At 48.9% G+C, this 140,122-nt stretch overlaps 2 protein-coding genes, 1 non-coding gene and 1 pseudogene across 4 annotated transcripts; 1 reads left to right on the forward strand and 3 right to left on the reverse strand.

The window, feature by feature from the left end:
- Positions 1-10,725: 10,725 nt before the first annotated feature.
- PPP1R13L (protein phosphatase 1 regulatory subunit 13 like) lies at positions 10,726-56,770 on the reverse strand. Its single transcript, XM_033158570.1, has 13 exons — positions 56,691-56,770; positions 32,154-32,272; positions 27,141-27,271; positions 24,521-25,091; positions 23,606-23,704; positions 22,526-22,623; positions 21,193-21,589; positions 18,841-19,385; positions 17,420-17,557; positions 16,195-16,328; positions 14,923-15,089; positions 13,462-13,661; positions 10,726-11,099 (listed from the first exon to the last, which is right to left on the reverse strand). Exons 2-13 carry the CDS (start codon positions 32,206-32,208, stop codon positions 11,061-11,063), a joined length of 2,574 nt encoding a protein of 857 aa, XP_033014461.1. The 5' UTR covers positions 32,209-32,272; positions 56,691-56,770; the 3' UTR covers positions 10,726-11,060.
- Positions 56,771-65,258: 8,488 nt separating this feature from the next.
- Positions 65,259-77,078, reverse strand: LOC117051868 (snake venom vascular endothelial growth factor toxin HF-like). Of its 2 annotated transcripts, none has more exons than XM_033158573.1 (7): positions 76,775-77,078; positions 73,760-73,790; positions 71,790-71,986; positions 70,764-70,843; positions 68,984-69,013; positions 66,599-66,661; positions 65,259-65,418 (listed from the first exon to the last, which is right to left on the reverse strand). In XM_033158573.1, the coding sequence occupies exons 1-7, from the start codon at positions 76,823-76,825 to the stop codon at positions 65,322-65,324; spliced, it is 549 nt and encodes a 182-aa protein (XP_033014464.1). In that variant the 5' UTR covers positions 76,826-77,078; the 3' UTR covers positions 65,259-65,321. The 2 variants fall into 2 exon arrangements, with proteins under 2 accessions (XP_033014464.1, XP_033014463.1); XM_033158572.1 differs by having other exon boundaries at positions 65,260-65,421.
- A 37,701-nt stretch (positions 77,079-114,779) lies between these two features.
- TRNAG-GCC lies at positions 114,780-114,850 on the forward strand. Its single transcript has one exon. It is a non-coding gene; the product is annotated as a tRNA-Gly (tRNA).
- Positions 114,851-117,685: 2,835 nt separating this feature from the next.
- On the reverse strand, positions 117,686-118,123 carry LOC117052480 (annotated as a pseudogene).
- Between the last annotated feature and the right edge of the window lie 21,999 nt (positions 118,124-140,122).

A 140,122-nucleotide genomic window follows, 5' to 3' on the forward strand; every position in this document is an offset into this window, starting at 1 on the left:
GGATGGAGGGATGCGAAAGAGCTGCTTATAATTCATGGCTAAAAACCATGAATAATAAAGCTTGCTTGCTTGCTTGCTTGCTTGCTTATTGGATTGATTGATTGATTGATTGATTGATGGATGTATGGATGGATTGCATTTATCTTTAGCCATCTCACCCTTTGCTTTTTCCTTTAAGACTAATTGCAGTCCTTAACAGTCATCAACAGGTTTTCCACACCCATCAGCCAATCACCCATTCCCACCACCCTTCTGAGTAATACCCCTCCCCACTCTCTCACTATATATAAGGGTCTGTTGACTTCTGTTTCAGTGTGTCTGAAGAAGTCTGCATGCACACGAAAGCTCAAACCAAGAACAAACTTAGTTGGTCTCTAAGGTGCTACTGGAAAGAAATTTTTAATTTTGTTTTGACTATGGCAGACCAACACGGCTACCTACCTGTAACTGCATTTATGGTGTCCCACCTTTCCTGCAAGGTTTTCTTCCTCCCCATTTTATCCTCGCACAACAGCCGTGTGAAGTAGTCAAAACAAAATAAAAAATCAAAAATTCCTTCCAGTAGCACCTTAGAGACCAACTAAGTTTGTTCTTGGTATGAGCTTTCGTGTGCATGCACACTTCTTCAGATATGTGATGTAGGTTAGGCTTGAGGCTGGGCAGGGTGCAACACAGGACTAAGGTGGAGTGTTAAAGGATAGCGAAAGGATGGAAAGATCAGGAACTCCCCAAAATTTCAGAATGGCAGACTAAATTACAAGAATATGCGGAAATGGCTTGGTTAACTAACAATATTAGAGGAAAGTCTAAGCAAAAATTTGTGGAAAAATGGGGGATATACATGAGATACGTACAAAAATACAATAACAGCTTTTGTTTCCATGCCAGCTTTTGAGTGCTAAATGAAGGAAGACGAGTCAGGAAATTTTGGATGTATAAAGTGTTAAGAATGTACTGGAAAATATATAGAGGAAAGTGTATTGTTTGGATCACATTCTGCATCAAGAAATGTAGATGCAAAGGGACTTGAGAGGTCAGATTTGTGGAATTATTTTTTATATACTTTTCTTTTCTTTTCTTTCTTCTTTTGTGAACAGGAAGATACGCATGTATTATGCATACCCGTATGCATACATATAGGAGTGTTAAAGAGGGTTTTTTGTGTTTTTTTCTCTTTTTTCTCATTTTTCTTTTCTCTTTTTCTTTTTTCTTTTATAGACAAGACAATGTTGTATGTGAAAGTTTATTTTGTAATGTCATACAATACAGTTGGGTTAAGATGCTTTTTCTTTGTTTAACTAAAATAATCAATAAAAATTATTCCAAAAAAGAAAAAGAAAAAACTCCTTTTGCCTTATGGGGTTCCCAAGAGCCTGTATAGAGTCCTTAAGTGGGTCCCCTATCAGTAGGAGAAAGTAACAGGCTAACCAGAGAATATTGAGAAGCAAAGCAGCTAGTAAGCCTGATCTTTATTAAACTGTTGCAACAGGGTGCTCACCCACCACATGCAGGAGGTAGGAGGAACCCTGAACAATGGTGTGCAAGTTCTTATGTAGACTTTTGAAATTGTCACCCTGTAGCTCAAGGCCAAACCCCAATACATCATACCGTACATACATCTACAGCAGAAATACATCACGGGGTGGTCTACAGCAGAAATCCTGTCTGCCAGGGTACCTGATAATGGTCACTGATTGCTTTTACCTGGGCATCCTGGCCATTCTTTTGAGTTGGTAAATACTCAGTTCCTGAATCCAGGTCACAGGCTCACCCTATTCACACACAGATACGCCCTTAAGACAGGATTTGTGAGCAAAGAGACAACGGGAGGATTTCCCATTTCCTTCCTCCTTGCAGAGAAACATTTGAGATCAGTTTGGGAGAGTTGAAATGGCTTCACAGTTCTATAGAGTTTCAGACACGTGGTTTATATACTTACGTACCTGTTTGCCTTGCACATTTGTTGTCGTTTAGTCGTGCCCGACTCTCCGTGACCTCATGGACCAGAGCACACCTTGTACATTTATGAACATTTAATTTATATATTTGAGACCTTAAATTCTTATAACATGGGGAATGGCAATAAGGACATAGGAAGAGGCTGCCAGCCGGATCACGTCGTTGGCCCATTTGGTCCAGCATCCCCTTCTCACAGTGGCCGAACAGATGCCCAAAAGGGAAGCCCAAAAGCAGGGCCTGAGCACAGCAAGAGTGGGGTAGAAATAAATATACAATAATAAATATGGAGGTGGGGGCAAACAGGTCCCCCACCATTTCCCCAATTCCCCCCCTCCCAGGCCTCCACACCTCTAATTTCTTTCTTTCTTTTTTCTTTTTTAAACTATAACTACAAAAATAATAAAAATAAATTCACATACATTCATCTGTTTGGCATTCATTGCCGTGACTTCCCTCAGACCTTTCAAGTGGCTTTCAAATTTCTATCTTAATTCTATACTTCTTGATCTATCATTGCTTAAAACATCATAAACAAATTACTCACTGTGAAAATCATAATTACAATAATATTTCTACCATTATCTACAAAGCTTCTTGAAGTCCTATAAACATGTTTAATTGAGAATTATTGTCTTTCAAATAGTTCGTAAATTTAAACCAGTCTTTGATGAATTTCTGGTCCCGCTGTTCTCAGATTCTCCCCGTCATTTTGTCCAATTCTGCATATTCCATTAGTTTCACTGTCCATTCTTCCTTTGTCGGTATTTCTTCTTGCTTCCATCTTTGTGCCAACAAAATCCTTACTGCAGTCACTGCATATTGGAAAAGCTTAAAGTCTTGTTTTTTTTAATGTCTGTACCTATATTACCCAATAAGAAAGCTTCTGGGTTTTTTTTAACAAATGTATATTTCAACATTTTCCTCAGTTCATTATATATCATATCCCAGTAAGCTCTTACCCTCTTACACTCCCACCACATGTGATAAAAGGTACAGACCTTATCTTTACATTTCCAACACTTATTATCAGTCTTATACATCTTTGCCAACTTGACTGGGGTTTTGTACCATCTATACATCATTTTTAACATATTTTCCTTTATTGCAGTACATGCAGTAAATTTCATTCCTTCTTTCCACAGTTTTCCCCAGTCCTTGAACACCACACCTCTAATTTCTACAGACCCATTCGTGGATGTGCTGCTTTGCGAAATTGCAAATAACCGGTTTGGCAAACCTGTAGCCCAAGGGGACTTGCAAGTTCAAACTAGACCCAGGGAACCAAAGAAGGAAAGGCCTGCGAAGGGAGGGGTAAAGGATAAAGAGATTTCCCAACCACAGACTCTCGGAATGAGCACCTCCAGCAGCAGCAACGGCCCCTTGCGATCCTCAGCAGGGCTGTGGGTTTCTGGCCTGGCCCCAGTGACACACGCCTAAGTCATCCCATTTGGACTACTGCAATGTGCTGTGCTTGGGGCTGTCCTTTGAAAAGTGCGCAGGAATTTCAACTGGCCCAAAGAGCTGCAGCCACATTGCTGGTTATAGGGAGCATAGGGAGAGACCGGAATAGTTAAATGGTTCAATTAAGTTGTCTGGAAGAGAAACGAGGCCATATTTGACGGGTTTGAAAAGGAGTGAGCAAGCAAATGTTTCAGGAGATAAAAAATTATGCCGTATTTCAAGGCGAATTGCAGGTCAAGCGCTCTGGTCAGACCTCACCTGGAATACTGTGTCCAGTTCTGGGCACCACAGTTCAAGAAGGATACTGACAAGCTGGAACGTGTCCAGAAGAGGGCAACCAAAATGGTCCAAGGCCTGGAAACAATGCCTTATGAGGAACGGCTTAGGGAGCTGGGTATGTTTAGCCTGGAGAAGAGAAGGTTAAGGTGGGGATATGATAGCCATGTTCAAATATATAAAAGGATGTCCTCTAGAGGAGGGAGAAAGGTTGTTTTCTGCTGCTCCAGAGAAGCGGACATGGGGCAATGGATTCAAACTACAAGAAACAAGATTCCACCTAAACATTAGGAAGAACTTCCTGACAGTAAGAGCTGTTGGACAGTGGGATTTGCTGCCAAGGAGTGTGGTGGAGTCTCCTTCTTTGGAGGTCTTTAAGCAGAGGCTTGACAGCCATCTGTCAGGAATGCTTTGATGGTGTTTCCTGCTTGGCAGGGGGTTGGACTGGATGGCCCTTGTGGTCTCTTCCAACTCTAGGATTCTATGATTCATAGCTGATGGTGTCAATTAGCGTAGGAACAAGGGGAACTAACTGTTGTGATATTATGACATGACGAGCTGCGAACGCTGCAGCAAGGTCACAAGACTCAAGAGTCATGTTTCCTCTCTGTGGGAATTACACTGGGCATACCAGCTCCCACACATGTGATGTCATTGTATTTTACTATTGTACTTTTTCCTTTCTGTTTTGCATCAGGAGATGCAAGACGCATTAAGACACAGCTCTGAATTATGAGCTGCTACGCAGAGACATTCTGCTCTAATTCTACAATAAAGTAGATCTTAGCCAAATGGCTTGTGTATGTTGTTTTCAAGCTGGGAACAACTGCATATTACATTGTGCCCCTGGACTCTAGGAGCCAGAGGGCACGGAAGACTTCGTCCGCCTTGGGGTCAGTCTCTCAACTTGCCCCCGCGGGAAGTTTTCATAACATTGGTAGCAGAGGATGGTTTCCGAACATCGGACCTCTGATTGACTTCTGCCTGATGTTTATCTGCCGGCAAAGAAAGCAGCCTTAAACTGCGTGCTTCGTTCCGGGGGAGTTATTTCGTGCTGAAGACGGCCGTTTCCCGCTGTGAGAAGAAGACGCGTTAATTGGACTGTGAGTAGCCGGACTGATTTACGAGGCAATAAACCTCAAAAGGCTAGGTTTGTTTGCTTAATTTGCTTTCTGAATACAGAGAGTAAAAAGCCTGCTTTTTCGCCACAATGGCAAAGGATAGCAAGCAGAGCAGCAGCTCCCTTTGTCCACTTCTCACTGATGAAAATTATCAGACATGGCGTATTAAAATGGAAGCTGTGCTTACCAGGCAGAATTTGCTTGATGTGGTCACTAATGCCCCTCCACTGCTCCCTGGCCCTCGATGGCTGAACAGGGATAATCAGGCGAAGGCGACCATTGTTTTGCATCTTGACCAATCTCAGTTAATACACGTCAGAGATTTGGTCCACGCTAATGATTATTGGGTTGTTTTGCAAAATGAACATTTAAGGATTGCGGCAGGAAGTTCCATGCTGCATTTCCAACGTCTCACCAACCTAAGGTTAAAGGAGGGAGACAATTTGCGTTCGCATCTTAACCATATGAAAGAATTAAGAAGTGAACTCGCACAACGCAACGTTCAATTGAACGAAGATGTGTTTTGTTTCATGGTTTTGAATAGCCTCCATGCCGGTTATAGTGCTATTGCATCACAGCTAGGTGCCCAGGATGCTCAAAACTTAACCGTTGCCAGAGTCTTCTCAACTTTGCTAAATGAGCAAGATCGTTGTGCTGCTCAAAATGAGGCTAATGGAAGGGGGAGTGAAGCAAGAGCGTCCTCAACCCCACCTAGTGGTCCAACTGAGCATGTGCAAGCTCTTAAAGTCATACGCTGCACAAACTGTGGAATGAGAGGACACAGTTTCCAGACCTGCAGAAAGCCCAAGAAAGGATCTAACCAACAAGCAGGTGGATCTACAGGCAAGGCGCAAGCCAAAGTCTCCAAAGGGCGCACAGTTGCATTGCTTACACAAGGCGTGCAGGAGCAGGATGACATTGACATTGACCTGGCTTTTGTTATTGACTCAGCTGCCAGTCACCACATGACCGCAAACAAGCGTTTATTTAAGACTTTTAAGAGGCTGGACTCCACCGTGTCGCAGGTGAGTGGAACACACCTGAAATCGACTGGAGTTGGAACTGTTTATCTTCAGAGTCTCCAGCTATCTATAAGCAACGTTCTCTATGTTCCAGAAATTGCCTACAATCTGCTAAGTGCATCGCAGCTTACCGAGAAGGGATGCGAGCTCAGGCTACGCAAAGAACTGTGCACAATTTCCAAGGATGGAGAAGTTATCTTTACAGCTCAGAAGAACAAAGATGGACTATTTTTACTGTCTTTTGAAAATACTGACTGTTGTTATGATGTTGTTGACTCTTATTTTGCAGGTGCTGCTAAGTCCAAGGAGACTACCAAACAGCCACGCAGAGAAAAGGTCACAAGATGTTTCCAGCAGGTCTCTGCTGATGTAATAGGACTTCTGCCAAAATCTAGAGGCGGAGCTACCTGTTATTTATTGCTGTGTGATCAATTCTCTAAATTCTCATGGATTTACACTATGAAAAGTCCGCAGCAAGTCTTGGCCAAGTTCACTGAATTTTGTGCTAAGATAGATTTCATGCATGATGGAAAAATTGAATGTTTATATACTAATCAATTACCAGTGTTTGATTCACAGGAGTTCAAGGACTTTCTAAGTCAACATTGCATTCGGCACAAAGTTGCTGTCAGCCAATCATCATGGAACAAAGATTTGTGTGTTAAAATTAACACAATACTACGTGAGGGTATGCAGGCGCAATTGCTAAGTGCAAAGCTGTCTGACCAGAATTGGGCTGAAAGCCTATCTGCCTTCACTTATGCTTGGGTCAGGAGTGTTCCAAAAGGAATGGAATGCTCACCTTATGAGATACTGTTTAACAGAAAGCCTTCTGTTAAGCATCTTAAGGTTTTTGGTTCTCAAATGTGGGTGGAATCACTTGAAGGTGCAACCATCCAAGGCATTTTTATGGGCTATGAGAAAGGTCAATACAGAATTCTATTGCCTTCCTCAAACACAGTAATTCTTACTCAGGAGGTAGAACCTACTGTAAAGCCGGAGACACAGATTCTCCAAAGTTTTCCCATTGATGTCAATACATATGAGGACACTGACACCAGCAGTAGCAGTGCAAGCCCAACCACGGCTAGTTCCGACACAGGTGAAACTGTCATTGAGAGAACTCATGATATGACCAGGCCATCTACAGATGATGATGTGCTAGAATCTTTAGAGCCACTGTTTACAATTGGTAAAGTTTCTCCAAAAAGTCCTGTTCAGGAGAAACTCAGCAAAGAAGATCTACATCTTGTGCGTAGATCTGAGAGAGTAACAAAGGGTCAGGCGCCCAAACGCTACTCCAAAGAGTTTGCAATCTCAGCTGTTGCAAATGTAGCTGTAGTTTGCGCTCAAAACAGAGACACTCAGGCTCACCTCACAGATGTGAGAGAGCCACAGCAACAGGTTGCAAAGTTCAACACTGTTTCTGCCAACACACACAGAGCAAATGCTCTGGTCCCCTGGAGAGTTGGTTATCAAAGGCTTCAACTGGTAGAACCAGTCTCAGAGAGTTCCAAGGATGGAACAAAGACTTCAGATTCATACTGTGTATATGATAACTGTTTGTTTACTTCTGTTAATAATGCCTTAACTTTCGCCGCTCTCACATTGTCTAATATCGGGGGAGGATGTTGTGATATTATGACATGACGAGCTGCGAACGCTGCAGCAAGGTCACAAGACTCAAGAGTCATGTTTCCTCTCTGTGGGAATTACACTGGGCATACCAGCTCCCACACATGTGATGTCATTGTATTTTACTATTGTACTTTTTCCTTTCTGTTTTGCATCAGGAGATGCAAGACGCATTAAGACACAGCTCTGAATTATGAGCTGCTACGCAGAGACATTCTGCTCTAATTCTACAATAAAGTAGATCTTAGCCAAATGGCTTGTGTATGTTGTTTTCAAGCTGGGAACAACTGCATATTACATTGTGCCCCTGGACTCTAGGAGCCAGAGGGCACGGAAGACTTCGTCCGCCTTGGGGTCAGTCTCTCAACTTGCCCCCGCGGGAAGTTTTCATAACACTAACTGTGCATGTATCTGTCTAACCTGAATCTGTTAAAGGCAGAGATCTTCCGTTAGGGCCAAAAGAGAATCGTAAATCAGCCTGGGTGCGTTCACAAAATCCACCCTCCTTCTCCCTACCCCAATACCTCCACAATTCAGCAGAGGCACCTGACCGATAAATGGAAGCAACACATCGATGATCCAGTTAGTCCACATTTATTATTATTTTTTTAAAACGTACTTTTTTTTAGATATAAGCAATTACAAATACATCGTCAACAGAAAAGTAATTCCCCTCGCCAAAGAGCGTGGCTCCAGTTTTATGCCTAATAAAATATCCATTACACTCTACGGGTGCAAAAACAGAAAGCGAGTTTTATTCTACAGCATCCCTGTGCATTTTTGGAGGGCAGAATCGATGCTCGGTGGATTGTACATAGTGAATAACCATAACAAAATCGAAAATTCTTTCTAGAAAATTCTTTCTTTTTTTGTTTTGACTATGGCAGACCAACACGGCTACCCACCTGTAACGTGAATAACCATGTTGCATTAAAAGGGAGTGCCTTTTCCCCGTTTGAGGCTCTCGTAGCAAAGTGGTAAATTTGTTCGTAAGTATTCAGTTCCAAATCTATGTGATCCACTTTTCAGATCCTAGATAACAGAGTTTAGTACCTGGGATATTTTCCAATGATTCCAATTCTGCCTGTCCCCCCTAGGCAGCTTACAGTAAACTTTTGTCTTGTGTGCATTTATGTTTCGTTTCAAGCTCCTGCAGTAGCATTTCTTGTAGCAATTTGAGCGTTAATGTTACTTTCCCCCTTTTTAACGCCACATTTTTTACTAATACAGATTCCACGGACAAAAGCTTTAAACATGTCCCAGATTATTGCTATGGTTTGCTCTCCTCTTAATGAAAAAGGTATGCAATCCCCTTGAGGAGTTTTTCCTTTCTTTTCGTTATCCAATTTCCCGTGGGTCGTGTTGAAAAACTGTCTTGACGGGGGGGGGGGGGGGCAAGATCAGAAAACAACAGGCCTATCTCCAAGAGAGGCCCATCCCTCGGAAATATTAAATTGCCTGGCCTTGCATGACTTTTATTTCTAGCAGACGTGCATGGAGAACCCCTGAGATCAGGGTTAGCTGTTCTCCAAGAATCGAAAGAATAGATTCACAAAATATATTAAACAGAGGCGTCCTGAAAGGAGGATTACGAGGAGTCTGTGCTGGAGCAGTCCACTTTTTAATAGTTAGCTCTGTGTTTTTCCAGCCAGCGTTCTTGATAGAAGCACAAACCCAAAATTCTCCCCCTGCAATCCTTCCTGCAAACAGAGGAATCTTTTTTGCAGCAGTTGCCTGGAGGAGCCCATGCCTGGGCTGGAGGGGGGTGCAACCTTCCAAGGGGATACAGGACACTGGCTTCATATCTGTTAACCCACCACCATCCTTTTCATTCGCTTTAAAATGCCACCCCTGGCTGCGGTTTGAGCGATCTGCTCGGCTACAGGTGATCAGTGGAGGGGCTTGCCACTCTTATGGCGGCTGGCCGGCCTCGGCGGAATAACAGCCCACAAAATAAGGCAGGGAGGACGCGGATCACCTTGTGCGAGGAGGATGAGTGTCAGGTGTGATGGGAAGGCTTTAGGAGTGGGGGAAAGGCACAGCAAAACAGAGCTGTTGCATTTGAGCCGGCGTTCCCTCCACAGTCTGAAGGGAGGCAGCCCAGCTCTGGTGCAGAGACCATGCTTGACATGCAGAAAGTCTTGGGTTCAAAGCGGGGCCTTTCCAGCTAGGAAGATCAGGGAGCTAGCAGCAGGGAAGGCGTCTCTGTGCCAGAGAGCCTGCTGCCAGTCAGTGTAAGGCCACATTGGGCTAGATGGAGCTGTGTAGAAGGCAACAGCCTCTTGGCGAGGCAAACTCACCGAGGCACAAGCGCCCTCGCAGCTCCCATTTGTGCAAAAGTCAAAAGAGGCAGGAAGCAGTGGGTTTTGCCCAGGCCACGGTCCCGTCCTGCGGAGCCCTCCTCCTGGGCAGGGAGGGAGCTCTCCTCGAGGTTCCCGTTGAAACTGCAAGTTCCAGGGTTAGTGAGGTCCTCTCTTCTTTCACGTCTCCAGTTGCAACGCTGGGACAGGGAGCCAGAGATTCGTGGAGGGAGAAGTGCAGCTGAGCAGCGATCGTAGAAATGAGCGAGGGAGGCAGTTGCCGCTGCTGAAGTTCTCACGCCGAGTCCCAGAGGAAGATGTTGGCAACGTGGCCAGAGCTGGGAGCAGAGAGACCAGCTGGCGGACATGTCCAGAGAGGCAGGGAAGCCAGGAGGATGGAGAGCAGCTCAGGCACCTCTGAATATGCTCAGGGTAGGAGCTGGGAGGGAGGGGGGCCATCTCTTTGAGAGGCAAGGCTGGAGCAGGAGCAAAAAAAAAGGGGGTGGGTCCTGTGGGTGGATTTATGGGAAGGATTCCACCAGAGGTGCGCTACGTACCCCTTGGGCAAATCAAATAGTCACCCCAGCATCTGAATTTCCGTTTGGATGAAAGGGGCAAAAACTTTCCGGCCGCTGGAGCCAGAATCCCAAGTGGTGGGGGGCTTTCCTTCCTCGGAGGTTGGCATTCCCATCCGCCAGGGATTCCTCAGCTGAGCTTCCTGCGTTGCAGTGGGTTGGGCTAGATCAGGCATAGGCAAACTCCGGCCCTCCAGATGTTTTGAGACTACAATTCCCATCATCCCTGACCGCTGGTCCTGTTAGCTAGGGAAGATGGGGATTGTAGTCCCAAAACACCCGGAGGGCCGAGTTTGCCTATGCCTGGGCTAGATGACTCCCAGGGGCTCCCTTCCAACGCTACAATTCTATGCAAAAAATAAAATAAAATACTATCACCCTTCCTAACGTCGGGCAGGTCCTTAACGGAAGCAGAAGGAGAGGAAGGCAGATAGTAAAAAAATAAGGCAGGCCAGACCCTCTCCTTTTAGGCATGCTTTTCCAAACACACACACACACAAACACAGGGAGAGAGCCAAGGAGTCGCCCATCTTTGCATGTCTCTCCCTTCCCTCCACCATTATAGCGCATCCGAGGATGCCAGACAGACAGCCTCCTCGGGTAGGCGAGGCGATTCATCCGCACTGCGTAGCTGCTCTTCAGGATCCTGCCCGGGCACATTCCTCAGGTCCCTCCTGGGACGGCAGCGACGGGGTTCCTCCCTCCGAAACGTCACGCTTTCCTCTGCTGCGGCCTCACCCTGGGGAAGAGCTGCGGGGGAGAGAAGCGCAGGTTGCTTGCGTATTTTGGAACAGGGCAGCCCAGCAGGGCATGGAAACCAGCCCGCCAGGCTGGATCCTCGCGGCCGCAAGAAGCTCATTGCTGGTTAACAACGTAGAAACAACAACAGACAGTCACGGTGTCTGTACCTCAGAAAAAAATACAAAACCGCGTATATCACTGGAAGAATTGTATTGGAAGGATGGGAGTCTGAGGCACTGTGAATAGCTGAGTTATGTTTTCTTTCTTTGTTCTGATTTGATGAAAAGTCCAGACCTTGAAGAAACCGTTGGTGAAACGGGAAGGTTGAAGCTAGCCACCCGTCGGGAGAACACACCCACATGTTGGAGGGATTCTGAATAACCTTCCCCAACATTGTGAGGATGGACCTACGCGTCTGATAAGACATTTGCTACACCGTCTTCATCATTATATCAAACATTATATGGCACTTTGTATTTTTGCACTTTGTAAATTGCACTTTGTACTAGCACTTTGATGATTTAAAGCATATATAGGTTTGCCTCTGATGAAATATTTATAAATGCCCTTTGCATTATGATATTGTCGGTTTAGTTTCATATTTATGCAATTCTTCCAGTGATATACACGGTTTTGTATTTTTTTCTGAGGTTAACAACGCAAGCAGAGGATCGTTGGGTGCTGGGTGCTTTTACAGGGAAGCTAGACTGGCGACTGGGAGCGGCCGCCGAGACCATATAACACTGGTTCAGAGAGATCTGCGTTCAAAGCTGTTGACCTTTTTTTTTCTTTTGCATTGGGAAACAGCGCTGGAATAAGGGAATTTCCCGCAAAAAAAGGGAAAGTTGACAGCTATGTCTGCATTGGCTCCCGGGACGTTTCCGAGCACAATTCAAAGTGTTGGTGCTGACTTTTAAAGCCCTAAACGGCCTCGGTCCAGTAGACCTGAAGGAGCGTCTCCACCCCCATCGTCCAGCCCGGATGCAGAGGTCCAGCTCCGAGGGTCTTCTGGCGGTTCCCTCCCTGCGAGAAGTGAGGTTGCAGGGAACCAGGCAGAGGGCCTTCTCGGTGGTGGCGCCCGCCCTGTGGAACGCCCTCCCATCAGATGTCAAGGCAATAAGCAACTATCTTACTGACCTCTGAAGGCAGCCCTGTTTAGGGAAGTTTTTAATGTTTAATGCTGTATTGTGTTTTTAATATTGGGTTGGGAGCCGCCCATAGTGGCTGGGGAAACCCAGCCAGATGGGTATATTATTATTATTATTATTATTATTATTATTATTATTATTATTATTATACAGCGTAAACAAAGGGACCCTCACACGTCTGTGTGTGTGTTTTAAAAATTATTTTTTTTAAATTTTTGACGAAGTAATAATCATAAATAAATAAGAATAACTCTTGTAACTATCCAACCTCTCAGAATTTAAACACCTCTTGCGATGGTTTGACCCCTTTTAACAGTACAAATTCTACAAACACCCTCCATATCTCCTCGAAATCCTTTCTACTGCCTATTCCCCGTCTCACCTTAATGGCACATGTTAATTTATCATTAACTGCTAAATCCCACACCTCTTTATACCATTCTTCCATTTTATATTCTGCTTGCCCCTTCCACTTCCTAGCTATAATAATTCGTGCAGCTGTCAATATATTTGTGGACGAGTCCTTCGTAGCCTTTGAACCTCCCATCCCATCCTTGCGTGTGTGCTTTTTAAAAAAATATATTCATTGATTTTTTAAAACTAGACATACATAACAACAAGAAAACAACACGTCACAACAATAACACAATACATAAAACAGAACACTACACTAATCTAAGATTTATCTCAATTTCTCTCTCACATCTTCCTCCAACCACTCCCTCCTGGTTTCCCATATAAATCTTTCTTTCACACAATTCCATCTTCCTTTTTACTCTCTATTTCAGTTACTTAAACCTCTAAACTTTACCTCTAATAACTTTATCCTATATCCTTAACTTATTTTCACATGTCGTTATCCTCTATATCTCATTATTTTCTTTACAAGTAGTTAGAAATATGTTATGTTTATTTTTATTAGGATTAAGAGTTTAGTTATGATTATTGATTATAAAGATTAAGATTTGATGAAAAAGAGGATTTTATAATGTTACAAAGTTACTAAAGAGGATTAGAAGTGAACGCAGAAGAGAGGATGTGAGGAGGTCCCAATATAATGTTATGAATAAGTTAAGGATAATTTGATTTTTGTATTTTTGTAGTTTTTGTTGTTTGTTTTGTTTTATTTTGCATTGTATGTTTTATTGGTAAAATTTAATAAATTTCTTACTTTCTTTCCTTCCCAATTTCCCCAGGATCTCGCGCGTGTTTCGAACACTCACCCCGAAGTAGTTCTTGGGCACGTAGCCTTCCTGGCCGTAGAGAGACGCCCACCACCAGTCCGTTTCATCGGGGCTCTCGTGCCGCAACACGGTGACGGGCTCCCCCTCGCGGAAAGAAAGTTCGTCGCTGAACTCGGCGCTATAATCCCACAAGGCATAGACCACCCCGTTGTTCATCAGGCCCATGTTCTGCTCAACATCTGCAATGAGGAACGGGGAGCACACACACCCCAAAAATGTGGATCAAAACTCATGACTTCACTGCCACCTACCACCTGAATTGTGGTGTCAGATGCTCTGCCACTACGCCAGGCACCCCCAAACTCGGCCCTCCAGCTGTTTTGGGACTACAATTCCCATCATCGCTGGTCCTGTTAGTTAGGGATGATGGGAGTTGTAGTCTCAAAACAGCTGGAGGGCCGAGTTTGGGGGTGCCCGGCTAGGCCTTTGGAAGCATCAACACGAGCAGGTTTTGGGCTCAGCGAAGGGTGAAGGGGATGGCTGTCGTTTCATTTGATTAGGTGGCAGGGACAGAGAGCGCATTTGGACATATCCAGCGGCCATAGGGCAGTTTTGGGTGGGGATACTCGGCAGCGATTCAGCAGTGGGGTCGATGACATTTTGGGGGTCATTTATCTGCCCGGAGCCACTGAATGAAGAGCGACTGCTGGCGAGTACCGGTTTGTTCATCTCATCAGACTCCTAGGACCGACCCGCTCAGACAGCAACTGCTGGAGGGGGGGGGACTGTTGACAACCCCCCCCCCAGCCGTTCCTCCTAAGCTTCCCTGTCAATTGTGCGTGGTTAGGGGGAGGAAAACAATGACAAACCTAGACAGCATCTTAAAAAGCAGAGACATCACCTTGCCGACAAAGGTCCGTATAGTTAAAGCTATGGTTTTCCCAGTAGTGATGTATGGAAGTGAGAGCTGTCTCCTTCTTTGGAGGTCTTTAAGCGGAGGCTTGACAGCCACCTGTCAGGAATGCTTTGATGGTGTTTCCTGCTTGGCAGGGGGTTGGACTGGATGGCCCTGGTGGTCTCTTCCAACTCTAGGATTCTATGATTCTATGGTTGGCCAGTGAGAGAAGAGGACGCTGGAGCAGATGGGGCCTGATCCAGCAGACATGCTCTTGGTATGTCCTCGTGGAACCTCCAGGTCCAGGAGCAGTCTATCCAGACCCCCAGGTTCTTAGGGGTATTTGGCCACCGCGAGGGCAGGAGGCTGGACTAGGTGGGCCCCCTTTGGCCTCATCCAGCAGGTTCTCCCCCCAGCTCAGAAACCCATGGCCCATTTGTTTGTTTGTTTGTTTTCCCCCTTCTGAAAAAAAAATCGCCGGACTACATAGTGCAGCTGCAATATGTGTAATTTAGCACATGGAAATGTCTTGCAGCTGTGTGGCACAGGACTTCTCAGTGCCTGTGTCCCCCACCCCACCCCCGGCCGCCCACCTGCCGCCTCACCTGCCAGGTAACTGAAGCATTCGCTGTAGCCCTCGCGGTATGGGTCGCACTTCTCGATGGCCATGCTGCCGTCGCTGAAAGTGGTGGCGAAAATGGCCGCTCCGTGCTTGACCAGGGCTACGCAGATGGCCGTGTCGTTGCAGGAGGCAGCACAGTGTAAGGGTGTCCTGGGAAAGAGAGGGGATCGAATTATTATTATTATTATTATTATTATTATTATTATTATTATTATTATTATTATTATTATTATTTATTATTATTTGTTCACCGCCCATCTGGCTGGGTTTCCCCAGCCACTCTGGGCAGCTTCCAACAAAGATTAAAATACATTAAAACGGAAAAACACCCAAGCTCAGTTAAGGTGCGTGTGTGCCCTGTTCGTACGACTTAACTGCGATTCCTGCATTGCAGGGGGTTGGACTAGATGGCCCCTAGGGTTCCCTTTCTGTGGTCCTGCAGCTTCCTCCTGGGCTGGCGACCTGGGTGCCTCCAGGGACTCCCCCAGCCTCCCAAAGTGCTTGGGGGATGGCGGGGATGTAGGGAGAGAAGGAAGCTGTGGGGCATTGCAGCTACACTTCCTACCTTCCCCCGGGGAATCACTGCAGCCCGATTGCTGACAAAAGCCAAGGGCTGGCCAGGGTAGAACACCTGTGCTCAGGGATCCGCACTCGCTGCCATGTTTAAGGTGTTAATAACTGGTACAAGAAGCTCTTAGCAACTTGGAAAACCGGTTTGTCGGCGAGATCACTTCACCCCACAAACGCCCACTCAGCCACTTCGGCCGGTGGATCTGGCCCTGTTCCAGGGGCCCCATATTCCCCGTTCTGCATTTGTAGATGGCTTACTGTGGCAGCTCCTAGACTTTGGAACTCCCTGCCTCTTGATATCCGGGCAGGCGCCTTTGCCGTAAGGCCTTTTCGGCACTTGCTAGAAACGTCCTTGTTTAGACAAGCCCACCCGGGTGCTCAGAAAACTGAGGCAAGTTTTCTTTTTAGCCGGTTGATATTGTAACTTTTCAAATATCGTATTATTATTATTATTATTATTATTATTATTATTATTATTAACATTAACATTTGCACACCTTCCTACACCTGCAGGGCGGCTCACAACACAAAATTACGATCTAAAAGACACAGAATACATAATGAAAATGGAAAACAAGGGAAACCCAAGAATCCTAAGAGCAACAATTTAATTGTTTTAGCTTTTTTTTTTTTTAGTAAGCTGCTTTGAGGGATTTCGGATAAATTAAAAAAAAAAAAGGCTCACCATCCATGGCTGTCCGGGGAGTTGACGTTGGCCCCAATGTTGATCAGGTAGTCTACGATGTTGTAGTTGGCACCGCAGATGGCATTGTGGAGGGCAGTGATGCCCTCGTCATTGGGCTGGCTCGGGTCGTTCAGCTGGGGGAAGAAGCAGAGAAATGCACTTTAGGAGGGTCCACGTGCTTGTGTGTGTTTCAGCTCCCATGGTTTTTATTTTACTTATAATAATAATATAATAATAATAATGATTTATTATTTATAACCCAGCCACTCTGGGCGGCTTCCAACAGAATATTAAAATACAATAATCTATTAAACATTAAAAGGGACGCGGGTGGCGCTGTGGTCTAAGCAACAGAGCCTAGGGCTTGCCGATCGGAAGGTCGGCGGTTCAAATCCCCGTGACGGGGTGAGCTCCCGTTGCTCGGTCCCAGCTCCTGCCGTTTGTCCGCAGGCAGCTTCCGGGTCATGTGGCCAGCATGACTAAGCCGCTTCTGGCGAACCAGAGCAGCGCACGGAAACGCCGTTTACCTTCCCGCCGGAGCAGTGCCTATTTATCTACTTGCACTTTGACGTGCTTTCGAACTGCTAGGTGGGCAGGAGCTGGGACCGAGCAACGGGAGCTCACCCCGTCGCGGGGATTCAAACCGCCGACCTTCTGATCGGCAAGCCGAAGAGGCTCAGTGGTTTAACCCACAGCACCACCTGGGTCCCCAGCCATTGTGGCTAGAAGCCATCAATAGCCCTGTCCTCCTCCTTGAATTTGTCTAATCCTCTTTTAAAGCCATCTGGATCAGTGGCTGTAGCTGTTTCCTGTGGGAGGGAGTTCCACAGTTTAACCGCATGAAGGAGGGTTTTCTTTTCTCTGCCCCGAACCTTCCGGCATTCAGTGTTACGAGAGAGGGAGACAACCTTTTCTCTCTCTCTGCTTCCTTCATGCCCTGCGTAATTTCATAAATTTCCCCCACGTCCCCTCTGACTCACCTCTTTCCTAAATTAAAAAAAAACTCCCAAGCCCTGCAACCTTTCTCCATCTCCCCGGTTGTTTCGGAACCTTTCCCAACTTTGCGATCTCCTTTTCGTGCCGAGGCGACCAGAACAGCGCGCAGGATCCCTGAAGTCGGCCGCGCCACAGGCTTTGGGATATCAACAGAACTCCTTCTGCGCTCTCCCCAAAACCCAGCCAGGACACTCCCCAAAGATACACCCCCCCCAAAAAAAAACCTCACCTCCTTCATGGCTTCCTTCACGACTTCCAACTCGCCAGTCAGGGCCGCATCCAGCAGCAGAACCAGGGGGTTGAGTCGCGCCCTCTTTATCAGCCGCTTCCGTGGGGAGGCCCCCTTGCGCAGCACCGAGCGCTTCTCCTGTTGAATGGCAGAGGCAGGAACATGTGAAGCGTAATAATAATAAAAAAAGGCCACAATGCCTCTGAGCAGGTGCAGAGCGCTATCTAGTCAATAACTACAGCACAACTACCAGGGACATCCGGGGACTGGGTTCGAGGTCTTGCGGGTTTAGCCTCTCTCCTTTTTAAAGAAGCAGACTTCTACAGACCGTTTGCCTCCATCTAGGCCAGAACTGTCAACTCTGACAGGCAGCAGCTCTCCGGGCTTCCATGCACACAGACAGAGAACGGGGGGGGGGGGTTGTTCTCTCCCGTGACCTGTTCTGTTTAGCTCAGCCTTTCTGGTGCTGGCGGGGGGAAGCGCTCTGCACATGTGCAGAGGCACCTCCCAGTTCCATGTGGGTTACTGCGCTGCAGTCCTCATCGACAACCTGGTGTCCTCCGGATGTTTTAGGCTACGACCCACGCAATCCACGTCACGGATGCTTTCGTCGAGATTCCTGCATTGCAGGGGGTTGGACTAGATGACCCCCAGGTGCCCCTTCCAACTCTGCGATTCTTTGGTTGTAACTCCCATCGCGTAACTGTACTGGCTGGGGAATGTGGGAGTCATACTGAATGTGGATACTGAACGGCAGGCCAGTCCCCATGTGCTTTAGAGGCCGAATGAAGGTGCCCACTTTCTAATGTGGGTACAAATGGCATTTAAGGCAGAGACCAGGGGTGGGAGAGCTCAGGCCCCTGGGCTGGATGAAGCCTTACAAGCCTCTGTATCGGACTCAAAGGCCCTGATCCGCACCCTCAGAGTGCTTTTTGCTTGGCTGGAGTGTGTCCTTGCCTGCCCGGATGAAGAGGTGAGTGTGTTTGTGGAGTGGGTGGCGGCACGTTTGTGTTTGCACGCTTGTGTTTGTGCGTGTGCCTTTGCCCGGAGTATGCCGCCCACCATACAAAAGCAAGAGACCACCACCCATCGCTCCGCCCAACTTTCCCTTCCGGCAACGGCCAGTCCCAACAGGAAACGGCACAAAAGGAAACAGGAACGGGGAGGGAGGAAGAAAAAGAAAAGCACAGTTGTGCACCAGTTCTTAAAAGTTAACAGTTCTTATCAGAAACTGCTTGGATGGAAATGCAGCCCAACCAAATGGTTCTTAAGTTGTTGAACCTGACCTGGGACCTGCTGGTGAAGTAAATTATGATGATGATAATTGGCCCCGCCCACTTTTGACCCCGCCCACCACCCACATGCGGACCCCGGAAGCTTGTCCACAAGGCAATGCGGCCCCAACCCTGCCATACACCTACCGGACTGGGCAAAGGACTGAAGCTCACTGGGCTCTCTGGCGGAGGCGGAATGGGGGGCGCCGGCATTGGTGGCAGGGGGGCTGCTGGGCTGGGGGGCGCCACAGCCCCTGGCGGCCTCTGCTCCGTGGCCTCGGTGATGGGCGAGAGCTCTGTCTGCGGGGATGCTTCTCCGGCCAAGACGGCGTCCTCCTTGCGGGGTTGGTGGTGGAAGAGGCGGCTGATGATCTGGCGGTACTGGTTCTTGTGGGTGGGGGGCAGGGCGGGGCCGGGACACTGCTCCATGGAGCCGCGGCGCTTCAGGGGCCGCGGCATCTCTGCCAGGACCCGAGCCACCTCCTCGAACTCGGGCACTTTCTGGGCCTCGGGGGGCAGCAGAGGCTGCAGGCGGGTGGGGCTCAGGGGCCGGGGGACCTCTTCCGCTTCGGCCGGCTCCCCTCCCGGAAGGAGGCTCTCCAGCTCGGCCTCCGCGTCGCCCCCGGTCAAGACGATGGGGACAATGCGGACGGGCTCGGACGGGGGGCTAGCGGTTTTGGCCACACCGTTTCCTGGAAGGGAAAGAAGAGAGGGGTCACCACTGGGGATGCCGTTCCTAGGAAAGGGAGCGCTCCCTGGGACACGAATGTTGGAGTTGTGGCGTCGGAAGGGACCCCCAAGGGTCATCCAGTCCAACCCCCTGCAATGCTAAAGCATCCCTGAGAGATGGCCATCTGATCTCTACTTAAAAACCACCAAGGAAGGAGAGTCCACAACCTCCGGAGGGAGGCCGTTCTACTGCCAAACGGCTCTTCCGTCCAGAAAGTTATTCCTGATGTTTAGTCAAAATCTCCTTTCTTATACAGTGGAACCTCGGTTCTCAAACGTTTCCGTTGACAAACGTTTCGGAACCCGAATGCCGAAAACCCGGAAGTAACTGCTTCGGTTTTCGAACGATTCTCGGAAGGCGAACAGTTTCCGTTTTGAGTTTCCCTACTGTATCGAGGCTTCCACTTTTGTTTTTCGAACGTTTCAGGAGTCGAACAGTCTTCCGGAACGGATCACGTTCGAAAACTGAGGTTCCACTGTAACTTCAATTCATTGGTTCGGGTCCTCCTCGCTGGAGCAGCAGAAAGCAATCTTTCTCCATCCTCCATGGGGCAGCCCTTCAGATATGTGAAGATGGCTATCCTATCTCGTCTCAGGTCTCCTCTTTTCCAGGCTAAACAGACCCAACTCATAGAATCATAGAATCCTAGAGTTGGAAGAGACCCCAAGGGCCATCCAGTCCAACCCCCTGCCAAGCAGGAAACACCATCCAAGCATTCCTGACAGATGGCTGTCAAGCCTCCGCTTCAAGACCTCCAAAGAAGGAGACTCCACCACACTCCTTGGCAGCAAATCCCACTGTCCAACAGCTCTTACTGTCAGGAAGTTCTTCCTAATGTTTAGGTGGAATCTTCTTTCCTGTAGTTTGAATCCATTGCCCCGTGTCCGCTTCTCTGGAGCAGCAGAAAACAACCTTTCTCCCTCCTCTATAGGACATCCTTTGATATATTTGAACATGGCTATCAGATCACCCCTTAACCTTCTCTTCTCCAGGCTAAACATACCCAGCTCCCTCAGCCGTTCCTCATAAGGCATCGTTTCCAGGCCTTTGACCATTTTGGTTGCCTTCCTCTGGACACCTTCCAGCTTGTCAGTATCCTTCTTGAACTGTGGTGCCCAGAACTGGACACAGTATTCCAGGTGAGGTCTGACCAGAGCAGAATACAGTGGTACTATTCCTTCCCTTGATCTAGACGCTATACTCCTCTTGATGCAGCCCAGAATTGCATTGGCTTTTTTAGCTGCTGCATCACACTGTTGACTCATGTCAAGTTTGTGGTCTACCAAGACTCCTAGATCCTTTTCACATGTACTGCTCTCAAGCCAGGTGTCACCCATCCTGTATTTGTGCCTTTCATTTTTTTTTTGCCCAAGTGTAGTACTTTACATTCCTCCCTGTTAAAATTCATCTTGTTTGCTTTGGGCGCAGTTCTCTAATCTGTTACGGTCATTTTGAAGTGTGATCCTGTCCTCAGGGGTATTAGCCACCCCTCCCAATTTGGTGTCACCTGCAAACTTGATCAGGATGCCCTCAAGCCCATCATCCAAGTCATTGATAGAGATGTTGAATAAGACTGGGCCCAAGACAGAACTCCTTCATTCCAGTCCCTTGATCATCTTGGCTGCCCTCCTCTGCCCACCTGCCAACTTGTCAACATCCTTCCTAAACTGGACACAGGTATTTCAGGTGTGGTCTGACTAAGGCAGAAGAGAGAGGCAGGACAGCCAAGAATAGCATTAGCCTCTTCGGCTGCTGCGTGACGGACTCACCTTCGCCCCCGAGCGATGACATGCGCAGGTGGTGCTGGCTCTGGGGCACAACCGGCTGCATCAGCTGCTTGTGGAGCGAGCGGAGGAAAAGCGAGGACCCCGGGGGGCCCTGGGAAAGGGGGAACTTCTGCCCAGCCGCCCCGTACTCCCAGAAGGCGTTCTGCAGCCGGAAGATCATGGAGAGAGGCAGGGGCTTGTGGCACTTGGGGAGGCTGCCCTGCGGGTTCGGGGGCGGCATGGGGATGCGGGAGATGGGCTGCCAGTTTCGGGGCAGGGTCCCCGTCGGGTTGCTGGGGAGGGAGCGGCGGAAGGAGGCGTCCGGGCGCCGCTCGCCGGCAAGCGGGGAGACCTTGTAATTCCTGGGCAAGGTGGCGCTGTGCATCCCATAATGCTCCTCCTATGGGAGAGGAAGCAAAGAGAGGTGAGACGTCCCCGGAAAACAGCCCCCCACATTCACACACCTAAGGGGAGCCATGGTGGATCGGTCCAAGGGTCCATCTAAGTCTCTGTTTTTGAAGTAGCCATGTTCCCCTAGGAACCTAGATAGACTGCCCCTGGACCCGGAGGTTCCATAAAAACATAAGCCAGATCAGGCCAGTAGCCCATCTAGTCCAGCCTCCTGTTCTCACAGTGGCCAACCAGATGCCCATTACGGGAAACCTGCAAGCAGGATTTGAACACAAGATCTAGCTCAGGGGTCCCCAAACTAAGGCCCAGGGGGCGGATGCAGCCCATTCGCCTTCTAAATCTGGCCCGCAGACGGTCTGGGAATCAGTGTGTTTTTACATGAGTAGAATGTGTGCTTTTATTTAAAATGCATCTCTGGGTTATTTGTGGGGCATAGGAATTCGTTCATTTTTATTTTATTTTTCAAAATATAGTCCGGCCCCCCACAAGGTCTGAGGGACAGTGGACCGGCCCCCTGCTGAAAAAGTTTGCTGACCCCTGATCTAGCTATTACATTTTTCGCCCCTGAGGCTGAAAATCCATACCCCCTCCTCTTACTTTTTAATTTGTCACCATCGCCCGAGATTTCAACCCGCCATTTGTCACAGGGTTCCCAATGAGCGCCCTCCCCTGGAAAGTCTTCCTTGAGAGGTAGTGCCGTGTAGTGGTTAGAGCGCTGGGCTAGGAGCCGGGAGAGACCGGGGGTTCGAATTCCCGCTCAGCCATGAAGCTCCCTGGGTGACCTTGGGCCAGCGTACCCTACCTCACAGGTTTGTCGTGGAGAATTAAACGAGGAGGAGAACAAGAAAGGAGAAAAGGTGGGGTGTACGTGAAATGAGTAAACCCCACAGACCCAAAGGGGAGCCGTGCGCAAGCCCAAACCTACCTTGCTTGGCCCGATGCCCCCGTCTAAACTCGATTCCCTCCAAGGAGCCAGCGGGACGCCTGCTTGGCCCTGGCGGAGCCCCATGTGGGCATCTCCTCCTGGAAGGGGCGGGGTGGGAGGAGAAAGAGAGACTGATTGGAGATGGGATGCCCAGTGCTGGATAAACCATTAAGGAAAATAAGCACCAAGGAAAGAAGGGGGGGGGCAACCACAGAAATTCCCCACGGCCAGATTTTTACCATTAACGGTCAGAAATTGCTCAGCTGAGCGTTCCTTTTCTCAGCTGAAGTCTGTTAGAAATCCCAGCAGAACAGCTACGTGACAATAATAATAATAATAATTTAATAATAATTTCTTATTTGTACCCCGCCCATCTGGCCACGTCTCCCCAGCCACTCTGGGCGGCTTCCACCAAACATTAAAATACATTTACAATGCCTGATCTCCACCCACCAAGTATAGGAGGAGATGCGTCACGTGAGATTGGTTTTGAGGATCTGATCAAAAGACTTTGCAATGAGAAAAAGGAGGAGAATCCCCCCCCCCCGAAATATAAAGAAAGTATAGAAAAATAAACACTGTTTTCCACCTTACTGTAAGTTTTGTTGAATCTCAAAAAATTAAAGTTTTATTTTACAGTTTATGATTGCCTATATTTTGAATTAGATATATATGGGGGCCTCCCTGGTTGCGTTCGCTACGGGTTACGATCACGCCAAACCCGGAAGTAGATATTTCTGGGTTTCGGTGTGCGCGCATGCACAGAAACACTAAATCGCGCTTTGCGCAGAAGCGCCGAATCACGCCACGCACATGCGCAGATACGACAGTTCAGGTTGCGCTCTTTTCATGTTGCGAACGGGCCTCCGGAACGGATCCCGTTCGCAACCAGAGCTACCACTGTATAGGTCTTAATCCGGCCCTGCGGATGCCCCAGCAGCCTGGCTGCCCCACCACGATGCCCTGGGGTGAAGCCCTTTCCTTGCGCCCAACCCCCACTTAGCCTCCCGCCTGCCCGCCCACTGAAATATCGAGACGTCTCTTCCTCCCCTCCCTCCGGAGACCCCGGCCGACACTCACGCTCATAACCAACTGGGTGGGTCGCCTTCTTCTCATACGCCACGTCCAGGTCGGATTCGTTCCACCCTTTCTGCACCCTCCTCCGGATCACAAGGTCATCTGCAGAGAGGGAGATCTTCAGAGATCCACCCGAGGACCTTTCTCCAGGATACACCACTTGCCATCCCTTGGCCCAGAACCTCTGGCTCACCACGTCTTTCCTGACCTTCTAGCCCAGCTGTTCCCAAAGCTTTTCGAGCCATTGCCCCCTTGAGCTTATCCCCAGTGCCCCCTATTATTAGAATCTATATACTGTATATATACTATATACGCGGGTGGCACTGTGGGTTAAACCACGGAGCCTAGGGCTTGCCGATCAGAAGGTCGGTGGTTCGAACCCCCGTGACAGAGTGAGCTCCCGTTGCTCGGTCCCTGCTCCTGCCAACCTAGCAGTTCGAAAGCATGTCAAAGTACAAGTAGATAAATAGGTACCACTCCGGCGGGAAGGTAAACAGCATTTCTGTGCGCTGCTCTGGTTCGCCAGAAGCGGCTTAGTCATGCTGGCCACATGACCCAGAAGCTGTACGCCAGCTCCCTCGGTCAGTAAAGCGAGATGAGCGCCGCGACCCCAGAGTTGTCCGTGACTGGACCTAATGGTCAGGGGTCCCTTTAACTTTACCTATATACTGCCCTATACCCAGAGGTCACAGAAACTACCCTGTAAGAAGCCTCATTCAGAAAGCAATTTGCACGACCCACCAAGGCTGATAACACAGCGGAACTCGAATCGCACAATTATCCAAAACCCAATTAATTCTGTTTCATTAACTTGACGAAACTGATGGGCTCATGACCCAAAGCCTAGCAGTCCCATCCCGCCTCAAAAGTGGCCCCCCACACCAGACCCCCCCCCCACAGTCCTCGCCCCACCTTTACCTTGAGACCGGAAAGGTGCAAAGTTGCTGGGTGGCGACGGGTACAGGCTATGGCTTTCGTACGGCGGTGGCAGAGGCGGCCGCGGGGATGGCACCCGGTCCGGGAAGAAGGACTGGGTCGCAGCTCCTTCCGTGGGCATCCGTGGGGAGCTGGCTCGGCCCAGCGACCCGGCATAGGTCTTGTAGTCATACTGGCGCTCCAGGGAGAGGCTGGGCCGGAGGGAGCGGGGAGAGGCCGTGGGGCTGGGCGCCGTCTCATAGGGTACAGGCAGCACCTTAGGCCTGGGGGGCGGCAGTGCCCGGTCCACCTCCGGCTGGAGGAAGAGGGACGGCCGCGGTGAGGTGGGGCGGCCCAGCGGGGACCTGGGTGCGAGGAGCTGGCTGGGGGACGACGAGCCGTACGTGGAGCTGTGTGCGAATCCAGGGGCCGCTTCCCCAAAGGAGTAGTGGGCGCTCTCCGTGGTCTCCGTTGCCAGGCTCTTGCGGGGGAAGAGGGGAAGCGGGGAGGGGGCGATGGGACTCATCCTGCCCAGCATCTCGTGGGACGGGCTGGTGCCAAATCTCTCCATAGCCTGTCAGGAACAGAGAAAGGAGATGGGGGGGGGGTGATTCGACAACGCTGGCAGCCACAGGCCAGGGTCGCGGGACTTGGTTGGCAAGCAAGCTCTCTTTGGTGTCCCCCCCCCACTTCCAATTCCCGCAACAACTGGCTTCTCTTGAAGATACTTGCAAGAGCATCAGAAAGGGGCTACTGGGACGAGCCAATCAGATGGGGACTTTTTTTCTAGGAAAAATAGTGCCGGAACTCACCACAATTTTTTTTTACAGGATTTTGTTGTAATGTTCCAAGTTACAGGGAACCAGGCAGAGGGCCTTCTCGGTAGTGGCACCCGCCCTGTGGAACGCCCTCCCATCAGATGTCAAGGCAATAAGCAACTATCTTACTAGCTTTTAACGTTTGATGGATTATTGCATTTTAATATTTTGTCGGAAGCCGCCCAGAGTGGCTGGGGAAGCCCAGCCAGATGGGTGGGGTATTAAAAATATTATTATCATTATTATTATTATTATTAAGAAATGAAGTACTAGCAAGAATTCTTTCAATGCATTCATTCCGTCACGCAAGCTATCACTCGGCTTCGCAACACGTTTTTAAAGGAAAACCCTGACTAGGTTTTTCAGAAAACAGTCAAACCTCGCTTCTCAAACATTTCGGCTCCTGAACGCCAGAAACCCGGGAGTAAATGCTTCCATTTTCAAATGTTTTTCAGGACCCGAACGTCCGACGCGGCTTCTTCTTGAGTGGAAGAAGCTCCTGCAGCTAATCGGAAGCCACGCCTCGGTTGTTGAACATTTCGGAAGCCGAACAGGCTTCCGGGATGGATTACGTTCGGCAGCATGAGGTTTGACTGTACCTTCTAATTGAATAACTTTCTAAAGAGGTGTCTGAAGCGACTGATAATATAGTTCGAAATCTTGTTATTTTTTTACTCCAAGAAGACCCATTTATCTTAAGCAGAATATATAAAAAAATGTGATCCCATTGAGGCAGGGCCGGATTTAGGTTGGATCAGGCCCTAAGCTCCTGAAGGTAATGGGGCCCTTTAAATGTCCAGCTGCCAGCAACAAATTGCCGCTGCTTTTTGTGTTGAATATATGCTACATGGTGATTTATGGACCTAATAGGTATCTCACGTGCAGAATGTTGGCACCCTATATATAGAAAGGAGCAAAGCAGTGATATTTTAGGGAGCAGGCAGGGCCCATGACTTACATCAGGCTTCCTCAAACTCTCACAGGTGATCTGGTCCCAAATTGTTCGGGGCTTTATATATTAATAGCAGCACCTTGAATGTGGCCATTGGGAAGCAGAGCAGGTATCTGAGCACAGGTGTTCTGTGTTGCCAAGGCTACCTTCCTGCCCAGGGCCGGATTTAGGTTTGATGCGGCCCTCAGCTCCTGAAGGTAATGGGGCCCTTTATATGTCCAGCTGCCCTTAGTCAACAACAAACTGTTGCAGTTTTTTTGTGTCGAATATATGCTATATGGTCATTTATGGACCTAACAGGTATCTCAAGCCATTCCCACATAACGAAATAGGTATTTTATCAAAGTAAATGATATAGAAATGAACAAACCAGTGATATTTTAGGGAGCAGGCGGGGCCCATGACTTACATCAGGCTTCCTCAAACTCGGCCCTCCAGATGTTTTTGGACTACAACTCCCATGATCCCTAGCTAGCAGGGCCAGTGCTCAGGGATGATGGGAATTGTAGTCTTAAAACAGCTGGAGGGCCGGGTTTGAGGAGGCCTGTCTTACATCATAGGAGCCTACACAACACAAAACACTGTTGCTGCACGTAGGTTTTATTTTGTTTGTTTTTTAATCTTATATTTTGGAAATGTGCATCTGGTTTTGTTTTTTCTTTTAATTTTTTGGGGGGCACCAAAGAGAGTGGGGTCCTAAGCTAGAGCTCGTCTAGCTTATGCGTAAATCCGGCACTACACCGAGATCCCAAGTGGCTAGCCCTTGTGAGAAGAGGATGCTGGATGGGCCATCGGCCAGATCCAGGAACACCCCCCACCCCCCACCCGAGAGGCTCCTTTGCTGCCTCCGCACCTTGAGCTGCCCGAGAGGCTGGGCGGGGTTCTCCGTCCAGAGGGACTCCAGTTGCTTGGAGAGCTCGTCCACTTTGGCCACCGCCGTGTCCAGTTCCAACTGCTTGAGGTCCATGTGCTTCGAGGCCAGAGCTGTGGGGAATGAGAGAGAGAGGGGGGGTAAGAGAGGGAGAGGAGAGGCAGGACTCTGCCTGGGAAACGGGTTGGGCTACATGACCCCTGGGGTCCCCTCCGACTCTAAAACTCGACCAATTTTTATGCAAAGGAACCGAGACATTTGGTTCCCGAAGGATGCCTGGACTCGGAGGTATTCAGAGCAGCTTTCCTGCAGGGCGAGCTCTTAAGCGGCTGCGGTGGTCCAAGATGCTCAACACTCCCGAGGGCCAGACGCAGCTCTCTGACTGGCCCTTGGACCTCTCCTTAGCCGCCCTTCCCAACCAGACAGCCCTGCTGAGATGATGTGAGTGCATGTAGAGTCTATTGGCTAAGGTAGAAAATCCACAGGTGTTGTTTTGGCCATTTGGTCCCGCCTCCCATTGGCATGTGGCCCCCAGAAGGGAATGCGGCCCCCAGGCCTCCCAAGCACTCCCTGCTCCTGCCCCAGGAAGGAGAGCACCAATTGATAGAGCACAAGACTCTGGGTCATGGGTTCGAGCCCTACGTTGGGCAAAATATTCCTACATTGCAAGGGATTCCACCTAAACATTAGGAAGAACTTCCTGACAATAAGAGCTGTTGGACAGTGGGATTTGCTGCCAAGGAGTGTGGTGGAGTCTCCTTCTTTGGAGGTCTTGAAGCGGAAGCTTGACAGCCGTCCGTCAGGAATGCTTTGATGGTGTTTCCTGCTTGGCAGGGGGTTGGACTGGATGGCCCTTGGGGTCTCTTTCAACTCGATGATTCTTTTCTATGATCCTATGATTCTAGATAACCCTTGTGGGCCCTTACAATTCTATGATTCCACGATCTACCGCATTCCCCTTTCTCGCAAGAATTTTGGCCTTGACATGTGGGTGGAACGAACAGAAAACGCGATCACAAAATACTGGACAGCCTACCAGGATCATATTTAGGATTCCCGTTTAAATGGATCCGGATTACCGGACTAGGGTACGGCAGAGGCCTGGGTTCGAATCCCCACTCGTTTGCATGAAGCGCACTTGGGTGTCCCCTTGGGCCAGCCGCTGCCTCCCTCAGCCGCACCTCCCTCGCAGGGTTGTCGTGTGAGGACGAAACGGGAAGGAAGGGAGCTGTGTGCACCACTTTGGAGCAATGTAATGAACCAAGAAATAAGGATCTGGGGGAACCAGATTTCTCTCCAATGTTTTTTTAGCTGCCAGAGGGGGCTTGGCACTTTACGGCGCTGTAGCACAGGAGATCCAAGCAGATACACTCAGAGACAAACACTCCTCAGCCACCAGGCTGCAAAATTCCTAGCAGGTGGCACCCATTATTTTTTTTCCAGGAAGCGCTCTAGGGCACCCCATGGGGCAGGATCAAGCCTGGCGCCCGCTCACAAAGACACGCCGGCCCTGCAGTGCGGGCCCAGCCCTCCTTGTTTCCTCACCCGTTTGCCGCGGGGCCATTACGCCACCTGCCTCCTGGGCAGGCTCAGCGGGCTACAAAGGGTTCGGCTGCAGGAAAATGCCGCAGGAATGTCCGGACGCGCCCGGGACATCCCGGGGAAGAGCCGCGCTTTGCTCGCGGCTACGAAATGCCGGGCCAGTTGCCAAGTGAGGAAAATTAAAAATTAAAAAGGACAGGTATTTGCTCCCATAGAGCAACACACGCCAGCAGACGATGCAATATTGAGTGTGTGTGTGTGTGTGTGTGTGTGTGTGTGTGTTTAAAATATTTCTGAGTCAGGCACAGCTAGTCACTGTTAGAGAAAAATTTGTTGTTGTTGTTGTTCAGTCGTTCAGTCGTGTCCGACTCTTCGAGAAAAATAGTAAATAAGAAAGTAAGATAAGTTTGTTTGTAATTAAAGTAATGAATGTTTGAAATATATAATTAAGTTTAAAGAGATAGAGATAGAATAAAATCTGAATAGTTAAGGTGAATGATTTATAAATGGATATAAAGTTACTAAAGTAAATTAGAATTGAACGCTGGAGAAAGGACGGGGGAAGTCCCCCTCAAAGAAGATTTAGAATAAGATTAAGATATAAGAAGATGTTGTTGCTTTTATTTTCTCTTAATGTTCCGTTTTTCTGTTTTTCTGCATTTTGTATTTGTTTGTTATTATATGTTTTTGTTATTTTTTGTTTTCATTATTTTGTAAAACCAAATAAATTTTCTTTAAAAATATATATTTCTGAGTCACTTTTCCAGGCAGAGCCTGTCCAAAGTGGCTTGCACACAAATGCTTTTGTATTTTAAAATTGTTATTTTGCATTTTTTTGGTTTTATAAGGCGGATTAACATTCTACTGCCTTTTCAATGTGTTTGTGGAAAGGGGGATTGTTGTTCTGTTTTTTAAACTATTTTTTTATCCCGTGAACCTCCCCGAGATCTTGTGAATAATGGTTGTAAATAAATCTAATAAGTAATAATAATAATAATAATAATAATAATAATAATAATAACCTTGCACTCTTTTAGCTCGCACAGTTCCAACCATACGCGGTAGCAGGCAAGAGGGCTGAAACTGCGCACAGGGGCATAGCAAGGGGGGCGGAGGGGGTGGGGGGCCCTGGGCAGCGCCCCTGCTGGGGGTGACACTTCGGGGGCGGTCCCGCCCCCTGGGCTTTTTAATTTATTTATTTTTTTAGGCTATTTTCGGCACTGCCGGGGTGCAGCTCCCCCCCTGCTGGCCAGGGACTGGGTGGGAAGACCTCGCCTACTTGGAGAGAAAAGCCTCAGCCCTCAAAGCAAGTGGGAGCCGTTTCCTGTGCTTACAGGGGGGTGTATTCCTCCCCCTGCATCAGCCCCTATCCATTGCCGCCGAGCCCCTCAGCCGGCCAATAGGGTTAGCTGGTGGGCGGAGCCTGGCTGCCTTTGAGCAGCTGCTGCTTCCTGTCCTGTTTTGATGGGATCAGACAAGAAGACAATGGGGCTCCATTGCGCGGAGCACATGGCTGCCCTCCTCTTTGCTGGCTGCCTTCCTCTTTGCTCCGCTCTGAGCCCGCTTGGAGTTTACATTGCTGCTCCGCCCACTTTTGCTTCTGGCTCCGCCCACCACTGACATGTGACTGTCCCCGGGATAGGTGAGACTGCTGTTCCCTTATTTTCAAATCCAAAACATGACAGCTATGAAACCAAGGTACCACTGTATTGCTGTCAAGTCAGGTGTCCCCATCCTAAATTTGTGCATCTGCTTCTTCCTGCCTAAGCAGAACCTGACATTTGTCCCTGTTGTCAAAAGTGTTGCCCAAACTGAGCTGGACGGAGCAGCAGTCCGAGTCGGTATTGTCTTCTGTTCCTCTCTGCAAATCCTGTTTGCTTGAGTGGAGGTCTAGAGTGTTTGTGTCTTGATTTGGGCAACCAGGACAGATTCTGAACAGAATCTGCTTGTTTACCGCCTGCCTCCCGTGACAAATCTTAGGTTGCAAAAGTCCCTTGCCGGGGGGGGGGGGGAGCAGGACACTCTCCTCTGCTACTTTGCAAAGTAACATACGCATTGGAGAGTGTTTATTGCGATGATTATTACTATCACTGTCCGGTCTTTTTCTCCCTTTGAAGTTAGTTGGGTGTTTCAAATTTGGCGGAGATGAGCAATGCAAGGTCTTTGGCCTGCAGCCTCTTTTGACATTCCTGGGGCTCGTAGCCCCAAAGGCAGATTGCATAATCGCGCAGTTTGCAACCGGCTCACGTAACACTTGGAAAGCCAGAGGCGCTTTTCAAAGGCTCTGGACAATACCCCCCACTCCTCGCACTCCGGTCACAGAAAACAGCCAAGCCCTGCTCTCTTCTGGAAACGAAGAGGAACGGCTTAGGGAGCTGGCTATGTTTAGCCTGGAGAAGAGAAGGTTAAGGGGTGATAGGATAGCCATGTTCAAATATATAAAAGGATGTCATCTGGAGGAGGGAGAAAGGTTGTTTTCTGCTGCTCCAGAGAAGCGGACACGGGGCAATGGATTCAAACTACAAGAAAGAAGATTCCACCTAAACATTAGGAAGAACTTCCTGACAGTGAGAGCTGTTGGACAGTGGGATTTGCTGCCAAGGAGTGTGGTGGAGTCTCCTTCTTTGGAGGTCTTTAAGCAGAGGCTTGACAGCCATCTGTCAGGAATGCTTGGATGGTGTTTCCTGCTTGGCAGGGGGTTGGACTGGATGGCCCTTGGGGTCTCTTCCAACTCTATGGTTCTATTCTATGATTCTACGCTGGCTTGGTCATGCCCACAGAACGGAAGGCGGCAGGGCACCCAAAGGAGCCTCGGCAAATTTAGAGGAAGGCTAAAGACTCTATATGATTCTATGATTCATCTCATTCTGAAAGTGTAGCAGCCAAACCAGGAACACCAAAAATGCGGGGGACAAAAGGCAGACCCAGCCGCTTCCGGCCTTATTTGTTTCAGCGTAATTTGCCAAACTTTTGTCCTAATCGTTTTCACCAACAGCCTTGCAGGGTAGGTTAGGAATGTACTGAGCCAGACCCCTGGGTCCCTCTAGATTAGAACCACATTCATGCCATACATTTAAAGCACACTGATAGAACTTTAAACGACCATGGCTTCTCCCCACCCACCCGCCCCCTGAATCCTGGGAGCTGTAGTTTGTCGAGGGAGGCTCATTTCTCCTCCACGCTGCTATTCCCAGAGTTCCTAGGGAAGTGGGATTGACAGTTTACTACTCTGGGAATTGTTGCTCTATGATACCACTTGGCTTTCCTCAAAGAATCCTGGGAGTTATAGTTTCTTAAGGGTGCTGAGGGTTGTTAGGAAACCGACCCCCTCCCCTTATTCCTCTCTCAGAGCTGCAATTCCCTGCTCACAGGACGACAGTTGAATAATCTGTACCAGGGTAATTTCTTCCCCAACGCAACCTGAAAATCTGCTGGTGAGCTCCCCTGACTCACAATTGAAGCTGAGGTCCAAGAGGTCCTTGGCACCGGAGAAGTCTTCGCTCGCCATAATGCCAGCTGGCAATCTGGGTCCCGATCCGGTCAGCCACCAGCACCCCAAGCGTCGCAGGGACCTAGGAAGATGGAGCAGGTCCATGGTTGGTGTCTGTGGACACGGGCAAACCTGCTAAGCAGAGCACCCCAGCTTTCCCCCTGCCCCGGCCCACCCCCTGTCCCACCGACACTCTCCACCCCTCCTCTTCTTCGCAGGGATGTTTTGCAGCAAACTGAGAAGCCAGCCTTGCCAGTCACCCGCTAGTAAGTCAACTCCGGTGCCAGCTCTCCCCAGGGAGGGGCTAGGGAACAGGTAGGGCACCTGAGTCAAGACTCTTGGGCAACTGGAGCCGAAAGCTGGAGGCGGGGCCTGGCAAGGGCCACAGCAAGCCCAGGAGCATGCGCATTTCGTTTAGAAAAATCAAAGAACCTAAATGCAGCCCAGCTCTCTCTCTCTCTCTCCTTTCCAACTAAACGCTGGGAGGGGCAGGGTGGAGGAGCCCCAGGACTCTGCAACAAAACAGGCAGGCATAGCTTCTTCCCTGGTGCCAGGTTGGGTGGCAGCATGGCAAGCCGCCAGTCTGCAAAAAATGCTCCTCTGGAGAGTCGCCGGCCATTCCTCCCTGAGCCAAAACCGGCACCTTGAGACACTCATGCATCCTTTCCCCTTTTAAAATTTCGCTGCATCGATGAATTGCTTCCCGTCAGAGACCCCCGAAGCAACAGACAGTAAAAACAGTATTTAGATCGCGTGTAAAAACCCTGTTTCGAATCCAGGCCTCGCAGCTCGCCTGGAACCCACAAGAATTCGTTCGAAGATGAAAGAGCAGGAGTCTACTAGCCCTCATGGAGCAACCGAACTCACAACAGTTGAGTCAGAAGATCCTGCTAATTATTACCAGCTATTAATTATGAAGGCAGAGAGTGAGCAATTGCCACTTCCAGGAATCAGCCACCAAAGCGTCCACAACCTTCTGTCCTTATGGATTGCTATAAGAATTTTAAGGTCTTATATATGAAAATTAAATATTCATAAATGTATAAACCAGGAGTGCCTGGCGTGCTCTGGTCCATGGGGTCACGAAGAGTCGGACATGACTGAACGACTAAACATAAACGACATGCCTAAAACCCCACAGAAAAAAGTCCTGAAACCATTTTGTCTCTCCCAAGTGACCTCAAATATTTCTCTGCAAGGTCGAAGGAAATGGGGACCCTCCCCATTGTCTCTTTGCTCACAAATCCTGTCTCAAGGGCACATTTAAGATATGAATAGGTGTAGTTACAGGTAGGTAGCCGTGTTGGTCTTCCATGTTGTTGTTGTTCAGTCGTTCAGTCGTGTCCGACTCTTCGTGACCCCATGGACCAGAGCACGCCAGGCACTTTTGGTCAGACTCATGTTGGTAGCTTCGGGAACACTGTCCAGCCATCTCATCCTCTGTCGTCCCCTTCTCCTTGTGCCTTCCATCTTTCCCAACATCAGGGTCTTTTCCAGGGAGTCTTCTCTTCTCACGAGGTGGCCAAAGTCTTGGAGCCTCAGCTTCAGGATCTGCCCTTCCAGTGAGCACTCAGGGCTGATTTCTTTAAGGATGGATAGGTTTGATCTTCTTGCAGTCCATGGGACTCTCAAGAGTCTCCTCCAGCACCATAATTCAAAAGCATCCATTCTTCGGTGATCAGTCTTCTTTATGGTCCAGCTCTCACTTCCATACATTACTACTGGGAAAACCATAGCTTTAACTATGCGGACCTTTGTCGGCAAGGTGATATCTCTGCTTTAAAAAAAAAAAAAAAAACCTTCCAGTAGCACCTTAGAGACCAACTAAGTTTGTTCTTGGTATGAGCTTTTGTGTGCATGCACACTTCTTCAGATACCTATCTACCTACGTATCTGAAGAAGTCTGCATGCACACGAAAGCTCATACCAAGAACAAACTTAGTTGGTCTCTAAGGTGCTACAGGAAGGATTTTTTTAATTTTATTTTGTTTTGACTATGGCAGACCAACATGGCTACGTACCTGTAACAGGATATATACTGTATATTTAAATATACTGTTTATTTATCTCCAGCGCTTCTGTTTCTCTGTGCCTCTCTCCATATTTTGGGCTATTAATTCTAGACACACCATTAAAAAAAAATTCTGCTTGGTGATTCCTTGCTGAAGTTTATTATTTTTTATTTATGCAGGTTTCCATTGGTATATATTTCATGTGGTGTTTGGTTTTCCTGAGTTTCATATTGTTTTTTACGGAGATTTGTTAGCCGCCCTATGGGAGGAAAAGTGAGGCAAACATTTATGGGAATGAATAAGTGCATAATTCCATTCAAAAGGAAAACAGAACTTTTATCAGCTAGTGCTGTAATCAGTTCCAAGCCTTTCATAATTCATAAATAAGAGGGAACCAAAAAAGCAGTTGGTAAGGACGCGGGTGGTGCTGTGGGTTAAACCACAGAGCCTAGGGCTTGCTGATCAGAAGGTCGGTGGTTTGAATCCCCGCGACGGAGTGAGCTCCCGTTGCTCGGTCCCTGCTCCTGCCCACCTAGCAGTTTGAAATCATGTCAAAAGTGCAAGTAGATAAATAGGTACCGCTCCGGCGGGAAGGTAAACCACGTTTCCGTGCGCTGCTCTGGTTCACCAGAAGCGGCTCTGTCATGCTGGCCACACGACCCGGAAGCTGTACGCTGGCTCCCTCGGCCAGGAACGCGAGATGAGCGCTGCAACCCCAGAGTCAGACACAACTGGACCTAATGGTCATGGGTCCCTTTACCTTTACTCTTGAGAGTCCCATGGACTGCAAGAAGATCAAACCTATCCATTCTCAAGGAAATCGGCCCTGAGTGCTCACTAGAAGGACAGATCCTGAAGTTGAGGCTCCAGTACTTTGGCCACCTCATGAGAAGAGAAGACTCCCTAGAAAAGACCCTGATGTTGGGAAAGACGGAGGGCACAAGGAGAAGGGGACGACAGAGGATGAGATGGTGGGACAGTGTTCTCGAAGTGACTAGCATGAGTTTGGCCAAACTGCGGGAGGCAGTGAAGGATAGGCGTGCCTGGCGTGCTCTGGTCCATGGGGTCACGAAGAGTCGGACACGACTGAACGACAACAACAACAACAAAAAAACAGTTGAGATAGAGAGATAGAAATGTCACAGCGCTTGAGACAGTTTAGGCGAGGAAGAGGCGAGAGGATAGAAGTTTATGAAACGATGCTTCTCCTGGAGAAAGTGGAGAAGAAGTTTTTTCCCTCTCTCCTAACGCTAGGACTCATGAGAGCATTCAATGAAGCTGAATCAGGACACATTCTCACACAGAGTTAACCTATGGAACTCCCTGCCACAGGAGGCAGTAATGGCCACCAACCTAGAAAGCTTTAAAAGAGAATTAGGAAAGTTCATGGAAGATAAAAAGGTTATCAACGGTGTTATGGGGGGGGGGAGAGATTCTGGGGTGAGAGACTACTCAACAGCCCAGCTCATTGGGGTGCAAGTCCCCCGCGGGTCCATGTGGTCCGTAAAAGAAGGAAGTTCCAGCCAAATAATTTGGAGCAAAACCGAGGTCAGTAGACCATGATCTTTATTGTTGCACAACAGGTCCCCATAGGAGTAAGAACCCCAAGCATGGGGTGACACCAGGGCCATCTCATCCATAGGGGCTACTGGCGCACTGCGCCAGGGCGCCAGCCCCCCAGGGGCACCCCCGCGAGCCCGCTGGCATACCGGGCACCCCCCTCCCCAACCCGCCCCCGCCACCACGGGCAGGCTGGCGGCCGGGCGCTCACGCGCCTCCCGGGTGGGCTGCAAGCCGCCCGCCCTCGCCTCCCATCCTGGGAGCACTGGAAGGGCGCACAGAGCCCCACGCCCCTCATCCCCCGCTCGCCCACCCCCCCTCCCGAGGGGCGGCAAGCGCGGGAGGGAGGCGTCGGAGAGGCGGCACGCCGGGGGCGCCGGAGGGATCGCCGCGCCACGGCGGCCGATCTCCCTAAGACGGCCCTGGGTGACGCCGACTTTTAAAACTTCCCTTTCCCCCCCCCTCCCAGAATACACTTCGAGAGGCATCACTGATACATCATCGCTACGTCACTAGCATGTCACAAATGGGGAGGGGTACACAAGGAAGAAGAAGAAGAGTTTGGATTTGATATCCCGCTTTTCACTACCCGAAGGAGTCTCAAAGCGGCTCACATTCTCCTTTCCCTTCCTCCTCCTCCACAACAAACACTCTGTGAGGTGAGTGGGGCTGAGAGACTTCAGAGAAGTGTGACTAGCCCAAGGTCACCCAGCAGCTGCATGTGGAGGAGCGGGGACGCGAACCCGGTTCACCAGATTATGAGACTACCGCTCTTAACCACTACACCACACTGGCTCCTGTCGATGTGGCTGCTGTCGTCTGCTGACAACTTCTAGGAGCCACAGGTGAGAGCTGAGTGCAGCAGGTGGGACAAAGGAGGACAAACTACCCCAAAAGGAGCACCTAACACCCCATACATCCTAAGGTGTGGAGAGACTGCGACATTTTGCTGCCAACCCCACTGCTGTATTTTAATGTCCAAAGTGCTTTTTGAATAACCTTTCAGTTATTCATCCACACAACATTCCTGCCTGGAAATACGCTTTGTATCCCCACACGAAGAGTTAACCAAAAAAGCAAACATTTACAGGGTTACACAAGTTCTACATTAGGTCGCTTGATCAGACACCTTTCCCAACACCATCACGGAAAGAACAATAAAACTCTTGACATCTCCTTGCCCTCAGGGCTTGTCTGGAGATGGGCTTCCAGAACACCTGACTTGCTCAACTGCCTCTGCGGATGTCTCTTGTTGCCCCCTTGGTCACTCCCTGGTTGGGGGGCCCTGTATGTGCTCTCACTCTTGGTCTCATTATGGCGGGATGCTCTGTTCCTGCTGCGTATGTGATTTCCCGCTTCTTGGTCCATGGAGGGAGGTGGAGCCCAAATTCACCTTTCTTTAAGGATTAAAATGGCATCGGAATGAGGGGAGTCGGTTAAAGTATGGATTTCCTACAAATTCATAAAGCTAGGTATCTTCCCTGAGCTGTCAAGTGGAAAGGATACGGGAAAGGGGAAGAGCTCCCGACAGTAGAAGATTGGCAGACGAAGTTAATGGATATTATGGAACTCGCAGAACTGACCGCGAAACTCCGAGACCAGAGGGAGGAGAAGGTGCAAGAAGAGTGGAAGAAATTTAAAGAAGATTTAAAACAACGTGAAAAATTGGATATTTGAAGCAAAATCAGTGAATATAAGTGGCTTTAGTTATATAATGTTAGGTTAAAATAGTATAGAAGAAGAACTGTATATTAATTTTTATATAAAATATTGTGGTTAGTAATAAGTTAATTTAGATAAGTTAAGATGTTATCTGATTTGAATTAAGGATAATGGTGAATGATTAAAATAGTTACCAAGTTACTAAAGTAAATTTGAACTGAACGCAGATGAGAGAACGGGGGAAGTCCCCAAGTAAGATTTGAAATAAGATTTAAATAATAATTATTGGTGTGTTCCAGTGTTCGTGTGTTGTTAGGTATGTATAAGTTCCTTTTCTTTTCTTTGTTTTTGTTATTGTAATTGTAGTGTTTTCATATTTGTATTTGTATTTTTTTGTAGATTGTATGTTCTTATTTGTTGTTTAATGTGGAAAACCAATAAATTCTTTTTTTTTATTTAAAGGATACATTTGGGCATAATATTTGCAACACTGTAACAACTTTAAATATTTGGTGCCCCCATCCCACCCCCATCATTTTCGTAACAACGGCTACTAGCCCGGATCGCTATGTTCTGCCCTGTACAGTCGGAGGCAGCGATGCTTCTGAATTTCAGTCGCCGGAAACTGCAAGAGCTCAGCGAGTTTCCCATAAAGGTTGGCCTCTGTGAGAACAGGAGCCTGGACCAGATGGGCCCCTGGCCTGATCCAGGAGCCAGGCTCTTCTTGCGGTCGTATGCTCCTATCCGAGTACAGTCATACCACGTGTTGTGCACGCCCCGTGCTGCGTACGTTCGGGATATGCACTCCCGCCCCCCTGGAAGTGTTTCCCGGAGCACGCAGGACCACCAGATGCGCAGAACGCTTCTGCGCACTTCGCACATGTGCAGAGGTGCTCAAGTCGCACGACTTCCGGTAATCCGGGGATTATTATTTTTTACGCGCGTTCGAGTTACGCACGGCGACCCGGAACAGATCGCGTGCGTAACCCACTGTACGTATTTTTCGCTGCATAAGATGCACAGACATTTCCCCTTACTTTTTAGGAAGGAAAAAGTGCGTCTTACGGAGCGAAAAATACGGTAATTGGGGAGAGTCAGCCACTTCCCTTGACTTCCCATTCTTTCCCATTCCGAAGCAAAATCCTCCATTATCATCGCCATGGCTTCTCCCACGCTTGTCTGCCGGCTGACAACTCTTTCCTTTCACTCCTGCCTCATTGTAAGATCCTCAGGGCAGGGACCAAGTTTCTATATACCGTATTTTTCGCTCCATAAGACACACTTTTTTCCTCCTAAAAAGTAAGGGGAGATACCTGTGCGTCTTATGGAGCGAATGGTGGTCCCTGGAGCTAAATTGCCCAGGGGCCAAAAGCAGATAGTGCTTTTTTATTTTACAAAGAGAAAAGGGGGTGTTGAAAGGACCCCACTCAGCAGCTGATCAGCAAGAGATCAGGAGAGAGATAAGAGTCCCGGCTCCCTTTCAGCCCCGCCCTCCTTTGTTGAATGTGCTGCAGAGGGAGGTTGTTTGTTTCCCCAGGACATGTGACTGGCTGATTAGATTATCTGTCTGGAAACAGTAGAAACTGCTCCCTTAAGATTTTTCAGAAATGTGAGTTGAACCCCATAAAAATGGGGCTTTTCCTCTTTGCTTTTCCCCCTTTGCAAAAAAAAGCTGCAAAACTTTTAGCTGATCCTAAAAAAAAACCCAGGGCTTTTCCCTTTGCAAAAAAGCTGCAAAACTTTTAGCTGACCCTAAAAAAAAATCCCAGGGCTTTTCCCTTTGCAAAAAAGCTGCAAAACTTTTAGCTGACCCTAAAAAAAAATCCCAAGGCTTTATGCTTTGCAAAAAAGCTGCAAAACTTTTAGCTGATCCTAAAAAACCCCCCAGGGCTTTTCCCTTTGCAAAAAAAGCTGCAAAACTTTTAGCTGATCCTTTAAAAAACCCAGGGCTTTTCCCTTTGCAAAAAAAAGCTGCAAAACTTTTAGCTGAGGGCTTTTAGAGTAGGAAAACCAGAAAAATATTTTTTCCCTTGTTTCCTCCTCTAAAAATGAGGTGTGCCCTATGGTCCAGTGCGTCCTATGGAGCGAAAAATACGGAAACTCTGGGCTGTCTGTAAACCAACAGCAGGGGACAATGCGAAAGCAATCATGCACTTTCTGCCGGGGCTCCGGAAAGGATTCTCACCGCCCAATATCCTTAAGCAAATCCTTAAGCAAACAGCACGTCTTCTTTTTTTCAACTCCACGCACATTTCATACGCTGGCTGCGTTTAAAGCCATCGAACAAACACCAGAAGTACTGAAGGAGAACAGGAGAAATAAAAACCACCAGTTGCCAGAAGAAAAACTTGGAGGGGATTAATGGAATTAAATTTTTTTAAATGAATTAAAACAATATGCCCTTCTAAAAGCAATTAAAAGCAAAAGGTTCCGTTTTTTAAAAAAATACTGGGTGATAGCCACCAAAGTCAAACTCAGAGTAGACCCACTCAAATTCATGGACAAGTCAGAAACCTCCACTGAGCTCGTGAGTATGGTTAATGTTGAATATTAACTCATCTGTTGTCTCGTTTGGGTCTTCAGAGAGGGCATGGTATAATTTAAATTAGCTGAGGTATGCAGAAGGTACCTGGATTAACATATGAACATTTTATCCTTTTTATTCTCATATTCGAGGTTACAATGTTGCATTTTCGAACGCTATTTCAGCTCCACAACCCTAAACACACCTGCAAGGCAGTTAAGTCCCACTGAACACGGCAGGAGTTCCTCAGAGGCACTTTTGCGAGATATTACAGCGTGCAAACGTGCAAACATTTATTCGGTGCGTGAAGAGATGAGTCAAGTTAAAAGCTAACCACCTCATTGCACCAGTCGTGGCATTGGGTTGGGACCAGCGAGAGGACAGGGTTCGAATCCCCACGTACATGCCACTTTGAGCTCTTTGGAGAGGGGGGGGGTAAGGCAATAAATAAATAAATTAGGTAGCAGCTGTTGTGTACAAAAACACGTGGAGGAAATATATTTAGACCAATTTACATGCCCGATCTAATTTGCCCTCGCGGAAGGAACTTTTAATTGTGTTCGTGGCGCGGAGGCAGGGTTATTGTTTTGTTCCTGTTCTTGTTTTCATTTGTTCCTGTTCTTGTTTTCATTTGTTCCCGTTCTTGTTTTCATTGTGTAATTTGTGGTTTTTATTCTGTATTTCGTGCTGCGAAGTGCCCTGAGGTCTTCGGGTGAAGGACGGCGCCGTAAATTTAATAGACAAATAAGTAAAGAACAAAACTGGGGATCTGGGACACGGAGGGGGGTGCAGAAAGATTCCTCTCAAGAGGCCGTCCTTAATCAGGAGGGATGTGGCATCCCAATTCGGGCTGCAAAGCATTTGTTCTCTGCAAAAGAGAGCCCTTTGTCTGGGAGAAGGAGAGATTCCCCCGGCACAGAGCCAAAGCCCGTTTTGTAATGCCCAGGGAACCAGTTCAGGCAAGGACGGAGCCAGCCCAAAACCTCTCACATTTCTCCACCCCCCCAACAATAAAAGGGACACCCCGTTTCCCAAGGCAGATCCAGCAGATCTCATCCTGCGCACCTGCCAAACCAGTCTGGAAATGACAAACTGCCGTTTTTTAGAGGCCTCCCAGGGTCCCAAACATAAGGGCAGTTGCACAACCAGAACATGACGTAACAACATAATAAGTGTTAACATGGGTGCCGGGTCAGGCCAATGGGGGCCCATTAGTCCGGCACCCTGATCTCATAAAAAAAAAACTAAGAATAGTCTGCTGGGAAGAGGTGGGAAGAAGGCAAAGTCCCTACCAGAGAAGAATGGCAGGTGGATTATGCTGAAATGGCTAAAATGACCGGAAGAAATCAGGAAGACCAAAATTTAAATAAGGAATGGGCAAAATTTGTAACTTATCTTAAAGACCATTGTAAACAGTTAAAATCGTTAGTAGGGTTGGAATATCACTTGCAGTTTAAGGGTGAATTCTGGATATAATAGAGACGTAAAAGATTTGGACTGTCATAAAAGATGCCGAAGGAAATGATTAATAGCAGGACCCACAAAGGAGAGAACGGAAGATCCCTTGGAATCTTGTTTTTACGATTTATGTCTGATATATCTCTGTAAAATTTTAATTTGAAAAACCAAATAAATATTACTATTTTTAAAAGGGAAACTAGAGTTCTCCAAACAAAATTAAAAATTAAAAAATCCCTTCCAGTAGCACCTTAGAGACCAACTAAGTTTGCTATTGGTATGAGCTTTTGTGTGCATGCACACTTCTTCAGATACACTGAAGCAGAAGTCACCAGGCCCTTATATATAGCGAGAGGGTGGGGAGGGGTATTACTCAGAAGGGTGGTGGGGATGGGGGATTGGCTGATAGGTGAGGTAAACCTTTTAAACCCATCTGAGTTGGTGGCCATCGATGCCTCCTGTGGCAGGGAGTTCCATAGTTTAACTCTGTGGCGCACGAAAAGCTTTCTTTCTTTCTTTGATCCTGCCCTGAATATTCCACCCTTCAACGAGAAGGAGGTGGTATTCTGCACATGCTCAGAGGCGTTCCTCCCAGGTGACGCCTTTGCCTCTCTCTTTTTCAGGGCTGGGCCCTCCCGGAAAAACGAACAGGTTGTAGATCCGACCCCTGAGCTCACCTTAAGCCCCGAGGACAGAGCTGGAGGCACAACCTTAACCTTCCCCTCCCCTCTCCTAGGAGCTCATTTTCTCCTCTGCTTTTTAATCAGCGGCTAAAAGAGAGGGGGAAATAATTATTCTTTTAATTATACTTTTCGTAAGGGATTGCAAGGCACCACGCAATGTAGGCCATACTGCCCCTTCTCCTTCCCTATTTTTGTTACAGTTTAAAAGAAGGAAATTGGGGTTCCTTTCCTGCAGCCGGGATGCAGAGAAGCCAAGCCATTCGCCACTCCCAAGGGCCTTCATGCCCTGTTCACAGACAGCTTTATAAAATTGGTCTGCCAACAGGCCTGGTGCCTGAAGCCAGCTCTCTGTACAGAATATCCTTTGGGATGCTGCCTGCCTGGGCTGTACCACAACCAGCAAATTCTCCATTGACGCTGAGCTGGATATGCATATTGGCAAGGCAGCCGCGGCAATGGCTCGCCTCTCCGAAAGGGCGTGGGAGAATGTGATGCTAACATCTAAGGCCTGCCAGACTTGTGTGTATCGAGAACGCTTCTTTATGGGAGCGTGTCTCGGGCAACATGCAACTGCCGGGAGCGATGCGTCAAGGCCTTGCATCAGGAGTATCGCACGGCAGGACAGGTACTCTTGTGAAATGCTGGCTCCATTTCTAAGCACTCTGTATTGGGAGCTAAAGTTAGCAAGGAAAATACAAGAAAATAAAATAGAAGGATTACACAAGAGTACCAAAGTAGTAAACTAGAAGAGATAGACCGACAACCTAGGATGAAGACAAGTGGAAGCCGTAAGGGAAGGGGAAGTAACAGATAGTAGAAATAGACAAGTATGGACAGAAGAAAGGAAGAAAGAAGTATTACTAAAGGTTAATAGAATTGATTTATATGAAATATGGAATTGGATGTTATGTTTTGCTTTGTATTATTTACAACTGAATTATTGGGAATATAGGAAGGCACTAATTGAATGCATTTTGTGGTTTTTTAGGAAGAATTTAACATGTAATTTTTAAACATTGTTATTCTTTGGTTATTGTTTGTTTGTTTGTTTTATTCAATGTTCTTTTTTCTTTTGTATAGATGTAATAAAGTAAATAATAATAAAAAAGAACTCCAAACCAAAATGTGCTCTCCCAAGCCCACATTCCTAGCCTGTTTGCACTCCTGTTTGCACTCCTGTTTGCACTCCTACGCCTACGTCTACGCTCAGTATTCTGCTCTGGTCAGACCTCACCTGGAATACTGTGTCCAGTTCTGGGCACCACAGTTCAAGAAGGATACTGACAAGCTGGAACGTGTCCAGAGGAGGGCAACCCAAATGGTCCAAGGCCTGGAAACGATGCCTTATGAGGAACGGCTTAGGGAGCTGGGTATGTTTAGCCTGGAGAAGAGAAGGTTAAGGGGGGATATGATAGCCATGTTCAAATATATAAAAGGATGTCATGTAGAGGAGGGTGAAAGGTTGTTTTCTGCTGCTCCAGACAAGCGGACATGGGGCAATGGATTCAAACTACAAGAAAGAAGATTCCACCTAAACATGAGGAAGAACTTCCTGACAGTGAGAGCTGTTGGACAGTGGAATTTGCTGCCAAGGAGTGTGGTGGAGTCTCCTTCTTTGGAGGTCTTGAAGCGGAGGCTTGACAGCCATCTGTCAGGAATGCTTTGATGGTGTTTCCTGCTTGGCAGGGGGTTGGACTGGATGGCCCTGGTGGTCTCTTCCAACTCTAGGATTCTATTCTATGATTCTATGCTGGCTTGGTCATGCCCACAGAACGGAAGGCGGCAGGGCACCCAAAGGAGCCTCGGCAAATTTAGAGGAAAGCGTTGCTCCTTCCACATCTTAAGAGAGAGAAAAGGTGACGGAAGAGCCTTCTGAACTCAAACGTCTTCCTCGAGGCAAACTAGGGTCCTGGCCGCGATGCCTTCACTCCGGTTCAGTTGTGCGAGGCCGTTATTGTGACGGGAAGGTGACTTTCCTCAAAGCCAACATTTATCCTGCGCTCAGCAGCCTTCCCAGGTGCCTCTCCTTCCAAGAAGTTTTTGTGCACAGCCCGTGGCAGTGCTTGCAATGGAGAACTTGGTGGATTCTGTTCCAAATCTCTTTGGTTGATGGCCGAGGGTCTCCAGAAGGATGATGGAGAAGAGGAACGTCCAGAAGGCGTCATCGATCCAGGGATCTCGCCAGACAGATAATGGCCCATGTTATGAAGATAAAGGATGGCATGATGGTGCGAATGAGGGCAGTGTTAGAAACTCAGATATAGGTATAGGTTGGTCTGCCATAGTTGAAACAAAATCTGAAGAAGTGTGCATGCACACGAAAGCTCATACCAAGAACAAACTTAGTTGGGTCAGGGGTCCCTTTAGCTTTTACCTTTAATGTGCTACTGGAATGAATTATATTTTTTTAAATTTTGTTTAAACTCAGATATATAAGCTAGGTGCCCAAATGACTCCTTAAACCAAGGTTGGAGTTGCCAAAACAGAATGTCTAGTTGCCTTTTTTGGGCACGACGGCTCTCAAGTCTTATTTTTTCAAAGGATGGAATGACTGTGATGATAGATCAGACAGTTAAACATCTCGCTAGTTCAGGTGACAACCTTGGGCCAGGTTAAGAGCTTTGAGAACTTAGAGAAGAAAAGTCGCTTGATCCAGGGACTCCGACCTCTTTTTCATAATGGTGGCTGCTCCTGGATTTTGGTTCCTGAAATTCATTCTGATTGTGCAGGTAGAATTCTACAAGTGGCCGAAAGCCAGGTGCAAAATGCGCCTGGTGCCTGGCTAATTTCGAACATTGGATGAGTGTCAGTAGAGCGAGCGCTTGACCAGATTCCGACGCAGCTTCAGCAACTTCATGGTTTGCACCAGGCTAATGAGGATCACCTTGCCGACAAAGGTCCATATAGTTAAAGCTATGGTTTTCCCAGTAGTAATGTATGGAAGTGAGAGCTGGACCATAAAGAAGACTGATTGCCAAAGAATGGATGCTTTTGAATTCTGGTGCTGGAGGAGACTCTTGAGAGTCCCATGGACTGCAAGAAGATCAAACTTATGCATCCTTAAAGAAATCAGCCCTGAGTGCTCACTGGAAGGACAGATCCTGAAGTACTTTGGCCACCTCATGAGAAGAGAAGACTCCCTGGAAAAGACCCTGATGTTGGGAAAGACTCCCTGGAAAAGACCCTGATGTTGGGAAAGATGGAGGGCACAAGGAGAAGGGGACGACAGAGGACGAGATGGTTGGACAGTGTTCTCGAAGCTACCAACGTGAGTCTGACCAAACTGCGGGAGGCAGTGGAAGACAGGAGTGCCTGGCATGCTCTGGTCCACGGTGTCATGAAGAGTCGGACATGACTGAACGACTGAACAACAACAACAAATGAGGACCCACCAGACGATACACGAACCCACAAAAGCCAAGGAAATATCACAGAGGACCGGAGTGCCTTTAGTTTGCTCCGATTCGACCCACAAGACCCCTTGAGGATGGAGAAGAGAAAGAGCATCAGCCCCACGCCCACCTCACCAGAGTCGTCCGCGACTGGACCTAACGGTCAGAGGTCCCTTTACCTTTACCCTTTAAGATGCAAGGCCCATCATCCCAGTTCATAGCTACCGTCGAAAACTCCAGAATCTGCTCCTTCGCCGGCACTTTGTTCTTGGGATCTCTGCTTGCCTTCTCTTTGGCCCAGGGCGACAACCCCCCCCCCCCCCCCAGGGACCTCACCCAACTTTGCTCAACTTTTTGGTTCCTGTCTCCTTTCCCTTTTCCTCTTCCTTAAAGGTAAAGGGACCCCTGACCATTAGGTCCAGTCACGGACGACTCTGGGGTTGCGGCGCTCATCTCGCTTTACTGACCAAGGGAGCCGGCGTACAGCTTCCGGGTCATGTGGCCAGCAGGACTAAGCCACTTCTGGTGAACCACGGAAATGCCATTTACCTTCCCGCCGGAGCAGTACCTATTTATCTACTTGCACTTTTGACATGCTTTCAAACTGCTAGGTTGGCAGGAGCCGGGACCGAGCAATGGGAGCTCACCCCGTCGTGGGGATTCGAACCGCCGACCTTCCGATCGGCAAGCTCTGTGGTTTTAATCCTCAGCAAAGGAACTGGGACCCCTTCCTTAGCCTCTGGCTGTTTGCAATCTTCCCTCTTATTCGCTCCTGACCGGAGCGAATTCACCACACCTTACTCTTGGAAAGGCTTCTGCGTTTGGGGCAGGCCACAATGAACCTGGGTCATGTCCCAAGTGCCACCTGTCACCGGCTGCAGTGGTCTCCACATCATGACAGCTCAGGTAGTGGAGTGCCTTGGTTTCGTCTGACCTCGGTGTGGCAATGGGAGCTGCAGAGGTACCAGGTGATGTTCAGGGGCCTATCTTGCGTGGCACAATTCCTTTCCCGCAAATTGGAGGATAATCTGTGTGCCTCAAAATGTTGTTTTGGGGAAGGCAAACAAGCTCGCTGTTTGGTTGCCCACAGCTAGCAGCTGGCAGCGGCCAGGCTCCAAGTCGACTCTGCCACCCACCCACCCGGCAAGTAGCAGCCAAAAACTGGAACAGGAGTCGCGTCCCCATGAAGCCCAACCTACTGGGCCCAATTCACAGTGCTGGCTTCGACTATAAAGCCTTAGTCAAAACAAAATCGAAAATTCTTTCTAGTAGCACCTTAGAGACCAACTGAGTTTGTTCCTGGTATGAGCTTTCGTGTGCATGCACACTTCTTCAGATACACTGAAACAGAAAAGCCTTAAACGGCTCAAGGACCGCAATGCCTCAAGGACCGCCTCTTTCCATATGAACCTACCCGGACCCTGAGATCATCTTCCGAGGCCCTCCTTCATGTGCCCCCTACTCGAGAGGTCCGGAGGGTGGCAACAAGAGAACGGGGCCTTCTCTACAGTGGCTCCCCATCTGTGGAATGCTCTCCCCCAGGGAAGTTCGCCTGGCGCCTTCATTATACAACTTTAGGCGCCAGGCAAAAACGTTCCTTTTTAACCAGATTGATCCGATTTACATCCTTTTTAAAATGTGTTTTTTGTGTGTATGGGGGGGGGAATATTGGGTTGTTGTTTTTATATTTATTAGGTATTTTATGGTTTTATATCTTGATTTCATTCTATGAACCACCCTGAGACTCCCAGGTATAGGGCAGTACTGTATATAAATTCAAAAATGTTGTTGTTGTTTAGTCGTTTAGCCGTGTCCGACTCTTCGTGTCCCCATGGACCAGAGCATGCCAGGCACTCCTGTCGGCCACTGCCTCCCGCAGTTTGGTCAAATACAACAACAACAACAACAACCCTTTTCTGGAACCGGGAGCCACAGTTGGCTCGACCCACTATTGAGTTAGCAGCACAGAATGATTCAAAATAGCAACAATTAATTTCGCATTTATTCAACATCCCATTAAAGCTGCAGTGGAACCCTAGGTTACGTACCCCCCCCCCCATGTTGCGGACGTTCGAGTTGTGAACGCCCGCAACCCAGAAGTGTTTCCGGAGCGCGCGTGACCCCCGGATGCGCAGAAGCATTCTGCGCATTTCGCGCATGCGCAGAAGCGCTCAAATCGTGCTTCTTCCGGGTTTTTGGGGAGTTTTTTGTGCGTTCGTGATACGCACACACACATTACATACTGCGACCCGGAACGGATCGCTTACGTAACCCAGGGTACCGCTGTATGTAGTTTAATGAATTCAACTGAGCTGGAGAACTTGACACAACTTGTCAAAGTCTGATAGTCATTCGCACCTCTGCTGCCTCTTTGCACCAGGAAATGCCACTACCATCACTCCCTAGGGAACAGTATTGCCCATAGCGGGAATTTAGACCTTTAAAAGGGTGTGTGTGTGTGTGTGTGTCATCATGAGTTGGAAACAAATAAAAAACCAACAGAAACGAATATTGGTGTAATGAGATTGGGCCCAAAATAGGCATCTAAATGGCCGCGTCCTGCATCAACCGAGGTTACCGAACCCTCTTCGAAAGCAGCCCCAGGCACAGCGCATTGTAGCAGTCTAACCGGGATGCAGCCACAGCCTGCAGAAATAGGGCGAGCAAAGCTCACAGCTGCACACTGGTCGTCTTTGTTACATGTCATTAAAGCGGCAGCTTTGAGGCTCGTCTCCTCCCGTGGCAGGCGCAGGGCCGCAGGGCACGTGCCAATTGCCCAGGATGCGGGTAAACGAGCTTCTAGGGACGTGCAGAGTGCCTTCCCCTTCTTTGCTGCGAAGTTTCCAAATATTCAGAATCTGGGAGAAGGTCGTCCTGATCGCTGAGTGCGGCTTCCAGGCAGGGTTTGAACAATGGGTCTCCTTTTTCCGAAACGAAGTCCACAGAGTGATCACAGGGAGGACCAATTTAGAGGTTTCCTTTACAAATTCTGCTAAATAAAGCAGGGGGTTGGACCATAGAATCATAGAGTTGGAAGAGACCACCAGGGCCATCCAGTCCAACCCCCTGCCAAGCAGGAAACACCATCAAAGCATTCCTGACAGATGGCTGTCAAGCCTCCGCTTCAAGACCTCCAAAGAAGGAGACTCCACCACACTCCTTGGCAGCAAATCCCACTGTCCAACAGCTCTTACTGTCAGGAAGTTCTTCCTAATGTTTAGGTGCAATCTTCTTTCTTGTAGTTTGAATCCATTGCCCCGTGTCCGCTTCTCTGGAGCAGCAGAAAACAACCTTTCTCCCTCCTCTAGATGACATCCTTTGATATATTTGAACATGGCTATCATATCACCCCTTAACCTTCTCTTCTCCAGGCTAAACATACACAGCTCCCTAAGCCGTTCCTCATAAGGCATCGTTTCCAGGCCTTTGACCATTTTGGTTGCCCTCCTCTGGACACATTCCAGCTTGTCAGTATCCTTCTTGAACTGTGGTGCCCAGAACTGGACACAGTATTCCAGGTGAGGTCTGACCAGAGCGGAATACAGTGGTACTATTACTTCCCTTGATCTAGATGCTATACTCCTATTGATGCAGCCCAGAATTGCATTGGCTTTTTTAGCTGCCAAAGTTGACCAGATGGCCGTTTGCGTCCCTTCCCACTCTACAATTCTACGATTCCACGGGAAATCAATGAATGCTGAAGTATTGCTAAAGTTATGTATGCCTGGATCTGCTTGGCAGCAAGGAGTGGGAACCAACTGGGAGACTCAAAATCAGAGCAGGATAGACATTTCGCCAATAGATTTAACACACCTCAAACACATTCTCAAGACCCAAAGTGCTTTCCTGGAGCCCGGTAGAAGGGTGGCACGCAACAGCTCCGTAGCCACTCCTCTGCAAGAGGCACGAGTGCGAAATTAGCCACTGCGTATGGGCCAAAGGGTTTTGCCCGGGGTTCCCTTGCACACGGCGTGCGCCGAAACTCCTTTCGGAAGGCGTCTGAGCGAAACAAACCGCCGCTACGCAAGACTCTTCCGCCCCACAGCTGCTCTTCCCGGCCCCATCCGGAGGGAAAAACCTGTTCCTATTTTTCTCAGCCCACACCCAGTTCCAGAGAGCCAGACAAGTTAGCATATTAATCTGTGCTGCCAAACCCACATGGATTTGCCACGGAAGAGAGGGCAAGTCTTTGGCGTTTCACTTGGCAAAAAACAAACAAACACCAAACCAATTTGATAAAATGAAGAAGAGTTTGGAATTGATATCCCGCTTTTCACTACGCGAAGGAGTCTCAAAGCGGCTAACATTCTCCTTTCCCTTCCTGCCCCACAACAAACCCTCTGTGAGGTGAGTGGGGCTGAGAGACTTCAGAGAAGTGTGACTAGCCCAAGGAGCTGCATGTGGAGGAGCGGGGAAGCGAATCCAGTTCCCCAGATTACGAGTCTACCGCTCTTAACCACTACACCACACTGGCTCTCCGAATAGAAGAAATAAATTGATCCTGTGCCTGTGTCTGATATACATGTGTGTGTTGTCTCCAGGGCTTCCAGAAAAGCCAGACAAGAGCGGGGTGCCAAAAACAAGGTGCACTTTGCAAGAGGTGAGCTGCAGGCTCCATTCAAGCATGAGGAGATAAGAGGAGCTTGACTGATGGATCAGACCAAAAGCCCACCCGGTTCAGCATCCTGTTCTCACGGGGGCCACCCAGATGCCCACGGTGACCACAGCCCCAAAGTCTGCCCAAGAACCCTCACCTTCTAGGAATGGCCAGCTGCCAAGCTCGTTTCTGGCTGAAACAAAATCGAAAATTCTTTCTAGTAGCACCTTAGAGACCAACTGAGTTTGTTCCTGGTATGAGCTTTCGTGTGCATGCACACTTCTTCAGATGCACACGAAAGCTCACACCAGGAACAAACTCAGTTGGTCTCTAAGGTGCTACTAGAAAGAATTTTCGATTTTGTTTTGACTATGGCAGACCAACACGGCTACCCACCTGTAACTGTTTCTGGCTGAGAAACACATGAGGGGACTCTCGGCTGCTTTCCATCCGAAGGAGGTGGCAGAACCGGTGGCAACGTGCCGTGATGATGATGATGATAATAATAATAATAATAATAATAATATATTTTTATACCCCACCCATCTAGGTATGAGCTTTCGTGTGCATGCACACTTCTTCAGATACACTGAAACGGGGTTACCAGACCCTTATATATAGTGAGGGAGTGGGGAGGGGTATTACTCATAAGGGGGGTGGGAATGGGGGATCAGCTGATAGGTGTGGAAAACATGTAGATGACTTTTAACGGCTGCAATTTTTACAGGGTCTTACAGGGAAAGGCAAGGGGTGAGATGGCTAAAGATAGCTTTGTCATGTATAATGAGATAAGAATCCAATGTCTTTGTTCAGACCAGGTTTCTCCATGGTTTTAAGTTTGGTGATTAGTTGCAATTCAGCCACTTCTCTTTCCAGTCTATTTCTGAAATTCCTTTGTATGAAGACAGCTTCTTTGAGATCTTGTATAGAATGTCCTGGGGGGCTGAAGTGTTCTCCTACTGGTTTCTCTGTCTTGTGGTTCCTGATATCAGATTTATGTCCATTTATCCTTTGGCGTAGGGTTTGGCCTGTTTGTCCAATATAGAGAGCTGAAGGGCACTGTTGGCATTTGATTGCATACACAATGTTGGAAGATGAGCAATTAAATAGTCCTGAGATGGTATGTTTGATGTTGTTGGGACCAGTAATGGTGTTGTCCGGGTTTATGTGGCAGCAAAGTTGGCATCTGGGTTTATTGCAGGCTCTGGTACCAGTGTCCATGTTGAGTCCTGTTGTTGTATTATTGTGGGTGAGGAGCTGTTTGAGATTGGGTGGCTGTTTGTAGGCGGTGAAGGGTCTTCCTCCCAGAGCTTGAGAAAAAGAACTGTCATTGTCTAGGAGAGGTTGTAGATCTCTGATGATGTGTTGTACTGTTTTAACTTGGGAGTTGTATGTGGTGTTCTGCTATTTTCTTTTTTGGGTCTGTCCTGCAGCAAGTTCTCTCTGGGTATCAGAGATCACCTCTCTGGACCCTGAGATCATCTTCTGAGACCCTCCTTCGTGTGTCTCCTCCACAAGAGGTCCGGAAGGTGGCAACACGAGAATGGGGCCTTCTCTGCAGTGGCTCCCCATCTGTGAAATGCTCTCCCCAGGAAGGCTGGCCTGGCACCTTCATTACATAACATTAGGAGCTGGGCAAAAACATTCCTCTTCAACCAGTCTGATTAACATTCTATGGCTTTTAAAATGAGTTTGCGGGGGAGAGGGATATTATTGGTTTGTTTTCATGTGTAATTTGTGTTCTCATTTTGTATTATTCTGCCTCAGACCGCCCTGTGATCTCCGGACAAAGGGCGGCATACAGATTTCATAAATAACAAAATAATAACTGTTATTCATTTAATGTCTAAGGATGCACAGACGGCAATCTGAAGTGTACTTCCTCGTGGATCTGTGAGAGTTATTCCTACCTATTCGCTTCTCGCCTGCCTTCTCACCACACACAAAATACGAAATCTAAAACAGGGATTGGGAACCTCTTCCAGCCTGGGGGCCACATTCCCTCCTGGGCAATGTTCTGGGGGCCGCATGCCAACACCGGGCAGGGCCAGAGGCAGAGAGAGGGCGAGGCACTGAATTTCACTTTGGCATCGCAGGCCAGTTTCGACAAGACACTTAACACACAGGCTCTCTCTGTCTTCCAGCCAAGCGAGCAGGAGACAGATTCGTGTGTTGAAGGACACTTCCCAAGCAGGGAAGAATACTCAAGGAGGGTGGAAATTAGGGTCAGTGGCCTGGGAAGAACTCTGTGGGCCAGATTTGCCCATAACCCAGGCCTGATCTATCTTCATCATCATTATTAGTGCTATTTTCCTTTAAAAAAAAAGAGGTGTTCAACATGAACTTCTTCCTTGTTCTCTTACGCGCACCGGAGCCAAGTTCTAGTGAGCGCCGGCTGAAAAAAGCCCTGATTATTATTATTATTATTAATATAATTTGCATACTGCCCTTCGTCCGTAGACCTCAGACCTGAAGCATTAAAACTGTCAAAACAATATTAACTGCTCCTTCTCACCCCGACCAATTAGTAGCCTAAAACCTCAGGGCTCTGCACCATTACAAACCTGGAGGAAGAGGCAAGTTTTCACCGGGGCCAAAAACCAAGCCGAGTCTGCGCTACGTGGCTTTTCCAGCAACCACGGAGCCACCACCATGAAGGCCCTTTTCATGAGTGATGGATATTCATGCCTTACTTACTTACTTATTGACAATGACAGTTCTCTTTCTCAAGCTCTGGGAGGAAGACCCTTCATTGCCTACAGACAGCCACCCAGTCTCAAACAACTCCTCACCCACAACAATACAACAACAGGACTCCACATGGACACTGGTACCAGAGCCTGCAATAAACCCAGATGCCAACTTTGCTGCCACATAAACCCGGACAACACCATTACTGGCCCCAACAACATCAAACGTACCATCTCAGGACCATTTAATTGCTCATCTTCCAACATTGTGTATGCAATCAAATGCCAACAGTGCCCTTCAGCTCTCTATATTGGACAAGCAGGCCAAACCCTACGCCAAAGGACAAATGGACATAAATCTGATATCAGGAATCACAAGACAGAGAAACCAGTAGGAGAACACTTCAATCTCCCAGGACATTCTATAAAAGATCTCAAAGTAGCTGTCTTAATACAAAGAAATTTCAGAAATAGACTGGAAAGAGAAGTGGCTGAATTGCAACTAATCACCAAACTTAAAACCATGGAGAAACCTGGTCTGAACAAAGACATTGGATTCTTATCTCATTATACATGACAAAGCTATCTTTAGCCATCTCACCCCTTGCCTTTCCCTGCAAGACTAATTGCAGCCGTTAAGAGTCGTCAACAGGTTTTCCACACCTATCAGCTGATCACCCATTCCCACCACCCTTCTGAGTAATACCCCTCCCCACTCCCTCACTATATTTAAGGATCTGGTGTCTTCTGTTTCAGTGTATCTGAAGAAGTGTGCATGCACACGAAAGCTCATACCAAGAACAAACTCGGCTGGTCTCTAAGGTGCTACTGGAAAGAATTTTCTATTTTGTTATGCCTAGCTTGGTGATGGAATAACACAAGCAAGGCTTTCGTGGCAGATCTCAACGGCGAAGTAGGCGAGATACCTTCTCGGGAATTGGGTCCTTAATCCTTTCAGGAAGCTGACATTAAAAGGAAGGACCCCTGCAGGCTGTTCTGAGTCTCACTGCAGCAAGTCTGAATGGTGAGCAGGCCAGGAGGCCATGAAAGCTGACCCTCACCTGTAGACCCACCACCAAGGGGGCTGGCACTTAAACCTGCGCTGCGTCTACTCAGTTTCTGCACGTCGAGCTGCAGACTTAGCTTCCCTTTCTACCAGTTGCCACAAAACTGAATTTCTGTGTGGCACTGTGAGAAATGGACTCAGGACTGGGTGGACCTCCCCCCCCCTTGGCCTGGCCCATTAGGAGCCCCCCCCTGACGTTCTTAGCTAGCCATGCATCAAAGAAACCCCGGAATCGAAGAGTAGGAGGGGACCACAAGGGTCATCTAGTCCAACCCCCTGCAACGCAGGAATCTTTTTGGCCCAACGTGGGGCTCGAACCCACAACCCTGAAATTAAAGAGTCTCGTGCTCCACCGACTGAGCTATCCCGCAGATCCTGGCGTTACGGTCTGAGCGTGAGGCCACGTGATCAGGAGAAGCGAAGGGTGGCATTGAAGTTATCGGCAGAGGAGGAACCGGTTTCAGCAGCAACAGGAGGGAAGGAGATTCCTTTTTTGGAACTCTGCAGGGCCAGGAATGCATTAGCTTATCTGTCTAAAAGCCTCAGCTCCCTTGAGCTCAGCCTACACCAACCTGGGTCAGCGAAGGCTGTCATAAGAACAACAAAACAGCCCGCAGGATCAGGACAGAGGCCCATCGAGTCCAGCATCCTGTTTCCCCCAGTGGCGAACCACACGCCCCAAAGGAAACCCTTAAGCAGCACCTGAGCACAGGATCCCTCTCCTCCTCCCCATAAATCTGTCTAGTCCTCTTTTAAAGGCATCCAGGTTGGCGGCCATTGCTGCCTCCTGTGGCAGAGAGTTCCACGGTTTAACTGCGCGACAAAGTCGTCATCTTTCTTCTGTCCTGAATCTTCCAACGTTCATTGGATGAACGTTGGGGAAATCCTCTCTGCCCACTTTCCCCAGGCCAAGTGTTATTTTATAATAAACTTCTATCGTATCTCTTGCCTTTTCCCTCCTAGGGGGAGTCTCCCCGTCTCCCTGATTGTTTTGGCTGCTCCATCCTCCTGTACGCTGAATCACACATATCAGAAATCAGTGCCTATTTCCTCCACTCTGTTCCACCCTGCCTCCCTTTTCCTCTGAGGAACCCCTTGTGCTGCTTAGAGGTGGACAACCCCCCCCCCACTTTTTTTAGGGAGGGGCAGAGACCCTGCATGTTGGGTAAAACACCATTAACTTGGATCACGATAACCCAAGGCGGATTCGGGCATGCCCATCCTTTACACGTAAGGATTATCCCAATTACCGCACAATGCCTCAGCCACTGGAAGCTTTCCTCACGTGGCACGGGGGCAACCGGAGGCAGCTGGGCGCAGGCCCAAGAGAACGTGCCGCCCGCCACACCCTCTGCCTGGTCAGCTGCCCACACCAAGCCTCCGGTGAAACGCAGCAAAGAAAACGCGGCATATTTTTAGCTGCCGGGGTGCGCAATTTGCCGTCGGGATCCCTGCATCGCGGCGGGTTGGGCCGGATCCTACCCTGCTTATTCCGTGATGTATCGCTCGCCGAAGCTTCTTTGACCGCGACACAATATTCAAGGGAGCTTTGGGGCCTGTTTTGTGCCCCTATGGCACTAGCATATACGCACAGAGTTGTGCCGCTCACAGGGCACTCGAGGGCAGGGACCCTCGCAAAAGCCCCATCGGGAGAGCGGTGGCCGCCGGTGCCCAGTGCAAGTGGCAGGGCAGGAGGCTGGCAGACCCTTTTGGGGGTGAAGTCAGAGCCCCACGGCAGGCAGAGGCAAACCTGCGCCTCTGTACTGTATGTAAGAAGTCAGGCCAGAGGGTGTTGGGGGGGGGGGGCGGACTGAGGCTTTGGGGGCAGCGCATGTACACAGAAAGTTGCCATATGCAGAGTCTGGGGCTTGGCCCATCTAACTCAGTATTGCCTACACTGACCGGCAGCAGCTCTCCCGGATTTCAAGCAGGGAGCATCGCCCAGCCCCACCTAGGGATGCCACCGTCTGGGATTGAACCCGGGACACCGTTCTGCATGCCAAGCAGCCTCTCCACCGCTGACCTCCTTCCCCCACCCTAATATACCAGCCGCCAAAGATAGGGAAAGCATGAAATTTGCAAACTCAGATGGGACAAGAAACCCTGGAGGCTGGGCTCTCTTTTGGCAAACATCTTTTTGCAAAACAAACATAATACAGTAAATAAATTTCTTTTTTTGCGCGCGCGGGGGGGGGGGGCGCGTTCTCTCTTCCAAGTCAAATTCCAGGGCGGCCCCTCCCTCCCTCCCTCCCCGCTCCCCTCCAGCCTTTCGTGGAAGGGGGGGTGAGGTTTGAGGCTGCCTCCCTCCCTCGCCTGGCTCCGCCGCGGTGAATAATCGCACCCAAAATGTCTGCAGCGAAGGGCGAGAGAGCAAGCCCGGGCGTGAATCGGATCCGCCTGCCGGCCGACCCCCCCCCCCTCCAGCCGGCGCGGTGCCCTGGAGACAGGCGGATCCGATTCCCAGAGAGAGAGAGAGAAAGAGAGAAAGAAAGAAAGAGAGAAAGAGAGAGGAGACGGAAAAGCAGGCAGCCCCTCCCCTCTAAAATGGGGGCATCGAGGTAAGACCCCCACCCCACCCCGCGGCATCAGAAACGCGGAGCAGCCGTAGAGGTAGGAGGCGGGTTGGACGGCTTTGGGGAGCGGGGAGACCCTCACCCCTCCGTCCAGTCCGGAGAAGGCAAAGTTTGGGAAAGTTTTTTGGGGGGGGGGAGGTGAAGGACCCCCAACCCCAAACCTTGGCCGCCCCCCACCTCCAGGACGGAGGCTTTTCGACGCCGGCTGGGCGCTTAGAGGGAAAAGTTTGCCCAAGTTTGCCCAAGACGCCCCCACCCACCCCCTCGCCCTCCGCGGACCGACCTGGGGCTTCAGGCGCTGCTCGTGCTTCTCCCGGGGAGCTCCGGCAGCCGCCGCCGTCGGGGCTCTTCCTGGGACTGCTCCGCCGCCGCCGCCACCGAGCGCCCCACGCCTCTTCCCGGGAACAGGTCGGGCTCCCTGCCCGCTGCCTCCGCCCACCGCGGCTTCCCTTGGCCGTCCAACAGGTAGGACAGCTCCGGAGCGGCTCCTGCTGCATTCTGGGATTGGTAGTCCTGAGCCGGATTAGGGCCGTTCACACACACGCAGGGTCCCGCGACGGGGCGGGGTGGGATCCGATTGGAAACCCGGCGCCCTGGGGGGACCAACGAACGCTGCAGGGAGGCCTCTGAGCATGGGCCGAGTGCCCAGGCTGTTCCCACAAACCCTTCCCCTCTATTTTTCTTCTTGGGGGGTGAGTCTGAAGTCACTCCGGCTGCTGGACTGTCGGGGGGTGGAGGGCGCTTATTTTAAGATGTGGATACGGGGGTACAACGCGCTCCCCCCCTTGGGAAACTTTGCGCCTTCGTGCTTTAAATTGCATTCCCTGTCATTTTTTTTATCATTCTGATTCGCCCTGGATTCCCTTGAGGGAGGGAGGGGGGCAAAAGTACTTTGCCCATGCTCAGAGGCTACACAACTGTCTCTTATTAGCTGGCAAATGGAGGGCAGGCAGGGTGGGGGGAGTCCTACGGCCAGCTAAAAGAACCGAGGAGAAGATCGGGAAAGAGGAAAGGTCCCGGGGCTCTTGACTGCAGCCCACCTGGGGCTTCTCCAGCTGGAGGTGGGAGAAGACTACAACTCCCAGAAGCCCCCGCGCCCGCCGGGTGACACATGGCTTAGGAATGCTAGCCGCCAGCCTTTCTCACGGGCTCCTGCTAGCCAAGGGTGGCCCGCCTGCCGCTCAGAGAGCCGGGAGTGGCCCTCAGCAGTCAGCAGCGCCTCTCCCCGAAAGCAGAAAAGTAGCAGCAAAGCCAGGAGCGGTCCCTGGCCTTGCCAGCTTGGCATTTCTCCCCACTGCTGAAGATTAAGAAGTCCATCACCAGATTCCCTTGAGGGCTTCCTCTCCACCTTGGACAAACTCCATCCTTAATAAGAGGGTGGCTGACTTAGAATCATAGAGTTGGAAGGGACACCCCGTGGTCATCTAGTCCAACCCCCTGCAATGCAGAAATCACTGCTGAAGAATCCCTGCTGGCAGATGGCCACCCAGCCTCTGCTTAAAGACTGCCAAGGGTGTTAGTGTCACTGCTGAATGACTCTTACCAGCAGAAAGTTCTTCCTAATGTTTAGTCGGAATTTCCTTTCCTGTAACTTGAAGCCACGGGTTCAAGTCCTACCCTCCAGAGCAGGAGAAAACAAGTTTGTTCCATCTTCCATATGACAGCCTTTGAGATATTTGGAGATTGCTATCATATCTCCCATGGACTGCAAGAAGATCAAACCTATCCATTCTCACGGAAATCGGCCCTGAGTGCTCACTGGAAGGACAGATCCTGAAGTTGAGGCTCCAGTACTTTGGCCACCTCATGAGAAGAGAAGACTCCCTGGAAAAGACCCTGATGTTGGGAAAGATGGAGGGCACAAGGAGAAGGGGACGACGGAGGACGAGATGGTTGGACAGTGTTCTCGAAGCGAGTAGCATGAGTTTGGCCAAACTGCGAGAGGCAGTGGAAGACAGGAGTGCCTGGCGTGCTCTGGTCCATGGGGTCACAAAGAGTCGGATACGACTAAACGACTAAACAACAACAACAACAACAATCATATCTCCTCTTTTCCAGTCTAAACATACCCAGCTCCTTCAACCGCTCCTCATAAGGCTTGGTTCCCTTGATCATCTTGGTCGCCCTCCTCTGCACACATTCCAGCTTGTCGACATCCTTCTTAAATTGTGCTGCCCAGAACTGGACACGGTATCCCAGGTGTGGTCTGGCGGCCAAGGCAGAATAGAGAGGGACTATGACTTCCCTTGATCTGAAAACTAGACTTCTGTGGATGCAGCCTAGAATAGAATTTTCTCTTTTTGCTGCTGCCTCACATTGTTGACTCATTTACAGGTAGGTAGCCGTGTTGGTCTGCCATAGTCAAAACAAAATAAAATTTAAAAAAAATCCTTCCAGTAGCACCTTAGAGACCAACTAAGTTTGTTCTTGGTATGAGCTTTCGTGTGCATGCACACTTCTTCGAATACACTGAAACGGAAGTCACCAGACCCTTAAATATAGTGAGGGAGTGGGAAGGGGTATTACTCAGAAGGGTGGTGGGAATGGGGGATCAGCTGATTGGTGTGGAAAACCTGTTAACGACTGCAATTGGTCTTGCAGGGAAAGGCAAGGGGTGAGATGGCTAAAGATAGCTTTGTCATGTATAATGAGATAAGAATCCAATGTCTTTGTTCAGACCAGGTTTCTCCATGGTTTTAAGTTTGGTGATTAGTTGCAATTCAGCCACTTCTCTTTCCAGTCTATTTCTGAAATTTCTTCGTATTAAGACAGCTACTTTGAGATCTTTTATAGAATGTCCTGGGAGATTGAAGTGTTCTCCTACTGGTTTCTCTGTCTTGTGATTCCTGATATCAGATTTATGTCCATTTATCCTTTGGCGTAGGGTTTGGCCTGTTTGTCCAACATAGAGAGCTGAAGGGCACTGTGGGCATTTGATTGCATACACAATGTTGGAAGATGAGCAATTAAATAGTCCTGAGATGGTATGTTTGATGTTGTTGGGGCCAGTAATGGTGTTGTCCGGGTTTATGTGGCAGCAAAGTTGGCATCTGGGTTTATTGCAGGCTCTGGTACCAGTGTCCATGTTGAGTCCTTACTGGAAGGAATTTTTTATTTTATGTTGTTGACTCATGTTCAACTTGTGGTCCACTAAGACCCCTAGATCCTTTCCACACGTACTGCTAGTAAGCCAGATGTCCCCCCCATCCTATATTTGTGCATCTGGTTCTTCCTGCCTAAGTGGCAGAACGAACCTGACATTTGTCCCTATCGAAATTCATTTTTGTTAGCTTGCTCCCAGCTCTCCAATCTGTTAATGTCGTTTCGAATTCTGATTCTGTCTTCTGCGGCACTAGCTACCACTCCTAGTGCAAGGGCGGGGGGGGGATGCCCCTACTTGTGCAAGGGTGGGGGGAATGCATACCTAGAATAAACTCTGGCTTGTAAGACACAGCTCCTGCTTCAGTGGCTGCCGACATACTATGCACACCTCAAGGGGCTAGATCTCAAGAGGGTAGAGTAAATGGAGAGGCCTCTCTCATGACACTAGACCCCGGAGGTGAACACTGGAAGATTCAGGAGAGACAGCAGGAAGGACTTCTTCGCCACGTGTGGAGCTGATAGTGATGGCTCCTGCCACATCGATAGCTGCCTACCAGTACTGTGAATCCTGCATTGCAGGGGGTTGGACTGAATGACCTTTGGGTTCCCTCCCAACTCTACAGTTCTATATTTATTTCATCCACACAACAGCCCTGTGAGGTAGGTTTAGGTGAGGAGTAACTGACTCCAAGTGAGCTTCAGTGAGCTTCATGGCCGAGTGGGGATTTGAACCCGGGTCCCTGAGGTCCTAGTGCGACACTCTAACCACTGCACCACACTGGCTCTTAATCAAAATTTCCCTCCACCGCACCCTCAAAAAGTGCCTGGGAACTTTTTTGAAAGCTGAATTCTCTTCTCTCTCTTTTTTTGGTATTTTTAATGGCGCTTTTTAAAAAAGAAAGAAAAAAGAAATATTTAAGCTGTCTACAGAAAAATGTCTGGTGACCTTTCTATTGGATGGAGTCAAAGGAAAGCAAATTGCCTTTTCAGTTGAAAAGGGTTCCATGTGCTTACGTCCCATTGAAATCGAGCCTTTTAAAAGGATTTAGCTGCGGCACCAATGCTTTTTATAAAAAATATTATTTTAAAAACCCGAAATCCAATGATACCCACAATTTAAATTTAAACACTTGCCGGAAAAAAGGGGGAGAAATATATGTTTACAAATAAGAATACTTGTGTGCATTTTTGTAAAGCAAACACCAGCAGGGCGAGAATTTATTTGGCCATAATTGGGGAGAGGCGAATGAATCACCGCCGGACTCTTGTAAACTTAACAGCCCCAACGAGGAAACAGATAAAACTCACCTTTACAACCATCTCACTCAATCAGAACATAGAAAGCCGCATGTCTGAAACCACAAAAGCAACCACTGTGTCACAGATCTTTTTCTCAGACACAGATAAAATTTTTAATAGTGGTTTGATTGCCAGAATTTACATAGAACAACCTCCCAATAAAAACTGAAAGTCACAACGCGCAAACACAAACCCTATCAATTTGTTTAAGCTCTGCAGTCGTAAGAACCTGATCTCCCAGGTCCTAGTCTGACACTCTAACCCAGGGGTAGGCAACCTAAGGCCCGTGGGCTGGATCCGGCCCAATCGCCATCCAAACGCGGCCCACGGATGGTCCGGGAATCAGCATGTTTTTACATGAGTAGAATGTGTGCTTTTATTTAAAATGCATCTCTGGGTTATTTGTGGGGCCTGCCTGGTGTTTTTACATGAGTAGAATGTGCGTTTTTATTTAAAATGCATCTCTGGGTTATTTGTGGGGCCTGCCTGGTGTTTTTACATGAGTAGAATGTGCGTTTTTATTTAAAATGCATCTCTGGGTTATTTGTGGGGCCTGCCTGGTGTTTTTACATGAGTAGAATGTGTGCTTTTATTTAAAATGCATCTCTGGGTTATTTGTGGGGCCTGCCTGGTGTTTTTACATGAGTAGAATGTGCGTTTTTATTTAAAATGCATCTCTGGGTTATTTGTGGGGCCTGCCTGGTGTTTTTACATGAGTAGAATGTGCGTTTTTATTTAAAATGCATCTCTGGGTTATTTGTGGGGCATAGAAATTTGTTCCCCCCCCCAAAAAAAAAAATAGTCCGGCCCACCACATGGTCTGAGGGACGGTGGACCGGCCCACAGCTGGAAAAGGTTGCTGACCCCTGCTCTAACCACTACACCACACTGCCTCTTAATCAGGAAATGCCCCCCAGCCCACCCCTCAAAAAGTGCCTGCCTGGGAACTTTTTCACTTTACAATTAAGAATATCTGTGTGCATTTTTGTAAAGCGACCACTGGCAGGGAGAGAATTTATTTGGCCATAACTGGGGCGAGGTGGAATGAATCACAGCTGGACTCTTGTAGATTTTAACAGTCCAGAAAAGGAAGCAGATAAAACTCACCTTCACAACCGGCTCACTCGATCGGAACATCAAAACCACACGCCCGAAACCACAAAATCAATCACTTTGTGACATATCTTTCCTGTAGACACGGATATTATTTTTGCAAGTCGTTTGATCTCCAGGATTTACATAAAGCCGGAAAGGAAGTGAGCATCCCAGTCTCGTTCTGCTTCCTTAATCTATTTCCCACCTCCCAATAAAGTTTGAAAGACACTGCGCACGCACAAACCCTATCAAGAACAATACCAAGAACAAACGTAGTTGGTCTCTAAGGTGCTACTGGAAGGATTTTTTTGTATTTTTTATTTTGTTTTGACAGTTTGTTTAAGCTCTGCAGTCGTAAGGCCATAAGATAGGGCCAGCATCCTGTTCTCCCAGCGGCCAAATGCCTCTAGGAACCCAGGTAGACTGCCTCTGGACCAGGAGGCTCCATAATAAGATTTTTATTTATTTATTTATTCAATTTCAACAAATAAAAAAAAATGATTACAACATACTTGCATTAACAGAGTTAATATACCTCATCACAATTTGTGACACAAATAAAAATTTAACTTTCCTAACCTCCCTCACATGTTTACACGGCTTCCTGAAATCCCTCTTTGTTGAATTGCATTATATTACATCGTATTAGCAGTTTTCCAACTTACCATATTAAGCTTTAAAAACCCTCGAAATTAACCTCCTTCTTAACGTCATCTATCTTTATTACCCTAATTTCCAATTTCACTATTTTCATTTCAAACCTCAGCCTCAATTTACTTCCAAAATCTTTCCGATTTTCAAATGTTACAATTTTTTTTTTAAGTAAAACTTTAAATTTACTCCAATCTTCCTCCACCGTCTCCTCCTCCTGTTCTCGGACCCGTCCAGTCATTTCGGCCATGTTCCATATAGTCCAACATCTTCATTTTGCCATTCTTCTATCAAGGCCAACGGCAAGTCTAGTCCGGCATCCTGTTCTCCCAGTGGCCAAATGCCTCTAGGAACCCAGGTAGACTGCCCCTGCACCAGGAGGCTCCATAAGAAGAGCGTGCTGGACCAGGCCAACGGCCAATCTAGTCCAGAATCCTGTTCTCCCAGTGGCCGACAAGGTGCTCCAATGAGAAGCTGACAAGCAGGATCCGAGCACAAGAACGCTCTCCCCTCCTGCTATTCAGAATTAATGCCTCTGTCTGTAGAGGTGGAGCATACCGTATTTTTCGCTCCATAAGACACACTTTTTTCCTCCTGAAAAGTAAGGGGAAATATCTGTGCGTCTTATGGAGCGAATGGTGGTCCCTGGAGCTGAATTGCCCAGGGGCCAAAAGAGGATCGTGCTTTTTATTTTACAAAGAGAAAAGGGGGTGTTGAAAGGACCCCACTCAGCAGCTGATCAGCAAGAGATCGGGTGAGAGATAAGAGTCCCGGCTCCCTTTCAGCCCCGCCTTCCATTGTTGAATGTGCTGCAGAGGGAGGTTGTTTGTTTCCCCAGTGACATGGGACTGGCTGATTAGATTATCTGTCTGGAAACTGTAGAAAAGGCTCCCTTTCCTTTAGAAGCTGCAGAAATGTGAGTTGAACCCCATAAAAACGGGGCTTTTCCTCTTTGCTTTTCCCCCTTTGGAAAATGAGCTTTGCTTTTCCCCTTTTGCAAAAAAAGCTGCAAAACTTTTAGCTGATCCTCAAAAAAACAGGGCTTTTCCCTTTGCAAAAAAAAGCTGCAAAACTTTTAGCTGATCCTCAAAAAACCCAGGGCTTTTCCCTTTGCAAAAAAGCTGCAAAACGTTTAGCTGATCCTCAAAAAAACAGGGCTTTTAGAGGAGGAAAACCAGAAAAAAATATTTTTTTATTTTGTTTCCTCCTCTAAAAACGAGGTGCGCCCTATGGTCCGGTGCACCCTATGGAGCAAAAAATACGGTAGCTGTTGTGGCTCTTAGCCACTGATAGTCACGGGTAAGTCTTACCCTTTGCAATCCCACGTATCAAATGGAATCAAACCACCACGCACAACCTGCAGGTGGTAGATCTGTTCTTAGCCGTCCAAAGAGCATGCATGCAAATACACAATCCTCTCTTTCGTCCATGCAGGTGGGTGTGTCTTTTAAAGTGGTTTGTGGCCGTAATAACCGAAAGGGTATCAGCGCCGCACCTAGGTTTACCGTCGACTTTCCTTCTACACTTCAGGATCTCCCGGCGCGGGATTCCTACACTCGGGGGGGGGGGTTCTAGTTTAAAAGAGTGCTATTCTCTTCATCAGAGCATCCCTGACAGCAGAGTTCAGGAAAGCAACAGCTCCATCTGCTGGTGCTTAAAAGAAATACGCAGCAGACTTCAATGCAGTTCAGCGCTGTGCAATTAATTCCAAGGCACTTCAAAAAAGGCAGGCTTCTCGGCAGTGCGGAAGGAAAGGCCCTGCGACGTTTTGTCGAGGAACTGAAGGAGGCATGAGTGGTTTCATAAGCCAGTGGCTAAAAAGAAATATCATTGAGGTGGGCTTCAACGTCCTTCAGTGCTGTTCAAGTAATTCTAATTCACTTGGAAGGCTGACTTGCAGGATGAGAGGCTAATGAAGACATAAAACTGAAATATATGGTATAATAATAGTGGAAAGAGTGCCCTTGCACGTGTGCAGAGTGCCTTGGCCTCACCACCGCTGAGTAGCCAAAGCTGACTCCCACTTATGTGGGGTTCGAAGTGCCTCGATTTGGGTCAGCCCAAACAACATCTCCTGTTCCCAAAAATAAGCACTGGGTTGCCCCTGATGGCGGGGCATAGGAAACACTATTTAAAAAAAACAACATTTGCAAAATGTTGCGGATAGGAGCACATGGGAGACAATGCAACGCCCTTTGGGTGGACACACAAGCACTCACTTCCACACATACAGCCACACGCAAGATGCATGCCTGGACCAGGCGTGTGTTTCAGACCTAAGAATGATGCATCGTCATAAATAAAAGAGGGAGGGAGGGAGGCAATGATGGGGTGGGGGGGCAGGAATGCTTCGCAAAAGGCCCCCTTTTAAGTGCAGAAACAGAACATGCCTTGTTGGGTCAGGAGGAGGAGGAGGAAATGCATAGGTGTGCCATGGACCAGCCACCCCAACCTGGTGCTCTCTGGGTGTTTTGGAGTTCTGAGTTCAAAACAGCTGGCGGGGACCAGATCAGGGAAGTCTGTAAGACATATCTGGGGACCAGTCAGGGAGCAGGACTCTTTAATGGGTAGTCAGTGGAGTGGACGTCTCTCCCACCCTCTGCAGATGGAGGGTCCCCCAATCCCATCAGTGTCAAGAAAAGGGCATCCCCTGCCCCCCAGCCCCCACAGAGGGCAGCCCACAGACTGGGCCTTGCAGGGGATTCTCTGTCCGCCGTCCTTGCATGGGCAGCTGGGAGAGAGAGGCAGCCCTGCCTGTGTCCGGACTTCAGAGGGGAACGTCTCTCTCGGACAGGGGCGAACTCTCGGCTTCTTCTTGGTCTCTGTGCTGGGCCTCCGGCCTCCCCGCGCCGGGGAGTTTGCAGCTGCTGAAACAAAACCACATGCAACAGGTTGGGGGGGGGTTGATGCTGGAGAGGTCTGATGAAGGTGCCAATCCCAACCAGACCTGCCGAACTTTCCAGAATTCTGCACTGCTGGAGAGGCGAGTTGGGCAGAGCCTGGCTAGAGAACAGGCGCAGGATTTCAGCCAGGGGTCCTTTCTGCTCCCCACCCTGGAGATGCCGGGGAAAGAACCTGGGACTTTCTGCATGCAAAGCAGGTGCTCTGTCGCTGAGCTAGGTCCCTCCGCTTCAGAACAAAGCAAGATTCTAGTCCTCATGATTAATAAAGGCCTGATTTAAACAGGAACGGCACCTACAGGCAGCTCAGGACATTGCTAACCCTATCATAACATTGCCCTCCCTCCCTCCATCCTTAAGCCAGAGGGAGGTTATGCTCTGGCCCCACCCACCAGCTAGAGAACTAAGGGGTGCTGGTTGGGTGTGAAATATGCACGTAAAAGCACAGTGCCCCTCCAGATCAGATTGCACTGCTCTGAGTATGTAACTTGCAACTGAGCTCGCTACTTTTCCTCTGCCCTCCCCGTCCCTCTTTCCTCTTGCGCCTTTTAGACTGAGAGCCTGCAGGCAAGGCTTGCCTGACCTTTCAATCTCCTGGGACACCTGAGAAGCTTTACAAGTAACGAATAATGTTATGAAACCACCTGGGTCAGAGCGTTGGTCCATCTAACCATGTTCTCTACTCTGACTGGCAGCCGCTCTCAGCCTTTCCCGTCACGTTCCCCCAATGGACCTTTATTTTTAATTTGGAGGTGCCAGGCTTTTGCATTAAAAGTAAGCAATCTCTTTCCCCCCCCCCCCTTACCCCTGCCAATGAGCTAAGGCAGGGGTCCCCAAACTAAGGCCCGGGGGCCGGATGCGGCCCAATCACCTTCTAAATGCGGCCCGTGGACGGTCCGGGAATCAGCGTGTTTTTACATGAGTAGAATGTGTCCTTTTATTTAAAATGCATCTCTGGGTTATTTGTGGGGCATAGGAATTCGTTCATTATTTTTTTTAAAATTCAAAATATAGTCCGGCCCCCCACAAGGTCTGAGGGACGGTGGACCGGCCCCCTGCTGAAAAAGTTTGCTGACCCCAGAGCTAAGGGCTCTTTCCTATTGCTGCCAATTGCCACGCAAACACCGTGCTCTCGTGTACCTACAGTGGTGTGAAAGGCGTCAGGCTTGGCTCCCGGGGTCTCCTCTTGGCCCCAATCCGGTGGCTCCTGGAGAAGGAAGAGGCAGGTAAATCTAGCGACCCAGCTGTTTATAAGGAGGCACCTACAGAGATGGGGAAGCTAGGGTTGTCCCTGGTAAATTTGAGAGCGCCGAGCTGTCTCTATGGAGCAATAAAGGGAGCTTCATTGCTGTCAAGTATCCCGTTTCCCCCGGGATTCTCCCTTATTTCAAGCAGTTTCCCGCTGCTCTCCCTTATTTTTTATTCCCCTTAAATTTCCCGTTTTTAATGGAAGCAGCTCCTCCCCTGCTGGCCAGGGACTGGGTGGGAAGACCTCGCCTACTCGGAGAGAAAAGCCTCAGCCCTCAAAGCAAGTGGGAGCCGTTTCCCGTGCTTACAGGGGGGTGTATTCCTCCCCCTGCATCAGCCCCTGCCTGTTGCCACCGAGCCCCTCAGCCGGCCAATAGGGTTAGCTGGTGGGCGGAGCCTGGCTGCCCTTGAGCAGCTGCTGCTTCCTGTCCTGTTTTGATGGGATCAGACAAGAAGACGATGGGGCTCCATTGCGCGGAGCACATGGCTGCCCTCCTCTTTGCTCCGCTCCGAGCCCGCTTGGAGTTTACATTGCTGCCCCGCCCACTTTTGCTTCTGGCTCCGCCCACCACTAACATGTGACTGTCCCCGGGATAGGTGAGACTGCTGATCCCTTCTTTTCAAATCCGAAACTTGACAGCTATGCCTCCCACAGAGATTCATGCGTCTGATTCATCAAGACTGGATTACTGCAGTGCACTGTGCGCAGGGCTGCCCCTTGCAACTGTTCCGGAAGCTGCAGAACGCTGCAGCACAATTGCTGGCAGGAACAGTGCCGGATTTACGTATAAGCTAAACAAACTCTTGCTTAGGGCCCCCCGAAAAAATTAAATGAAAAAAACCACTGGATGTACATTTCCAAAATATAAGATAAAAAACAAACAAAATAAAACCTACATACAGCGACAGTGAAGGCAGCCCTGTTTAGGGAAGTTTTTAAACTGTGATATTTTAAATGTATTTTAATGTTTGGTGGAAGCCGCCCAGAGTGGCTGGGGAGACCAGGGCGGGGTACAAATAATAAATTATTATTATTATTGTGTTGTGTAGGCTCCTATGATGTAAGTCAGGCTTCCTCAAACCCGGCCCTCCAGCTGTTTTAAAGACTACAATTCCCATCATCCCTGACCACTGGTCCTGCTAGCTAGGGATCATGGGAGTTGTAGGCCAAAAACATCTGGAGGGCCGAGTTTGAGGAAGCCTGATGTAAGTCATGGGCCCCGCCTGCTCCCTAAAATATCACTGGTTTGCTCCTTTCTATATCAATTACTTTGATAAAATACCTATTTCGTTATGTGCAAATGGCTTGAGATACCTGTTAGGTCCATAAATGACCATATAGCATATATTCAACACACAAAAACTGCAACAATTTGTTGTTGACTTAGGGCATCTGGACATATAAAGGGCCCCATTACCTTCAGGAGCTGAGGGCCGCATCAAACCTAAATCCGGCCCTGGGCAGGAAGGTAGCCTTGGCAACACAGAACACCTGTGCTCAGATACCTGCTCTGCTTCCCAATGGCCACATTCAAGGTGCTGCTATTAATATATAAAGCCCCGAACAATTTGGGACCAGATCACCTGTGAGATCACCTTGCCCCATGTACCTCCCCCTCAACCGCTTCGATTTATGGAAGTGGCCCTGTTCCAGTTGCCACATAAGACCCCGTCCCACATTTGTAAGGAGTCAATATTTTAGTATTGGCACCAGGCCGGCAGATGTTAATGCATGTTTTCATTGTTTATTCTCTCTTTCGAATGTTTTTAAAGAGTTTTCACGGTTAATTCTGCTGTTCTATCCTCTTTGTAAGGGACGCGGGTGGCGCTGCGGGTTAAACCACAAAGCCTAGGGCTTGCCGATCGGAAGGTCGGCGGTTCGAATCCCCGCAGTGACGGGGTGAGCTCCCGTTGCTCGGTCCCTGCTCCTGCCAACCTAGCCGTTCGAAAGCATGTCAAAGCGCAAGTAGATAAATAGGTACCGCTCTGGCGGGAAGGTAAACAGCGTTTCCATGCGCTGCTCTGGTTCACCAGAAGCGGCTTAGTCATGCTGGCCACATGACCCGGAAGCTGGACGCTGGCTCCCTCGGCCAGTAACACGAGATGAGTGCCACAACCCCAGAGTCGTCCGAGACTGGACCTAACGGTCAGGGGTCCCTTTACCCTTTTATTCTCTTTGTAAAGTGCTTTTTCTTTTCTTTTTTACAATCAAGTGGTGTCTTATTCTTATGAAATAAGTAAATACATACATAATGCCCACATCCATCCCTTTACCGCTTACCTCTCGCCTTTCAAACGTTTTCGCCGTGGCCTGGAAAAAGAAGAAAACATATTTACACTCTAGGTAACAAGCGAGCTGTCAACTTTTCCCTTTTTTAAATAGGATTCCTCGCAAGAAAAGGGAAAAGTTGACAGCTATGGCGGAAGGGGACGGATTGGTTGAACCTGATCTGGCGTGTGTGCCTCCCCTAGAAAAAGCACCCAGTCCGGCATCCTGTTTTCGAAGTGGCCAAATATCCCTAAGAACCTATGAATGTAGATAGACTTCCGCTGGAGCTGGAGGTTCCACAAGAACATTAGAAGAGCCTGGCTGCTGGATCAGGCCAATGGCCAATCTAGTCCAGCATCCTGTTTTCACAGTGGCAACCCAGATGCCTGTGGGAAACCCGTAAACAGGATCCGAGCGCGAGAACTTCCTCCCCTCCTGCGGTTTCCAGCAACTGGTATTCCGACTGTGGAGGGAGAACACAGCCACCCTAGCTAGTAGCCACCAACAGCCCTCTCCTCCTCCATGTCTAATTCTCGTTTAAAGGCATCTAGGTTGGTGGCCTTCACTGCCTCCTGTGGCAGGGAGTTCCATAGTTTAAGTCTGTGCTGTGTGAAAGAAGCCCTTTCCTATATCTGTCCTGAATTTCATTGTAGGTCCAAGAGTTCTAGTGTTGAGAGAGAGAGAAAGAGAAACTTTTCTCTCTCTACTTTCTCTATTATAAACTTTGACCATACCGCTTCTTCCTCTTCTTTTCCCCTGAACTAAAGAGTCCCAAATGCACGTTTTCTAAAATTCAGGGAATGGGTGGATATGGGAGAGAAAGGGGGGGGGAACACTCTGCACATGCTCAGGGGCACTTTTACAAGTGCACCATACATTATAGGGTCGAGCTGTGGTTTGGAAAAAAAGGTTAAGGACTTCTGGGAGAAAATTTATAATGAGCTTAAAAGAGTGTTGAAATACACATTTTCTAAGAAACCAGAGGCCTTCCTATTGGGCATAACCAACCATGAGATATCCAGGAAAGATAGAGTGTTTTTTATGTATGCCACAACAGCAGCGAGAATTTTGATTGCAAAAAACTGGAAAGGTGAAGAGCTCCCAACAGTAGAAGACTGGCAGATAAAGACTGGCAGATGGGACCAGAGGGAGGAGATGGTGGAAGAAGACTGGAAGAAATTTAAAGACTATTTGAAAAATCGTGAGAAGTTGGTTTTTTGAAGTGAAATCAGAGACTATAACAGGTGATAGCTATGCAATGTTAGAATAGAATAGTAAATAAGAAGTTAAGATTTTGTTGTTTGTAATTAAAGTTATGAATATTTAAGTAAGCTTATAGAGATAAGAGTGGATGATATTTGAATTTGAAGAGTTAAGGTGAATGATTGGAAAATAGTTACAAAGTTACTAAAGTAAATTAGAACTGAACGCTGAAGAGAGGACGGGGGAAGTCCCCCCAAAGAAGATTTAGAATAAGATTAAGATATTTGATAGTTTGTTTTTGTTTTCTATATTGTTTTTTCCCTTTTTTCTTTTTTGTATTCTTGTAGATGTTTGTATTGTTTTTCTGTTATTTTTGTGTTTCTGGAAATTTAATAAATTCTTTTTTTAAAAAAAGGAAAATAGGTTCTGGGGTGCAGCGAAAATGAGCTGTGGCATGAAAGGGAACCCTTTATGTCCCTCCACTCCCCACCCCCCCCCCGACATCCAGCTGCAGACCCTCCCCACCAAACCACCCATCTCTTACACCCCCCTGCAGGCCACACTGGCTCCTGCATGGCCTTCGCTTCACCTGCAAGAGCAGCGGGTGTGCTCCACGAACTTCATTTCTTCCTGCTGAGTCGTGCCCAGGATGGGGCTCACTCGGACCACCTGCCGGGGGGGGGGGGGAGAGACACGTCACCTTCCACCAGCTGCACCCAATCCAGCTCCCATCCTCCCTGGGTACCTGCCCCACTAGACGGCGGAGACAGTGTGCTGGGGCAGATTGAACTGCGGGTCTCATTCAGCCAGACATACCCACACATGACCAAATCCTGGGTCGGATCCGATATTAGTCATACGGATTCAACCCACTGGCATCCATCGTGGAATCGCAGAGTTGGGAGGGGCACCCGGGGGTCATCTAGTCCAACCCCCTGCAATGCAGGAATCTCAACTACAGCATTCATGACTGTTTCAAATTCTGCTTCAAAACCTCCAGTCAAGGAGAATCCACCACCTTCCGAGGTGTTGAACAGCTCTTTACCGTCTTGCCTAAAGTTTAGTCGGAATCTCCTGTCTTGTATCTCGAAGCTATGGGTTCGAGTCCTACCCTCTGGTGCAGGAGAAAACAAGCCAGTTCCCTCTTCCATGGGACAGCCCTTCAGACATGCGAAGATGGCTATCATATCAACTCTCTGTCTCCTCTTTACCAGGCTCGGCTACCTCAACCGTCCCTTGGAGGTTTGTCTGCCATGAGTTCTTTAGTTGTGATTCCTGCATTGATTGGGGGTCCGGCTACATGACCCCTGGGGGCCCCCTTCCAACCCTACAGTACTCTGAGCATTAAGTGTGCCTCTGGTTTTACGTTCGATTAAGCAACTGTGAGTCTGGGATGCTGAGCAGACCCCAGTTGCTGCAATAAATGGAGTGAGGTTGTGAGGGCAACCACCAGAGCTTTGCAGGGTGATTGGAAGGAAGGGACGAAGTTGCGATTCCTGCTTGGCAGGGGGTTGAGCTAGATGACCCTTGGGGGGCCCCTTTGAACTCTGCAATTCCGTGATGCCTCTGTGGTTCTAGGACTCAGGGCAGGACAGCCCTTTCCGCACAGGCGCACCTGCAAATCGATGGTCCGGGTCTCCACTGCGATGCACTCCAGGCTCTCGTCCCCACAGCAACCGGCACACCTCCAGAGGGGGACGCAGGGGGGCTTGAAGATGTGCTCGGCCTCGTGGGGGAATTCGCTCAGGATGTCCACCAGGGTCTCCCGGGCCCGGCAGTAGCTGCGGCTCCAGACCTCCTCGAAGGGCACCACTGCAGAACAATGGGGGGGGGTGTCAGATCCTCCAGCCCTTGGCACAAACCCACCCCCAGACTCTCTTTGCTGCCCAGTCAACCAAGCTGCCTTATCAACGTTCTCCATCTCCTTCGGTTGATTGGCACCTGCCTCTCTCGGGAATGTGGGATGTGAAACACGGGAGCACACGGGAGTACAACATCCCTAGAGTGGACATAGAAAGGGGATGTCTGTTTCTCCTGAGCTGGGACAGACTTCCTCTGCATGCGACAGGAGGTGGGGTGTGGCCTCACCTGTGCAGGTAAAGACAAAAGCAGAGGGGCCAGACTCCAACTTTCCCTCTTTTTGACTCACTTTCAATGGAGCAACATGTGTTTAGGCAAGATGCTCAGCCAAGAGACGAGAAGGAGCTATTGCCCTTAAGGAATAGTCTCCTAATGTATATTATATTTTCTAAGCTAAAAGTCTGCCTTCTGGGATCCGACCGTGAACAGATGATACTTGTAAGTAAACTCTTTATACTTTTATAGAAGACTGTGTCGTGTCTTATTTTAGGAGGGAATTACCGTATTTTTCGCTCCATAAGACGCACTTTTTTCCTCCTAAAAAGTAAGGGGAAATATCTGTGCGTCTTATGGAGCGAATGGTGGTCCCTGGAGCTGAATTGCCCGGGGGCCAAAAGAGCATCATGCTTTTTATTTTACAAAGAGAAAAGGGGGTGTTGAAAGGACCCCGCTAAACAGCTGATCAGCAAGAGATTGAGAGAGAGATAAGAGACCTGGCTCCCTTTCAGCCCCGCCCTCCTTTGTTGAATGTGCTGCAGAGGGAGGTTGTTTGTTTCCCCAGGACATGTGACTGGCTGATTAGATTATCTGTCTGGAAACTGTAGAAAAGGCTCCCTTTCCTTTAGAAGCTGCAGAAATGTGAGTTGAACCCCATAAAAAGGGGCTTTTCCTCTTTGCTTTTCCCCCTTTGCAAAAAAAGCTGCAAAACTTTTAGCTGATCCTCAAAAAAACAGGGCTTTTCCCTTTGCAAAAAAAGCTGCAAAACTTTTAGCTGATCCTAAAAAAAACACAGGGCTTTTCCCTTTGCAAAAAAAAGCTGCAAAACGTTTAGCTGATCCTAAAAAAACCAGGGCTTTTATAGGAGGAAAACCAGAAAAAAATATTTTTTTATCTTGTTCCCTGCTCTAAAAACGAGGTGCGCCCTATGGAGCGAAAAATACGGTAGAAGGGGAAAATACCGGGACAATATTATTGTAGAGACTCTAGCGAACCTGAGCAAGCTATCCGCTGTGTGTGTTTAAAAGGGGAATGAAAAACTCTACCAAGTTCTGGGACTTGTTAACACAAGTTGGAATAGTATATAATAAACAATATTTCCTCTCCTGCATCCCTAAACATTCCCACACGGAAACAATGGGAGGGCGAGCCTTAGGGCTCCTGAAGTTAATGGGGCCCTTTATATGTCCAGCTGTCCTTTGTCAACAACAAATGGTCACTGTTTTTTTTTGTTGAATATATGCTAGATGGTAATTTATGGACCTCATAGGTATCTCAAGCCATTTGCACATGCAGAATGTAGGCACCCTATATATAGAAATGAGCAAGCCAGTGATATTTGAGGGAGCAGGCTAGCAGGCAGGACCCATGACTTACACCACAGGAGCCTGAAACAAAAGGCTCCTTGCCACTGGGTGCCAACTCTGCAGTTTGGAAGGTTGTGGCTTTTCCACGTGGGGAAGGCAGGGAATTTTTCAGGAAGGGGAAATGTGGGGACAAGAAACTCACCTCCTGCTGGCTGCTCGGAAGTCAACACCGGCTGTAAGTGAACGGAGGAGCAGTTAGAAAGGAGCACCCTTGGGTGGGGTCTGCGATAGTACACTGAGGTCCAGCTCCGAGGGCCTTCTGGCGGTCCCCTCCCTGCGAGAAGTGAAGCTACAGGGAACCAGGCAGAGGGCCTTCTCGGTGGTGGCACCCGCCCTGTGGAACACCCTCCCGACAGATGTCAACGAGATAAACAACTACAGTGGCAACTTGATTCTCAAACGCCTTGGTACTCAAACAACTTGGAACCCAAACACTGCAAACCTGGAAGAACATGCTCCGTTTTGAGTGTTACGCTGAGGTCGGTCTGTTTTCGCTATTTTGCGTTTTTGTGGCATTTTTTTCCCCCGGTTTCCTGACTGTGTGAAACCCAGTTCAGCTACTAATCGACTGATTGTGTGACTGCAGTACATCGTTTCCTGTTTTCATTTTATGGATCGATGGTCTCGTTAGATGTTAAAATTCATGCTAAATTGCCGTTTCAAGGGTTTGTTTTTAAAAGTCTGCAACGGATTAATCCATTTTGCATTACTTTCTACGGGAAAGCGGCCTTGGTTTTGGAACGCTCTGGTTTTGGAACGGACTTCCGGAACGGATTAAGTCTGAGAACCAAGGTACTGCTGTACATGACTTTTTTTAGCCACCCTGAGCCTGGTCTGGCGGGGAAGGGCGGGGTATAAATAAAATTTTATTATTATTATTATTTATTAAACATCTGAAGGCAGCCCTGTGTAGGGACGTTTTTAAATGTTTGATGTTTTATTGTGCTTTTAATTCTGTTGGGGGCTGCCCAGAGTGGCTGGGGAAACCTAGTCAAATGGCAGGGTATAAATATTATTATTATTATTATTATTATTATTATTATTATTATTATTATTATTATGCAAGGCAGGAGGAAAAGGGTTCGGAACCCCCCCTCCAATGCAACAAGGCGGAACTCATAGGAAGCTGAGTCCATTGGCTTTCAAATGTGTGAGTTGAGGCTATGAAAAGTGCAGAGCTGCTTGGAATGCAGAAGGACTCAGTTTTTATCCCTGGCAGCCTTTCTAGGTAGAACTGGGAAATACCATTTTGTCTACCTGAAAGCCTGGAGATCAAAGTGGGCCCTTTTATTATGGCATTGTCATCCTGGTGGCCCCCGCCCCCACCAGATGCTACAAAGAAGTAGCATTTCTACCATATGTGATGGCAATGTAAAATTATTAAGAAGGCCTGGGAACTGACATACTGTATAAAATACAGGTAAGTAGCAGCATCTTAAAAAGCAGAGACATCACCTTGCCGACAAAGGTCCGTATAGTTAAAGCTATGGTTTTCCCAGTAGTAATGTACGGAAGTGAGAGCTGGACCATCAAGAAGGCTGATCGCCGAAGAATTGATGCTTTTGAATTCCGGTGCTGGAGGAGACTCTTGAGAGTCCCATGGACTGCAAGAAGATCAAACTCATCCATTCTCAAGGAAATCAGCCCTGAGTGCTCACTAGAAGGACAGATCCTGAAGTTGAGGCTCCAGTACTTTGGCCACCTCATGAGAAGAGAAGACTCCCTAGAAAAGACCCTGATCTTGGGAAAGATGGAGGGCACAAGGAGAAGGGGACGACAGAGGATGAGATGGTTGGACACTGTTCTCGAAGCGACTGGCATGAGTTTGGCCAAACTGCGGGAGGCAGTGGAGGATAGGCGTGCCAGGCGTGCTCTGGTCCATGGGGTCACGAAGAGTCGGACCCGACTGAACGACTGAACAACAACAACAAAACAGTGTTGGTCTGCCATAGTCAAAACAAAATAAAAAATAAAAAAATTCCTTCCAGTAGCACCTTAGAGACCAACCAAGTTTGTTCTTGGTATGAGCTTTCGTGTGCATGCACACTTCTTCAGATATTCTTCAGGTATTTGTTGTTTCAGCGTATCTGAAGAAGTTGCGCGAAGCTGCTGTACCAAGGAAAGCCACTAGATGGCGGTCCACTGCTACAAGACAATTAAAAGTTAGCTTCAGCTCAAGGGAGTCAATCGGCTGGTTTTTCGAGGGCAAAAATTATTGTCTATACTGTAATCATTTTACGCATTTTATTATTCCATAAAATTTATGCACCGTTTAATTGTATAAAAAAGAGGTTTACAGCAGTTTACAAAAACAGCAACAATGAATAATTAGCAGCAAGAGGAACTGACAACAATAATTTGAGTCTTTCAAAGAAGTTGAACTAAAAACAGACTAAAAACAGATTAAAACTAGCATCAGTTTTCTAAATATCTTCGGCAAAACGGCGTTAATTTCCCCTCTTATTTCCCCCTACTTTTAACTCGGCATAGTCGCTTAGATGATGGAGCGCATTTCGTTTCGGCTGACCCAGAGGACAGGACCCGAACCAAACAAGAAAATGCGAATTCAAGCTAAACATGAGAAATACCCTCTGGGCGGGACAGGCGCAGAGCTGCCCTTCGCTGGAGGCTCATAAGCAGAGGCGATAAATAAGGCAATAAAATTAATAATGTCTAATAAATACAAAAAACGTTCGCTGATGAACGCCCGCCGGGTTGATTGATCCTCATACGGAGAAGAAATCTCTGCCCAAACTGCCAAAAAAAACCTTTGCAAGGACCAAGGCGCGCTCTGCATGGGACAGAAATAGTTTCTTGCCTCCTTCCAAACCCTCTGCATCATCCCGTCCTCCCCTGCTCTCCCCGATCCCCAGATGCATTTTTTAAAAATACGCAAGGCTGGATAGTTCAAGGGAATTTAACACCCCTCTCCCGCTGGCTCTGCCTGCACGCACATGCCCACGGCAACAGCGAGGCGAGGATTCCTTGGGACACATGGCAAGAGCAAGACCTTCGTGCTGATGAGAAGGTTGGTCTTTTTCTTCCCTTTCCCACTTTTCGAAGAGGGCATGCGGGAGCCCCGAGCCCCGGAAGACACCCCCGCACTTTTCCTTCCTCCTCCAGACCCCACCCGGTGCCACCCGGGGTCTCTTTTTACCTGAGCGCACAAGAGGGCGATTGCCAGCAACAGGTACCCAGGGACTGGCATATTCCTCTTCGTCCTGGATCTGCTCGGCGAGCGGCCGATGGGCGCTGGGGCAGGGAGGACCAGGCTCGCCCAGCTCCGGAGTCAGCAGAGGAGGGCATCAGCCAAGCCGGAGGGTGGCAAGAGGGTGGCACCGACCGGGCGCTCCATGGATGGCAGGGGAAAGGGAGACCCTTCTTCTGACCCGCTTCTCCTGGAAGTTGGAAGCAAATAAGAGGATGGACGAAATGAGGGAGGGAGAGGCTGGCCAAGTGTGTGTGTGGGGGGGGGGAGGCTGGGAGGCTGGGGGGGGGGAGCAGGAAGGGGCAGAGGGAAGCGGGATCAGGGCATGTCCTGGAGAGAAGGAAAGAAAGTGGAGCTCCACCCCAGCTGGAAAAAGGAGGGGCTCTCAAAGGCAGGCTGCAGTGCCCCCCCCCCGAAGCTCCAGCTGGAGCCTCTCCAGGGCTCTGTCTGTGCTCAGGGCACCGGGGGTGAGGCGGGGGGGCTGGGGTTGGCAAGTAAAGGCTAGGGAGGGATCCCGGCGCCCTGGCACGGGAAGCGGCGCGTGCGTGCGTCTTGGCGCACGCACACGGGGCGCTTCTGTGGCCACGCAGGTGAAAAGAGCCTTGTGGCACCTGAAAAGAGAGAGGTGCCAGTGTTGCGCATTGGTCAGAGAGCGGTGGTTCGCAGAGTGGGCCGCCGTGGCGCCCCCTAGGGGCGGTGGCGGGATTAACCGAGAGGCGCTGGAAGTGGTTAATTGCGCCTGCTAAAGCGGCTTTAAGCCGGACGTGTGGAAACTGGTTATCACTTCATCAAGGCCACCCATTGCAATGAGAATGTGCTGCTGAGCAGCGAGTTAGTTCCCAAATGTGTGGAATCTTAAGACTCTTGCTAAATGAGTGTCAGATTTTGAAAGGCCGGGACCGCCCGACTGAGTTCATCTGTGCTGTTGAATTAATTAAACGACGTCGTTTAGATTGGAATCTGAATAAAGGCGCAATTAATCTTCCCTGCTTTGAATTTTATTGCGCTGTTATCTTCCTCAGTGGGTCGTGGAATCTACTATTATTTTATAGGGTGGGTGGGGCTCTGGGGCATGAGTTTATGGAAGGGACGGGGGTGTCTGAGTTTAGGAGCCCCTGCTTTAGCATGTCGGACTGGGACCTGGGAGAGACCAGGGTTCATATCCTCCCTACCTCGAAGGGCTGTTGTGAGGATTAAACGAGGAGCAGGAGGAGAACCATGGATGCCAACTTGAGATCCTTGGAGAAAAGGGTTTATTTACAACAAATAAACAATAAGTGGGAAAGACTCCACTTATGCGATCCATAGAATGTCATCCTGAATTGCACGGGTACCTAAGTCCATATTGAGGCCCGAGGAGATGTAACCCAACGTATTTCTGTCATTTTTGTTTTAAACATTTTTTAGCATTGCTTTTTAATGGTTGTAGCTGCCCTGGGAACTTGGGAGTGGATGGTAGGTGATAAATGGTTGTAATTAATGACGCAATGCATGCCTTTATTAGGCCAGCCAAAATATCAGAAAATGAAATATCACAAAATAGCTTCCGAGCCCTCCAGAAATATTCATCGGGCCTGATGGGGAAAGGGAGGAGAGGGAGGGGGAAGGTTTTCGGCTGTTGAAAACATGGAGATTCAGGCCAACATTTTTTCCTCCCTGCCTGCTTCCCATCCCATCTCACTGTTCCGTTTTCTTGTTGGCCTGTTGAAGGACTATTGTTGATTTGGCCTATTATGAGCTTTGGATTTTTTTCTTACAGACCAACGTGTGTGTGTGTGTGTGACATAGACAGAGAGATATCTGATGCAGGCATCTGAAGGATCACCACATATGCTGAGGAAAGGGGTCTCTGCACATGCTCTGGGGCACTCTCTTCCACCGCCACCAAGACCAGCAGCCCCCACCAGAAGACAAGATGACATTTTGCAGCAACGGGGGGGGGGGGGAGGGAGCATAATTCCCAGGCCTTCTTACCTTTCTTGCCTTTTTAAAAAATCATTTAATGGCTTTCATTTGCTAGGAAATCGCTCTCTGCACATGCTCCGCTTTGCGGTTTTCCTTTGCAATGCACAAGCCCCAGGGCAGAAGAGAAGACTGGGTGGTGATATGATAGACATCTTCAGATATCTGAAGGGTTGTCAGGGGGAAGACGGAGCAGGCTTCTCTCCTGCTGCTCTGGAGGGTAGGACTTGAACCAATGGTTTCAAATTACAAGAAAGGGGATTCCGACTAAACATCAGGAATAACTTTCTGGTCCTAAGACCTGCTTGACAGTGGAACGGTCTCCCTCAGAAGGTGGTGGACTCTCCTTCCTTGGAGGCTTTGACTCAGAGGTTGGATGGCCACCTGTCACGGATTATTTAGCCGCGATCCCTGCATTCCATGGGGGTTGGGCTAGATGACCCCTTGGGGTCCCTTCCAACTCGAGAAGTCTTATGATCCTTTGAGATTCCAGGACTAAAAAGTGGTGTGCCATCAGGACAGCTCCAAAGAACCCCCCCTGAATCTCTTTGGGCTGAACGAAGAGGCTTGTGGGGGGGGGGAGATTCCCACCCCATTTTTCTTGCTGTGTCACTTCCCAACCGAGGAAGCCCTGTCTCCCCTGGATCCTGTCCACCTCACACTGCAGTCAACAAACCTAACAGGGTCGTGCGCTCTGGACCAGCTGGGATCACCGCACAGGTGTCTTCTACACGACCCTCCGAAAAGCAGGGATGGCGTCAGTCCAACGGCCTCAATTCCTGGATGCAGCTGCCGGACATTTGGCGGCCCAGCAGCTGGGTCCTGCATGGATCTCAGCTACGAAACGGGACATGCTTTTGGCAACGGGACGCCACGGCATTGCTGGAGTCAGCGGACACTTTGCAAGGCTGGGAAGCAAGCTCAGCACACAAGGAACCAAGGCTGGGCCGGATGAGGGGATTTGACCGACAGTCATCAATCCTGGACCTGCCGACAGCTTGCATGTCTGTTTGACTTTGATCAGCTGAGGAAGCAGAAGGAGGAGGAGGAGGGGAGCCCAGTCAGAGGGAAGGGAGATCTCCACTTGTGGGGTGGGGTGAGGAAGCATCCCTTTCACGAGGAGACCACAGGGACATAATTCGCCCTCCCTCCTGTGCTCTGGCCTTCATTCCCTCGCTTAAGGAATCATAGAACTGTAGAGTTGGGAGGGAACGCCAACGGTCATCTAGTCCAACCCCCTGCATGCAAGAATCCCAGCTAATAATAATAATAATAATAATAATAATAATAATAATAAAACTTTATTACGGTCACTCTTGAGAGTCCCATGGACTGCAAGAAGATCAAACCTATCCATTCTGAAGGAAATCGGTCCTGAGTGCTCACTAGAAGGACAGATCCTGAAGTTGAGGCTCCAGTACTTTGGCCACCTCATGAGAAGAGACGACTCCCTGGAAAAGACCCTGATGTTGGGAAAGATGGAGGGCACAAGGAGAAGGGGGCAACAGAGGATGAGATGGTTGGACAGTGTTCTCAAAGCTACTAACATGAGTTTGGCCAAACTGCGGGAGGTAGTGAAGGATAGGCGTGCCTGGCGTGCTCTGGTCCATGGGGTCACGAAGAGTCGGACACGACTGAACGACTGAACAACAACAACAACAACACGGTCATAGACCAGCAAAAGAGAAAATAAAACAATAGTACATAGTATAAATATTTCTTAAATATCGTCTTTTAACAATACTATTTCAGATCCCATGTTAGATTAAAATTAAGCTAAAATTTAATGGGAGATAATTCCATTTAAGTATTATCTGCTATGGCTTGGTGGACGGCTTTATCGCTGTTGTCGGTTGATGTCATGACGCGTCTCAGTCTTGTCGCATGACAGCAAAATTTAGCTACAGTCATAGTTCGCTCTGGGTTGGTGTCCTCAATTAAGTATCTAGTCAGCATTTCAATTGAACGGCCTGGTAGATTTTTTAACAGGGGTTCGATTAACTCCTTCCTCAAATCTCGATACAGAGTGCAGTGTAGGAGGACGTGGCTAATAGATTCGATTTCCTTGAGATCGCAAGGACATAGCCTCTGTTCTATTGGGATCCGAAGATATCTACCAGTTAGTAACGCCGAGGGTAATGCATTAAAACGAGCCCTAGTAAGAATCCCAGCTAAAGAATCTCTTGTCCTCGGCCCAGTATACCCAAAGAAGTGTCTCCTTCCCCATCGTTCTGCCCGGACACTGAGGTCCAGCTCCGAGGGCCTTCCGGCGGTTCCCTCACTGCGAGAAGTGAGGTTACAGGGAACCAGGCAAAGGGCCTTCTCGGTAGTGGCACCCGCCCTGTGGAACGCCCTCCCTTCAGGTGTCAAGGAAACAAACAACTACCTGACATTTAGAAGACATCAGAAGGCAGCCCTGTACAGGGAAGTGTTTCGTGTTTGATGTTTTATCGTGTTTTTAATATTCTGTTGGGAGCCGCCCAGATGGCTGGGGAAACCCAGCCAGATGGGTGGAGTATAAATAAATTGTTGTTGTTGTTGTTGTTAATGATAGATGCCCATACAACCTGTCTTTCAACAAAGGAGAGGGCGCCCCTTTCCGAGTGAGTCTCACTGCCAACTTCATAGAATCACAGAATTGTGGAGCTGTGATCTACTCCAACCCCCTGCAATGTTACTTCTTTGTAGTATTTGGATGGTGGGGGTGGCAGAACCGGAAGAGAAGGGCCGGTTTTGGCCTGCCTACCTTCGTCTCCCCTCTCTGTCAATGCCCTAGTTTGCGTAGCCTAGTTTTACAGTGGTGGTGTCTTGTTCTTTTAGGTGGTGAGTGGGGTCAGCCTAGATGGCTTTGGATTCATTCCCCACCAATCATTACTATGATGCATGCAGAAGGCAGCCTCTGCTTAGCGTATTTTTCCGCTCCATAGGGCACACCGGACCATAGGACGCACCTCGTTTTTAGATGAGGAAACCCAGATTTTTTTTTCTTGTTTTCCTCCTGTAAAAGCCCTGTTTTTTTGAGGATCAGCTAAAAGTTTTGCAGCTTTTTTTGCAAAAGCAAAGCTCCTTTTGCAAAGGGGGGGAAAGCAAAGAGGAAAAGCCCCGTTTTCATGGGGTTCAACTCACATTTCTGCAGCTTCTAAAGGAAAGGGAGCCTTTTCTACAGTTTCCAGACAGATAATCTAATCAGCCAGTCACATGTCGCTGGGGAAACAAACAACCTCCCTCTGCAGCACATTCAACAATGGAGGGCGGAGCTGAAAGGGAGCCGGGACTCTTATCTCTCTCCCGATCTCTTGCTGATCAGCTGCTGAGTGGGGTCCTTTCAACACTCCCTTTTCTCTTTGTAAAATAAAAAGCACGATCCTCTTTTGGCCCCTGGGCAATTCAGCTCCAGGGACCACCATTCGCTCCATAAGACGCACAGATATATCCCCTTACTTTTTAGGAGGAAATAAGTGTGTCTTATGGAGCGAACGATAGGTTCTTAAAGGGGATGGAATAAGGCCGGCAAGGCTTGAGGAAGAGAAGGGACAGCCCCCCTGCCCAGACTCCCTTGTGTCCATATATGGCGGCTCCCTTCCAGGCTGGACCCTGCGGCCGGCTAGCCGAGTTTGCCCAGCAGGAAAGAGGAGCCAGGGAATGCCCAGCTGCTCAGGGGCTTGGATTCTGCAGCTGATGCAAGGATCTGCAATGCCTCAGGCCGCTGTCCACCAGGCCAGCTGGGAAACCCAGCCCACGCACTGGGGGCAAGGCTTTTCCCCTCCTGCCCTCCTCTCTCTCCCCACCCTGCCATCAGTGCCCAAGGCTCCAGGAGGACTCCTTGCAAACTCTGAGGAGTCCAGGGGAGGGGGCTGGGGCTGGGGAGGGTCAGGTGCTGAGCAAGGCACACAGCCCCCGCCCCCCCAGGAGACGTCTATTATTAGTGGCAAATACCAGGCAGGATAATGTCGCACAGAGGGTCATGCCCAAAGCTCTCCTGACGGAGACGTAAATAGCCTCTCCCCCCCCCCACTGCACTTGCTTCAAATTATTATTACTCTTACTAAATTCAACTGCCGCAATTTAATAATCATAGGATTAACTAATAATTAATAGTCATAGGATTGATTAATAATTAATAATCATACCATAGGATTCTGCAGTCTTTTAAATGGTTATTGTTTTGCTATCCCTTTTTACTTATTTACTTGTTTTATCCTGTATTTTATTGTGTGAACTGCCTTGAGATAATAATAATAATAATAATAATAATAATAATAATAATAATAATAATAATATTTTTTCATTATTTATACCCCAGCGACTCCCAGCGAGTATATAAGCGCAGAATATAAATCTAATATAAATAAATAAACAATCAATTTTTTAAAAATAGAATTGTACAGTTGGAAGGGACCTCCAGGGGTCATCTAGTCCAGCCCCCCGCCCCCGTAATGCAGGGAGGAGCACTTTCTAGGGACCCACATTTCATTCTTTGTGGGTCGGCACCAAAGTGTGTTGTGCTATCAGCGTCTCTCCTCGAGCCTAGGGACGCGAGGTGCTCCATGCTCTCGAGAAATCTGAAAACCTCAAGTCTTGCTGCTATTATTTCTAAAGTGCTGGCCAGGCAGTCTGGCAAAGGCGGCCTGTTCTTTGGTGGAGAGCGCTGCCTCCTGTCCCATGGCAGGCCGGGCTGGGAACTGGGGGGGGGGGGGCGACCAGTGTGGGAATGGCCCCCTGGCTCCCTAGGGAAGGCTCTGCGGCTCTGAGAAATGCCTCGGGCAGCAACTGATCTGACGTGAATGGGGAAGGGTCAGAGCTCCGTATAAACAAGGAGCAAGGTTACTCCCGGACTTGGAGTGTGTCTGGGAGCCCAGCTGCTGGCTGGCAGCCAGCCCTTCGTATCTCTAGGGCAGGGGTAGGCAACCTAAGGCCCGTGGGCCTGATGCGGACCAATCGCCTTCTCAATCCGGACCACGGACAGTCCAGGAACCAGTGTGTTTTCACATGAGTAGAATGTGTCCTTTTATTTAAAATGCATCTCTGGGTTATTTGTGGGGCATAGGAATTCATTCATTCCCCCCCAATATATCCTGGCCCCCCACATGGTCTGAGGGACGGTGGACCGGCCCACGGCTGAAAAAGGTTGCTGACCCCTGCTCTAGGGCCTCCCACCTTTCCTCCCTCCAGACCCAAACGCCCAGAGCAAGGGCCGCTCCGAAGCCTAGTCACCCCAAAAAGGATTCCAGGCGGCATCCCAGCGAGTAGCTCGGTTGGTAGAGCTCGAGACTCTTAATCTCAGGGTCGTGGGTTCGAGCCCCACGTTGGGCAAAAGATTCCTGCATTGCAGCGGGGTTGGACTAGATGACCCCCCGTGGTCCCTTCCAACTCTACAATTCTATGCGTAAGGCAGCTAAAGGGGCTTTGATTGGGGCTCCCCCAAGGCGCCCCTTCTCTTTTCCACATTGCTGGATTACTGCAATGTGCTCTTTGTGAAGCTTTCCTTGCGCCTGATCCGGAAGCTGCAGCTTGCGCAGAATGCTGCAGCACGATTGCTGACGGGAGAGGGTTTGTGCTCAGAGATCTGCCCTGGCTGCCAATTTGATACCAGGCCAATTTCGAGGTGTTACTATTAGTGTCTGACACACTTAACGACTTGGGATCAGTTTACCTGCGAGAGAGAGCCTTGCTCCATAAACAACCAGCCGACCAATTCAATAACACCCCTTTACGTTTGTAAGAAATCGAACTTTCAGTGCGGCAGCACTGACCCCCTGGAACTCCCTGCCTATTGAAGTTGTGCAGGTGCATTCACTGTACTCCTTCTTTAAAAAAAGGTAAAGGTAAAGGACCCCTGACAGTTAAGTCCAGTAGCAGACGACTCTGGGGTTGCGGCGCTCATCTCACTTTACAGGCCGAGATAGCCGGTGTTTGTCCATAGACAGTTTTCCCCCAGCCAGCATGACTAAGCCGCTTCTGGCGAACCAGAGCAGTGCACGGAAACGCCGTTTGCCTTCCCGCCGGAGCGGTATCTATTTATCTACTTGCACTTCGACGTGTTTTCGAACTGCTAGGTTGGCAGGAGCTGGGACCGAGCAACAGGAGCTCACTCCGTCACGGGGATTCGAACCGCCGACCTTCTGATCGAAATGCCGACCTTCTGATTGAAACGCCGACCTTCTGATCGGCAAGCCCAATAGACTTTTTCTAGCACCCGCTAAAAACATTTTTGCTTAAAGAAGCCTACCCAGAGGTTTAGACAGCCGACCTTCTCTGCTCACTTAAGTGTCCTCATCCGCATCCCAAAAGAGCGAGCTACAGTTACAAGGAGTAGACTAAGTGATGGGGCCCTCCAGATTAACAGGTGAGCCTTACTTCCGCCACCCAGCTGTTAGGTAGGAGAACAGAGGTGCCAAATTGAGCAGAAGACGAGGGGGGGGGTGCAAGGACATGTGGAGGAACCGGCCAAGAGGGAGGAAGAAGGCACTTCTGGAGCCACGTGTGTTACCCAGAGCAGTGGCGTAGCAAGGTGGGGGCGATGGGTGCTTTCTACCCCCAGTGCCACCCTGGAGGGGGTGACACTCTGGGCGCCTCCCCCCGCCTCCCCCCCCCGCGGCCAGCGCGCTCCAAGTGAAGCGCGCTGGCGGTGGCTTCGATGGCGGCGGGGGAGAGGTGCCCAGAGTGTCACCCCCTTGCTTCGCAGCTTGCTCACGGGGTTTGCCGGCAGGGTGGGGTGTGTGTGTGACAAAAACAAATCCGCACTTGCCTGCCCCGGGCGCCAGCAACCCACGCTATGCCCCTGGGTGGAGCTGTACATGGTGGAAGTACAGCTTCAATGGCCGGCAGCTCCTCCTCTTCCTCCTGCCGCCACTGGCCTGGGGCTGCTCCCCCACACACACCTTTTCCCTCCATGGCAGGAGGAGGAGCCACAAAAGCCACACTGCACTGGGCTTGCTCTCCTCTGCGACTGATTGTTCGCAACATGGGGGTGGGAAGGGACCTGTCCTGTGCCCTTTGAAGTTGGCACCAATGTAGCTCGGGATCGATATATGTGTAAATAAAGCTATATATCCTGAAAGACATATAGGCCCCTTCTGTTCTCACAGTGGCCAACCAGATGCCCATTATGGGATGGAAGCAGGAATGGAGAGCCCCCAGGGAACGCAGAGTAGGCTCTGTATTCAAGAAGGGTTTTTTTACGGACAAGAAAATCCATCCCATTGCAATGGACCAGTGCGAAGGTGTGCAACCGAGTTTGTCTGTGAGAGCAAAGGGGGGAGATCTTGAATGGAGGGGGGTCGAGTTTTCCACGCGGTGGACAGGATCCACTAGGTCGCTGGAAGCGGGTGGGGGCGGGGCGGAGATAGATGGATGGGTGCAGAAAGACAATAATAGACAGACAGAGGCGATGGGAAACTGAAGAATGCCGTGAGAGAGTCGGATAGAGGAAATAACAGATAGAGGGGCAAGGGTGAAAAGCGAAGCGGCCGGCTCATTATGGGATGGATGGAACAAACTCTGCCAGCAACAAGAAAGGCCACCAGCCCTGTCCATCATCTCGTCTGGTGAGAGACAGAGCCTGTCAGCCCAGCTCCACGATTCCCTCCCTCCACCTGCAACGATTAAGGGTATTTAGCAACACATTTTGTATTTAGAGTGCTCACTGGAAGGACAGATCCTGAAGCTGAGGCTCCTTGACTTTGGCCACCTCATGAGAAGAGAAGACTCCCTAGAAAAGACCCTGATGTTGGGAAAGATGGAGGGCACAAGGAGAAGGGGATGACGGAGGACGAGATGGTGGGACAGTGTTCTCAAAGCTACCAACATGAGTCTGACCAAACTGCGGGAGGCAGTGGAAGACAGGCGTGCCTGGCGTGCTGTGGTCCATGGGGTCACCAAGAGTCGGACACGACTGAAGGACTGAACAACAACATAGCAACACAGCTGCATCAAGCCAGGCCCCATGGTGTCCATCCCCCCAGAGCATCCCACAGCAATGAGGGCTAATCATCCTGCTCCTTCATTGCACAAATTGTGGCTCTCCTGTCTGGGACGCCCCTCTGTGGATTTCGTAGGGAGACAGGCTTGTCAACACACATTAGCCCTGATAGCAAATGGAACCCCTCAACGGTTAGAAGCACTGTACCTCTTCCTCCGAAGCCCAGAAGCTGAGCTTTGCAAGGAGTTTGGTCTATGGGAGGTGCATTATCCCAACAGAAGACAGGGGAATCGTGGTGGGAAAGGGTGAGGCTGACAGAAAAGCTTTGCAGGTGGATCGGACCAAAGGCCTTCCCAGCAAAGCATCCTGTTTCCCACAGTAGGACGACCAGGTGCCTCTGGGAAGCAGGACACAATGGGCTCAGTCATGGCTTCCCCCCCACCTGGGACTCCAAACAACATCGGATTCAGAGGAGATATTCCTGGAGGCATATTCACAGAGGAGAGGGCTATTGGTTGGCTTCTAGCCAGTGCCGGATTTGCATATAAGCTAAACACCCCCATCCACCCACACCCCCATCGTTCTGCCCGGACACTGAGGTCCAGCTCCGAAGGCCTTCTGGCGGTTCCCTCGCTGTGAGAAGCCAAGTTACAGGGAACCAGGCAGAGGGCCTTCACGGTGGTGGCGCCCGCCCTGTGGAACGCCCTCCCACCAGATGTCAAAGAGAAAACCAACTACCAGACTTTTAGGAGACATCTGAAAGCAGCCCTGTTTAGGGAAGCTTTTAATGTTTAATAGATTATTGTATTTTAACATTCTGCTGGAAGCCGCCCAGAGTGGCTGGGGAAACCCAGCCAGATGGGCGGGGTGTAAATATATTATTATTATTATTATTATTATTATTATTATTATTATTATTATTATTATTATATAAACAAGCTATAGCTTAGGGCCCCACTCTCTTGCCCCCACCCAAAAAAAATAAAGGAAAATAACTGGATGTACATTTCCAAAATATAAATTAAAAAACAAATAAAATAAAACCTACATATAGCAACAATGTTTGTGTTGTGTAATAATAATAATAATAATAATAATAATAATAATAATAATAATAATAATAATAATTTATTTGTACCCCACCCATCTGGCTGGGTTCCCCCAGCCACTCTGGGCGGCCTCCAACAGATATTAAAATACAATTAAAATATCACAGGTTAAAAACTTCCCTAAACAGGGCTCCCTTCAGGTATTTTCAGAATGTGAGATAGCTATTTATCTCTTTCACCTTTGCTGGGAGGGCGTTCCACAGGGCGGGCGCCACCACCGAGAAGGCCCTCTGCCTGGTTCCCTGTAACTTTGCTTCTCGTAGTGAGGGAACCGCCAGAAGGCCCTCGGCGCTGGATCTCAGCGTCCGGGCTGAATGATGGGGATGTAGGCTCCTGTGTTGTAAGTCATGGGCCCTGCCTGCTAGCCTGCTCCTTAAAATATCACCGCTTTGCTCCTTTCTATATATAGGGTGCCTACATTCTGCATGGACTGGTCGCATGGCAGTATGTGGCATGCAGCTGCAGACTGCAGTGCAGCACAGTTGAATGTAGGTCAAGCTGCTGTACCTCTGTTATCTAAGATTACAGAGTCCTAGCAGACCGATGATCAGGCAGCATAGACTGAGGGCATGAGTCTTATGCCTACTGATTACGTAATACTTTATTAATTTTGATCGCATTACAAAATTACTTTAGAAAGATGAATGGCCGATGACGATGATGGACTACGCTGAAACGGCGAAAAATGACCGGGAAGATCAGAAACAAAGGAAGAGAAGAACTTTAAGAAGGAACGGGGGAAATTCGCAATGTATCTAAGAGAACACTGTAAACAGCCGAAAACTTTGGCAGGATTTGAGTAACACTTGTAATGCATTAAAAACTAAGGTAAAAATGGAATTTTGTTTTAAAATTGAGAAATTATATGATGCAGTAGAAAAAGTTTGACAATTGAAACCATGGAGGGGGGGAGGGAAGTCTAAGGATTCAGCGAATCCGAAATGTTGATGATTATGACTAATGTTTGAATTCAAATGTATACTGTAAAACTGAATATATATATTTTTTATTTAAAGGTAATTCACCCTGCTCCCTGCAAGGATCCATTCTGTGGGCTTCCGTGCACTGCAGGCAGTTTCAGGCTACAGAAACCAAACCAACAGCTGGAGAAGCTGGCTTTTGCCTCTCAGCAATAAAACCCCAATGACAATAACACCATCAGGCCAGCCCAGAAATTGCTCCACTCAGCTCATTGCTGATTTCCAGAACCCTTCCTGTGTAGCGCAGATGGAGCCTGTCTGGCTGCAGAAGGCGCTCAAACCAGAATGAGGGTTCAAGGCCCAGATCCTCTGGCAAGGTCGTACAGAGTCGAATGGACTGGAAGAAGATCAAACCTCTCCATTCTTAAGGAAATCAGCCCCGAGTGCTCACTGGAAGGACAGATCCTGAAGCTGAGGCTCCAAGACTTTGGCCACCTCATGAGAAGAGAAGACTCCCTGGAAAAGACCCTGATGTTGGGAAAGATGGAGGGCACAAGGAGAAGGGGACGACAGAGGATGAGATGGTTGGACATTGTTCTTGAAGCTACCAACATGAGTCAAACTGCGGGAGGCAGTGGAAGACAGGAAGGCCTGGCGTGCTCTGGTCCATGGGGTCACGAAGAAGGATACTGACAAGCTGGATACTGACAAGCTGGAACGTGTCCAGAAGAGGGCAACCAAAATGGCCCAAGGCCTGGAAACGATGCCTTATGAGGAACGGCTTAGGGAGCTGGGTATGTTTAGCCTGGAGAAGAGAAGGTTAAGGGGTGATATGATAGCCATGTTCAAATATATAAAGGATGTCATATGGAGGAGGGAGAAAGGTTGTTTTCTGCTGCTCCAGAGAAGCGGACATGGGGCAATGGATTCAAACCACAAGAAAGAAGATTCCACCTAAACATTAGGAAGAACTTCCTGACAGTAAGAGCTGTTGGACAGTGGAATTTGCTGCCAAGGAGTGTGGTGGAGTCTCCTTCTTTGGAGGTCTTGAAGTGGAGGCTTGACAGCCACCTGTCAGGAATGCTTTGATGGTGTTTCCTGCTTGGCAGGGGGTTGGACTGGATGGCCCTTGGGGTCTCTTCCAACTCTAGGATTCTATGATACTATGAGTCAGACACGACTAAACAACAACAGGAGTGTTAATGGGGCACGACTCTTGGACCATGTGCAACTCCCATCCCCACCCCAACACACTCGTCAGCATGTTTTGCAACACTAGAAGGAGGTCCTGGGATTTTCTTTCTCTGGTGTTCGGTTCCATAGCAAAATATTCCGGATTATTTGTCACTGGGACCCGTAAACCCAGGTGCCCTCCTGCTATTTTCTAAAGTTAATTGCGCCATCTGGTGGCCACGGTCCTCTCTGCAAGCTGCATGCTAAACTCAACTCTGATTTTTATATTAAAAAATAAATAAAATCAGTCACACAGATATTGTAAAATGAGGCAGCCCATCAGGATACGACTTCAGGGCAAATGTCCAGGACCCTCCCTCAAGAGGATGAGGTGGTGTTTCCCCCAGTGCAGCTTTGATGCAATGGCCTGTAGGCTATGCAAATAAAGTTTGTTGTTGTTGTTGCTGTTCCCCCCAGTGCAGCTGGGCTGGGAAACCACATTTTGAAACGAGCAATCATGAAACAAAATTGGTGGGCATGCAAAGCAGACGAATGTTGGAAAATTCAGGACAGATAAAAGAGAGTTTCTTGATTTTTTTTAATTTTTTTTTTTTTTTTGACGATTCAATTATTTTATTTCTATACCCCTTGATATATTTAAACTACATCTAAGCAGTGTACGGAAAACGGAAGCAGCAACAGAGAGAACTTCAGCAAAACTTTACAAAAATACCGTCACATGTAAAAATGTTACATTAATACAAAGTTACTAATAGGGACTGCCTTGTTTTTTTGAGCCACATATAAGCCAAACTGCTTATAAGATTGCCAGAAGAAATATCAACAACCTCAGATATGCTGATGACACAACATTGATGGCAGAAAGTGAGGAGGAATTAAAAAACCTTTTAATGAGGGTGAAAGAGGAGGGCGCAAAATAGGGTCTGAAGCTCAACATCAAAAAGACTAAGATCATGGCCACTGGTCCCATCACCTCCTGGCAAATAGAAGGGGAAGAAATGGAGGCAGTGAGAGATTTTACTTTCTTGGGCTCCATGATCACTGCAGGTGGTGACAGCAGTCACGAAATTAAAAGACGCCTGCTTCTTGGGAGAAAAGCAATGACAAACCTAGACAGCATCTTAAAAAGCAAAGACATCACCTTGCCGACAAAGGTCCGTATAGTTAAAGCTATGGTTTCCCCAGTAGTAATGTACGGAAGTGAGAGCTGGACCATAAGGAAGACTGGTCGCCGAAGAATGGATGCTTTTGAATTATGGTGCTGGAGGAGACTCTTGAGAGTCCCATGGACTGCAAGAAGATCAAACCTATCCATTCTGAAGGAAATCAGCCCTGAGTGCTCACTGGAAGGACAGATCCTGAAGCTGAGGCTCCAGTACTTTGGCCACCTCATGAGAAGAGATGACTCCCTGGAAAAGACCCTGATGTTGGGAAAGATGGAGGGCACAAGGAGAAGGGGACGGCAGAGGATGAGATGGTTGGACAGTGTTCTCGAAGCTACTAATATGAGTTTGGCCAAACTGTGGGAGGCAGTGGAGGATAGGCGTGCCTGGCGTGCTCTGGTCCATGGGGTCACAAAGTGTCGGACACGACTGAATGACTGAACAACAACAAGCCAAACTGCTTGGTTGAAGAGTAAAGGGTACAAATGCTCTATTATCATAGAATCATAGAGTTGGAAGAGACCACAAGGGCCATCCAGTCCAACCCCCTGCCAAGCAGGAAACACCTGCTCTAAATAAATAATAATAAATAAGCAATACTTGGAGAGGTTGACCCATAAGACTACTATTTCCAGAGTCTAAAGTTACCTAATTACGCCACTGAGTAGCTTAAATTTCACAGGAACCTAAGAGCTGCCTTGTGCTGGGTCACGGCGAGGAAAACACTCTGAACCAAATGGAGCCAAGCAAATGCCTCTAGAAGGCTCCGAAGACACGGCCTGCCCCTCGTTTGTCCCCCACAGGAACCTGGTGCACGCAGAGGTAGACTACACCTGTCCATGGGGGTTCTGCTTTGCTGGCATGGAGTATACACGTGCCGGGTCTACACCTCCCCAGCTCTGACAGTAGGCTTTCAATGGCAGGGCATCTCAGGAAATCATCTCAAAGAGGGCACTCCGGGACTCTTTGCTAGGTTGGAGCAGTCTCTGGACAAATTTTGGGGGAGGGAGAAGAGTTGTGGAAGGGGGGGAATTGAGGCCAAAGCAAGAAGAGCTCTGTGAGGGGGTCTGTATCTCTGGAAAGACGGTGCCGGCCCTATCATGAGGCTGGATGATGCAGCTGTCTCAGGCAGCAGCTGCTGGTGGGGACAAGGGACAGTGAACAGATTTTGGAGGACAGAACTGAATGGGCTGTGCAAATGGAGCCTCCAAAAGCAGAGGCAGTTTACCTTATTTTCCGGGGGCAAAAGCCTTCCCCCCAGAGTGGGATCAGGCACCAAAATTTATTGAGCCTTCTGTGTCCAGTTCTGGGCGCCACAATTTAAGAAGGATGTCGACAAGCTGGAAGGTGTGCAGAGGAGGGCGACCGAGATGATCAAGGGACTGGAGGCGAAACCTGATGAGGAACGGTTGAAAGAGTTGGGTCTGTTTAGCCTGGGCTGGATGAATCCCAAACCGGAATTAAGATTGCCAGAAAAAATATCCACAACCTCAGATATGCTGATGACACAACCTTGATGGCAGAAAGTGAGGAGGAATTAAAGAACCTTTTAATGGGGGGGGGGGGGAGAGGAGAGTGCAAAATATGGTCTGAAGCTCAACATCAAAAAAACAAAGATCATGGCCACTGGTCCCATCACCTCCTGGCAAATAGAAGGGGAAGAAATGGAGGCACTGAGAGATTTCACTTTCTTGGGCTCCATGATCACTGCAGATGGTGACAGCAGTCACGAAATTAGAAGACGCCTGCTTCTTGGGAGGAAAGCAATGACAAACCTAGACAGCATCTTAAAAAGCAAAGACATCACTTTGCCGACAAAGGTCCGTATAGTTAAAGCTATGGTTTTCCCAGTAGTAATGTACGGAAGTGAGAGCTGGACCATCAAGAAGGCTGATCTCCGAAGAATTGATGCTTTTGAATTCTGGTGCTGGAGGAGACTCTTGAGAGTCCCATGGACTGCAAGAAGATCAAACCTATCCATTCTCAAGGAAATCGGCCCTAAGTGCTCACTAGAAGGACAGATCCTGAAGTTGAGGCTCCAGTGCTTTGGCCACCTCATGAGAAGAGAAGACTCCCTGGAAAAGACCCTGATGTTGGGAAAGATGGAGGGCACAAGGAGAAGGGGACAACAGATGATGAGATGGTTGGACAGTGTTCTCGAAGCTACTAATATGAGTTTGGCCAAACTGCGGGAGGCAGTGAAGGATAGGCGTGCCTGGCGTGCTCTGGTCCATGGGGTCACGAAGAGTCGGACACGACTGAACGAATGAACAACAACAACAACAGCCTGGGAAAGAGGAGACTGAGAGGAGATGTGATGGCCACTTGTCACACGGAAGAGGAAACGTGCTTGTTTTCTCCTGCTCTGGAGGGTAGGACTGGAACCCACGGCTTCAAGTTACAGTGAGATTCCAGGTAAACATCCAGTAAGAGTTGTTTGACAGTGAAAAGGTTTCCCTCTGGAGGTGGTGGACTGTCCTTCCTTGGAGGTTTTAAGCAGAGGTTGGATGGCCATCTGCCAGGAAAGCTTTAGCTGAGATTCCTGCATTGCAGGGGCTGAATTAGAGAACTGGTCCCTTCCAACTCTCCAATTCTATGATTTAATTCACCTTCCCTGAAATGCCGGATTCCTCCTCCTCTTCCTCCACCTGCAGAGCCTCCTTGCCTTTTTCCTTCCCTCGCCCCCCCACCCCCCGCCAGCCCAGCCAGTGACTCATCCTCTCCGTCCCAGCCCGGGAGGCGCGTTCTGCGCGTCACTTGTGAATCCGCCCTCAGGGAGGCGCGCGGGGGGGGGGGAAGGCTTGGCCCGCAAGAACGCGCGTGATGTCAAGCAGGAGCGCGCCGAGAAAAGCCTGGAAAGGGAGAGAAGGATGGAGGCCGAGCGGACTGGCCGATCCAGCCTGCCTGCCTGCCTGCGTGCTGGTCCCCGGGCGGGCAAGCAAGCGCGCAAGGCGCGGCAGCTATGAATAGCGCGGCTGACGCGCGGCGCTCAAGGGGGCACCTGCGCACCGGCCCCGCGCTATTTTTAGGGCCGGGTGAGCTATTAATAGCCGCAGGAGCCAGAGGCCAGGCCGAGATGACGCGGTCCGGCGCGAGAGAGAGCGAGCGAGGGGCAGGGGCTGATTCAGAGGCGGCGGCGCGGCCGGAGGCAGTAGAGCGCAATGGTTACGGCTTAGAGGAGAGCCTCCTTCTGCATTGCCAGCATCCCTCAGGAACCATGCTCCGAGTCCAGGGGGAGCCCGGACTCCTGGGTCTCTCTGATGGAGAGGCCTAGGCTCCTTTTGCGCGCTGGCAAGCTCGGAGCGCGTGGGCTGGATGTGCGCAGCTGCACTCCCGCTGGCTTCTGGGCTTCTTCCCAGTGGGTCATCTGGGTGGCTGCTGGGAGAACAGGAGGCTGGGCTAAGACCCCCCCCCCTATTATTTGGACCTGACCCTGCTCCACCCAGTGAACTTCGTGGCAAAGCGGGGGGTAGGCGGGGAACCCAGATATCCTGAGTCCTGGCAACACGTTTCCCACGACAGCGACCCCTAGTTTCTTACTCACCCCAGGCAAGGTGAGGGCAGTGGGGTTCTGGAGTGCAGGCACCCATTAAGGGCAGCAGCAGCGAACGGGTCAGAGCCACAAGGGGGCGTTGCCCCGCGGGAAATTCTCCTGCGCAAGCCCCTGGGTGGCTCTTGCGCAGGAGAAGTGCCTCTTGGACTGGGAGGTCCCGGACTGGTGGTTTCAGTCCCAAAGGTTGTTCAGGACTTTCACTCAGGCCTCTGGGTCCTTGGAAGGTGTAAACAATCTGGGTTATGGAGGAACCCTAATTGTATTTTCTTTCTACTCTTAGTTTTGATAGGATAATAATAATAATAATAATAATAATAATAATAATAATAATAATAATTTATTTGTACCCTGCCCATCTGGCTGGATCTCCCCGGCCACTCTGGGTGGCTTCCAACAAATATTAAAATACATTAAAATGTCACAGATTAAAAACTTCCCTAAACAGGGCTGCCCTCAGGTATTTTCTGAGTAGTTGCTGAGTAGTTGCTTATCTCTTTGACCTCTGCTGGGAGGGTGTTCCACAGGGCGGGTGCCACTACCGAGAAGGCCCTCTGCCTGGTTCCCTGTAGCTTTGCTTCTCGCAGTGAGGGAACCGCCAGAAGACCCTCGGCGTTGGATCTCAGTGTCCGGGCTGAGCGATGGGGGTGGAGACGCTCCTTCAGGTATACAGGACCGAAGTTAAGGACACCAGAAGAGCAAAAACGAGGCCCATCTAGCTGAGCATCTGGTTTTCCCAGTAGTAATGTATGGAAGTGAGAGCTGGACCATAAAGAAGACTGATCGGTGAAGAATTGATGCTTTTGAATTATGGTGCTGGAGGAGACTCTTGAGAGTCCCATGGACTGCAAGAAGATAAAACTTATCCATCCTTAAAGAAATCAGCCCTGAGTGCTCACTGGAAGGACAGATCCTGAAGTTGAGACTCCAGTACTTTGGCCACCTCATGAGAAGAGAAGACTCCCTGGAAAAGACGCTGATGTTGGGAAAGATGGAGGGCACAAGGAGAAGGGGACGACAGAGAATGAGATGGTTGGACAGTGTTCTCGAAGCTACTAACATGAGTTTGGCCTAACTGTAGGAGGCAGTGAAAGACAGGAGTGCCTGGTGTGCTCTGGTCCATGGGGACACGACTGAACGACTGAACAACAACAAAGCTGAGCATCCTGTTCTCACAGTGGCCGAATACCCATAAGGACATAGGAATCTAGATAGACTGCCCCTGGACCTGGAGGTTCCATAAGAACCTGAGAAAAGCCCAGCATCCTGTTCTCACAGTGGCCAACCAGATTCCCGTGGGGAAACCCACCAGCAGGATTTGAGCACAAGAGCAACACTTTCCCCTCCTCAAGTTCCCAGCAACTGGTATTCGGAAGGGAGCTCACTCGGCATGACTTCGGACCCATCGCTGCCTCTCAGCCCAACCTACCTCGCAGGGTTGTCGTGGGGATTGAATGAGGAGGAGGAGGAGGACCATGTATGCCACCTTGAGCACCTCCCAGGAAAAAGTGGGGTGTAAACGCAATAAAAATAAAGAAATAATAATAAATAGGGAGTCAGGTGGGGGGGTCAGGTGTCCGATTGCTGCTGTTCTTAAGTGAATTTGATGTTTTTAAGCAGCAATTCTTTTTTTTTTAAGTCTTAAATATTATTTATTACTCTCTTCAACAAGAACAAAACACCAAAATGTTGGACAACTTTGGTTACAACGTTGGAGCACAACAAAGTTACATAAAATACTAAGTCCGTAAAAGCCTAAACTACATGGACTATATTTTCAAATAGTCTTGCTGCCATGAAGATGAGTGAGGCTGTGTAAGCCTGCCTCCCCCCCCCCACAACACTTTTAGTAACCTCAGTTTGTTTTTTTAGGCTTTTTTTAACGTGATGGGGGGCAACTGCCCCCACCCCCGTTATGCCAATGGCACTTGTCTCCAGCGCACTAACCATTAAACCACACTGCCTTCAGTCTCCCCTTGGATTACCGGGCGGTAAGTTGGATGTTCCAAGAGAACTAGACTCCCATATCTTTCGGGATTGGCTCTTGAGATTTCTAGTGTGGTGCACCCAGTGATCTTCACAGATGTGTGGGGCTTTGAACCCTGGTCTCCCAGGCCCATTTCGACACCCTGAAATACTTGCGATAGCTTACCTCATAGGTATAACTATACCAGACATACCAAGAAAAATGAGGATTTTTTTCTTATATGCCTCAACTGCGGCAAAAATCTTAATTGGATCAAAGTGGAAAAGTGCAATAATACCAACCAGGAGGGAATGGTTATACAAAAGTTTAGAATATCTAGAGCTTGCATATCTCTCAGAAAAGATAAAAGACAATCCGAGAGAAAAGTTCATTGAAGAATGGAGCAGCTTTTTGCAATAACTTTTTAAAAAATGCAGCATTAACACAGTACTAGCTTTGGAATAACCCCTGTTATTTGGAAAATGACATAGGAATAAAAAAGCACACAAGATTAAACCATCAAGAACTATAAGAAATAAAGTAAAAGAGGTCGGTGTCATAATTTTATTTATGGTGAACAATTTTCTTACATACTTTAATGAAGAGATGGACGGGGAAGCCGAAGATGGACATTATTTAACAATTTAGTCTTACCGTGGTAAGCGGAAGGCTAGAAAGAACAAGTTTATATTTTTTAAAAAAATAATTTATGTAATAAAAATATAATTGGTCTAAAATGAGTTTGGAAGATACAAAAGTATTATGAAATATGTATATGTATTGGTATAAGGTATTATAACTGTATTATAATTGTATTATTGCAATTGTATGAATGTAATTGGATGTGTGTTATATGTGTATGTGTGAGTTATGTGTAAATGGAATTGTACAATGTATCACATTAATAAATAAATAAAATTTTAAAAAATACTTGCGATGGGCAATAGCAGGAATACCAAAGCCTTCTGGATCACAGCAGGATTAAATGGGTTTTCATCTATTTTATATTGTTCTGTTTAAACATTTCAATGTCTTCTCCTTTGGGAGAAAGGGCGAGATAGAGATTTACTGAACGGGTTAAATAAAATAATTTTAGTAACTGCCCATTCAATGATTTGCTGTTGTGCGTTTTAATGGATTGTGTGTGTGTGTGTGTGTGTGTGTGTGTCCTTATTTACTTGTTTTTATTGTAAGCTGCCAGCAGCTTGTGCAAAGGGCAGCATCTGAATCATCCAAATAAATGAACAAATTTCCTTTTCAGGCCTCGGAGTGGAGATGTGGGGGATTTCAGCAAAGCCTGCTCATCGCAGATTGGGATTTGACAAAAGAAAGGGAATGCGTGTGCAGAGGAAGGCGACAAAGATGATCAAGGGTCTGGAAAGAAAGCCTTTTGAGGAATGGTTCAGCGAGTTTAGCCTGGGGGGTGTGGGTGGGAAAGAGACTGAGATGTGATAGCAGCACGTGTGAAAAAAAGGATCTAGGGATCTTAGTAGAATCATAGAATCCTAGAGTTGGAAGAGACCACCAGGGCCATCCAGTCCAACCCACTGCCAAGCAGGAAACACCATCAAAGCATTCCTGACAGATGGCTGTCAAGCCTCCGCTTCAAGACCTCCAAAGAAGGAGACTCCACCACACTCCTTGGCAGCAAATTCCACTGTCCAACAGCTCTTACTGTCAGGAAGTTCTTCCTCATGTTTAGGTGGAATCTTCTTTCTTGTAGTTTGAATCCATTGCCCCGTGTCCGCTTCTCTGGAGCAGCAGAAAACAACCTTTCTCCCTCCTCTAGATGACATCCTTTTATATATTTGAACATGGCTATCATATCCCCCCTTAACCTTCTCTTCTCCAGGCTAAACATACCCAGCTCCCTAAGCCGTTCCTCATAAGGCATCGTTTCTAGGCCTTGGACCATTTTGGTTGCCCTCCTCTGGACACGTTCCAGCTTGTCAGTATCCTTCTTGAACTGTGGTGCCCAGAACTGGACACAGTATTCCAGGTGAGGTCTGACCACAAGCTATGCAGGAGCCAACAGTTCAATGCGGGGCAGGGGCTTATGCAATGCTAGGCTACATAAACAGAAGTCTCATGCCCGGATCAAATGAAGTGATATTACTGCTGTCTTCTGTCTTGGTCAGACCACACTTGGAATACTGTGTCCAGTTCTGTGCCCAGAGCAGACCCCCTCCTCCCGCACAGCACACACAGACCCATGAGGAACGGTTAAGGGGGCTGAGTAGGGTATCTGGAGTATCCAGTTTGGAGCACCAGTTAAAGAAGGATGTTGACAAGCTGGACCACGTGTAGAGGAGGGGGGGGGGCAATCAAGATGATCGAGTGTCTGGGAACCAAGCCTTATGAGGAATGGTTGAAGGAGCTGGGGATGTTTAGCCTGGAGAAGAGGAGTCTAAGAGGAGATAGGAGAGCCTTCTTCAAATTTCTAAAGGTTTATACGGTGGATGAAGCAGCCTTGCTTTCTCCTGCTCCGGAGGGGAAGACCCAAACCCATAGATTCAAGTTACAAGAAAGGAGGTTCTGAGTAAACATTTGGAAGAACTTTCTGAAGGTAATCCAAATGTGGAACGGACTCCCTCCGAAAGTGGGGGACTCTCCTTCCTTGGAGGTTTTTAAGCAGAGGCTGGATAGCCATCTGCCAGGGATTCTTCGGAAGAAGAAGAAGAAGAAGAGTTTGGATTTGATATCCCGCTTTATCACTACCCTAAGGAGTCTCAAAGCGGCTCACATTCTCCATTCCCTTCCTCCCCCAGAACAAACACTCTGTGAGGTGAGTGGGGCTGAGAGACTTCAGAGAAGTGTGACTAGCCCAAGGTCACCCAGCAGCTGCATGTGGATGAGCGGAGACGCGAACCTGGTTCACCAGATTACGAGTCTACCGCTCTTAACCACTACACCACACTGGCTCTCAGGCAATTCCTAGGTGACTCTTGGGGTCCCTTCCAACTCTACAATTCTATGAGCTTGCCCCCTCTTCCATGTGACAGCCCTTTAGATATTTGAAGATGGCTCTCATATCTTCTCTCAGTCCCTTTTCCAGGATAAGCATACCCAGCTCCTTCAACCGTTCCTCATAAGGTTTGGTTTCCAGACCCTCGATCGTCTTGATTGCCCTCCTCTGCACACGTTCCAGCTTGCCAATATCCTTCTTCAACTGGTGCCCCAAACTGGATACTCCAGATACCCCTACCCAGGCCCAAACAGAGGGGGGGGTCATATGGGCCACTTGGCCTGGGCCTCCGATTCCAAAGGGGGCCTTGGTCAGTATAGAGAATCATAGAATCCTAGAGTTGGAAGAGACCCCAAAGGCCATCCAGTCCAACCCCCTGCCAAGCAGGAAACACAATCCAAGCATTCCTGACACATGGCTGTCAAGCCTCCGCTTAAAGACCTCCAAAGAAGGAGACTCCACCACACTCCTTGGCAGCAAATCCCACTGTCCAACAGCTCTTACTGTCAGGAAGTTCTTCCCAATGCTTAGGTGGAATCTTCTTTCTTGTAGTTTGAATCCATGGCTCCGTGTCCGCTTCTCTGGAGCAGCAGAAAACAACCTTTCTCCCTCCTCTAGATGACATCCTTTTATATATTTGAACATGGCTATCATATCCCCCCTTAACCTTCTCTTCTCCAGGCTAAACATACCCAGCTCCCTAAGCCGTTCCTCTCCATTCACAATCGCTCACCATTATTTAAATGTAAATGCTTAATCCTTTTCCCTATGTATTTTTAAAAAGGACTATTGTATATGAAAATGTGAAAATTATTTATATACTTACTTATTTATAAGACTTCGGAGATCCCCAGAGTAAAAAAAAGGGGGGGGCACATTATCTACCTGGCTCTGAAAGGGTCTGACCCTACACAGGTCCCTCAACCGTTCCTCACTGGTCTGTGTGCGCCACGCGTGCGCGCGGGAGGGGTCCGCTCTGGGTCTCCCCCCCCCCCCCGCCAATTGCTCGCACTTCTTAGAATTAAATCTGAATTCTTTTCAGGGGCGAGAATGTCCCCTGTACTCGAGAGACACAAATCGTTGCTCCTGCGGAGAGCGGCCACCAGAGAGCAGAAGAGAGCCGCGCGAAGAGCCGCGGGAGAGCGCACGTTGGCTAAGCTGCTTGGCATGCAGAACGATCCATCAGTTCCCCCCCTAGGTTGGTATCTGGGTTGCTGGGTCGTCGCGCAGACTCCTGAGGATCTTCTAGGCGCGCGTCCCGGCCGGATCAAACCCAGCTCCATCTTCCTGAAGGAAAGAAGGAAGGAATCCCGAATCCCCTTGGGCTTTGCACCCAAGAGTTTTGGAGCAGGCGAGCACCCCGGAGGGCTGGCGGGAGGCATGGAGGTCTGGCCTGGGTGATGGTGTCCAAGGACAATTTGGGGGCTCAGAGCTCTGCAGCTCTCCTTATTCAAGATGCGCCCCCCCCTCCAGCGTGGGAATAAGGGACCCAGGACAGGAGCCTCCCCACCCCCCCAAGAAGGAACCAGGATTCTTCTCTGCATCCATCCATCCATCCAGGTTCTGGGTGCACCTAAGGTGGCCCATCCGCGCCTGCCCCCCCCCCCCGCTTCCCTCCCCGTAATCCGCTGCCTGCTCCTTCGGGTAGCTCAGGAGAGAGGCACCTTCCATTTTTACCCTCCGGATGCTATAAATAGCCCCCTTCTCCTCCTCACTCGCTCGGCAGCGCTGCAGCCCGAAATAGCCGCGCGCCTCTATATGGAGCAGCCCGGCGGCAAGGCGCGCGGGCTTCCGGCGGCCACCGCTGGCGTGCGCGCCCGCGCACCTGCGTCTGCTGCGGGGGACAGTCACAGCCAGAGAGTCACTCCCCCAGCACGCACCCCATCATTGCGTGTGCGCACCCCTCCCCCGTCTCGGGAGAGATCGAGCTGGGGGCACCCCTTGGGAAGAAGAGGCGCATTGCACAGATGGAGAGGATGCTCAGGCACAGCCGCTTCCTAGCGGGAGGGGGGGGCAGAGATTTTTTTTTTGGGGGGGTGTCTGCTCGCTTGCTGCATTTTTGCCTATCCTTCTTCCGAAGAGCTCGAGGCGGTGCCCATACCTGTCAACCTTTCCCTTTTTTGCGGGAAATTCCCTTTTTATAGCATTGGGAAACAGCAGGGAGGGTTGACAGCGCCGCGATCTGGCCACGCCAAAGGGACACAGTTCCCACCGCAAGGCTGAGGCCAAGCGTGCTGCGTGGGTCCACCTGCCACGCTCAGGATTCTGCCCCCTCTACAAGCCCGGAGCTTGCCCAAAGGCTCACCCCTCTGGCCTGGTGCTTTGGGGTCCCAGATACGTGGGGTCGGCTGTGTGTGCATTGCTTTGAGGGTGTTGATGCAAAAAAGACGCTGGCTGGCTGCTGGATCGGGCATGGGGGTCTAGCTAAAAAAACAGGAAGAACTTTCTGACATCAGTAAGAGCTGTTCGACAGCGGAGCGGTCTCCCTCTTGATGTGGTAGACTCTCCTTTCTTGGAAGGTTTTTGAGCAGAGGCTGAGTGGCCACCTGTCCGGGATGCTTAAGCTGAGATTCCTGCATTGCAGGGGGTTGGACTAGATGAGCCTTGGGGGTCCCTAACAACGCTACAATTCTATGATTCCCTAATTCAGCATCGCAGTGGCCAGCCAGGTGCCCCCCCCAAGGGAAACCCACAAGCAAGACCGAGCGCAACAACAGCCCTCCTCCTGCAGACAGTTCCCAGCAAGTGATATTCAGAAGCGTTGCAGTCTGTGGAGGCAGCAGAGTGCGGCCATCCATCGTGGCTAGCAGCCCACCCCAATCGATAGCCCTCTCTTCCAGCAGAGGCGGATTTAGGACAGAGTGACCGGTTCGCCCGCACTGGGTGCCGAGCCAAGAGAGCCCTGCAGGGGGCGCTACAACAGTGATGGAGAGCGGAAGGCGAGAGCCTGGGTGCCTCTGAATTTTTTTAAGTCCACCACTGGCTCCTCCATGGGGAATACTGGGAGCAGTGGGGGACGGCCCGGACAGAAAAGTTCTTGCGGGGACCCCTCACCCATGATTTAGGGGGCGGGCACTGCTGTAGAGTCCTGGTCTTCAAACATAACCTGAAGGTCTATCTCATTGAGGATAAGCCCAGTGCTCTCTGTAGACAGGACAGGCTAAGCCTCAAACGCCCACGGGTGTAGCAAGGGGGGCGTAGGGGGCGGTCCGCCCCATGTTCCATAATGGAGGGGGTGACAAATTATCAAGGAACAATTACTGCCCTACTAGGGCAGTTCATAAAAACCTTAAAAAAAATGCCTGCTCCGAAGGTCTTATCTTACTATACTAGGGATTATATAGCCATATATGAAATTTCACGCATATCGGTTAATATCTTGACCCTCCTCCACCAAAATAGCTGTTTACTTTGCCGTTTTCCTATGTCGTGAAGGCTGAAATTTCATTTCAATGGAGCACTTACTGTTCCCAACCCTAACCCTGCGGAAAGCCATCTAATTAGACTTTAATTTGATTGTGAGATGTTTTTAGGAGGCAATTTAATTCTTGTTTGGTTTTGTACCAACGTTATGTACCTGATGTTAGCCACCCTGAGCCCGACTTCGGCCGGGGAGGGCGGGATATAAATAAAAGTTTTATTATTATTACTTATTATTCCTTTGTAAGAAAATATGAAATAACGTAAAACCATTTTTGCAGGTGGGGGATCAATGGGGGTGGGTGACAAGAAATTTTCCGCACCGGGTACCACCTGAACTTCCTACGCCTCTGGAAACGGCCGTGGTACGTGCTGTTCCAGAGCGGGACAGATGTGCCTCTGGAAATGGGCACTGCTTCGCTTGGATGTGTCCAGGCAATGGGGGGGGGGGGCTGGTAGGGCAGAAGTCAGGAAGCCTGACAGTAGGGGGCGCCAGAGCCAAATGACAGGCGGCGCCAAGGAATTCTACTTTAGCCTTAGAATCATAGAATCCTAGAGTTGGAAGAGACCACAAGGGCCATCCAGTCCAACCCCCTGCCAAGCAGGAAACACCACCAAAGCATTCCTGACAGATGGCTGTCAAGCCTCTGCTTCAAGACCTCCAAAGAAGGAGACTCCACCACACTCCTTGGCAGCAAATCCCACTGTCCAACAGCTCTTACTGTCAGGAAGTTCTTCCTAATGTTTAGGTGGAATCTTCTTTCTTGTAGTTTGAATCCATTGCCCCGTGTCCGCTTCTCTGGAGCAGCAGAAAACAACCTTTCACCCTCCTCTATATGACATCCTTTTATATATTTGAACATGGCTATCATATCACCCCTTAACCTTCTCTTCTCCAGGCTAAACATACCCAGCTCCCTAAGCCGTTCCTCATAAGGCATCGTTTCCAGGCCTTGGACCATTTTGGTTGCCCTCCTCTGGACACGTTCCAGCTTGTCAGTATCCTTCTTGAACTGTGGTGCCCAGAACTGGACACAGTATTCCAGGTGAGGTCTGACCAGAGCGGAATACAGTGGTACTATTGCTTCCCTTGATCTAGAAGATGCTATACTCCTATTGATGCAGCCCAGAATTGCATTGGCTTTTTTAGCTGCTGCATCACACTGTTGACTCATGTCAAGTTTATGGTCTACCAAGACTCCTAGATCCTTTTCACATGTACTGCTCTCAAGCCAGGTGTCACCCATCCTTCTTCCTTCTGAGCTCTACTAGGGGCAACAAGGAGACGGAGGGGGAGGAGGCTGGCAGCTTAAGCCTCAGAAGGAGAAGGGGGAGAAGTGATATTGGGAGGGGTCCAGGAGAGATGAATTCAGCTCCTGGGCCCGACGATCTCCACCCTTCCCATCTGACATCGCATGCCTTGAACTGGACGAGGGGACCTACCAGTGGGCAAAGTTTTCATGGACCTCCAACAAAATTGAATGATGGAAGGTTCGGGACAGATACAAGGAAGGACTTCTTCAGGGAGCGCAGGGCTAAACTGGGGAACTCACCGCTGCAGGGCAGAGGAAGGCAGCCAACCTGGGTGGTTTTAAGAGAGGGTCGCACAGATTAGTGGAGGTAAGGGCTATTGATGGCTGCTAAGGTCAGGATAGCTGTGCCCTGCCTCTACAGTGATCCATGCGACAGTCACCTCCAGACTTGATTACTGTAACTCACTCTACGCGGGGCTGCCCCTGAAGCTGACCCAGAAACTCCAGCGGGTGCAGAATGCCGCGGCGAGGCTCCTCACGGGGTCTTTGCCACGGGACCCCATTCATCCAGCGCTCTACCAGCTGCACTGGCTCCCGGTGGAGTACAGGGTCAGGCTTAAGGTGCTGGTTTTGTCCTTTAAAGCCCTATGCGGCTTAGGACCCTCGTACCTAAGGGACCGCCTCTACTGGTATGTCCCGGGTAGGACCTTAAGGTCCTCAAATAATAACTTTTTGGAGGTCCCGAGCCACAAGGATGCTAGGTTGGCTTCAACTAGGGCCAGGGCCTTCTCAGCACTGGCCCCGACTTGGTGGAACGGTCTGTCACAAGAGACCAGGGCCCTGCGGGATTTGGCATCTTTCCGCAGGGCCTGCAAGACGGAGCTGTTCCACCTGGCCTTTGGGTTGGTTTCAGTTTAACCCTGATGTTTCGTTCTTTGGGTGTGATTGGTGGGCTACTTAAAAACGAGGATGCAGTCTAGATTAAATTTTAAATTGTATTTTAATCTGTATTTTAATGAATTGTTTTATGTTTTTGTTGTGATTTTACTGGTGTTAGCCGCCCTGAGCCCGGTTTGGCGGGGAAGGGCGGGGTATAAATAAAAATTTATTATTGTTGTTGTTGTTGTTGTTGTTACTTGCAAATACCTGTTGATGGAAAACACACGAGGGGAGAGTTGCTCTCGCACTCGGGTCCTGTTTGCGGGCTTCCCGGAATGAGCATCTGGCTGGCCACCATGAGAAAAGGACGCTGGACTTGATGGACCATTGGCCTCCTCCGGTGGGCTGTTCTAATGTTATAAGATACCCCCCAACTCTGTGTGTAGGACCCGACCCAAATGACAAGAAAACAGATTTCAACTAAACACTAGGAATAATCTTTGGGAAGACCGTAAAAGGGACTCCCTCTGAATGTGGTGGGCTCTCATTTGTTGGCGGTTTTTCAACGGGGGGTGGAAGGCCACCTGTCGGGGGATTCCTCCGCTGCGATTCCTGCCTTGCGGGGCCGGGTTGGGCTAGATGACCCCTGGGGATCCCATCCCACTCTACAATTCTATTATTCTTTGGGGCAAAAACACACAGAAGCGTGGGGTGAAGGAAGCAAGGGGAGGCAGGCTTTTATGACAACAGTGTGTATATAAATATATAGGCGAGGCCTGCTATGCAACCCCCCCTCCACTCCTTAGCGACCCAATAGTTCTAGGCAGGCGGGTAGGCAAACAAACAGAGCCGCGGAGGGGCCTCCAGCAAATGCTGTTTATGTAAGCAGCAGGACTTCCAGGCAGGAGGGAGCAGGCGCAGCCTCTTGCCAGCCCCTTGGAGGAATGCACCCAGCCTGCCAAGATTCTCCGTAGAACCCCCCCTGGCTAACCCAGAGCAGGTACACACCTTACGGCGGGGGTGGGGAGGGCGAGGGCAGCCTGGGTGACTGGCAAGGGCTGGGCTGGGTGGCTAAGGGAGAGGAGCAGGCGGGCAGAACTCCGGAGAGGGAGGTGCAGAGATTCTGGGTTCCCACACACACACACACACACACACACACACACACACACACATCATAGAATCCTAGAGTTGGAAGAGACCCCAAGGGCCATCCAGTCCAACCCCCTGCCAAGCAGGAAACACCATCAAAGCATTCCTGACAGATGGCTTTCAAGCCTCTGCTTAAAGACCTCCAAAGAAGGAGACTCCACCACACTCCTGGGCAGCAAATCCCACTGTCCAACAGCTCTCACTTTCAGGAAGTTAGGTGGAATCTTCTTTCTTGTAGTTTGAATCCATTGCCCCGTGTCCGCTTCTCTGGAGCAGCAGAAAACAACCTTTCTCCCTCCTCTATAGGACATCCTTTTATATATCTGAACATGGCTATCATACCCCCCCTTAACCTTCTCTTCTCCAGGCTAAACATACCCAGCTCCCTAAGCCGTTCCTCATAAGGCATCGTTTCCAGGCCTTGGACCATTTTGGTTGCCCTCCTCTGGACACGTTCCAGCTTGTCAGTATCCTTCTGGAACTGTGGTGCCCAGAACTGGACACAGTATTCCAGGTGAGGTCTGACCAGAGCGGAAGATAGATGAGGTGAGAGAGAGTGTGTGTGTCTGACCGGATGAACTACAACTAGAATCAGGCCTCTGTTGCTATGATCTCAATGGGTGGCCCCGGGCAAGGCACTGCCTTCCCCGCCTCGGTCTTCCCGTGTGTGAAATGGGACCAAATGCGGCCAGGCTGGAAATGGGTTGCTGCAAGGAGGGATGAAATAAGGACTGTAAAGCTCCGATAAGGCAACGCTAAGCTGCTATGGGAATTGTAGTTAATATAGCCAGCTCCCCCCCCGGAAAACTTAGCTTTGGCACCCTCAGCGTGAGAGAGTTCTCCTCTGCAGGGGGGCAAACAGCTCTGCAAAGGGGCGGGCCTTTCTAGATCAGGGTGCAGGAACGTGAGAAAAGCCCCATGTAGCTGGATCAGGCCCGTGGCCCATTCGGACCGGCATCCTCTTCCCACAGTGGCCAAACAGATGCCTTTAGGAAACGCAAGCGCAAGAGTTACACTCTCCCCTCCGGTGGGGATTCAGAAGCATTGCTGCATCTTACCAGGGTTGCCAGCCTGAATAAAATATTGGGAGGCATGGAGAGCCCTCTCTGCTCCATCTAGGGTTGGCGGCCATCACTGGCTCCTGTGGCAGGGAGTTCCGTAGTTAAATTCTGTGCTGCATGAAGGTTTTTTTTATTTAAAAAATCTGCCCTGTACCTTCCAGCTTCATTGGACGTCTACGAGGCCTAGTGTTCTGAGAGAGGGAGAACAACTTTCCTCCCTCCACTTTCTCCGTCCAATAATTTTATAAGCTTCTGTTGTGCTATCTCTTCCTCACCTTTCCTCTAAACCAAATAGTGCCAACGCACTGCACCCTTTCTTCGCAGGGGAGTCGCTCCACCCCCTTGAACATTTTGGTTCCCTCTGTTTTTAGCACTACGAAAAGCTTGGAATTGATCGCAGCACTTGCTGGAGTTGCCTATGTACAAGGAGTCTCCATTTTACCATCCCTCCTGAGACAGGCAGGTGGGAAGCCTGTCATTCAGAAGAGCCGCTTCCTCCAACCGCGGAGGCAGCGCACAGCCATCACGGCTCATCGGGCTGATAGCTCAACCCTCCCATGAATTTGCCAAACCCTCCTTTAAAGCATTCTAGCTCGGTTGGTGACCCTCACTGCCCTCTGGATATTGCTGGACCCCAACTCCCATCCTGGTCGGATTTGATGGGAGATTTGATGGGAGTTTGGCAGCTTCTTGGAGGGCTGCAGGGTCTCCCATCTCTGTTGGAAAAAAGAAGTGTTGTGCACGTCTTCCGGCTTATATTACACTTTATTCGTTTTATAATGTGTATTTTATAATCCAGTCCTCATAATTGTGGTTTATGCTGCATTTGCAGCACTGAAGTGACCTCTGCAGGGTGCAAGCCTGGGGAAGAAGAGGAGGAGGAGGAGGAGTTTGGATTTGATATCCCGCTTTATCACCACCCAAAGGAGTCTCAAAGCGGCTAACACATTCTCCTTTCCCTTCATCCCCCACAACAAACACTCTGTGAAGTGAGTGGGGCTGAGAGACTTCAGAGAAGCATGACTAGCCCAAGGTCACCCAGCAGCTGCATGTGGATGAGTGGGGACGCGAACCCGGTTCACCAGATTACGAGTCCACCGCTCTTAACCACTACACCACACTGGCTCTCGTAGCCGAGTAAGATTGTCTTCCATAAAATTTAAGTACTACAGTTGAAGAAGAAGAAGAAGAAGAAGAGGAGGAGGAGTAGTTTGGATTTGATATCCCGCTTTTCACTACCCGAAGGAGTCTCCAAGAGGCTCACATTCTCCTTTCCCTTCCTCTGTGGGGTGAGTGGGGCTTAGAGATTTCAGAGAAGTGTGACTAGCCCAAGGTCATCCAGCAGCTGTATGCGGAGGAGCGGGGAAGCGAACCCGGTTCACCAGATTACGAGTCTACTGCTCTTAACCGCTACACCACACTGGGTAGGGTTATCTGGAGGTCCTATCCCATTCACAGGTCTCTTATCAGCCCATTTTATCCAGAAAAGAACCACCCTTCTAAAATGATGCCTCACCTGGTAAGAAATAGACTTCGACTCCTAGACACACTCACCTGGCTAATTGATTGGGAGTCAATATTCTCTCTCTCTCTCTCTCATGCACATAAACATTGGTTTTATTTATTTCAGAGCTCAGAGAAAACAGGGGCATTCAGCCAAGGATTGGGGAAGGCCTTCCTCACGAAGCCTAGCCTTAAAACTGTGGAACTCTCTCCCACAGGATGCAGTAACAGCTTTAAAAATAGGATGAGACAAATTCATGGAGGAGGAGAGGGCTATCAATGGCTACTTCTAGCCTCAGCTGGAGGCAGCAATGCTTCTGAATACCAGGAGGGGGGAGGGCTCTTGGGCTAGAATCCTGCTTGCCCACAAGCATCTGGCCGGCCACCGTGAGAACAGGATACTGGGCTGACCCAACAAGCTCCTCTGGTTTTCTTATGCCCTTAGAAAACTGGGGAACCTCCTTATTTGCTTGCCCCCATTCTCTTCCCCCCTGCTGGCTGCAGTAAAGGTAAAGGGACCCCTGACCATTAGGTCCAGTCGCGGACGACTCTGGGGTTGCGGTGCTCATCTCGCTTTACTGGCCGAGGGAGCCGGCGTGCAGCTTCCGGGTCATGTGGCCAGCATGACTAAGCCGCTTCTGGCGAACCAGAGCAGCGCACAGAAACGCCGTTTACCTTCCCGCCAGAGCGGTACCTATTTATCTACTTGCACTTTGACGTGCTTTCAAACTGCTAGGTGGGCAGGAGCAGGGACCGAGCAACGGGAGCTCACCCCGTTGCGGGGATTCGAACCACTGACCTTCTGATCGGCAAGCCCTAGACTCTGTGGTTTAACGCACAGTACCCCACCAAAAAGAAATGAAGTTACACTTCCGCTGAGATGCCTGCATTGCAGGGGGCCCTTCCAATACTATGATTCTATGTATTGATAAGGAGTTGGCCTGTTCATAATTGTAATAATAATAATAATAATAATAATAATAATAATAATAATAATATTTATTATTTGTACCCCGCCCATCTGGCTGGATTTCCCCAGCCACTCTGGGCGGCTTCCAACAAAAATCAAATACATTAAAATATCACACATTAAAAGCTTCCCTAAACAGGGCTGCCTTCAGATGTCCTCTAAATGTCTGGTAGTTGTCTATCTCTTTGACATCTGGTGGGAGGGAGTTCCACAGCGCGGGCGCCACTACCGAGAAGGCCCTTTGCCTGGTTCCCTGGAGCTTTGCTTCTCGCAGTGAGGCAACCGCCAGAATGCCCTCGGCGCTGGATCTCAGTGTCCGGGCTGAACGATGGGGGTGGAGACGCTCCTTCAGGTATACAGGTAAATAGGTCTTCATGGTCCGTGCCTATGCAGCGGAGAATCTGAAACCTTCCAGGCAGGCAATGAAACATGTTGTCAGTGCAGACGCTCGGGACACATCTTCCAATGAGCATGGGTACCAATTTGTTGGGGAAAGCTAACATTGAGGTAGAAGAATAAAGCTCTGAATGACGCTACTGTTGCAGCAGTCAAAGGATCTGAGCAGAAAATTGGTGCCCATGCTCATTGGAAGATCATAGAATCATAGAATCCTAGAGTTGGAAGAGACCCCAAGGGCCATCCAGTCCAACCCCCTGCCAAGCAGGAAACACCATCAAAGCATTCCTGACAGATGGCTGTCAAGCCTCCGCTTAAAGACCTCCAAAGAAGGAGACTCCACCACATTCCTTGCAGGCAGCAAATCCCACTGTCCAACAGCTCTTACTGTCAGGAAGTTCTTCCTAATGTTTAGGTGGAATCTTCTTTCTTGTAGTTTGAATCCATTGCCCCGTGTCCGCTTCTCTGGAGCAGCAGAAAACAACCTTTCGCCCTCCTCTAGATGACATCCTTTTATATATTTGAACATGGCTATCATATCCCCCCTTAACCTTCTCTTCTCCAGGCTAAACATACCCAGCTCCCTAAGCCGTTCCTCATAAGGCATCGTTTCCAGGCCTTGGATCATTTTGGTTGCCCTCCTCTGGACACCTTCCAGCTTGTCAGTATCCTTCTTGAACTGGGGTGCCCAGAACTGGACACAGTATTCCAGGTGAGGTCTGACCAGAGCAGAATACAGTGGTACTATTACTTCCCTTGATGTAGACGCTATACTCCTATTGATGCAGCCCAGAATTGCATTGGCTTTTTTAGCTGCTGCATCACACTGTTGACTCATGTCCAGTTTGTGGTCTACCAAGACTCCTAGATCCTTTTCACATGTACTGCTCTCAAGCCAGGTGTCACCCATCCTGTGTCCTGAGTGTCAGGACATGACAACCTGTCTGGAAGGTTTCAGATTCTGTGCTGCATGGGCACAGACCATGAAGGCCTATTTAGATTTATGAACAGGCCAACTCCTTATCAATACTTTTTAAAATGCCTTTTGGGAAGCAGAGAGGTCCCTGCATTGCAGAATCCATTATACTACAGAAGTATAAATATTTAGTATGTATGATTCTAAGGTCCCAGTTTTTCCCCTCTTCCTGCCTCTGTCCCTGTTCCCAGGCTCCTCTGTCCCCTCCTCCCAGACGGGAGGCCCCAGCTTTGCCGGAGCAAAAACATTGGTCTCTTAGCAACAAGTTTCGCCTTCCAATTCGGGCTGTTGTTATTTACCGAGGCCACCGGCCAAATTCCCCTGGTCCTGGGCCAGAAGCCACAGCTGAGGAGGGATAGGCTGAGCTCCTGCCGCTGCCAAAAGCTGCTGGCACGCGATGCGCGGGGAGTGCGCTGCTGGGCTGGAGTCACCTTTTGCACACAAAACCTCCCTGACACAACTCACCCAGATAAGGCAGCTCTGCCTCTGCCACACACACAGAGAGAGATCTTGTGTGATTGTGTCTCCGCACAATCACGGGCCAGGAGATGCAGCCAGGCTTTTGCAAATGTCTCTGTTTACACACATGCATTCCCACAAACACAAAAACTCGCACAGTTGCACAATCCCGCGCGCGAATGTTCACACATGCACGAGCACCAAAATAGAACCGTGGAATTGTCGGGTTGGAAGGGACGCCCCAGGGGTCATCTAGCCCAACCCCCTGCAATGCAGGAATCACATCGAAAGAATCCCGAAATAATGCCTGTCCACGCTCTGTTTTAAAAACGTGCAGCAAAGGAGAGCCTGCCATAATCAGGGTCACCGATAAAACAAAGCCTAAAATGTTCCACTAGTAGTTAACACGTATGGTAGACTGGTTAGAGACCTAGAGCAGGCATAGGCAAACTCCGGCCCTCCAGATGTTTTGGAACTACAATTCCCATCATCCCTAGCTAACAGGACCAGTGGTCAGGGATGATGGGAGTTGTAGTCTCAAAACATCTGGAGGGCCAGAGTTTGCCTATGCCTGAGCTAAAGGGTTGTGCTGTTCTCTGAGAATTCCATTTCTAGGGAAACTCTGGGTTAGATTACTGCAATGCCTTATACATGGGGCCACTGGCGGAGGAAGGGGGGGTGGAGACCGCCCTGGGTGTCATCCCGGGGGGTGTGACATCGCTGCACCGCCCCCTGGGACGCTCACTGCTCTCCGCGGCGCCCCTGTAAGTCGCTCGCCACGGGTGCCACCCCCATGCTCGCCGCCACGCCCTGTGGGATGCTAACCGCGCTGCCCCCGTGGGTGGCCCGCCCCACCCCCGGGGCATAGCATGTGCACCACTCCATGTCCCGGAGCAGCTAGCTCTGCCTCTGCATGGGGCTGCCTCTGAAGAGAGTTCGGAAACGTCAGCTGGTGCAGAATTTGGCAGCCAGGTTGCTCATCTTTGCAAGACGGTTTGAGCATATTGCACCCAACCTGGTCTGACTGTGCTGGCTGCCAATCAGTTTCCAGGCCCAAATCAAAATGCTTTTCTTGACTTTGTCGTTGTTGTTTAGTCGTTTAGTCGTGTCCGACTCTTCATGACCCCATGGACCAGAGCACGCCAGGCCCTCCTGTCTCCCACTGCCTCCCTCATGTTGGGAGCTTCGAGAACACTGTACAACCATCTCGTCCTCTGTCGTCCCCTTCTCCTTGTGCCCTCCATCTTTCCCAACATCAGGGTCTTTTCCAGGGAGTCTTCTCTTCTCATGAGGTGGCCAAAGTCTTGGAGCCTCAGCTTCAGGATCTGTCCTTCCAGTGAGCACTCAGGGCTGATTTCCTTCAGAACGGATAGGTTTGATCTTCTTGCAGTCCATGGGACTCTCAAGAGTCTCCTCCAGCACCAGAATTCAAAAGCATAAATTCTTCGGCGATCAGCCTTCTTTATGGTCCAGCTCTCACTTCCATACATCACTACTGTATCACTGCATCCATCTCTGTATCACTGGATACATCACTACTGGGGAAACCATAGCTTTAACTTTCTTGACTTACAAAGTCTTAATTGGCTCAGGACTGCAGTACCCCAAGGACCACCTCTTCCCATAGGACCACCGACCCTGTGATAATCTTCTAAAGTTCTCATTTGTGTGTCTCCTCCGCAAGAGGTCTGGTTCCCCACTTGTGGAACGCTCTCCCCAGGGAGATTCAGCTGCTGGCCCCTGCATTAAACAGACGAAAACGTTCCTCTTCTCCCAGGCCTTTGGCCGATTAAGCAATCTAGACACCCAGTGGCAGGCAAGGGGTTATGTGTCCTTTTGTCCGTGTTCTTATTGTGTATTCTGTGTTTTTCTCTTATGTTTTTATGCTGTGAGCTGCCCTGAGATCTCCAGATGAAGAGCGGTATACATCTTTAATAAATAATCTCTCCGAAAAGGAAAGGGCTTGTAGGTGAATTCTACGCAACGAGATGTGCCCAGTGCCGAAGGAAGACTGACTGGCCGTTATTCTGCCAGAGCCAACGGTTCTGAAAGTGCTTTGGGAAAGAATACCAGTTGTTGCCGTTCATAAAATCATAGAATTGTAAAGTTGGAAAGGACCCCCAGGGTCACCCGGTCCATTGCTAGGTATCTTGGGCCCAGTCTTATTCAACATCTTCATCAATGACTTGGATGATGGGCTTGAGGGCATCCTGATCAAGTTTGCAGATGACACCAAATTGGGAGGGGTGGCTAATACCCCAGAGGACAGGATCACACTTCAAAATGACCTTAACAGATTAGACAACTGGGCCAGAGCAAACAATATGAATTTTAACAGGGAGAAATGCAAAGTACTACACTTGGGCAAAAAAATTGAAAGGCACAAATACAGGATGGGTGACACCTGGAATGAGAGCAGTACATGTGAAAAGGATCTAGGAGTCTTGGTAGACCACAAACTTGACATGAGTCAACAGTGTGATGCAGCAGCTAAAAAAGCCAATGCAATTCTGGGCTGCATCAATAGGAGTATAGCATCTCGATCAAGGGAAGTAATAGTACTACTGTATTCCGCTCTGGTCAGACCTCACCTGGAATACTGTGTCCAGTTCTGGGCACCACAGTTCAAGAAGGATACTGACAAGCTGGAACGTGTCCAGAAGAGGGCGACCAAATTTCAGTGGACAAATAAAAGTGAAAGAAATGAAAACCAAAACCAAAAGATACTTGAAACTGCCATACAGTACACTATATAGGTACAGTATATAATAAATGTTATTATTCTGATGAGTAAAGGTAAAGGGACCCCTGGACGGCTAAGTCCAGTCAAAGGCGACTATGGGGTTGCGGCGCTTATTTCGCTTTCAGGCCGAGAGAGCCGCCGTTTGTCCACAGATAGCTTTCCGGGTCATGTGGCCAGCACCGTGATGGAAACCAGAGCGAATGAAAACGTCACTTACCTTCCTGCCGGAGTGGTACCTATTTATCTACTTGTACTTTGACTTGCTTTCGAACTGCTAGGATGGCAGGAGCAGGGACAGAGCAATGGGAGCTCACCCCATCGCAGGATTCGAACTGCCGACCTTCCGATCAGCAAGCCCAATAAGTTCAGTGGTTTAGACCACAGCACCACCCACATCATTGGTTGTTCAGTGGTAGAATTCTCACCTGCCACACGGGAGGCCCGGGTTCGATTCCCGGCCAATGCAACGGTGGATTCCGACGAGTATGCAATTATTAACAAGTCACTACAATTCTTGTTAATGCATTCCAAATATCACTAGATTTATCCGTACAAAATCTGCGTCTAAAAGCAAACTGCAGGTGAAACTCGAAAAATTAGAATATCGTGGAAAAGTTCATTAATTTCAGTAATTTAACTTAAAAGGTGGAACTAATATATGAGATAGACTCATGACATGCAAAGCGAGATATGTCAAGCCTTTATTTGCTATAATTGTGATGATTATGGCGTACAGCTGATGAAAACCCCAAATTCACAATCTCAGAAAATTAGAATATGAAATGAAATCAACAAAACAAGGATTGCAAATAGAACAATATTGGACCTCTGAAAAGTAGAAGCATGCATATGTACTCGGTACTTTGTTTGGGCCCCTTTTGCATCAATTACTGCCGCAACCTGTGGCACTGCTGAGGTGTTATGGAAGACCAGGATGCTTCAATAGCGGCCTTCAGCTCTTCTGCATTGCTCAGTCTCATGTCTCTCATCTTTCTCTTGGCAATGCCCCATAGATTCTCTATGGGGTTCAGGTCAGGTGAGTTTGCTGGCCAATCAAGCACAGAAATCCCATGGGCATTGAACCAGGTTTTGGTACTTTTGGCAGTGTGGGCAGGTGCCAAGTCCTGCTGGAAAATGAAGTCAGCATCCCCATAAAGCTCGTCTACAGAAGGAAGCCTGAAGTGCTCCAAAATCTCCTGGTAGACGGCTGCGTTGACCCTGGACTTAATGAAGCACAGTGGACCAACACCAGCAGATGACATGCAAAAAGCCAATGCAATTCTGGGCTGCATCAATAGGAGTATAGCATCTAGATCAAGGGAAGTAATAGTTCCACTGTATTCCGCTCTGGTCAGACCTCACCTGGAATACTGTGTCCAGTTCTGGGCACCCCAGTTCAAGAAGGATACTGACAAGCTGGAACGTGTCCAGAGGAGGGCAACCAAAATGGTCCAAGGCCTGGAAACGATGCCGTATGAGGAACGGCTTAGGGAGCTGGGTATGTTTAGCCTGGAGAAGAGAAGGTTAAGGGGTGATATGATAGCCATGTTCAAATATATCAAAGGATGTCATCTAGAGGAGGGAGAAAGGTTGTTTTCTGCTGCTCCAGAGAAGCGGACACGGGGCAATGGATTCAAACTACAAGAAAGAAGATTCCACCTAAACATGAGGAAGAACTTCCTGACAGTAAGAGCTGTTGGACAGTGGGATTTGCTGCCAAGGAGTGTGGTGGAGTCTCCTTCTTTGGAGGTCTTTAAGCGGAGGCTTGACAGCCATCTGTCAGGAATGCTTTGATGGTGTTTCCTGCTTGGCAGGGGGTTGGACTGGATGGCCCTTGGGGTCTCTTCCAACTCTATGATTCTATGACACGGCTCTCCAAATCATCACAATTATAACAAATAAAGGCTTGATATATCTCGCTTTGCATGTCATGAGTCTATCTCATATATGAGTTCCACCTTTTAAGTTAAATTACTGAAATAAATGAACTTTTCCACGATATTCTAATTTTTCGAGTTTCACCTGTATTCCTAGGTTCCAAGGGGGGGAGGGTGTGCCATGTCTTCTATCCCAGGGGTGGCCAACTCCCAAGAGACTGTGATCTACTTACAGAGTTAAAAACTGGCAGTGATCTACCCCCTTTTGTTGAACTTTTTGGCGGAGGAGGAAAACCCAATTTTTTAGGCATTCAGGTCAAAGTTGTTGATGAGCTTTTTTTTAGAGAGAAGGAAATCCCTGGTTTTTTGGGGTGCAGGGCAAAAAATTGAGGTTTTCTTAGGGGAGCCAAAGCTGTTGTGCTTCTTCAGGGGAGCCAGTGATCTACCAGTGATCTACTACAGACATCCAGTGATCTACCGGTAGATCACAATTTACCTGTTGGACGTGCCTGTTCTATCCCATTGATCAAAGGGGGCCACGGTATTATCAATATCAGTACGGTATTTTGTCATCCCAACCCCAGATCGACGCCCCCCCCCGGCTCCCTCCCACACATTTCACCCCACATGCCACCCCCGCAGGGGTCTTCCTTTGTCATTCTCCAAACTACAAGTAAACAAACATTCCCCTCCTCCGCCTCCTCTTTTTCTCACCTGATACACAAAACCCTCCCCTAACAAGCAGCGGGGAGGAGGCTCTCTACTACAAATCCATCGTGAGCCCCACTTCCTTTCAATGGGGGTGGGGGGGAGGAGAAAGAAAAAGCGAGCGAGCAGCCCTCCCTTCCCTCGAGGCTGCCGCGCCGAGCGCCGGCAGCCGACTGGCTCCGCCTCCGGAGGGTTTGCTTCTCCCGTTGGCGCTGCCCTCGGGAAGCCCCGCCCCGCCTGCCCCGCCGTCGCCAAGGCAGCGGCGCCGTTGCCGGGCAACGTCAACAAAGCCTCCGAACGGCCGGCGTGATGACGCGCGCGGGGAATGGAACGCCGTTGCCAGGGAGACGGGCGGGTTGTTTGTTCTCGGCCGGGATGCCAGACACGTGGGGCGGCCGGGCGCTTGCACGGCTAGGAGAGGATCGCCGAGCCGAGCCGGGACGCCGGAGCTGGACGGGGCCGGCGGAGGAAGAAGGGAAGGAAGGGAGAGAGAGAGAGAGGGAGAGAGAGAGAGAGGGCTTAGCTGCTTTTCCTGCACTGCAGGGATGGGGGTGGACTGGATGACCTTTGGGGGTCCCTTCCAACTCTGGAACCCGGAGAGGATCGGAAGGGAGAGGCAAAAGGTTTAGCTGCGGTTCTTTGCATTGCAGGGGTTTGGGGGAGGGTGGGGGCTTAGACTGCATGACCGTGGGGGATCCCTTCCAAATCGACCATTCTTTTTTTTTTTAATGTCATAATATTTTTATTGTAATGAAAGATTAGTTTTCATCCACATTAACAGTCTGTAGGCTTTTGAAAGTTGTAACTGGCACATATGTGACCAGTGTATGCAATTTATTAGGCGAATCCTCATCTGCATTGCGTTTTCTGGATAAACGCACACGGATACGGTAAGGAACATTCCTTACTCCTTTTGCCCAGGCAGCCTTGTTCAAGCGGGTGTCAATGCGTACATCAGGAGTCCCCATCTCCTTCATTGCAAATTTACGGATCTCCTTGAGGAGCCCGCTTCTTGAAGCCCACGCCATGGATCCTTTTGTGAATGTTTATAGTATATTCCCGAGTAACCACCTCATTGATGGCTGATCGTCCTTTCTTCTTTTCACTACCTTTCTTTGCAGGAGCCATCCTGCTCAGGACCAGACCAGAAAGCCAAATCAACCATTCTATGAAAGCCCCCGAGTCCTCGTTCCTTTTCCTTCCCTGGGACACCCTGGGACTCTGTCTCCCTTCCGTCGGTCCTCGGTCCTCTCTTGGGGTTCCTCCTACCTCCCAGCCCAAAAGACCCCTTTGCGCATCGTTTCCTGCCTGCGCTGGGTCTCCCGCGCCTTCTGCTCCGAATCCCGCCCCCGAATCCCGCCCCCGCAAAGACTGAGCCCCTCCCCCGCTTTCCTGCTCGCCCCTCCTGACATGGACGGCACCATAGGTGTGTGGGGGGGGGTCTCGCCCCCTCCCCCTTGACACTCCCCTTCTATTCCTGGAGCCCAGTCATTTAACCCACACTGCTCTTTCAGAGAGCTTAACATGTGGGACGCAACTGGAATGATGCTTTGCCCCTTTTTGCCCCCCCAGCCACACTCTGCTTATCAGCCTTTCCTTTTCCCCCTGCTTCTCTCCTCCTGCTGCCCCCCCCACCTCACCTGCAGCCTCCTGCCTACCCCTGGCCCCTGGCTTCTGCCTCTTCCAATCCCAACTATGATGGGTGATCTCTGTTTGGCCATCCTGGTGGGGGGGGGGCTTCCTTGCGCAGGTATGTGACTGGGCTTGCAGGACCCAGCAGCCAACCTGAACACTGGTCTGGGGGGGCCGGGAGCAGCACGTGGAGGGGCTACAGGACCCTCTCCATCCCTGGTCCAGGAATCTCTTCTGCATGGTAGACCCCCCTCTCTCTTCCTGCCCCTCTCCACCGCCCCCACCTGTTTCCCCCTCCTATCAACCATTCTGGCTGCCCTAGGGTCTGGAGACCCCACCCCCACCCCGCCACCTCTGATGCACCCCACATCATATAGGCTCGAACCAGAAGAAGGCGATGGTATGGAGGGGGTTGGTGAGGAATTGGGTTTTTTTTTGGAGGGGTGGGAGGGTTTTGGGCTAGCTGGCCCCATGCTGTGACCCAGAAAAGGCTAGCTCCTGCTAAAAGGGAATTGGAAACATTCAAGGAGTAGTAGGAATTAAAGAACCTTTTAATGAGGGTGAAAGAGGAGAGCGCAAAATATGGTCTGAAGCTCAACATCAAAAAAAACTAAGATCATGGCCACTGGTCCCATCACCTCCTGGCAAATAGAAGGGGAAGAAATGGAGGCACTGAGAGATTTCACTTTCTTGGGTTCCATGATCACTGCAGATGGTGACAGCAGTCACGAAATTAAAAGGCGCCTGCTTCTTGGGAGGAAAACAATGACAAACCTAGACAGCATCTTAAAAAGCAAAGACATCACCTTGCCGACAAAGGTCCGTATAGTTAAAGCTATGGTTTTCCCAGTAGTGATGTATGGAAGTGAGAGCTGGACCATAAAGAAGGCTGATCGCCGAAGAATTGATGCTTTTGAATTCTGGTGCTGGAGGAGACTCTTGAGAGTCCCATGGACTGCAAAAAGATCAAACTCATCCATCCTTAAAGAAATCAGGCCTGAGTGCTCACTAGAAGGACAGATCCTGAAGTTGAGGCTCCAGTACTTTGGCCACCTCATGAGAAGAGAAGACTCCCTGGAAAAGACCCTGATGTTGGGAAAGATGGAGGACACAAGGAGAAGGGGACGACAGAGGACGAGATGGTTGGACAGTGTTCTCGAAGCGACTGGCATGAGTTTGGCCAAACTGCGGGAGGCAGTGAAGGATAGGCGTGCCTGGCGTGCTCTGGTCCAGGGGGTCACGAAGAGTCGGACACGACTGAACCACTGAACCACAACAACAAAGGAGTAGTAGTAGTTGTATAGTAGTAGTTGTTCTCTACTGTTCTTCCATGAAATTCTCCAAAGTAGAACCACAGCGTCTGCTGTGGCAGCAGACACTGGTAACTTCTATAACTTGCTGCCTCCCGCATTGTTTTTGCAACGCCAAAGTGACCTTCCGGGGCGCAAACTTGGGCAATGTGTATGGAGGTCCTGGGCTGCCCGGACGACAACCTCACTGATGCGGTCCGAAGAAAATCAGAGCAAGACGTTTGGCTCCAGTTTGGCAGCAGGAGTCACTGGGAGGACGGCCTTACGGACTCCGTTCAAGATTTGTGTAGGCTTTACTCCTTAGTCCGTTCTTTTTAGGAGGAGACACAGTAGCTAAACGAGCATCCACGTTCAGGGGCAGTGTATCTTCAAATGCCAGCTGCTGGGGGAGACTGGGAGGAGAGCCGGGTTCACCTTCAGACTCTGCTTGGTGGATTTCACAGATGCACACGGCCGTTTTAACACGTACGCTGCTCCTTCCAGGCGTTCCATCCTCAGCCCCCACCCCACCCCACCCCAGTCTCCGCAGCAGCCAGGTTCTTCTCCAGGAACTCCCAAGCCGTCCTCATGGGTCTCTTATTGCTGGTATGATTATTATTTCCACAGGGCGAGCCAATTCCTCCCTGCCCCACCACAAAACACCCACCCCCCCCTCTGCCCAGCCTTTTCCTTCCAGCTCATATGACCAGCCGCAGTCCAGAGGGACATGTGTGTTGTGTTTTTGTCAGCTGAGGAAGGAAGGAAGGGGAACCCGAGACACAGTGTGCCGCCAACAGAGCTGGTGGTCCAAATTCTGCACATTTCTCACACTGGCAGCCCTGCTGGAGTGCAGGAGAGAGGGGAAGAAACGTGCACACCCAAGTTCTAGGCCAGGGGTAGCCAACATGGCGCCCTCACCATGCTGTGGACACAGCCTGCATGGCCTAAATCCAGAGGTTATGGGCGTCCTTGTCGCCAACATGTGGAGGTGCACCACGATGCTTGCCCTTGTTCTGAGCAGTCCAAAAGAGTATCTCTCTCCTTTATCAAATTTTCGAGCTGGTTGCGCCAGACCAAACAGCCCCATCACAACCAGCAGCCTCGGAACACGAGCCAGAACCAGAACCCCTGACCAGGGAACAGCCCAGGCCGCAACGCACACGTAGGCGGCCAGCGTACCTTGGGGACTATGGATGCAACCTCCCAGGCAGGACTGGAACTTAGAGGCGAGGGGTGTTATGTACTGAGTTGAATAGGATCCAAAATGCAGCAGTCTGATTGGTCCTAGAACAATAGGATTGAGATTGCAGCAGTCTGACTGGTCCCAGAACAATAGGATTGAGATTGTAGCAGTCTGGTCCGCAGGAGCCACCCAATCCAGCTCCCGGTGGAAGTGAATCTGCACTCCGATTGGCATACAGGAGTATCCCGGAATTAGCCAATCACGTGGGGCCCATTGTGTAAATAGTGTATATAAAGCAAACATTTTGGGGGAACTGCATTCCTCACTACTATGAGCTGAATAAAGAGCATGAAATTCACACTTGACTCCGAGTATATTTCACTGCCAAAGGAGCACCTGTTTCTTTTCTAAGTGAAGGTGAAGGGGCACAAGGCATCCCAAAAGGCCTTTGTCTCGCTCCAGACGTTTCGAGGCTGGGAGCCATTCCTTAATTCGGCGCTGGCTGGGGCTGATGGGAGTTGTAGTTTCCAACACCTGGATGGCACACCAGGTGGGTGAAGGCTGCCTTCATTTAATTTTGGACGAGAGACAAGCTGCAAGGAGGGCGTTGCCACAACCGGAGCATGACTAATTTGTCTTAATGCCTTTGCTTTCAAAAGCACATCTTAAGTCTGCATTCCCAAACAGTACCTTGCTAGGGATATAACTCTGGGACTAATTTCTGAGTAAACATACAAAGTATTGCACTGAGGGTTTATTTTTTTAAAAAAATTGTTTAAACTCTTTGCCCTTTGAAATGCAGATTTTTCAGTTGTAAGCTCACAGGCAGGAACTTGCCTCTGAAAAATTCCCGCCGCCAGTTACTTTTAAACGCTTCATTAAAAACGCAATGAAAACAAAACGTGTGCAAGGGAAATTTTCTTCTGGCATTCGTTGGGGGTGGTGCCTCCCCTCATTTAACCACGAGGAAAAGAAGAGAAACTCCCACAGATCTTAATGAATGGGATGAGAGCGTTTGTGTATGCATGTGCCTGCTCATGTGATGAAGAGAAGAGCACTCTGGCCATGCTCAGAGGCACTCTTTCCTAGGGCCACCATTCTAAGTCTTAACTGGTGGCTTAATTTCCACAAGTTACGTCTTGATCTCTAAGGGTGATGTTCATGAGCCTGTCCCGCTAAATAAGGTCCCTTTGGTCATGGAGATCCCCTTTCACCCTTTCAGCCAGAGAAAGGAAGCCCAGATCCGATCAGAGGTCTATCTAGTCCAGCCCCCTGCTACCCCCGCTGTCCAGATAGGTGCCCCAATGGGAAGCCAGCAAAGCAGGAGACAAAATGCTTTAGCTGAGATTCCTGCATTACAGGGGGTTGGTCTAGATCAGGGATCAGCAACCTTTTTCAGCCGTGGGCCGGTCCACCGTCCCTCAGACTATGTGGTGGGCCGGACTATATTTTTTTTGGGGGGGGGGAATGAACGAATTCCTATGCCCCACAAATAACCCAGAGATGCATTTTAAATAAAAGGACACATTCTACTCATGTCAAAACAACAGGCAGGCCCCACAAATAACCCAGAGATGCATTTTAAATAAAAGGACACATTCTACTCATGTAAAAACACCAGACAGGCCCCACAAATAACGCAGAGATGCATTTTAAATAAAAGGACACATTCTACTCATGTAAAAACAACACACAGGCCCCACAAATAACCCAGAGATGCATTTTAAATAAAAGGACACATTCTACTCATGTAAAAACACCAGGCAGGACCAACAAATAACCCAGAGATGCATTTTAAATAAAAGGACACATTCTACTCATGTAAAAACACCAGGCAGGCCCCACAAATAACCCAGAGATGCATTTTAAATAAAAGCACACATTCTACTCATGTAAAAACACCAGGCAGGACCAACAAATAACCCAGAGATGCATTTTAAATAAAAGGACACATTCTACTGATGTAAAAACACCAGGCAGGCCCCACAAATAACCCAGAGGTGCATTTTAAATAAAAGGACACATTCTACTCATGTAAAAACACCAGGCAGGCCCCACAAATAACCCAGAGATGCATTTTAAATAAAAGGACACATTCTACTCATGTAAAAACACGCTGATTCCCGGACCGTCTGCGGGCCAGATTGAGAAGGTGATTGGGCCGCATCCAGCCCACGGGCCTTAGGTTGTCTACCCCCGGTCTAGATGACCCCTGGGTCCCTTCCAGCTCTATGATTCTAAGTCAATTGCCCCTCCTGTTGTTCTTCCCTGGCAACTGATACCAAATTCATCCAAGAGCTAGAACCTGGGGTGGGTGGGTTGCGGATTCAGAGAGTGGAGGGTAGGGCACAGGCAACCTGCCTCCTGTAAGTCTCGGTCCACATTTCCTTTAGCACAGGGGTGCCAACTTGAATTAAATACTTGGGGGGGGGGACAGGTAAGCCCCACCCTGCACAATCAGTCGCAAGACACGGCACACACACACACCACTTAAATGGCAATGCAAAAGCTATACACAACGGATGTTCCCAGCAATCTGAGCTGGTGTGTAAACAGACATAAAGGTAAAGGGACCCCTGACCATTAGGTCCAGTCGTGGACGACTCTGGGGTTGTGGCGCTCATCTCGCTTTACTGGCCGAGGGAGCCGGCGTACAGCTTCTGGGTCATGTGGCCAGCATGACTAAGCCGCTTCTGGCGAACCAGAGCAGCGCACGGAAACGCCGTTTACCTTCCTGCTGGAGTGGTACCTATTTATCTACTTGCACTTTGCCATGCTTTCGAACTACTAGGTTGGCAGGAGCTGCGACCGAGCAACGGGAGCTCACCCCGTCATTGCGGGGATTCGAACCGCCGACCTTCTGATTGGCACGACTAGGCTCTGTGGTTTAACCCACAGCGCCACCCGCGTCCCATGGACATGCGACACGCAAAAGCTCCATGTCTGCAACTTAAGGTGGAATGGAATCTCAAAAGGGGGTTCCTCAAATATTTTATTGGGGTGGGTGCCGAAGGGAACTCTGCCCCTGGGAGATGCTCTTGCAGCCTCTCAAAGTACAGAACCCAGGCGCCTTAGCTCCAAGTACACCCCATAAAAACAAACACTCCCAACACCCCATTTTCATCCTCGGGGTGGGTGGGTGGGTGGGTGGTGTATGGCAATCTGCTCCTTCCTCAGAAAACCTGTCCTCATAATGTCACTGAATATTTCAGACGATACCAATGTAGTTACGTTGTCATAAGAACTGGTCTGATATAGGATACGAAAACAGTACCATAGCGCTGTAGAGCTGGAAGGGAAACCCAAGAGTCATCTAGTCCAACCCCCTGCGACGCAGGAATCTCAACTAAAGAATCCGCGTGTAATTGCAGCTGAGTGGGAAACAGCCCCAAATCTTACACTGGGCGTTTGGTACCGCTCGATCTGGAACATGGCTGTCATTGGCGAGGGGGGGGGGGTCATGTATAATTAGGGGTTTCCATTTTTTTAAATTTTCATCCGTCGCTACAGCTGCTCTCCTCGCTTTATACGCATTATAAAATGAAATTTTAAAATCTTTAGGAAAGAAGGAAGCTGGCCACGTGGGTCTCTTGCTCATAGCTGTCAACTTTTCCCTTTTCTTAAAGGGAAATTCCCTTATTCCGAATAGGATTCCTCGCAAGAAAAGGGAAAAGTTGACAGCTATGCTCCTGCTCTGACCATTGCACCTCACTGCCTAGAGACAGAAACCGGGCAGTGCTTCTTCCCACCACCCCTGACCCCCAATTAACCCCTGCTTTCCCTGCTGATAAATAAAAACACGCCTTGGGAAAAGCCCAGTTTCTCATTCCCCCCTGCTTTCCTCATTGGGTTACAACAGAGCCTTAAAACAGCTGGACGGATGAATGAATGAATGAATGAATGAACGAACGAATGAATGAATGGCGAAAGCGCCCAATCGCAGGCTCGGCCCCCAAACCGTGACTCAGAGCCCTGGAATGGCTGCAACGTTCTTCGCCGGTGACATCAAAGTGCTGTGTCAGACACGTCGGAGGATCTCCCTCCCTCCCCAGCCAGACATCCAGAAATGTCTCTGGTGACCGTCTCCCTGTCCAGCCGATCCGATCCACCACCACCACCCCCCGGACCCTGGATCTGAATCACTGACCACCACTGGATCTGTCTGAAGGGCTGAGGTTTCCTAACTAGGCTTCTCCCCTCCAAAGAGGCGAGAGCCCCGCTCCTTTCTTTCACTTCGTGCATCATATAAAGTTGGTGACTCAGCAGCATACACAGAAATAGGCTTCGCTGGGTTGAAATGCGCCCCCCCCCCTCCCTACACGTTATGGGGGTGTTGAGTAAGGCCTCCCTGCTAAGGGAAGGCAGCTATTTATGACTAAGCAAAATATATCTCCGAGGAAAAGGGGCGGGCGGGGGGGGGGTGCATAGCTGTCAACATTTCCCTTTTCTTGCGAGGAATCCTATTCGGAATAAGGGAATTTCCCTTTTAAAAAAGGGTGAAAAGTTGACAGCTATTGGGGGGGGGAGTAGATCCGGAGACCAGGAGGCCCATCCACCCTGCTTTCTATAGGGGTGCAACCAAACAGCTCTCACCCTCAGAACATCCTTCCTAAGGTTTAAAAGGTAAAGGTATCCCTGACCATTAGGTCCAGTCGCGGACGACTCTGGGGCTGTGGCGCTCATCTTGCTCTATAGGCCGAGGGAGCTGGCGTACAGCTTCCGGGTCATGTGGCCAGCATGACTAAGCCGCTTCTGGCGAACCAGAGCAGCGCACGGAAACGCTGTTTACCTTCCCGCTGGAGCGGTACCTATTTATCTACTTGCACTCTTACGTGTTTTTGAGCTGCTAGGTTGGCAGGAGCAGGGACCGAACAACGGGAGCTCACCCCATCGCGGGGATTCAAACCGCCGACCTTCTGATCAGCAAGCCCTAGGCTCAGTGGTTTAGACCAGGGGGTCACCAAACTAAGGCCCGGGGACCGGATGCAGCCCAATCACCTTCTAAATGCGGCCCGCGGACGGTCCAGGAATCAGCGTGTTTTTACATGAGTTGAATGTGTCCTTTTATTTAAAATGCATCTCTGGGTTATTTGTGGGGCCTGCCTGGTGTTTTTACATGAGTAGAATGTGTCCTTTTATTTAAAATGCATCTCTGGGTTATTTGTGGGGCCTGCCTGGTGTTTTTACATGAGTAGAATGTGTGCTTTTATTTAAAATGCATCTCTGGGTTATTTGTGGGGCATAGGAATTCATTCATATTTTTTTTCCAAAATATAGTCCGGCCCCCCACAAGGTCTGAGGGACAGTGGACCGGCCCATGGCTGAAAAAGTTTGCTGACCCCTGGTTTAGACCACAGCTCCACCAGCATCCCTCCTAAGGTTTATTTTTTTTCAAATAATATTTATTGCATTTAAAAAACGACAAACAAACAAAACACAAAAATTTCACAATCCATCACATTGCTATTTTCCAATGTGTGGGGACTCCCCTCAGCCCCCCTCTCTGAGCTGCATTGTCCAATTATCTCCTGTAGCAGGTTCCTCTTCTCAAATCTTAATTTTTTATAAAAAGGAAAATCAATCAATTCTGTCCAAAACTTAAATCATATATATTACCGAAAACCTATCTGCACTTTCATAAGGATACATTATATATTACAATACTTCTTCAGGTACTCTCTAAATTTCTTCCAGTCTTCTTTCACCTTCTCTTCTTTCTGGTTGCGGATCCTTCCAGTCATCTCTGCAAGCTCCATGTGTTCAAATATCTTTATCTGCCAGCGTCCCTCCTAAGGTTTATCGGGATCTTTTTTCTTGCCGTTCGAAGACACCGGTTTGGGTCCTACCCTCCAGAGCATCAGAAAACCAGCTTGCTCCATCTTCCATGTGACAGACCTTCAGATATCTGAAGGTGGTGATCATATCGAGAGGAAGTAATCCTGTCCTGCCCTGTACCGCTGAGCTAGTGATGAACCACAGACCATATTTCCTTCCCAACTGAGTGATCCAGGACCCCTAAATTTGCAGCTGCGCCTGGCGTTGCCACTGGGGCTTGAACCCGGGGCATTCAGCATGAGAAGCAGGGGCCACGGAGCTATGGTGGCCCTTCCTCATTTAGGCTTCCCCACGGGACGTAGGGGCTTTGTTGGGAAGAGGGGCCGCCCTTTTGTCTAGTCACCGTCCCGCATCTTGGGCGGGGGGGGGAATCAGACAGCAATGAGACGGCAGCAGTAGTGGGCAGACAGACAGGGGGTGGCACAGTGGGGGCAAGGCAGGGGATGAAAACCAGCTACTCAGAATAGCCAAGCCTCGCCAGGGTCCTGTCTGATTGCTGGTGGGGCAGGCTGCGGGGTCTATATTTGGTACCCAGGCAGAAACGGCCAGGCCAGGCTCCACCTTGTCATTATTCGTGTCTCGCCTGCTGGTCACTGTCCCCGGGAAGATCGGTTTGGGGCAGCGGCTAGAAAGCCTTTTTTCGTTGTGGTTATGAGCCTTACCCAGAGGAATGCAAACAGCCAACCGAGTCAGGAGGTTCCTTGCCTCTAAAGAGAAACTCCTCTCACGCCCAGCGCAAACTGGAGCAAGAGACATTCCTCCGCCACAGGGAATTCAGTATTGCTTAATCTTTACGGCAGAGCTTCCCAAGCTTCTCATGTTGGTGACACGCTTTTTTAGACATGCATAATTTCGTGACACAGTAATTCAGTTTCACTAGCAAACCGGAGGTTGAACCAACCCCATGTGAGAGAGATGGACACACATCGAGGAACGCACCTACACACTGCAGCCGACACACTAATGAGTTTGGAAAGCTGATTTACATCTTTAATCAACTGCAATTGGTTCAGCAGCTACAGCCATTCCTGGACCAGGAAAGCCTAGCCAGAGTAGTGTTTATACACCAGTTACTTCAAGACTGGATTCATGCAAGGTGTTCTCTCTGAGGCTTCCCTCCAGAAGCTGCAGTCACTGCAGAATTTGTTGTTGTTGTTTAGTCGTTTAGTCGTGTCCGACTCTTCGTGACCCCATGGACCACAGCACGCCAGGCACTCCTGTCTTCCACTGCCTCCCGCAGTTTGGTCAGACTCATGTTTGTAGCTTCGAGAACACTGTCCAACCATCTCATCCTCTGTCTTGTTGTTGTTTAGTCGTGTCCGACTCTTCGTGACCCCATGGACCAGAGCACGCCAGGCACTCCTGTCTTCCACTGCCTCCCACAGTTTGGTCAGACTCATGTTGGTAGCTTTGAGAACACTGTCCAACCATCTCATCCTCTGTCGTCCCCTTCTCCTTGTGCCCTCCATCTTTCCCAACATCAGGGTCTTTTCCAGGGAGTCTTCTCTTCTCATGAGGTGGCCAAAGTCTTGGAGCCTCAGCTTCAGGATCTGTCCTTCCAGTGAGCACTCAGGGCTGATTTCTTTAAGGATGGATAGGTGTGATCTTCTTGCAGTCCACGGGACTCTCAAGAGTCTCCTCCAGCACTAGAATTCAAAAGCATCAATTCTTCAGCAATCAGCCTTCTTTATGGTCCAGCTCTCACTTCCATACATCAATACCGGGGAAACCATAGCTTTATCTATACGGACATTTGTCGGCAATGTGATGTCTCTGCTTTTTAAGATGCTGTCTAGGTTTGTCATTGCTTTTCCCCCAAGAAGCAGGCGTCTTTTAATTTCGTGACTACTGTCACCATCTGCAGTGATCAGTGCAGAATGCTGCAGCACAATTGCTGGCAGGAGAGACGCCTTGTCAGCATTTAATGCCAATGCTCAAAGATCTTCACTGGCTGCTGATTTTATAGCAGGTCAAGTTCAAGGTGTTGCTCTTTGTGTATAAATAGCCTTAACAACTTGGGACCAGTTCACCTGCGAGATCAGCTTATCCCATATATGGCCGCATGGCCACTTCGATCGGGGGAATTGGCACTGCGACAGGGGCCACAACAGAGAACCTACACAATCCACGCTGACACCAAACCCTACATATATCAAAGAAAACAGAAACATCGTCACCCCACCTCACCCACCCACCCCATCCCACCCACCCCCTTTACCCCTTCCCTCCCTAATGTCTCAACAACCAAATCTGATTTGTAAAAATGTTACATGGAAGAAATACGAGAGAGACATTGCACACACTTTTGTAAATCAAGAAAATCTTTAATTTAAAAAAAAAAAAAAACTTGACCCTGCACTTGGGAACTCCCTGCCTATTGAATTCAGACAGGCACCTTCGCGGTACACTTTTCGGCACCTGCTAAAAACATTTTTGTTTAGACAAGCCTAGCCAGATGCTCAGAAAGTTGACGCAAGTTTTAATCTGTTTTTAGTCTGTCCTTATTTTAACTTTCCGTAAGTCTTAAATTATTGTCGTTAGTTCTTCATATTGATAATATTATCGCTTTATCTTTTTTTGTAAACTGTTTCGAGGTTGTTGCCTTTTTTTTTACAATCAAGCAGCGAGTAAATTTTATGAAATAATAAACCCATGCCAAGTGTCTGGGGGTGTGTGTGAAAATAATAATAATAATAATAATAATAATAATAACAACAACAACAACAACAACAACAACAACAACAACTATTATTATTATTATTATTATTATTATTATTATTATTATTATTATTATTATTATTTATTTGTACCCCGCCCATCTGGCTGAGTCTCCCCAGCCACTCTGGGCGGCTTCCATCAAATATTAAAATACATTTAAAATATCCAGACTTCTAAAAACAACCCCTAAAACAGCAATTTAACATGCATTTTACTATCTAACGCGACCATCGATGCACTCTGCACATGCGCAAGAGGGGCTAGATCCGAAACCTGCCTGTGCTACACAGCCTAACAGGGAGAACCCTACCTGCTAATCTGAGACGTGTGATGGAAAGGAGCTGGCTACAGTTCCAGCCGGCAACGAGGGACTCTGCGTATGCTCAGGGTCGCACTCTGTCCTTTACTGATGCTTCTCAGAGTCCAGGAATCTTCCTTGGCATTGAAAGCAGCTTCTGGGGCTAAGCTAGGTCTAAAAGCCAGGCTGTGCTACCCCTGGGGATTGGGGTGGGATCAGAGGTGATGCAGGGTTACTCTGCAGAACAACCTCCTGAGTTCTGTGGGCCTTACTCCTACATACAGGTGAAACTCGAAAAATTAGAATATTGTGGAAAAGTCCATTTATGTAAGCAATTGTTTTCATTAGCTACTGGAGTTTAATATATGAGATAGACTCACGACATGCAAAGTGAGATATGTCAAGCCTTTGCTTGTTATAATGGTGATGCTTATGGCGTACAGCTGATGAAAACCCCAAAGTTGAAATTGTTAATTTGTGGTTCTCATCAGCTGTATGCCATATTCTTTACAATTATAACAAATAAAGGCTCGACATATCTCGCTTTGCATGTCATGAGTCTATCTCATATATTAGTTTCACCTTTTAAGTTGAATTACTGAAAGAAATGAACCTTTCCACGATATTCTAATTTTTCGAGTTTCACCTGTAGATGTGCCCAGGGCTGCAAGCACAGAATTATATAATTGTCATGTTGGAAGGGACCCCCAAGGGCCATCTAGTCCAACCCCCTGCAATGCAGAATCACAGGAAAATAATCCCTGACCAATGGCCATCTGGCCTCTGCTTAAAAACCCTCAACGGAGTCCACCGCCTTCTAAGGTTCCGCGGTCAAACAATTCAAAGTTTCACGCACAGAGGGGGACATACACACAGCCTCTCAATGGTCCTACTCTCAGGCTTCTGTGATTAAACAGTAGCCAGCTGCCTGGAGGAATGAATTCCTCATGCACCTGGCAATTAACAGCAACAAAGGGAGCTTAATTTAGAGAAGATTTGCCTTTCATTCTTCCACTCTGTGCATGCTGGCCTTAGACACTCTCTGACCACATCGCCACACTGATGCTCCTTTTGGATTTCTAGGAACCAGCAAGTGGTGGATTGTGCTCAATGCATCTGATGAATGGTTTTGGGTGCTACTCCCGTGGGTTTCTCCCCCTTATGCCTGCATTACTACCTTGATGGCAGAAAGTGAGGAGGAATTAAAGAACCTTTTAATGAGGGTGAAAGAGGAGAGCGCAAAATATGGTCTGAAGCTCAACATCAAAAAAACTAAGATCATGGCCACTGGTCCCATCACCTCCTGGCAAATAGAAGGGAAAGAAATGGAGGCAGTGAGAGATTTCACTTTCTTGGGTTCCATGATCACTGCAGATGGTGACAGCAGTCACGAAATTAGAAGATGCCTGCTTCTTGGGAGGAAAGCAATGACAAACCTAGACAGCATCTTAAAAAGCAAAGACATCACCTTGCCGACAAAGGTCCGTATAGTTAAAGCTATGGTTTTCCCAGTAGTAATGTACGGAAGTGAGAGCTGGACCATCAAGAAGGCTGATCGCCGAAGAATTGATGCTTTTGAACTATGGTGCTGGAGGAGACTCTTGAGAGTCCCATGGACTGCAAGAAGATCAAACCTATCCATTCTCAAAGAAATCAGCCCTGAGTGCTCACTAGAAGGACAGATCCTGAAGTTGAGGCTCCAGTACTTTGGCCACCTCATGAGAAGAGAAGACTCCCTAGAAAAGACCCTGATGTTGGGAAAGATGGAGGGCACAAGGAGAAGGGGACGACGGAGGATGAGATGGCTGGACAGTGTTCTTGAAGCTACTAACATGAGTTTGGCCAAACTGCGAGAGGCAGTGGAGGATAGGCGTGCCTGGCGTGCTCTGGTCCATGGGGTCACGAAGAGTCGGACACGACTGAACGACTGAACAACAACAACAACAACAACAAATGCCTGCAGAAAAAGGCCATCAGAACAACCTGGGCGCCAAGTCCGGCCTGCCCCTTCCACTGCCACCCAAATGAGGGGCACGGATAAAGCCAGTGGAAGAGGCACTGCAGCTCAGACCAGGAACTGCGGTTCCGGATCTGGACGCCGTTTCCCATCCCTTTGTCCCAGCCCTGTTGGCATGAGCCTGGCAGGGTGCCCACCGGTTTCCTTCTCGGTTCACGCCCGTTGAGAACACAAGAGTCGCCTCGCTGGATCACGGCAAAGGCAGAGCAGATTGAGGCTTGCAGGATTACAGCCACCCTGGAAACTTTAATTTCAGCTTATTTCATTTGTTTAAGAGTGTTTATATCCTGCCCTTCTGGTGTAAACACACGGCTCAGGGCAGCTTATAATGCGTCAAGCCACACAATTATATTATTATTATTATTATTATTATTATTATTATTATTATTTATTTGTACCCCGCCCATCTGGCTGGTCTCCCCAGCCACTCTGGGTGGCTTCCATCAAATATTAAAATACATTTAAAACATCATGGATTAAAAACTTCCCTAAACACTATGTAATAATAATAATAATAATAATAATAATAATAATAATAATAAATTGTTATTTATACCCTGCCCTTCCCGGTCAAAACCGGGCTCAGGGCAGCTAACAACAAACATAAAAACATTGATTAAAAACAAGTTTGAAAACAGCTTAAAAACAGCATAAATGCAACATAAATGTTGCATGAGCAGGGCTAACTGGCCAGATTAATCCTGCTAGGGCCAGCAAGGAGACCAGGAGAGAAAATTAATGCTGTCTAGGTTTGTCATCCCCTTCATGGATCACTGCCTTGTCGTGGCGAAGGGGCTTGAATTACTCAGGAAGCTATGGACAGGTCAAGATGGACAGGTCATAGTGGAGAGTTTGGACCAAACGTGATCGACCTGGAGTAGGAACTGGCAAGCCACTCCAGTATCCCTGCCAAGAAAACTCCATGGACAAAGACAACAGGCATATAAAAGATATGACGCTGGAAGATGAGCCCCTCAGGTCGGAAGGCGTCCAACATGCTACTGGGGAAGAGCGGAGGACAAGTACAAGTAGATCCAGAGCTGATGAAGCGGCTGGGCCAAAGCCGAAAGGACGCACAGTTGCTGATATGCCTGGAAGCGAAAGGAAAGTCCAATGCTGTAAAGAAAAGTATTGCATAGGAACCTGGAATGTAAGAACCATGAACCTTGGAAAGCTGGATGTGGTCAAAAATGAGATGGCAAGAATAAACATTGACATCCTAGGCATCAGTGAACTAAAATGGACAGGAATGGGCGAATTCAGTTCGGATGACTATCATATCTACTACTGTGGGCAGGAATCCCGTAAAAGAAATGGAGTGGCCCTCATAGTCAACAAAAGAGTGGCGAAAGCTGTACTGGGATGCAATTTCAAAATGATAGAATGATCTCGATACGAATCCAAGGCAGACCTTTTAACATCACAGTAATCCAAGTTTATGCACCAACTACCAGTGCTGAAGAAACTGAAATTGATCAATTCTATGAAGACTTACAACACCTTATAGAAATGACACCAAAGAAGGATGTTCTTCTCATTATAGGGGATTGGAATGCTAAAGTAGGGAGTCAAGAGATAAAAGGAACAACTGGCAAGTTTGGCCTTGGAGTTCAAAATGAAGCAGGGCAAAGGCTAATAGAGTTCTGTCAAGAGAACAAGCTGGTCATCACAAACACTCTTTTCCAACAACACAAGAGACGACTCTACACATGGACATCACCAGATGGGCAACATCGAAATCAGATTGATTATATTCTCTGCAGCCAAAGATGGAGAAGCTCTATACACTCAGCAAAAACAAGACCTGGAGCTGACTGTGGCTCAGATCATCAGCTTCTTATAGCAAAATTCCAGCTTAAACTGAAGAAAGTAGGAAAAACCACTGGGCCAGTAAGATACAATCAAAATCAAATTCCTTATGAATACACAGTTGAAGTGAAGAACAGGTTTAAGGATTTAGATTTGGTGGATAGAGTGCCTGAAGAACTGTGGATGGAGGCTCGTAACATTATACAGGAGACAGCAATGAAAACCATCCCAATGAAAAAGAAATGCAAGAAAGCAAAGTGGCTGTCCAATGAGGCCTTACAAATAGCGGGGGAGAGAAGGCAAGCAAAATGCGAGGGAAATCGTGAAAGATACAGGAAATTGAATGCAGATTTCCAAAGAATAGCAAGAAGAGACAAGAGGGCCTTTCTAAACGAGCAATGCAAAGAAATAGAGGAAAATAACAGAATGGGAAAAACCAGAGATTTGTTCAAGAAAATTGGAGATATGAAAGGAAGATTTCGTACAAAGATTACCACAATTAAGGACAAAAGTGGAAAGGACCTAACAGAAGCAGAAGACATCAAGAAGAGGTGGCAAGAATACACAGAGGAATTATACCAGAAAGATATGGAGGTCTCATACACCCCAGGTAATGTGGTTGCTGACCTTGAGCCAGACATCCTGGAGAGTGAAGTCAAATGGGCCTTAGAAAGCCTCGCTAACAACAAGGCCAGTGGAAGTGATGATATTCCAGCTGAACTATTTAAAATTTTAAAAGATGATGCTGTTAAGGTGCTACACTCAATATGCCAGCAAATTTGGAAAACTCAGCAGTGGCCAGAGGATTGGAGAAGATCAGTCTACATCCCAATCCCAAAGAAGGGCAGTGCCAAAGAATGCTCCAACTACCGCACAATTGCACTCATTTCACACGCTAGCAAGGTTATGCTTAAAATTCTACAAGGCAGGCTTAAGCAGTATGTGGACCGAGAACTCCCAGAAGTGCAAGCTGGATTTCGAAGGGGCAGAGGAACCAGAGACCAAATTGCAAACATGCGCTGGATTATGGAGAAAGCTAGAGAGTTCCAGAAAAACATCTACTTCTGCTTCATTGACTACACAAAAGCATTTGACTGTGTCGACCACAGCAAACTATGGCAAGTTCTTAAAGAAATGGGAGTGCCGGATCACCTCATTTGTCTCCTGAGAAATCTCTATGTGGGACAAGAAGCTACAGTTAGAACTGGATATGGAACAACTGATTGGTTCAAAATTGGGAAAGGAGTACGACAAGGCTGTATATTGTCTCCCTGCTTATTTAACTTATATGCAGAATTCATCATGCGAAAGGCTGGGCTGGATGAATCCCAAACCGGAATTAAGATTGCCGGAAAAAATATCAACAACCTCAGATATGCTGATGATACTACCCTGATGGCAGAAAGTGAGGAAGAATTGAAGAACCTTTTAATGAGGGTGAAAGAAGAGAGCGCAAAATATGGTCTGAAGCTCAACATCAAAAAAACTAAGATCATGGCCACTGGTCCCATCACCTCCTGGCAAATAGAAGGGGAAGAAATGGAGGCAGTGAGAGATTTCACTTTCTTGGGTTCCATGATCACTGCAGATGGTGACAGCAGTCACGAAATTAGAAGACGCCTGCTTCTTGGGAGAAAAGCAATGACAAACCTAGACAACATCTTAAAAAGCAAAGACATCACCTTGCCGACAAAGGTCCGTATAGTTAAAGCTATGGTTTTCCCAGTAGTAATGTATGGAAGTGAGAGCTGGACCATAAAGAAGGCTGATCGCCAAAGAATTGATGCTTTTGAATTATGGTGCTGGAGGAGACTCTTGAGAGTCCCATGGACTGCAAGAAGATCAAACCTATCCATTCTCAAAGAAATCAGCCCTGAGTGCTCACTAGAAGGACAGATCCTGAAGTTGAGGCTCCAGTACTTTGGCCACCTCATGAGAAGAGAAGACTCCCTAGAAAAGACCCTGATGTTGGGAAAGATGGAGGGCACAAGGAGAAGGGGACGACAGAGGATGAGATGGTTGGACAGTGTTCTCGAAGCTACTAACATGAGTTTGGCCAAACTGCGGGAGGCAGTGAAGGATAGGCGTGCCTGGCGTGCTCTGGTCCATGGGGTCACGAAGAGTCGGACACGACTGAACGACTGAACAACAACAAGGTTTGTCATTGCTTTCCTTCCAAGAAGCAGGCATCTTCTACTTTCGTGACTGCTGTCACCATCTGCAATGATCATGGAGCCCAAGGAAGTGAAACCTCTTAATCCACTCCTAATCTTATTAAAGGCAAATCATCGGTGTTTCCACTGCGATCTTGATAAGGCCACATTCTAAATAATAATTGGGGATGGGAAACAGCCTAGAGACGATCCCAGCTGGAGTCTCGAAGGGATCCTCTTACAAGTTAGGCCCGCGACCGTAGGCAGTAAAAATAAAGAAGGGAAGCCGTTCCTCAGCGCCAGCTGTTTAAAGCACATCTGGAGCTGATCAGGAGGCTCTGGCAGGGACAGGGGGAAGACTGGCACGTTTCTGTGCAATAATCATAAGGCGAAAGAAGCAGTCAGGCTGGCACGGATAGGCGTTCCTTTTTCACCTGCAGGTTACATAAATCCCCTGCCTTGGCCTCAGTATCAGCTCCTTGCTGGGTGGAGCATTACAAACCTATTAATGTGGGATGGGCAGATTAGCTTTCCCTGCAAACACCTGTTAAAACCTCCCCAGAAGCCAGGGAGGGGCTCCAGGAAGGTGACATCTTGGCTTATTCCCCAGAGATCAAAAGGCAGTTGGTTCAGGCCGGCAGGGCAGATTGACCCACCCCCCCCTCTTTGTTAAGAGTCAGCTCAGCCTTCTCCAAACTGGGGTCCCTCCAGAGGTTTACAACTGCATTTGGGATACTGTACTGTGAACAGTTCAGGTCGCCTCAGCTCAGAAAGGGTGTCGCAGAGTTGGGAAAGGTTCAGCAAAGGGCAAACAAGATGGTAAAGGGGGGTTGAGCGACTCCCCTCCCCCCCATAGGAAAAGGCTGCAGCATTGCTTTTGAATTCTGGTGCTGGAGGAGACTTGAGAGTCCCATGGACTGCAAAATGATCAAACTTATCAATCCTTAAAGAAATCAGCCCTGAATGCTCACTGGAAGGACAGATCCTGAAGCTGAGGCTCCAGTACTTTGGCCACCTCATGAGAAGAGAAGACTCCCTGGAAAAGACCCTGATGTTGGGAAAGATGGAGGGCACAAGGAGAAAGGGGGCGACAGAGGACGAGATGTTTGGACAGTGTTCTCGAAGCGACTGGCATGAGTTTGGCCAAACTGCGGGAGGCAGTGGAAGAAGAAGAAGAGAAGAGAAGAGTTTGGATTTGATATCCCGCTTTTCGCTACCCGAAGGAGGAAGACAGGAGTGCCTGGCGTGCTCTGGTCCATGGGGTCACCAAGAGTCAGACACGACTAAACGACTAAACAACAACAACAAGTTTAGAGAAAAGTTCCTGGAAGCCACAGGAGGGGAGAACTGCTCGTGCTCGGATCCTGCCGTTGGCCTGATCCAGCAGGCTCTCCTTATGCTCTTATGCAGGCATCCCCAAACTTGGCCCTCCAGATGTTTTGGGACTACAACTCCCATCATCCCTAGCTAACAGGACCAGTGGTCAGGGATGGTGGGAATTGTAGTCCCAAAACATCTGGAGGGCCGAGTTTGGGGTGTGTGTGCCTGCTCTTATGGGTTGTGGTTGGTGATGGTTCAACCTGGCCACCCTCATGATAGGAATCAATGTCTCCCACAGCTCCGAGCAAGAGATTCCCGACTACGCAGCTCATTCTATGGGAGGTGAGAGGTTGCACCTCACAACTGCTCATTGGTTGGTATTCATTTTCTAACAAGAGAGCAGCCAGGGCATAGCTCTTTCTAAAAGACAAGCCCTCTGAACAGGAAACTCACCCCAAACTGTCTGTGGGTAGTCAAGCGATATGTAAAGGCCAATCTGCACATGTTCAGAGGCAATTCTACATTTGGGGGCGGGGGAATCATGGTTTCCTATGTTCCTGGTTCTGTGCTATATTCCTGGATGTGCTCAGAGGAACTGATACCTTATTTTTACGACTTCATTGTCCTTTATTGACCACTTCATAGCATCTCGGCACGTCAAATCGCATCTCCAAGATAGGGTCAGGAGAGACTCTCTGCCCAAAATCCTGGCAAGTCACTGCCAATTAAGCATAGTCAAGAATAATTCAGGTCCGCCCAGTGGTCTGATTCAGTATAAAACTGCTTATCATGTTCCATACATGCTATCAGCACACTGAAGATGCTGCTGTGGCCAAACCCTTTTAATTCCGGTGTCGCAATGTAACCTGGGGAACTCCCAGCCTCTAGACGAAAGTGGATTTTACCAAGGCGGCAATCCAAACCCTTGGGAAGGGCGTGTCTGTCTTGCACTTACATAAGCTAGGGAAAGGTCAGGTGAAGCATGCGTGGGAGTGGCAATATTTTTCGGTTCATCCACAGACGATATTTGCACCTCTGAATTCGCTCTCTAGCAGAGGCTCTACCCCTCTGAAACTGAGGGGCAGTGCTTGCAGGCTGTGTCAAACCCAGAGCCGCCCTGATTAGAATTGGACTCTTGTTTGGGTCAGGGAGGCGCAGGTGTGCCAGGGACTGAATCTTGGGCATTCTGCATTCAAAGCAGGTGTTCCACCACTGAGCCGCTTCCCTGGGGCTTTTAGTGAGGCATCTGAACGAAGGGTGGTGATGATTAGTTTGCAAATTCATCATAAAAACGGGATGGGGAGGGAGAGAGAAGAAAGCCAGCCAAAGAATGGATTCATTACAGGCATTTGTGTGCTGTCGTTCCCATGCAGGAGACGGTGCAGCGCCACTATGTTCCCAGGATGGTGGGAATGTTCCTTATTGTCGCCAGGCTTTTTGATCCTGCTCTTCAGCCAAATGAAGCTGCCGGAGGAGCTTAGCAAATGTCACTGAAAAGACAACCCCTGCCCACAGCACAAAAGGAAAAAAAAAGGGATTGTGAGGGAAGAGGAAAAAAGAAAACTCAGGCAGATTTATGGGTCACAAGCAGAATGGCTCCTGAAGACCTTTCCAAAATAGGAGAATATGAGAGTTGTTGTAAGCTTTAATTAGTGGGATCAATCAGCTCATTTGTAAACTGATGTGGGGGGGGGGAGGGGCAGTAACCTGTAAGGTTCAGAGTTTAGAGGAATTTAGTTTACATCTGATGTGATACAACAATTCAGAGTGACTATATATATATATATATATATACACACATACATATATGGTATATTCTCTTGCCTTCAAACAACGAATGTTAGGCTGTGAATGGCAAAGCATTGTACAATTCATTCCACATACCTTTTTATTTCTTGGTAATATGCAAAAATTAAATAAATGTCTAATTATAACCATCTGCCTTTGAACCAAGCGGGTTATTGGCGGTAGACTGCCGGAGCAGTCTTTGTTTTTTCCCGTCCCTCGCTCTTTCCCTAAAAGGGTCATCCTCACATCTTGCGGCTGTGAGTTCCGTGAGTGAGCTATAATACTGTGATATATATATATATATATATATATATATATATATATATATATATATATATATATATATATATATATATATATATATATATATATATATATATATATATATATATATATATATATATTTGGCGGGGAGGTGGGAGTAAGTGCCGATCCTGGGGCAATCATAAAAAAATCTGCTCCTTGGCAGGCATTTAAAAGCACCCCCCGGAGCCATCCCTTTAATGTGGGGTGGGGGGTTGGTTTATGGGGGGGGGTGACGAGAGGAGAGGTGGGCCCCCCCTCGCCTTCCCCTCCGCGCGCCTCAAGCTCCCCAAGCCATTTCTAGAACGGTAGTAAAAGTTTCTATTAATAAAAAGCCGCGGCGGCAAACACGAAAGCTCTCCAGCGCCGCCGCCGCCGCCGCCGCCGAATCGGCAAGGCCTGTGAGAAAAGGGATTCCCTCTGACGTCATTGCTAGGATACCAAACAAACACAGCAGAGACAAGGCCATATATGGCTAATTGCGTCACAGGAACTCCGGCGGGGCGGAGCGAGGGATCCCCGCTGAAATACCCCTTTGGCGGCCCCGCACGGAGACCCCTTTCGGCAAGAGGGGGCCGTCGGGGAGAGAGGGAGCCGCGGGCCGAGTTTCGGGGTCCGCGAGGTCCGGGCTCGCCGGGGAGCCGCGTTTCGGGGGCCCGCTCGGCGCGCTTCCTGGTTGACGTCACGCGGGGCACGGCCCCCCTCTTGTATAAATAGGCTGCGAGGCAGAGCGTGGTTCATTCATAAGATTTCGGGCCCGGGAAGGAAGACCGGCGGCGGGCAGCGGAGACAGAACCGAGCGCCGGAG

This window comes from Lacerta agilis, chromosome 8 (assembly GCF_009819535.1).
Source record: "Lacerta agilis isolate rLacAgi1 chromosome 8, rLacAgi1.pri, whole genome shotgun sequence".
Taxonomy (NCBI): Eukaryota; Metazoa; Chordata; class Lepidosauria; order Squamata; family Lacertidae; genus Lacerta; species Lacerta agilis.

Coding starts and splice junctions, on each gene's coding strand:
- PPP1R13L (XM_033158570.1), bottom strand. CDS start 32,208: ATGGCGAGCGAAGACTTCTCCGGTGCCAAGGACCTCTTGGACCTCAGC. Junction 27,272..32,153: donor CTTGGACCTCAGCTTCAATT/GTGAGTCAGGGG, acceptor CATTCCCCACAG/CTCTGGCCTCGAAGCACATG. Junction 17,558..18,840: donor TCAGTCCTTTGCCCAGTCCG/GTAGGTGTATGG, acceptor GCCATTCAACAG/GAGAAGCGCTCGGTGCTGCG.
- LOC117051868 (XM_033158572.1), bottom strand. CDS start 76,825: ATGCCAGTCCCTGGGTACCTGTTGCTGGCAATCGCCCTCTTGTGCGCT. Junction 71,987..73,759: donor TTCCGAGCAGCCAGCAGGAG/GTGAGTTTCTTG, acceptor ATTGTTCTGCAG/TGGTGCCCTTCGAGGAGGTC. Junction 66,662..68,983: donor AAACGTTTGAAAGGCGAGAG/GTAAGCGGTAAA, acceptor TTCCTTCTCCAG/GAGCCACCGGATTGGGGCCA.